General features: G+C 40.7%; 3 protein-coding genes and 4 long non-coding RNA genes across 10 annotated transcripts in view; 4 read left to right on the top strand and 3 right to left on the bottom strand.

Annotated features, from left to right (window-relative positions):
• Positions 1 to 16,923: 16,923 nt before the first annotated feature.
• LOC308189116 lies at positions 16,924 to 96,246 on the top strand. The gene is made up of 3 exons (XR_013946028.1): positions 16,924 to 18,197; positions 90,709 to 90,970; positions 93,443 to 96,246. It is a non-coding gene; the product is annotated as an uncharacterized lncRNA (long non-coding RNA).
• On the bottom strand, positions 33,275 to 62,569 carry PDCD6IP (programmed cell death 6 interacting protein). 2 transcript variants are annotated; one of them, XM_080578829.1, is made up of 18 exons: positions 62,240 to 62,569; positions 56,284 to 56,338; positions 54,449 to 54,518; positions 52,763 to 52,890; positions 52,065 to 52,218; positions 49,241 to 49,341; positions 46,689 to 46,805; positions 44,536 to 44,758; positions 43,655 to 43,778; positions 42,776 to 42,953; positions 42,245 to 42,356; positions 41,302 to 41,471; positions 40,253 to 40,501; positions 38,757 to 38,891; positions 37,771 to 37,865; positions 35,256 to 35,388; positions 34,708 to 34,901; positions 33,275 to 33,934 (listed from the first exon to the last, which is right to left on the bottom strand). In XM_080578829.1, exons 1-18 carry the CDS (start codon positions 62,443 to 62,445, stop codon positions 33,766 to 33,768), a joined length of 2,613 nt encoding a protein of 870 aa, XP_080434955.1. In that variant the 5' UTR covers positions 62,446 to 62,569; the 3' UTR covers positions 33,275 to 33,765. The 2 variants fall into 2 exon arrangements, with proteins under 2 accessions (XP_080434955.1, XP_080434956.1); XM_080578830.1 differs by having other exon boundaries at positions 46,689 to 46,820.
• On the top strand, positions 62,713 to 68,562 carry LOC308189117. Its single transcript, XR_013946029.1, has 2 exons — positions 62,713 to 65,722; positions 67,079 to 68,562. It is a non-coding gene; the product is annotated as an uncharacterized lncRNA (long non-coding RNA).
• On the top strand, positions 76,471 to 83,373 carry LOC308189114. Its single transcript, XR_013946027.1, has 3 exons — positions 76,471 to 77,227; positions 80,676 to 80,783; positions 81,619 to 83,373. It is a non-coding gene; the product is annotated as an uncharacterized lncRNA (long non-coding RNA).
• Positions 90,992 to 93,436, bottom strand: LOC308189121. The gene is made up of 2 exons (XR_013946033.1): positions 91,258 to 93,436; positions 90,992 to 91,043 (listed from the first exon to the last, which is right to left on the bottom strand). It is a non-coding gene; the product is annotated as an uncharacterized lncRNA (long non-coding RNA).
• A 1,049-nt stretch (positions 96,247 to 97,295) lies between the features above and the next one.
• Positions 97,296 to 105,021, top strand: LOC308189109 (CLIP-associating protein 1-like). Its single transcript, XM_080578857.1, has 2 exons — positions 97,296 to 97,943; positions 103,513 to 105,021. Exons 1-2 carry the CDS (start codon positions 97,764 to 97,766, stop codon positions 103,678 to 103,680), a joined length of 348 nt encoding a protein of 115 aa, XP_080434983.1. The 5' UTR covers positions 97,296 to 97,763; the 3' UTR covers positions 103,681 to 105,021.
• A 17,663-nt stretch (positions 105,022 to 122,684) lies between these two features.
• LOC308189108 (transmembrane protein 170B-like) overlaps positions 122,685 to 132,273 on the bottom strand; it is a 13,722-nt gene continuing 4,133 nt past the window's right edge. The window contains exons 2-4 of one of the 3 annotated variants that reach the window (XM_080578855.1): positions 129,042 to 129,212; positions 127,947 to 127,983; positions 122,685 to 125,172 (exon numbers count right to left, since the gene is read on the bottom strand). In XM_080578855.1, coding sequence (XP_080434981.1) covers positions 125,031 to 125,172; positions 127,947 to 127,983; positions 129,042 to 129,212 — 350 coding nt within the window. In that variant the 3' untranslated portion in view covers positions 122,685 to 125,030. The other 2 variants (XM_080578856.1, XR_013946018.1) reach the window with 2 other exon arrangements.

Genomic DNA, 132,273 nt, shown 5'->3' on the forward strand with positions numbered 1-132,273 from the left:
TTGGAAAATAACTATAATGTGATTTGGGTTTACTGTCATTAAACCTGATTAGCAAGAAGTGCTCATGGAAATCCATAATTACCTCACGAAACAAAAAAGACATTTTTTCCAGGGAACTACAAAGAACTTCAATTTAACTATTTGGAGTACTCAAGAAAAGTTATTGTCACATTTCTTCCCTTCTGCACTTTTCTGTGCCTTGGAAATATCATAAAATACCAAAACCTGCTGAAGACATCAATCTTCTCTCAAAGCTGATTTCTTATATAAAACCAAATATACAGTCTTTATTTTAAAAATATATAAAATAAAAAGCCCTATAGAGCATAATGCATCTTGATGGATGGGCTAGCGCTTTGGATACAAGCCAGACTCTGTGACTAACTTATAATAGTTTAAAAAAAAAAGTTCCAGCTGGCCAATATCAGCACAGCAAACATCCACATAGCTGAACTGTTTTACCTCCCAGAAGAGGAATGTTGATGTTGCAGAGGACATTGTCCAGTAGTTCAGAGTTTCGCCCCAGCTTCACTAGGTTTTTTTTTGATTCTGTTTTTTTGGTTGGTTTTTTTTTTTGTTGTTGTTTGTTTGGGGTTTGTTTTTTTGTTTGTTTTTGATTTTGTATTTGTTATTTCTTGGGAAGGGGAAGATACCACTCTGAACTTTGCAAGTGGAGCCGTAAGAAACCCCAGTTGAAGACCTGATCTCAGGTCTGTTTTCAGGTGCAAAGTAAGCCGAGATCAGTCTGTACCAACCATGGCTTGAAAACCTCTGTAAGAGTAAGGAAAGTAAGAGCTTTTCTCCCCCATTGCATCTGGAAAAGGGTCTAGGGCAGCTCTACTGCTGCATTTCATGGGGAAGAATGTCCAAAAACCTGTCCCCAGAGCTTTGCTGAGTGTCGAAGTGTTCTTGCTTAATTTTTCCAGTATTGCCATCCTCCAAGAACAAGCTTACCAGTAGCTGGCACAAGCAAAAAAAAAAAAATGTTTTCCTTTGTACTACAACGTTTTACTTTGTACTCTTTGTAAGAGGTTTCCAGTCTCTGCAGTTGTGTTATATTGGCAGATTATGTGCCAACAACCCTGTTTTTAAGCTAGCGGTTTTCGCAAGCTATGAATGCCACAGATGGCTTCCCATAAAGCTCTTATATCTGTTTCCAGGGCTGTTCACCACACGTTAAGTATTGCCCCAACTTCTACAAAAAAAAAAAAAAAAAAAAAAACCAGCAATGCCTGTGCATGCTTGCTGAACTCAACTCCATTCAGAGACTTGATTAAATGTCCTTTGCCTGAACAACAGTTGGGTCTGTAAGCTAGGAAGCTGCCCTTGAAGCGCTCTAACATGCAAATGTAGAGATGTAGGTGGAAATATGTACAGTAAAATAGTACTTGAGGAACTCTCCAGCCATAGGCAGTGAAGCTAAAAAACACTGACAATCTCAGTGGTAAAGTGAGAAATGTAGAAAGTGGAATAAAGTCACCTTCATGGTGTATGAGAGAAGTAAGCAAACTCTGTTGATTATATTAGCAGGTAAAATTCTGCTCACACATTTGCCCTCCACATGTAGGATGATCATGAAATCTAAATGTCAAAATAACAAGCTTACTTCAGAAGGTCTCAGCTTGCCTCTCATGCAAGCATATGTGTAGGTATATGCAAGCACAACCAATAAACTAGCTAGCTGAAGCTCTCTGCTATTCCCCCTCATTCCAATTTTGATTAACCTACTAGAGACAAAAATCTGCATCTTCCCTTCTGGCCAGTCCCTTTCTAGCTCCGTCATATCAGAGGCTTAAAACTCAGTAGCCAGTTTAAAGCTTCACAGAGCTGAAAACTCTACCATCAACCCTGAAACCGAACAAGACAGACAAAGCATTTGTGCATTTATTCACCCCCTGAACACCTTCAGCTCCAGAAGAGGTTTTAAAGACACCCAGAAAACTGTATGGAGGCTTATGCATTAAAGTACCAAATAATCAAGAGCCTCCATCTATTTTCCAGTGAAGAGACTGCAAAATGGGGGCCCAATCAGGCACTACCTTACAACATTAAGGTGTATATTACAAACCTGAAGAGCTTTATCACACAAATTGAGTTGATGGAAACATTCTTTACACTCGCCACTTCTCTGTCATCTAACACTATTAAAAACAAATGAAAAACCAACCTACTGGATTAATGATGAACACAGGCAAGGGACAATCTCTTAATTTAGTAGAAATAGAAAGTTTAAAACAACCTTCAAGTGTCATCAGCAAAGGCAGTGCAGAAATTCTCCCTCTTTCACGACACAATTCTGTCAATTAGCCAGAAACAGCAATTACCAGTTCTTTTCTTTATTATTTGTGAAGAACTAAAACTTTCTGAAGATGATAGATGGCTCCTTGGAAAATGCAATGCTCAGTTCTGCTAAATTTGCACTTCTCTTTTTTTTTTTTTCTTTTTCTTTTTTAAACCATTCTTTCACACAGTCCATGAAGAGAAAGAAGTAGGGGCTGCTGGGGGAAACAGGAGCAACAGGACACACATCACGGAAGAAAATGCCAAGGAATAGCTTGAAGGAGATCACAGAGCTTTCTCATTTAGCTCACTGACCAGGGCAAAGACGTGTTCCTACACTTTCGTTAATTAAACAGAAAAGTTAACATTGTTAGCAACATTAGGAACAAAACCTCATTTAAATTGTTCCAAAACAAAATAAAAAAGCAGCCGATATATTCAGAGGATGACCTTTGAGAATTCTGGCTTCGTTAACATTTCAAACAGCAAAGCACAAACTTAAGACAGGAAATAGAATTACAGTGCTATTTGACTGCAGAAATGTATATCATTAGCATGTCCATAATTAACAGGATACCAATGTTTGTCCCATTGTCTCTGTTAATAATGGTGTAACATGCAAATGGGATTTCTTCCAAGAAAGTTGAAGGGGATGTTTAAGTTTATTGCACGTGTTAAGCACATGAGTAAAGCCAAACAAGCCCCTTTCTGCTCTGAAAGGAAGGGATGCCTCCGCACCTGCCTGCCCTCCCAGCCTCCTACAAACAATTGCAGAAGGTAGAGGCAGGTTGCACTTAAAACACAAAGTCGCCCTTCCCCATCACACCACAGCAAGCTAGTTGCCTAGGGAACCACCAGCAACCTGTGTAGGTGTTAGAGAAAGAAGTTCAGAGGCTAACATCACCCCTTCCACATGATGCCATGGGGGATGGCAGATCCCATTCCTCTGAAGGGGATCGTTTTCTCTAGACGTACCAGCGGTGCCTCCTCTTGGATGGATTAGTGATGATATCCATCCCCGTGAAATACACTTGGGCCCATTCCTTAGACTGCAATCAATCAACTAATGCACAAGTCACCACTTAAATAGGTTAGCAAGCTGCTCCTCCTTGAAAGGGCAGTATGCACATTTGTGGGTTTGTTTTTTAAAAATACATACACACACCACACACATAAGAGCATTCTGCTGTTTCCTCAGATGTATTCTGCAGTCAGTTAGACCTCACTGCTGGGAAACATCACTCTGATATTCTGTCTACTCTCAATTTCATTCTCTTTTCCCATGTTAGAGTTTTTCAAACAAGTCTCCACCCTCCACAGTGTTTGTATTCCCAAGCCATGGCACCTGTAGGCCGCTTGGTCATAAGCTGACAGGTTGTAGGACTTATCTCACCTATGTCAGACCAGCCTGACAATCTGCAAAGACCCATCTAATGCCTTATGATAGAGAGGCAAGGCACGGTAATGAGTTCCTGGAAGGGTCCTGCCTCTTCTCAGGGTACAATGAAGGGCTTGGCGCAATGAAGTCATGAAGTGTCACTGCCATCCCTACAGTTCTGTGATTAAACCAAGTTAAGTATTTTCCATCCGTTCCCTTGTTATCCCTTTCCCATGCAAGGGGGCTGAAGTAGAAAGGAATTCAATTTACTCTCTTGTAAGGATTAGGGGGTGTGGGGGGGGAATTATTTACAACCTCCCTCTCCTTGAATTAAGACATCATTTAGATTATGAGTTTGCTTACAAACTCCTTAAAAAATCAGAAGGATGCTTATCTGGCCAGCTGTTTTGGTCACATAATAAACATGGACAAAAGTGTCATCATCAAGCTGTTATACAATTACTGTTGTGCTCCAGATTATGGCACAAACCTCTTCAGGGTTAAGGAAATAATTATGGTGGGGCTGAGAGACTTAGTAAACAGTGGAAGATCAAGGATGAACCAGATTTGTTGATCCCAGCAGAGAACTACAATTAAGATGTAATATTTCCTTAAATGTTTGTTTCTCCCCCCCACTCTTACTGTTTATCAGTATTAAAAAGGCAATTTATAATTTGCAGTTCTCCAGATCGGCCAGTGTATTTCACAGCAGGCAGGTAAGATTAAACTGTCTATCACAACAAGCTGTCCTTTCCCTGTTCTTATATTATCAAAGCCTACTGAGATTAGAGCCATAGGAAACTGGAGGAAATTTGCCTCAAGTTTATGAGCTTATGAAGTTAGATTCCTATACACCTGTAGTCTTCATTAATAAAAAAGCAAAATCCCTGAGGTTCCCTCAGTGGCAGGGGAAGAGTTTAAGACTGAGAAACATTATATGCATTTGCTGAACTTTTTCAGGACATCACAAAATATCTTCACAGAATGCCCTAACACAGCAGATAACTGGAAAAGAAAGCAAAATCTCTCAGAAACATAGGGCTGATCTGTTTAGAGAGGGAAACTGCTTACCCCAGTCAGCAAGACCACAAGAAAGGCTTTGAGCCACTTTCCTTTCCACAGGACTCTTATCCAACCTCTTGCCTACTGCTGTGTGTGGGAGGTGAAGGACATTTCAAAATGCTTGACTGGCTTCACACACCAGCATCAAAACCACCACCACCACCACCACCGCCACCCCCCCCAAAAAAAAAAAAGGATGGTGTTTAGCACCTTTCACTAGGAGTCAATATTACAGCTTCTCTGTATCAGTTACACATGATGAGTGATACTGATCTCAATAACATGTACAAGGTGCTTCTAGATTCGTTATTAATTGATATACTTCTCACCCAGATCTGAAAACCAGGACATGTCACTGTATCATGTAGCCATCTCCTGCTTGCTCCCCAACCTAATATCTCTGTTCTCCATTCACTTCATGAACACCCTTTAAGCAGCACCTACCATGCCAACTCTAAGTAGTCTAGGATCAGAGTACCTACAGGACTCCTCCCATGATGCATCACTCCTTGCCAGTCAGTTGAGCTGGTCTCTGGCGAAGGTCTGGGTGCTTTCCCTAGGGTTTGAACCAAGGCTATGAAGCAAGGGATGACCACAGATTGTCAGCTAGCTCCATGTGGCTGTCACCTTCTCACTGACAAGGCCAAGCACTCCATATCTGACCAGAAGCAAACATGACTTGTGTTGTGGTTTAACCCAGCCAGCAGCTAAGCACCACACAGCCATTCACTCACCCTCCCCCCTCCCTCTCTGGGATGGGGGAAAGAAACAAGAAAATGAAGCCTGTGGGTTGAGATAGAGACAGTTTATTAGTACAGAAAAGAAAATGCTAATAATATGTACAAAACAAGTGGTGCACAATGCAATTGCTCACCACCCGCTGACCGATGCCCAACCTATCCCCGAGCAGCCGACCCCCCCACCCTGGCTAGCCACCCCTATATACTGTTTAGCATGACATCAGATGGTATGGAATACCCCTTTGGCCAGTTTGGGTCAGCTGTCCTGGGTCTGTCCCCTCCCAGCTCCTGCTGCATTCCCAGCCTGCCCGCTGGCAGGACAGGGCAAGAAGCTGGGAAGTCTTTGGCTTAGTGTTAGCACTGCTCTGCAACAATTAAAACATCAGCATGTTATCAACATTATTCTCATCCTAATCCAAAACATAGCACCCTACCAGCTACTAGGAGGAAAATTAACTCTATCCTAGCTGAAACCAGGACAACTTGGCTCCAAGTGGTGCTGAATGCCTGGGGTAAATCACAGATGTTTGTGCCACAGAGCAAGCCAGCTAGTTGTTATATTCAGGTAAACCACTCAGCATGAGCTAATTCAAACTGCAAAAGCCCCGGGACATCCCAACACCATGATGATGGGAACAGCCTAAGGGACCAAGGGAAAAATAAGTAATCACACAGAAAACTGCTGCTGGGAGCAATCCATGGAGCTCTGTGTCAGAGCCCAGGTACACCCCACAGTTTTGTTTGCAGAGTAGATAAAGTCTACCTCTTTCTTTATGGACCTCTGGTCAAAACCAGAGAAGTCGCCCTTCTAACCATAGCAGCGTAAGGAAAGAAGGCCTTCTAGGTCGCCCACATCCTTCTGTACTGTCTCCACCAAACTCTACCTTTGGATGCTCGCTGACACAAAGCCCTATTAATGCACAGTTGAAGGAATTTAGGGGACTGTATTTCTTAGAAGCCTTTACTGGATACCCTTTATCATTCCTAATCTAAAACACCTTTCTTCCCACTAAAGCCCCCTGCTACTTAAAAACCAGAACTGCCTGAGGACAGATGTGTCCCTACAGAGAAAGCACAGAACACAAACTTCCTGTCCATCCCGTGACTGATGAGTCACATTATCTGGGGTGACAGTCAAACACAGAGAAATTAAGAGCTTTCACAGCTTGGAGAACAGAATGAAAAGGCAGAAATGTGAAAGAGTGAAGGGCTGAAAATATTTGCTCCTCAAAAGGATTGATTTTTAAATCCTCTGCTTCACACATATTAAGCAGCAGCAGGAAATCTTGCATACCCAGATGTATGTTTCAGGCAAGAGGAATGGGCTCAATAAATCCAGTAAACAGGAAACTGTTGAGGACAGGTAGACATAATTCTTTTTCCAGCTCCAATCTGCTAACTGATAAAGTACATGTCTGTTCGCAGTTCATTTTTCTCATCCATTTAACAAGAATTACAGCTACACATTCTTATAAAACTCCTCAGCAGCTGTAGACTGCAGAAGAAGGGGACAGAGGGAGGGAAGCAATGCCTTCCAGCTTCATAAACAAATTAGAGCTGGGAGAAGATGTAATTCAGTACTGGCTTTTATTTTTGCCAGCCCTTTAGACAGGATCTAAATCTGTTTCAGAAGTGGACGAAAGTTACATCCTTTTGCTTTGCCCACCTCCCCTCAGCAGCTTCCCTCCCACCCCTAGGTCTGGTAGTTCACAGCGCAGGCTCTGTTTGAGGACATCTTTGGTGGGAATAAACAGATCTTGCAGCAATCACGTTTGGGTTTATTGCTGCTATAGTACTCAAGCACAACATTGACCTGAAGTGCCCACCGCGCTTTCCTTTGAAGCTATGCTCACTTAGAACTCAAATGAGAGGATCTCCTATTGATGATTCACCAGCAAATAAGCAGAAGACCAAAGGTACTAAATGGGTTCCTCAGACATAATCACATTTTCTAAAGCGAGCACTGCAAAAGCATGAAGATGAGACTAGCTTTCAGTAACAGTACAGCAAGATGTATTGGTGAAAAATGTTTTCAAAGGATTAATTTTTCAGAACAAAGAAGGACTGATACAACAGAAATCAACTTATACAAAAAGTTATGAAGAATAGCAGACCTTTTTTCTTGGCAGGATTCAGTAAATGATATGTTACTCACTGCAATACATATAATTGCTCATGCTAAGCACAAACAAAAACAAGGAGACAAAGCCAAGGAGAGACTCCAGTGCAAGTTTATAAGGAGCTTTTTGCATAGCAGGGGGATGTGTTTGAGATGAACAGAGAAGCTGATGAACAGTAAACCACCTCTCTATACTTACAGCAATGTCAAACCTAATGCACAGAGGCAACACCACAGCAGCAATCCACAGAAAACCACAACAGCCATGGGTCCCAGCAAAGACCCCAGACCTCAAGGGACACAAGCTAAGCATGCTCTGAAGCTTACCACTAATCCCATTTGCCTATCCAATATTTTTCAGCAGTGGTAGTCACTGAAGTAGTCTATCTACCTGTTACAGTACACAGACAGCAACAAGAGAACCAAAATCTGTTTCCAGGAAGATATGTTACAAAAAGAAACAAACCCAGTAGTAAAAAAAAAAAAAAAAAAAAAAAATCCCCAACAAGCCCTGCTGAGTACCAGTCTCCCTGCATAGATATTAATGGGCAATAACAAAGAATTTTAATTCCCACAGACTTCATGTGTTTAAACTTAATCAAATATATTTACAGCAACGTAAGGAATGAGAAGGGAGAAAAAAAAACACCGTGTTGTGACAGACATCCACAACACTCTCCTGGTCAGACTAACAGCTGGACAGCCAGCAAAGAAACCACCTGGGAGGCAACCAAGCTTGTTATCCTGCAGCAAAGCTGCCGTAATTTAGCAGGCACTGAGAGAAATCAGCAAGATTTATTTGAGACACCTGAGACACCCCAGATACTTTGTGGCAAAGGAGGAAGAAAAATCCTGATTTCTCAGTGATGAATGGAAGGGGTAAGAGTGGGGCAAACACCTGCAGACATGAGCAGCTCTGCAGTCACCAGCCCTTCATACCTGTTGTAGGAGCCACAAATTAATCCACAAGGAGCTCACATGCAGGAGCAGTGGATACAACCAGAGCTCTCTAGCTCTGAAGTAAACTATAAAGGACTAATTAAAGGCCAAATAGTATTACCATTACTCATGTTGCCTGTCATCTTACGCTGTGAGTGGTCCCTTTGGCTTCAATTAGTTACTATCCTGATGGGTGCTGACTAAATAGCAGACAAATGCCCAGTCTTGGCAAGTTGAGAAATACTGCCTTTTTGAGCAAGTTTTCTTAACTAATGCCTTGTTGCTTTGCAGCTCATTACCCCACCTGAGATGAGCAATTCAGAACTCTGAAAGGTCTCAATACTACACTTCTCATTTGAGAAGTCTGCTTTTTCCTGGAGACAAATGCTGTGAGACACACCTGCATGAGTCCTCAGCAGGACGTAGAGGAGCAGCTGGCTTCGGCACATCCTCAACAGAGAGGCTGTGAAGTTCATGGAGTGCCATCCCTCACCTCCTGCTAGGTGCCCCCACTGCCACCAGGCAGTGGTGGCTGAATTATGGCCTGGGGGAGCACACTGGAGAAAACATTTTTGATGTTTCAATTTTAAAGAGAGACAGGGAGATGCTGCTATGTCAATTACAGCAGAGCCCGTGTGCTCAGAAACCTCCCAAAGAGGGATTTTAGAGCTGCTCTCATCTTACATATGCCCTCTGCAGAGGGCTATGTGGGTGTCAAACAGTCCAAAATAAAAATACCCAAAATATATATAACCCCTCAGCAAGAAAAAAAATCATAAGAATCAGCTGTTATTTTTCATTTCATAGCTTTTTAGAAGCTCAGTAGAAGTTTGTGGGGTATTTGTTTTTAAATGGCTTCTTGTAGCACGTTAAAGACACCAGATGCCTTGTATTTATTACACAGCCATCCCAGCTTGCATGGGAACAAGACATTATTTTGTGTGAAGTTTTTCTCCTAATATCTCTATTTATATACAGCACTGATCTTGCTCCATAACAAGACCAGATTGACATTATGTTCTGGAAAGCTTCATGTCTTCCAATTTCAGGAAAAATAGGACCAATTTCTTATCAGTTTTTCCTCCTCCTCCACCCCCTCCTCAGCAGAAAAAGAGGTTTTCCTATGACCCCTGTGAGCACAGGCTAGCTGAGGGTCATCAGGAGAGCAAGCTCAGGGGCAACAACATTACAGAAAAAGTTGAAGCCTTTGATGAGAAGTTCCCTTTTTTCGTCTGTAACTTTAAGCTGTATCAATTGCTCAAACTGCTTTTGTCACCTCAGCTGACTTTGCTGAGCAAACAGGACTTGCTCAGCACCAGAGTGCCTGGAAAGATACCAAAAGCCCCTGTAAAGATCCAAGCTACATCTCCAACACCAGAGAAAGCAAAGTGTGCTCCCAGTAACACCTGCAAGGATCAGCAGGGACCAGATGGTCATGCACAGCTTGTCTCATTTCCAGCTCCTCTGCTGGGCTTACCTGACAGTTAGGTAAGAGGATTTATCTCCCCTGTGGTAAATAGGAAAGTTACATGGGAGCTCAAATTACAGAAGGTTTAAATATCTCATGAGCTTTTTCCAGCTTGAGTCTTAACCAGTTGTCAGCAAAGAAGCAGGTGCCTCCATTGGCAAAACACAGGGGGAGAAGGAAAAGGGAAAAGCATGAAAGACAGCCCAAGGGTAGTGAAAGGAAAACAGGCTTTGCATTCCACGTGCCATCTTCAGGTCTTTACTGGTTGCACCATTTGAGGCCAGGCTGGCTATGAACTGGAGACAGCAACCCAGATCACCAGCCTCACCTTGGAGCCAGTGACTTTTTAGTTTGTGTGTTTTTAATGACTGAGGTAGCAGTCAGAAGAGCTACTGGTGTAGATCTAAAAGTCATGTTAGTGACATCACCTGGGTTGAGGGAACAGCTAATATATTTGTGTGTAGGTACATCTACAAGAAATCAGCAGAAGCTGAGGGAATGAAGGAGGGGAAACACATGAGTTTTTAAAAGCATGAACCAGGCACTTCCCTTCCTGAGCAGTCAGTCATGGAAATAAATCATCTTATTTTGATTCTCAGCCATTTATAATCAAAAAGAAGTGTCCTGGTTCCAGTTAGGACAGAGTTAATTTTCCTCATAGTAGCTGGTAGGGTGCTATGTTTTGGATTAGGATGAGAAGAGCGCTGATAACATGCTGATGTGTGGCTCTGTGGTGCTTAGCTGCCAGCCAGGTTAAACCACAAGAAGAAAGGAAGTCTTGTTACCTTTGAAGCCTGTAACCATTTAATCACTCCAAATGTCATCATTCTACAAAAACCCAACTGACTGGCTCCTTTCCTCAGCTGGTCTTTCCCCAAACCCTGAATGTTGATCTACGCGCACATGCTCAGTCCAAAGCAGTAAGGCCTGAACAACCCCAGCAACAACCAAGCATCCTCCTTACTCCCATAAGACTTCGGATGACCCAGGTAAGCTCATAAAACAAGAAAAACATAGCAGAGATTTTCATAATTAAATGGAGACCATCAAAAGTAATCTAAGTTCTTAAAGAAATGTTACAGTGTTTATAAAGGGAAGATGATGCTGTTCAAACTGCTCCTGAGAGGACCATACAAGCAACAAGTTTTCAGCATCTAGAGTATGTTTGTCTACTAGATACTTAGCAATATATCTATGTACACTTATAAAAAGTGAAAATATACACAAACCTTGGCAGTGGAGATACCCGCTATAGATTTAACACATACCGCTCCCAAGTCTATTTATTTTCTCACATGCCTAGAGCACTCCCAACAAAGCCCAGAAGGCTTCAAACAAAATCTTCTAGGGTGCAATACCACTGCCACAGGCAGAGGTAGAAAATAAATGACTTCAGGTGCTTTGGGAACATTAGTGGTGCTGCAGGCAGAGAGGCAGGCAGTGGAAAATAAATACAGCTAAGCAGTAGGAAGTAGATTACTTTCACTCCTTCAGGCCTCCCACAGGGGAAGTGAATGGCAAATACAAGGCTAGAAAGGACTCCCAGAGTTACCAACACCCCCAGTTTCCAACTTAGGAAGTTAGACCCTCTCCTTTTAAATTCTTCATCTGACCCTGCTAACATTATGAAAAGAAAACGGCAAGCTCCAATGAAGTCCTGCACCACTACCACTGCCCGTGCCTCAGCTGGCAGAGAACAGCCACCTCCAACTTGGGACAACTTGGTCAGCAGGAGAAGACGACGACCTCAGGTGAAGACCCCTTGACTTACAAAGATGACACAAAGCATCATCTGACCCTTTGACTAGCTTGAACACAGCTAGACTATGACTTGACTATGACAGCTAGACAATGACTAGCTTGAACACAACAAGCAGGCAAACACCAGCCATGCAGCGAGTATAATGCAAACCCCAATACAAGACTCACATGAAGGGGTGACACATGATTAACTTTTGCCAGCCAGGCCAGGGCTAGTACAGAGCCAGGTACGCACCAAAACATCATTTAAACACACACCTGCAGCAACAGAAATCAGCCACCCATAAAGGCAGGCTCTGAGAGGAGCTGAAATGGAGCTGCTGGGGCATGGGCAGGGATGGGGAAAGGCTGTAGGTGTGACCCCTCAGGGCCATTAAGGGCTGGAGAGGCCTTGTCTTCACCTAGTGCTCCTCCTTTGCTGGCCGTGATCTTCAACCAGCAGGGCCCTAAAACAAGGCTCATGGCCTTTTAAAGTTAAACATCAGAGAAACTGCAATCTTCTTGGTGTGTCCATGAAAACTGCCCTGTGTTGGCCTGTCCCTAGAGAGGCATTTGGAGAAGCAGGAGCCATGTTGACCACAAGCGCTGTTGGGAACCATTTTGTTTCCTCAGTGAAAGCTGGATCCCTACAGTCTGCTTTCCTCAGGAATTAAAATTCAAGACCCCAAAACTGGCTTGGTACTTCTAACTGCTCTGACACTTAAAATGCTCAAATCCTGTTTGTGAAACTTTTTCCACCTATTTTTACTTTGAAAATTAAAAATATCTTAATGATATTGGAAATGTTTTCCTTTCTTTCATGTATGTTCTGCCAAGTATTTCCAGCTCGTTGAATGTAAGGCACATAAGAACTGTTAAACATTCAACATCAATGTTAATCTGTGCAATTGCCCCAAATCAAAGGCTCTATGCATTTGTTAAATACCACTAAATGAAGAAAAGCTTTTGAACTACTCTAGCACTACAAAAATTCATGAAGACAAATCTTCCTGCACTGACAGCCATCCTATGTACCTGTCTGCTCATCCAGCACTGTGCGGGGCCTTAAGTCTTCCCTCTCTTAAGGCTTTTTAAGTCAGGTAATCTCACAGGAAATCTAGCTATTTTTTCAAAAAGAAATGGAGAGAACATCGTGCAAACATCCATCCCTCCAGGCCTTAAAAATACTCCCACATACACTTCAAAACCCAAGGAGAGGCCAAGAAGAAACAATTTGTGTTTTATTTTTTACATCTCATGCTAGAACAGCTTTTGGAGTTGGCAGCATGCTCATAACTCAGATAACAGCTGTGTTGCAGGCAAGAGAAAGACAAAAAGAAATGCATAAACTCCCCTTAACTTCTTCCTGTGCTCCTAAGATCTGTGGGTGAATCATTAAACCAGTTGCTTCTCTATTAAAGTCACATTTGACTTTTAGCCTTCTTAATGGAGACATTTCTGAAAGAACACTGTAAAAACACACAAAAGAATTTTTAAAAGTAGCAGTTTGCATTATTAACATTAATGAATTTTAAAACTCCCAATTTACTTTTAACTTCCTTGCATTTTCATTATTAACTTTCCCATATGCTCTACTCAGCATAGCCCTATGTAGAAATATGCTGAAGTAATTTAATATGAAGATGGAAAAGGCTTGGATAGCTAAGGCAAGTTCACATCCATCCGTAGAAAAAACGGTCTTGTCTTTTTGACAACGAGGAATGAAAATAACACCCTGGCATCTATTCTTATCTGAAGATCTGGGAGTAATTGAGGGTCTTGCAAGACTGAAGAGGGAATCATTGGGCATGATGCTAAGTCAGAAGACTAGAAAGCAGCACAGTCTGTCCTCCCAGGAGCTGCTGAGCCATCTTCACGCAGAACAAGGCACATCATCCTGTGCAACAGGATGGGCCTGAAAAATGAGGCTCTGCAAAGGAGAAGTGTTCGGTATGGAAAGCTTATTTGAGGTTACTGCCCTACTGAGAGCACCCAGAGGTCACCTGTTGCTCCCAAATGGGCCCTGACTCCAGCTGCCCAGCACCAGTCAGAGGTGCTGGTTCAAAGGCTGGAAGGTCACATCAGCACAGAGGTACAAGCCCCAGGGTGAACCAGCTTGGGCACAATAGTATCAGTGCCCACATCTTCCAGTTCAAAAGCTGCCCTCAGCTCTGGAGAAAATTTGGCTGCAAGCTGGGGCTTCCCACATGTGACACCACACAGCGTAGGCAGGTGTGGAGAGAGGTGGAAACTTGGCAGTGTAATGGCCTCCTGCCTGGTGGGGTCTGTGCTTCCTTCAGGTCTGATGGCCAACTCCGTCTGAGGCACCTGATGAACTGGCTTTTTATTTTGTTATGAGAAGGAGAGGAAATAGACAATTTAACAAAATTCTACTTTTAAAACTGCCTGTCCCTTGGAAGTAGAATATCTAGCAATCCAATTGATGTCTTTATTGAAATGCCAGATCATGCTGAATTCCTCTGCAGCAGCCAGAAATTGTTTGTTTTCTGCGTAAGAGAAGGCTAAAAAATCCACCATATGGAAGCAGAATGATGTTACGGCATTTGCAGAATTAGCACAGAGGAGATATCTATGGTTTGGGATATTTCCAGGACTGACCGCAGCAGAACTGCAGCAAAAAAGAGAAAGGGGGAAAAAAAGGCATTAAAATATATATATTGACACGCTACCTAAACAGTGAAAAAAAATATTTGGGAGAACTCTCAACATTGCTATGGTTAAAATAAATAGCTAAATAAAGATTTGATACTGGGTACTATGCCAAAATAGAGCAAACATGAATTAGTGGCCATTCAGAATGGTAACCTGAAGATATTAATTAGAAAGGGCTTTCAAGTAACAGAACACATTTTGCAGGAAGATGCTCAGGAAAAAGATTAAGCCTTTGGTTTATCAAAACAGACCTGAGGTCTGAAGTCTAGAAGCTGTAACCTCACTATATTGCTTAATCCCACTACACTGCAGCTCCCTTGGAGAAAAAACGTGATCCAAGCCTTCCAAAACTGGAGAGCTTTTGAAGATCACTGTTACCAGAAATCAGATGCTACTGAGCTAAACTTGTAGCCTCAAGTGAATCGCAGAGGAGAGGCATCAGCATTTTCTAGTCAGAGCAGAAGTGTTGTTTGCTCCACAAGGGGCTGACTCCAATCTGAAATACAATGCTACCATTCTGCAAAACATGTTCCTCCCTTCAGTCCTGACATGACTGCAGCATTGTGAAATTCAGATACTACGACACTTATTTTAAAAGAGAGTCCATTTGATGGGATGTCATTTGAGGAGCTGCACTCTGCTGTTGGCAAGGAGTTAAAGAAAAATACATTGCAGAGCTAAGTTCAGGCACTATGAACATGCTGTAGCAGTAATATGAAGGAAAACAGGGCAGAGGAAAAGAGCATCTCCTCTCAGGGGAAGAGCAGTCTCACTGATAAATGAGATAAGACAAAAAATAGCTAGAGGAGAGCAGATCAAAGGATGAAAACTAAAATCAAATTATTAATACAAGCTGTCCACACAAGTGACAAAAGCACAGATCACGGTAGAAAGACCAAAGCAGGTAGGAAAGAAGGCAGAAAGCTAACTTGCTTTTCGCATCACTTTAAGATGGGAGAAGAAAGAAGCCTAAATGTCTGGCTGGCATGCAGAGGGATGCAGGAGGACTCACAAGCCATAAAGTCCAACCCGAGCATGTTGCATACAGTTAGCAGTAAGGATCCGACTTTTCACAATCTCTCCTGAGGACAAAAACCATTTGAACATCAGGACACTCGTACACACGTATGAACCACCTTGTGCCTAAGACATGGTCATCTCCCAAGGACAGGCTTTAGGAAGCTTACTGGGAAAGAGCAGAAAGTCTGATTTCAAACCTGTCAACAGACCCTACAGTGGAGGACATGAAGCACAAATGCCCTTTAAACAATAATGGTGACATGCTCTGATCTGCTAATAACAAATGTAGACCAGATAGGAAAAACACATTTTCTCAACGCTGCTGGGGCATAAAGCTCTATAAATGTTATCAGATCAACAATGTGGGTTACAATGACGCATGCACCTCAGCAAAGATGAAAAACAGAGGAATCATCAAAGGAGAAAAAAAGTCACATATGAAACATAAAATTCACATACATCTTAGTACTGAAGTTTAATAGTGCTGTTTGAGCCAGATGCAGCTGTTCATTGGCCTTGGATTTTGTACTTAAGAGACACAAAAGCTAAAGAATTGTTTTGCCAGGTAAGCATCCTTGCTAAGTAACCCTGATTAAGATATCATATTATGACAGTATTCTGAAAGGATGAGCAATGCTGCAAACTTCGTGGTTCAAGGCTTCACAGTTGAATGAAATCATCTCTTGTCAGCTGTCCACAGGCTCCATCAGCTCCACAGATACTGCATCGCACAGGTTGAAATTGTGTTTCAGTTAACAAATGCCTTTGCTATCTGCACCTAGAAGAGTGCCTGGAAAGTTTATGAATGAGGTATTGTGTGCTAAATGATGCCCTCGCGCACAGAGATGCATGGTGTAAGCACGGAAAATGTACAAACAGCTGGAGAAACAGATTAGACTGAAAGCTCTGAAATGCAATCCAAGGTGTATGACATAGAAATCAAAATGTCTACTCAGAGGATCAGAAAACAGAGCAACACAGCACATGGGATGGGCTTGCAGAGAAACCACCAAGAGCCAACACAGTCATTGCAGGATTTCCTCACCACTGCCAGCCAGCGCAGCACTGAGCAGCAGAACCATCATACAGGTTGGTGACTTGTGACTGGACATGGATACCCACTGCTGCCAGAGCAGATTTAGAAAAAAAAAAAAAATGTCAAAGATATGAACAGAGACAATCTAGCTGGACTGTACAGAGTTTTGAAGCTGCTGATAAAGTCAGAAATAAAATCTGTATTGGTTTCACCTCCCCTCTAGCCTACAAGCAGATGTTTTTGTTAAGGCGTTAGGTACAGCTCATTATAACAGCATCAGGATGTTTGATTGAGCATTACTGTTTACAGCAAGGGAAGAGCATTAGCTAACAGGGAAATTAGAGGTTCTTTTTCAAACATGCAGTGACAAATTGTAGTCACCCTCAGGCAAACAGACACCAAACTAATGGACAGGATGTCCACCGCCCATCAGAGGGCTATGCAAGATGCTTCGGTGGTGTCCGGAGAGAGGCGTGTTGGCTGAGGAGGCAATCTTAGAAAAAAGCTGTGTTTTAAAAAGATTTTTAAAAACTCTTATAAAAAGAAGGTGAGAGATCTGAGAAGTACAGAAAACAAGCTGTAATGAGAAGCCTAGGTAAAAAAGAAAGGGATACCAGGGAACAGAGAGATTGTGTAAGCTCGTTGGTGGCTGGTTTTCTTACCACACGTGAGCCTCGCATGTTCTGTCAGTAGAGCCCCTACCCTCGAGCAAGCACAAAGCAAACCCCCATAAACCCACTGTAGTGCCACTGGGTAACCTCATCACCTGTGCTTGGGTTAGAAGAAGCTTCATATTAAAAAAAAAAAAAAAAAAGAGAGAGAGAGAGAAAAAAAAATGGTTTTGGCACAGCACACCAGTGCACTTACATGTCTTGCCTGCAGCCAAAATGTCAAGCAAATCTGTGGTAGGCAACCTCTAAAATTACCTTGTTTTGAGATTTGGTTTCCCGAAAGGGACCCATGGTGCTCTGGAGGGGACAAAATTTACAAGCAACTTCGTCAGATATTTGCTAAAAAAAAAAAAAAAAAAATCATCTCATGCAACTGTTACATGCATGAGATCAAAAAGGTGAGAAGCAAACCAGCATCGAGGCTACTCGAGGGAGCCGCCAGGACCCGGCAGCCCTCGCGAGGGAGGCTGACGAGGCATGGGCGGAGCCAGCAGCGCCCCCTCCCTGGCCATACAAAGGCAGCCCCTAGGGAGCGCGGCGACCAGGGTGTGGCACGGTAGTTTGCTTGGCAGTTTGCTAGGGCAGGACGGGGCGGGGCGGGGCGGGGCGGGGCAGGGTAAGGTAAGGCAGGCTCAGAAGAACAGCTCATGTACCTCCCTGCTGAGAAGAACAGCTCATGTACCTGCTGTCTACCTAGAGCTAGACCGCCATGGTCTGCACTAGGCAGAAAGCTCTTTCTAGAAAGTCTATGGCGACCCAGACTGAGTGCCCACAGTTCACGTTTCTGGATGCAGGGAGTGCCTGAGCCTGTTGCTACCATCTGAGCATGGCAAAAACACCGTGTGTGTGAGGTGTGAGTGGGAATGGAAGCAGGTCCCTGCTCGACGTCACAGACAACCCCCGTCCCTACCGGCCTTGCCTTCCCAGGTGCCCTTACGCAACAGATTTGAGGCCTTGGAGCTTGAGAGACCGGTGGGTGAGGATGAGGTAGAAAGTCTACCCAGGAGGATGCCTAGGGTGAGGAAGTCGACTCCACGCCTCAAGACTGCCTCCACCAAGAAAGACAGAAGGGTAATCGTAGGCGACTCCCTTCTCAGGGGAGCAGAGGGCCCTATTTGTCGGCCTGACCCTACCCGTAGGGAAGTCTGCTGCCTCCCTTGGGCCAGGGTCAGGGATGTTGCCAGAAAGCTTCCCAACCTGGTTTGCCCCTCTGACTACTATCCTCTTTTGATAGTCCAGGCTGGCAGTGATAATATTGAGGAGAGAAGCCTGAAGGCTATCAAACGGGACTTTAGGGGACTGGGACAGTTAGTGGATGGAGCGGGAGTTCAGGTGGTGTTTTCATCTATCCCTACAGTGGCAGGGAGGGGTACGGAGAGGACACGGAAAGCCCACCTGATTAACACGTGGCTCAGAGGCTGGTGCCAACACAGAAATCTTGGTTTTTTTGACCATGGGGTGCTTTACTCGGCACCCAGCCTGATAACTGCAGATGGGTCCCACCTATCTCTAAGGGGAAACCGGATCCTAGCCCAGGAGCTGGCAGGGCTCATTGAGAGGGCCCTAAACTAGGTAAGAAGGGGGACGGGGATGAAATAAGGCTCGTTAGAGGTGTGCCGGGGGAACAGTGTCAGGGCCCGGGCAGAAGGCAGTGGCCCAAATGAAGTGCATCTACACTAATGCACACAGTCTGAGCAACAAACAAGAGGAGCTGGAAGCCATCGTGCAGCAGGTAAACTATGACTTGGTTGCCATCACGGAAATGTGGTGGGACCACTCCCGTGACTGGAGTGCTGCAATGTCTGGCTATAGGCTCTTCAGAAGGGACAGGCAGCACAGAAGGGGTGGTGGTGTGGCTCTCTATATTAGAGAGCGTTTTGATGTTGAGGAACTCGAGACCGAGTCTGGGAATGATAAGGTTGAGTCCCTATGGGTTAGGATCAGCGGGAAGGCCAACAAGGCAAGCATCCTGGTGGGGGGTCTGTTATAGACTGCCGAACCAGGATGAGGAGACAGATGAGGAGTTCTAAAGGCAGCTGGCAGAAGTTGCGAAATCACCAGCACTTATTCTCGTGGGGGACTTCAACTTCCCAGACATATCCTGGAAGCACAACACAGCCCAGAGAAAGCAGTCTAGGAGGTTTCTGAAGAGCGTGGAAGATAGCTTCCTGATGCAGCTGGTTAGTGAGTCTACCAGGGGAGGTGCCCCGCTAGACCTTCTGTTCACAAACAGTGACGGACTGGTGGGAGATGTGGTGGTCGGGAGCTGCCTTGGGCAGAGTGACCAGGAAATGGTAGAGTTCTCTATTCTCGGCGAAGTCAGGAAGGGGACCAGTAAAACCGCTGTCTTGGACTTCTGGAGGGCAGACTTTGAGCTGTTCAGGACACTGGTTGGCAGAGTCCCTTGGGAGGTGGTTCTGAAGGGCAGAGGAGTCCAGGAAGGCTGGACTCTTCAAGAAGGAAATCTTAATGGCTCAGGAGCGGTCTGTCCCCACGTGCCCAAAGACAAGCAAGCGCAGAAGAAGACCGGCCTGGCTGAACAGAGAGCTGTGGCTAGAGCTTAGGAAAAAAAAAGAGAGTTTATGAGCTTTGGAAAAGAGGGTGGGCCACTCAGGAGGACTATAAAGATGTTGTATAATGTTGTTTTTTGATGTATAAGGATGTTTTAAGGTTGTGCAGGGACAAAATTAGAAAGGCCAAAGCTCATGTGGAGATCAATCTGGCTACTGCTGTTAAAGATAACAGAAAATGTTTTTATAAATACATTAACACGAAAAGGAGGACTAAGGAGAATCTCCATCCTTTACTGGATGCGGGGGGAAACTTAGTTAGAAAAGATGAGGAAAAGGCTGAGGTGCTTAATGCCTTCTTTGCCTCAGTCTTTAGTGGTAAAACCAGTTGTTCTCTGGATACCCAGTACCCTGAGCTGGTGGAAGGGGATGGGGAGCAGGATGTGGCCCTCACTATCCACGAGGAAATGGTTGGCGACCTGCTACAGCACTTGGATGTACGTGAATTGATGGGGACGGATGGGATCCACCCGAGGGTACTGAGCGAACTGCCGGAGGAGCTGGCCAAGCCGCTTTCCATCATTTATCAGCAGTCCTGGCTATTGGGGGAGGTCCCAGTCGACTGGTGGCTAGCAGATGTGGCGCCCATCTACAAGAAGGGCCAGAGGGTAGACCCGGGAAACTATAGGCCTGTTAGTTTGACTTCAGTACCAGGGAAGCTCATGGAGCAGATTATTTTGAGTGTCATCACGCAGCACTTGCAGAGCAAGCAGGAGATCAGGCCTAGTCAGCATGGGTTTATGAAGGGCAGGTCCTGCTTGACGAACCTGATCTCCTTCTGTGATGAAGTAATGCACTTGGTGGATGAGGGAAAGGCTGTGGATGTGGTCTGCCTTGACTTCAGTAAGGCTTTTGACACTGTTTCCCACAGCAATCTCCTGAAGAAACTGGCTGCTCATGGCTTGGACTGGTGTACGCTTCGTTGGGTTAAAAACTGGCTGGGTAGCCGGGCCCAAAGAGTCATGGTGAATGGAGTTAAATCCAGTTGGAGGCTGGTCACTAGTGGAGTCCCCCAGGGCTCAGTACTGGGGCCAATCCTCTTTAATATCTTTATCAATGATCTGGATGAGGGGATCGAGTGCACCCTCAGTAAGTTTGCAGAGGACACCAAGTTAAGTGCGTGTGTCGATCTGCTTGAGGGTAGGAAGGCTCTGCGGGAGGATCTGGATAGGCTGGACCAATGGGCTGAGGCCAACTGTATGAAGTTCAACAAGGCCAAGTGCTGGGTCCTGCACCAGGGGCACAACAACCCCAACCAGCGCTACAGGCTGGGAGATGAGTGGTTAGAAAGCTGCCTGGCAGAGAAGGACCTGGGAGTACTGGTTGATAGTCAGCTGAATATGAGCCAGCAGTGTGCTCAGGTGGCCAAGAAGGCCAACAGCATCCTGGCCTGTATAAGAAACAGTGTGGCCAGCAGGTCTAGGGAAGCGATTGTGCCCCTGTACTCGGCTCTGGTGAGGCCGCACCTCGAGTACTGTGTTCAGTCTTGGGCCCCTCGCTACAAGAAGGACATGGAGGTGCTTGAGAGAGTCCAGAGAAGGTCAGCGAAGCTGGTGAGGGGTCTGGAGAACAAGTCTTACGAGGAGCGGCTGAGGGAGCTGGGATTGTTCAGCCTGGAGAAGAGGAGGCTCAGGGGTGACCTTATCGCACTCTACAGGTACCTTAAAGGAGGCTGTAGCAAGGTAGGGGTTGGTCTATTCTCCCACGTGCCTGGTGACAGGACGAGGGGGAATGGGCTAAAGTTGTGTCAGGGGAGGTTTAGGTTGGATATTAGGAAGAACTTCATTACCAAAAGGGTTGTTAGGCATTGGAATGGGCTGCCCAGGGAAGTGGTTGAGTCACCATCCCTGGAGGTCTTTAAAAGATGTTTAGACGTAGAACTTAGTGATATGGTTTAGTGGAGGACTTGTTAGTGTTAGGTCAGAGGTTGGACTAGGTGATCTTGGAGGTCTCTTCCAACCTAGAAGATTCTATGATTCTGAAACTCAGCTGGCTATACTGAGGATTTTACTGATTTTTGCATGACTTTGTCCTACTGGAATTAGGGCTTTAGTTACACTTCGAAGGGAGTGAAGAGATTGTTCTGTTTCTGTGTTTCATGTAGAAGTGGCATACCCAGTGACAGCGCATTTTACTTACCTTTAAACTCTGAATCTACCTTTGGGGACCATAAAGTTCATGCTGAGAAACAAAAACAGCAGAAGTAAAGCTTCTGAGCCAACATCAAAATATTTGAAACACCCGATGGTGAATTAGAGAGCACAGGAGCTTGCAGTGCAGTCCTCTTGTCAGGGGTCTTTCAGAGAGGGCTGGATCTGGGAAATTAACGTTACTGGGATGATAAAATTTATATCACACTGGGAAGGAAAGGGAAATAACCCAGCAGCAAAAACAGAGATGGTAAAAGATGTTAAGAGTTCTTCACTGCAGTACTTTACTTCTTGTAATGTTTTCCCCACATCTCTGCACTGGTGTCTTTTGATCTGTGTGTCCTCCTTTGTGCCAGTTCCCAGAGGGCTGCAAGGAGACACACAGAGCTGAGCAAACCAGCTGGCTTGTATTGAGACTGGGAGGAGATGGGGATTTGGACTCCAAGGACTGGTGCAGTAAGAGAACAAGTTTCCTTGGCCTTTCTCTATTGGCATCCCAATGCTGTCCATAGCACAAAAACTTTGAACCAAAAAGTGTTTCTACCTGCATTTCAACAATGCCCATGCTGTTGATTTGGCCAGCTTGGAAAGGGCCAAGTAGGCTGACTGGATATTTGTGCCAGTTACTGGAAGACACGCTTGCCAAAACAGTAACACAGAACCTAAAATCGGTGAAACGTGAGAAAAGAGAGAGCAGCAACAACTTACCAACACTAAAAGGCCATCTGGAGTGAGGAAGGGGTGCAGACACAGTGTTTACACTCAGTGACTACACCATGCTCAGAAACCTCTTTTCTTTTCCCTTTTCATTTCACTTTTTCTTTATCTGTGATGGTAAGAAACCTATTAAATTAAGTAATCAGCACAGCCTAACTTTACTTGTCAAGGAGCTCTGTTGCTTGTGCACTTCAACACCAAAGTTCTCTTGAACCCGAACTCCTACCTGACACCTTGCTGGCTAAATATTTAATAGCATCTAGCCCAGATGGCAGCTACCATCACGTATTTGGGAAGGATGAGGAAAGCCAGAAATTAAGGTTCATCGTTCATTTCTCCCCTGATCCAGGGTGGTAGAGAGCCTCAGTTAAAGAAACACCTTAGAAATTACGGAGCTGATGGAAAAATTGCTGTGTGGCAAGTATCTCAGCAGCTCACAGCCTGCCCAAGCCTGCTCTTCTGAGGAGCGAGCTACAGCTGCTTCTCCATGCATCAACTCTGCCTTCAGAGTTCTGCCGAACGGCACCCTAAATGCTGCTAAAGCTGATATAACAAAGCAAAGGGGAAACTTATTATTCGTCAGCCCCAGGTTCTCCACAAAGGGAGAAGGAAGGAGGGCCGAGTTGCCGCTGCTCTCCCAGAGGAGGAAGGCTGCTGCTGCATTCACCAGCCTCCCCCTGCAGCCCAGCCCTGCGAGCCTTGTCCCTTACCTCCATGCTGCAGAGGGAAGAAAAACCTTTTCCAATGTGAATATTTTTTAAAAAAACGTTTTTAGGAATAAACTTGCAGCTTCTACCAAGGCATACTGCACTTCTTTGATAGTCAATAAGAAAAGCATTTGAAATCTCATTGCAGCTTCGAGCATTTAACACCCTGAGGGTTAGCTCAGTGCATTCCCCTGAAGGCTTCCTGGCACAGAATTAACCGGAACATACATCATCACTTTTACAGGCAGCATCATTTCTGATATCTTCAAAGATAACCACATGGATCAGGGGGATTATTGTGGCATTAACTGCTCTGATTACATTCCATCCAGTTTAATAACAAGAGCACTGAGACTGTAGGTGTATCAACAGAGTTTTAGATTTGCGAGCAAGGAAAGTTGGGGGTTATTAGCAGAATGTGAGAAAAGAAAAGGTCACGCACTAAAACGTGCCTCTCAGGATGCAGCTGACATTCAGTGGGGCAAGAAAAGTGATTTCTCAATATAGCGTCATGAGTTTTCTGATGAGAAGCAATAGGGATTTTGTTAGGAAAGCTGTAGATCCATCTTGTTGCATCCAGACTGCTTTGGCTGTGAACTTAACTCATTAAGAAGTCAGAAAACCTCATTTTGCAGCACCTATCATCAGCCTTTAAAAAATATTAGCTATGCTCTGTGCATGGTTTGTTATGTTCCTGTTTATCTGCCAGGGTCTGCAGTGAAAACTGCAATAGCTCCTGAATTTTATTTTTTAATCAGTAAAAAGAAAATTACCTTAATGGAAACAAAAAGCCAGAAAATGGGGTCTCTGCAAAATGGTGGCTGCTAGCTGCACTATTGTTCCTCCTGCCTGATGTTTTCCCCAAGGAGATATGCTCCTCTCTCCATCGGAAGTTTTTGGTTGGTACTTTATTGAGTAAAGCATAGAGGTAGCTGAAGAACCTTACAGCTAAAATTACAAGCTACCAATGAGATTAAACATTTTTCTCAGGCACATTTACTGAAGATAATGCAGAATAAGTTTACAATTCTATTGTTCTATCTCTCTCTGCTTGTTAAAGTGCAGAAGACAATCTGTAGTTGCTTATTTTGTATCTAAGCAACTGTCAGACTCTGTATCTACTAATAAGAAAGGGTATAATTATATGCTGCTACTTTAATTAGCTGCAGATGCCTATGTTTATGAAATAAAATGTAAGATTTTTCTGTGCAGAGTCTTGCTTTTATGCAAATAGCAAGAGCATTTTTGTAGGTTTTTCAAGGCTTTGTTTGTCCCACACAGCTCGCTTGGGGCAGGGCACAGGGCACATGCAGACAGTTGCCAGCATGTCTTAGACCACGGGCTCAGAGCCCAGCTGCCCCAAATGCCCATCTGGGAGAGCTGATGGGCATGGATGGGTCAATGCCTAATAGGCCTTTCCAACACGCCCAATGCTGGAGCAAAGCAGGTGCTTGCCCCTGATCCAAAGACCAAGAGCCACCAGCATGCAGCCTGCTTTGGGACACCTCTTGCAGTGCCCAAGGGACGTGATTGCAAAGTGACTGAGTTGGGGAAGAATGCTTAATGTGAATTTCTGATCTCATCAAGGTGCTTCCACAGCACGTAGTGATGCAATGCAGCATTTTTCTTCAGAAGAAGTTAGAGCAGGGCTAGTGCTGAGCGGCCTTTTCTGTGTGTAAGAGCAGAAGGGAGTGCCAATAAAACAAAAATAAAATCCAGTCTCTTTCAGAAACCTACAAAAACACAGGCACCACAGTATATAGATTAGGATAACCTTGTTCAGGATAGAAAATACTTGTTAGATGAGTCTCTAATTTCCATTATTCAGTATTTTTAGCCTTGTTTCCATGGAAACAGTACTTATGTGATGATGCTGTCCTGCAACGCAGCGAATAGATTCACACATATATGTTCATATATGTATTCTTCTCCTGGCCTCCTTCAACTTTGAACAAATTCACCAGCAAAGTTGAGGTTCCAAGGAGAATCAGATGCAACCAGTTTTATGAGAGCATCTAGGTAAGGGAGAAGTGATCTTGTGGTTTCCCAGACAAAGAGGTCTAAATAGATGGTAGATCTCCTCTCAGGCAGGCTAAGGAGAGCCAGGCCACCTCTTAACTGCTGCATCTGCAGGAGCTTCAGTAGCAAATGTCATCCTTGCTTGGACATCAGCCCCTCTGTGCCACATAGCATAGATCCATGGGAAATTGGTTCTTGTGTTTGGAAATCAAGTGTCCTGTTCAGAAACTTGTAAAATGCAAGAGTTCTGCTTGAAGCCTCAGGGTGCTAACAAAACAACCAAAGTCTGTTTTTCCCTGTTTATCCATATTTTGGGGGTATCTTGGCCTGCCACCTGAACACTTCAGAGAAAGAAGATGAACCAGTCAACCAACTTCATCTCATTTTGAAGAAATGAGCTACAACACTGCCTCTCATGGTAATGCATGCAAGAAAAAGGACAGGTTGGATTATCAGTCTAAATTAGGAAGAAACACTGAGCATCTGTCACCATGTTTCTCATTTCAGAAAGATACAAAATCATTTAGCATACCTTTATATTCAGAGATTTTATGCCCCTCCGTTACTGTTGTTATCAAAACAATTGCAAGAATAAAGTTATACAAGACTGCACCCCAGTAGGCTGCAAGGGCTTGCAAGCATATAGCCCCTGCCTTTGTCCTCTTTTACTACACTTCCTAATCTCTAATCAGCTCTCTGCAAGAACTGGCAGCCATTTCTCTGCTTGCTGCAGCACAAACCATCAGCAGAGATGCACACCAGATTCCACAGAGCCCAATTTTTCTCTTGCTCTTATCGCACAGTTGTCAGTCTGAATTCAAGGTCATCCCCACAGAAAAATCTCTGTATTTGGTCTCCCTCATGCATGATGTTAATGTACAGGATGCCAAGCAGTTCTCCTGTACCAGGTACTGCTGAGTATATATACAGGCAGAGGAACCTGGCTGAACGAGACACCTGCTGGCTGGAGCACTGGCATTTATTCAAAAGCTTCAGTGGCTAGCTTATCACATAGGATATCTGTCACAAAGCCCAATCAGCCTTACCTCAAACAGGATTGGAAAAAAAAAATCTGTGCCTAAGGTTAGCCACATAAAACCACTACAACTGTATTAACTGATGTGCTACAGGTTGAAAAACACTTTATTTGCTCCCATGGTGATTTTAGCAGAAATTCAGGATTATCCCCTTTGCAATAGCAGCTTCATGCCTTCTGATGGGTTTTATAACCTGTGCATAAATAACATTCAGTAACAGGTAAAGTCTACTGCCAGCCCATTTTTGCCACACTGATGTATGATGTGGTAGGAATATCGCCCTCTCCTGATCCCAAAACACAGCAAGTACAACTCAAGGGAATAGCACACAAAGGCACAGGTTTCAACTTCTATTACCCCGAGCTTCCAGCTCATCTCGTCACGCTCCTCTCCACAGGAGATAGATCACACAAAGTGAAGCCGCAGGAGGTAAAAAGCCCAGAGTGGTACAATCTAAGTTCACCCTGACCACATGCTCTTCCTTTGCTGTAACTGTGATGCTGAGGCTTCTCCTGGCAGCTCTGCATCACTGCACAAACCAGTACACAGCCAGTAGTATGGGCACTTGCAGCACACTTTGCTTTGGGTACCTTCCAGCATAAGCAGTTATCCAAGTGGTGGCTCTTGTCTAGAGGGGGAAAGGAGATGATACACATTCTTTATCACCTCCTCTTTAGAGATTTGGGGAAATTTTTTATACTACTCTATGCATCAAGATTATTAACTGATGATGGAGGCCATTGCCATCAGTACATCAAACAACTTACTGCCCTTCTACCCCTTAATTGAGAATAAGGGGCATGAGGTGTCCTTTTAGGGAAAACTGGGTGGCTCCGTTGTTATCACCACTGGCAACCCGAGGGTCAAATACCACGTGCTTAGCATAACCAAAAATGAGACAGAAGGAAAAAAAAAAAACTCTAAATTCAGTAAACTGTCTTCTTACAGGTGCTGTTTAGCTTTCTCTGATATCTTCACAACAATCTTTTTATAGCATAACAAAACATTTTCTTCCATAAGCCTGTATCATTTCATCTTGAGCCTTAACAACGCTGTTCAAAATTTTCCACACAAAACTGATGATTCCATCGAGAGACAAGGATTTAACAGCAGTGCAGTATGCATTGGATCATCTGATGCCTTTCCATATAACGCCACCTAGCGGTAAGAAATTGCCAGCCTCGCTTGATTTCTTAGTTATATTTGGGGATCGGAATTGCACTGCAAAGTTTTGTTGACTTCAGTGCAACAAGAAAAAAAATATTTCAACACGGCCATATAACAACATTGGAAAACAGTTGTGTCTTTGGACACTGGAAGATGCAGTGTCTTTGCTGGATTTACACCTGCGTTGGTGCTAAGTTACATATTCCTTTTCTGATTCTGGAAATCACCTTACCACCTTTCCTTGACACAACTTCTCTCCCTGTCGAAGGAGTATGAGAAAAATTAGTTTCCTTCACATTTAAAACCTTTACTGGAACCTCTCCCACCCCGCAGAGCTACAGCACCACCCCTTTTCTCCTTCCCTTTACTACAATTGCTCTGCATTTTCTTCTGTTTCAAGTAATTCTGAAGCCCTTTCAACCTGAACTCTGTTTTCCTCACATCACCCCAAATGATGAGATTTACATCATCTTCCTGCCAAAATGCCAGGCCTTCTCCTAGCTCTTGTCTGACCACCTTGACACCTTTCCTCACCATGTTTTTCTCTCCCCCCTCCCTGATGCAACATCTGCTGTTCCTGTTGTGGCTGTCCCGCAGTGCCAGAGCTGCTGCTGCACCTTTCTCCTGCCATAACACGCTCTCCTATTTTCTGCTCCCAGTCTCAGATGGGTCATGGTAAAACTCCTCAGCTACTTTACTCCAGCATTGCTTCCTTGCAGCAGTGATTTAAGCCTGACCAGATAACACAGCACTGCATCAGACAGTGAACACACACACCATCTTTTACACTGGGGAGATTAAAAAAAGACACTGTCCAGGTATGCAGACTAAAGGTATGAAATAGAAAAAAAAAAAGCCATGTATCTCTTGCAAAGCAATAAGGAAGGTAAGGGTGAAATAGAAAAAAAAAGCCATGTATCTCTTGCAAAGCAATAAGGAAGGTAAGGGTGACCATGAGATCTTGGCTTTCCTTTTCCCTTCCCAGCAGAGCACCCTAAATTCAGCTTAGTGGGGTCAGGCTGCTGGACATGGGCAGTCAACATAGTTATCTCTGCACTACGCTGGCTCTACAATTCAGGCTCTAGGTCATCAGTCAAGGCTTTTTCTTGGTATCTACATTCACTTAAAATTGGCAGTGCTTCATTAAAAGCAACTCACCTGTTCTTCTGCCAAAGTGAGCTCGGGAATCTCCTCTCACCTACAGCCACACCAAGAGGAGGTGTTGGCAACGTGGAGGACATGTGTGGTTAAGTGAGGGCTGGCTGCCCTCTGCTGCAGGCCTAGCACACAGTGCCAAGCCCACAAACCCACCATTGTGATGTTTTCTAAGATTGCTGACACTGTGGTCTGGCTCTTCCTTACCTGTATGTTTAACCCAGGGAAGCTTTAAGATGACAAAAATTAAGAGGTCCAACAAGGTGTGATAACGAGTAGGGTGGAAATCCTCAATAGGAAATACAAAACAGAGCAACAAGGGAGCTTGAGCCATCTGCAGACATCTTCATGCAGATAATGCTCTTGGTAGTTCTCCAGAGAAAAAGGACCTGACAGTTACATAACAGCTTCTGCTCACGGTGTGCTATACACACACCATCACATGCTGAAAAGCAGGCAGGCTGTCAGTAGATCACAATTAAGCACAATAAGCCATAAACACCGTGCTGGCCGAGATACCAGCTTCCAGTGAGACTGCCCTATATAGTCCAGGCCCATACAACATAACTCACATGAACAGGTGGCCGCCCTCCTTTCGTCCTCCTCTGCCACTTGTTTTAGCTCCGCAGGGGAGCTTGCAGTCAAAATTGAGACCAGAGGATGTGGTCATTGCTAGAAGTGTCTGCAGTGGGACAAGGTAAGTCCCAGTTTGGCCAGGCTCAGGCTGTAACTGAGCAGTAACACAGTACAGGCATGCTACATGCTCTCACTCCAAGATGTATTGAGAGGAAGATAAACGTGTGGATTTAAGAGTGCAGATTCAGTCAGTACCGCCATATGAGATGGTTGAGCTGGTTTAAGGTGAGAGAGCTGAAAGAGCTCATAGCAGTTGTCTTGTGATAATTATGGCCTGGTACTGATTTCACAACAGTAAAGCCTCTTCCCTTTCACACTTGACTGCAGAAACTTTTCCCTACAACCTAGTTAATAAAACTGATGGCCAACTTTCGCCAAGATTTAGAAACACCATTTTATTTTTCAAAAGGTACGACTGAGATAACAGTTGTTACCATCAATGGTTATTATACCCAATATAGGGGAATTGGATGCAAGGCCAAAGCTATCATTAGGAATTAACAGCAAATACTTGCTAATGAAGGTAATAGTTCCAAATTTAAGTCCAAAACTTGAGTCCAAAACAAAAATTTTGACCATTTTTCATTATTTGTCAGAGAATAAGAGTATAAGACTAAAGTGTTTTGGTGAAAATAATATTCAAATAGATTCTGTGATCTGCCAGTGTTTAAACTATAGTGACAAACAATGAAAACATGGTAAAAATAATAAACCCTGACCACTTTAAATACAACTTTCAATGGTCATTACTAAATCTAAAAAGCTAGCAGGTGTTTAATGCTATCCAGAAGTGACAATAACAAAAAATATCCCAAATCCTCCCATGTCCCCCCCCGAATGACTACACAAGTAAGAACCTCTCAGTGTTACTCTGCCATAACTCATTTTTCAAAAGCTAGAATTTTAAAAAAAAATTAAACAGAGTAAAGTTCTGAAAATGCAAATAACTTCATTTAATAGTAACAGAACCAAAATTTAAAATTCAATTTGCCGTGTTCCATCACTAACACTATTTCAGTGTTCTATTAAGATAAATACATGCCAGAGAACAGGTGATGAGTTGCAAGTCACTTCAGAACCGTGTACATTTTAATATCCAACAAGTATATGACTCAGCTAATAGAAAAAACATTTGCTTCCTAAAGAGGTGTTTTTGGTTTTCCCTCCAATTTTCAGCTACCTAGCAATTTGTAATGTTATTTCAGAATATCCAGGCCCAAATACTGGCCTCAGGGTACCCTGAAGTAGCAAGGGACTACTTTCAACATAATTCAGGCTAAATCCCATGGATCAGCCCTGAAAGCAGTCAGAGTAATTCCTATATCCTACTCCAGACTATAGCAAAAGAACCAGCATAGGGTGGCAACGTAGAAATTGGTGGTCAGGAAATGAATATTTTCATATGACCTGAAAGCACATAAAAAAAAAATGAGGAAAGACCTACTAAGCCTCCAATAGTTTGGTATTTCACTGATGATCCATTATTAGCTTGCTTTGTAAGACTTGCTTTTCAGATGATTTGCTTTGAAAGCTTTTATACAAATGTTCAACTTCAAAACCTCTGAAGAGCATAAAGTAAACTTTTGTCTCCATATAACAACTACAATATAGATATTATAATCTCTTAAAAAATAAAAATGTTCTTGGAGCATTCATGTGGGCCACCTAACTGCTGGAGTAAGTTAAAGGCTTGTAAGGGTGAAGTTAACACCTTTGCCCAGTAAAAACATGCTGCTACAAATCATATGAAACCCAGCCTAACACAAGACAATGAAAACATACTTTAATCTGAAGGCAGAAGGGCATTACCATTTCCTCCTCATATAACCAAAGGGAAATATTTTCAATCAGCCTTGAAAATCAGTACGACTACAAAGATTTAAGTACAGCTGTTATTACAGAACAGCTGCTGTACTGTAAAGCACCTGCTTTACAGGTGCAGGACACAGGACACTGTTTCACACAGTAGCTGATACGCTAAGTGCATTCACCACAACAGAAACTCATTTGGGGACCCAATGATTTATTTCCATCCTTTGCAAAGTAAAGACTTGTCTGAAGCCATAGTACTCGAGAGAGAAGCCATGAAATCAGGTTTTCTAACTGATTTTTTTTTAATAAACTACGGAAGAACAAGATAACATTTCAACTGAAGTCAAGACAGCTGCATGCTTAAAAGCAGATACATACATGTCTCTGGATTTTTGGTGGTTTTTTTTAGAAAAAAGAAAAATGGTCATGTGAAAGCTGGAAATAATGTACAGATTTCTATACATATTTAACTAATAGCAAACTAAAACAAACAGTAACAATTGGAAAAATGTTTTAACAATGATTTCAAATCTAGGAAGCCTTAAAATTTCAGTTCTAGGAACCCTTACGCTGAACAAGTTACATTTTTATACAACATTGAAATAAGATCTATAAATTGAGGCACTAGAAACAAAACTTACACAATAGCTCAAATGCATCTAATGTGCAAACGGAACAATCTACAGGCAATAGTGTGCTAGAAATATAGAACTAAAATGGCTGAGTTAAACTTGCACTTGCTCACATCGACACAGTGATATTAGTGGAAAACTGCTATTTTTTCCAGTTAAGAGTAAAATCAGATTCTGATTGTTGATTCAAAACAGTTCCCTTCCTAGCCTTTTCTCATTGTCCTTGCTTGCCTCTTAAGTATTATTATTATGAAAAACATTGGAGATGTCCCTGTGCCACCCCATTCAGCTGTGGTTATAATGAAATGCAAAGCACATCTCTTTGTGCACTGTTGCATCTATGGTGTTCGATTCACCTATTCCATCCTTCTCCCCTACATGATTGAGCTTCTACAGAGCTGGTAAATCTGTTTAGAATTAGATACTCATGTTCTGAGAGATGTTTACTTTTCACTTTTTGATTTACATTTTCTGTGGGGGACACGGAGCATTAAAGATTAGTAGCCTTCACAAAGTAATTGGAGTGATCACATAGCAAGAACTTCAGACAAAGAAAGAAGCTCACATGGATACGTATGTCGCTTTCTTTAAGCGGAAGAGTATTCAAGATACAGTAAGGTTCACACCCAGATGCTACAGTAACTAGCACCCTCCAAACCCCCCTACAGTAAAGTATACCTTGCTATTTTAATCAGGCACTTAAAAAGAACAAAAAAACAAAGAAAAACAAAAGTAGTGACATTTAACATAGGTATTGTGATAGCTATTCTATATGGCCAGAACATCTTGTATGAAGCACTCAAATTAACTGTCCCACAGAACTAAGGGCTACAGGAGGAGTGACTCCCCCACTACACAGCATGTTTAAAAAAATATGAAAAGTTTAGCAAATATTTGGTAGAAGCCACAAGTTCATATTCTTCACTATCTTAATGCAAAACATAATGCAAGGTAGTCCCTTAAGAAAATGGATCCAAAAGTAAATATTCAGTGTGCTTTAATTTACAAGGTAATTTTTTCTACCATAAAAAAATCTCTCCACAGATAATAAGCTCCCTGAGGGAATGCATAAAGTTTTGAGCTCTTTACTGGGGAAAAAATATCATATAAGAACAATTTGAAACACTCCAACAATTAACAGTTGCCCTATGTTAATCAATTACACATTTTTGATTAACTTCTTTGAAAAACATGGGTTAAACCAACCAACCACTGGTCCTCTAAAATGGATCTTGATCTCTCTTCTTTTAAAAAGTTTTCTTGAGATCAGAGTAACTGTTCTTTTAAAGTGATAATGAAAATTTTTTAGTCCAATACACTTCAAAAGATACAGGATTCTACTCACAAGACTTCATCTACCAGTATCAAAATGGTTAGTTATAGACTCAAAAAAAATAGAGGTTCAAGGAGAAGAGATGTAAATTCAGTTGTAAGGCTAAGCATTTGAGACATTATTTTGGCATTACAGCCAAGTGTAAATCAAGGGACAAATGAAAACATCTAAAAACACACAAAATACAATTTAATGGTAAGGAAATGCCAAGTGTTTAAACCATTCTTATGTAATTTATTTTTTACTGATGATTTACAAGGCCTTGATTATTAGACAAAATAGCTTATTTTAATTAAACTCAAAAGATACAAACCAGTAAGAGTACAGAAGGAAATGCTATGTAGTTCCATAGAATATATAACACCCAGTGCAAGCACTGTTCCATTTTTCTCATCTAATCAATTTTTATAGAATTTTTGCGAAGAAAGAAACATTTTGGTCTAGCCAACATGTAGTGTACAATTTCAAACCACTGAATTAGGTTCTAGTTCTGGCATTACTCTACAGTCTGTACTGCTGCCACAGATTTTTGAGTGTTTCATGTAATCAAAAACTGATCTAGATATTTTTGAGCAGTTAACAATGAACAAGAGTTATAGACTGCCTACAGTTCAGTATCGTACATTAACTGAAGCTGAAGTTTTAGTATCCTTATTGCAATTTTCTCCCAAATTTTTAACAAGCAGAGCTTCTATGCAGATCTATTATTGCTGAGGGTAATAAGGCTGTTGAGGAAACGGGTATCCAGGTTGTTGAGGTGTTGGATATGGTGGTTGTCCAGGGTTCTGAAAGACAGGTGATGGCACATATGGCAGATTATACTGGCCATACATGTATGGATTATAGCCTACTGGCATCGGCATCTGGCAATACCTGTGTGAAGAAAAAAAAGCATGCTTTAGTTGCCAAACACTGGTGACACTAGTTTGCAAGTAATTTAACTCATCGGTAAGACAAAAAAAATGCAATCACTGCAAACGTTTTCTTTTCATACTACTCTGTGCAACAGATAGTGTGGCAACTTTTAAGGACCAAAGTATAATGCATGGAACATAAATGGAGACCGAAGGTAGAGCAAAGTAACTTGCCAGAACTAGAAGAACTGATGCAAACTGATTCTCTTATGCTTAACATCATTGTACATATATTAACATTTTCATTGCCTGCTACTGAAAAAGATAGCAGCTGCCTCCAAATCCTTGTCCCGACTCCAAAAAAATGAAAAAGCATCATAAGAAAGTACATTATTCAAATGCAATTTGTTCTGTATACTTCAGCATCTTCAGCGAGATACCAGGATCTAAAAAATGATATGCCAACACTTAGCAGACAAACACCAACTAATTATGCAAGGGATGGCAACAGTCCACAAACCATGGTTAAGGAACTGCAGTCCTATCTCCTCCTTTTGAAAGGGGAAATGGAAAAAAAAGGAAAAACCCTGCAACCAAAATGAACCCCCCCACAAATACTGTCAGCAAATGATTCCAACAGGAATTACATAATTAAAACTAAGAAATCACCACACCTCAAGAACACTAAACATATGTTCAATGATAAAAAACGATTTAAATATGTCACAAGTAACAAATAAGTGCTTTTAGATTATGGGATAACACAACAGCATAAGTACTCCAATAGCATACCCTGGGAAACCTGGATAAGTTGGGTAAGGAGGTCCCTGTGCCTGTGATGGTGCAGTGCTTGATGCACCAACTCCCGGAGCAGAAGCAACAGCAGGAGCTGCAGCAGGTCCAGATGGTGCTGATGCAGAAGGAGAACTGCTTGCCACAGAAATCACCGGTGGCGGCGGCCGTGCTGGTGGCTGTGGTTTAGCACCCTAACAAAAGACAGTGAATTAAGTTGGAGCTTCTTTCAGGAAGTCACGGAATTAAAAGCTATGGTTATATGATTCACCTTTTTTTTTTTTTTTTTAAAAAAAGAGACATTCTATATTCCCCTTATATAGATAATAATGCATAGCATCTGGAAAGCAATGAACTTTCCATTTCAGATATACAATTATGAAAACCACTAACTCTCCATAAAGTTTTGAGACTTCTCCCTCTATTTCACTTCTACACTTTTCTAAATACACCAATACGTTAAGGAATTATAAACAAGGTATAGATCAGAGTTCCAGCGTACCTGAACCTTCTATTTCCAACCCACCAATTCTGTAGCATTTACTTACCACCATGGTTCTGGGTGCTGGAGTGGGAGTTGATGATGCAGCAGGCTTACTTCCTCCAGCCGGTGTGGTCTGATATGTAGGCAGAGGAATAGAGGGTGCACTGGGCTCCCTAGCAATGCTTTGCTGCAAATCTCTATTAAAAACGGACAAGCAAACATACAGCTTTATTTACAAATTGTTATACACTTCAGCAAACTATATTAAGAAAATGTGACAAACTAAATTTAATATTTAAAGCATAATCAGTGAGCTAGCTCAAACAATTTAGAGTACAAATCACTTTCATTACAGAAAACCCTCCAGCCAATCTTTGATTAAATGTTACATTTATTTTTCTAATAACATCTTTAAGTTCCAGCTCAATACTAGGTATAGATCACTACTCTTGGATATTACTTTGGTAAGATACAAGGAGGCTTTGGTGTCATGTGTTAGCTTCCATTAAATGGTGAACAGATTTTACAGTCAGCTTGTCATGAAAATTCTGAGGAAGCAGTTCTAAGTTACATATTCAGATGGATGGAGTATATTTCTTGATGCAAGAGATTTAAAACTTGAGATTTGACAGATTCCTCCAAAACACTTCAGGAAGCAGTTAAAGTTTCAAAAAACTTCGCATAAAAATATAGTAGACAAGATACATAGCAACATATAACAGCTGGAACTTCATACCTGGTATTCTGAAACGGAAGACAAGGGAGACTGACAAAGGCATACAGTCTAGTTAGCAACAAACTACAGGCTCCTATTATATAGCATGCAAAGGTGAGCTCCAGAGAAGAACAAAACTAGCAACTTTACTGTTAGGAAAAAAGTGAAGAGACAAACAAGAGCTCCAAGAAAACTGTCTTCGCAGTTATCCCTGCTGTATCACTAGGAAAAAGGAATGGTGAGAAAAAGCTGGAAATATTGTCTTCTCTCACTGTTACATACACGTATATCAAACTACTTGTTGCAGACAGTGGAATAACTATTCAATGCTGTTATTATCCTGAAACTATCAAAAACAGTATCTACCGTCTTAGAAAAATAACTAAGAGAAGGAATTAGCAATTTTCTTCTTAAAACTAAGCTGCAAAGATTGGTGGCTTTCAGAATGAAGTCTATTTTGGCCAGCCAGCAACCAAGCACATCAAATGTAGAGCTTAAAACACTATTAAAACCGGTCATCCAGTGGGCAATCATGAAACAAGGTCTCCAGCGCTACATGAGATACCAGTTCACCAAATTCATTTTTGCTATATCAAGACAGAAACCACAGCCAGTATTTTGATTTTAATGGGGCGGAAGGGCAGGTAGGACACAGTGCACAACACATATTTCAGTCACTCAAGAACCATAGGCTGAGCATACTGAGAAATACATTTGGTAGACATACTACAAATATCCCAAATCCGATCATTTCTGCAAACCTTGAGAGTTTCATGTCAGTGAACAGTTAACACGTGAGAAGTAAAAGAGAGTATCATTGCAAGATTCAGCTGAATGTTATATCAACACTAAATCTACATGTTTAACACTGAATTTTAACATATTAGAGACGTGAAATATTCATACCTAAGCCTCAGTTCAGGAGCTTACAGCTTCCAAACTTCATGTATGTAGGAAGGGAGGGGAAAAAAAGAGGCAGAAGGGGTTGTATATGGTTGCAAAGTATTTAAAAACACAATAACCAAGTGATAAAAAGCAAATCCAAGAAGGATGAGGTTAGAAGAGGTAAAATTTGAGGGCTGAGCATTCACAACAAGGTACATGCACAGAACAGCTTCAGTTTCACCAATTGTAATTTTACTAAAAACTAGCCCTTTTTATTAAAGGCTATGTGCTTTGCTGAAGGAAAGCTGAAAATTGGAAAATGCAAGCCTTTTCAGTTATCCGTTCTTCTTACACCAAGTGCATAAAAATTACATTTGAAGCATACTACACTAACTTGATCACATGCAAGGGACAACAGCAACACAACTGTTCCCTTCAGAGGAAGGATAAGAACTACTTCCCTTTCTTCAGTAGCACAGGCAACCCACATAATCCAAATAATAACATAACAGACCAGATCAGACTACAGAGCAGAGACCAGTGTTTTTCCCTCCACCACACTGGGGGACACAGAAGACAATTATATGCTGAAGCACTTAGATAACTTCTCAAACCAAGATGACAGCAAGGGCAAGGTACAGAAATCAAAAGCTCCTCAAACAAAAGAATAAAATAAAATTACCACCAGACGCACACCAAAAAAATGCAGTAGAGTAAAATCATGGTAAGATGAAATGTGTTCATGCTAAACTGTATATGGGAACAGGAGAACAGACTTCTAGGTAGCATTCACTATTTACGTCTATTATTTTTGTAGGTTTTCAAGGGAAGGGAGAGTAGGGTTAACACACAAGGCAAAGAGGAAATAGTCAACACATTCTTCCTTTCTTGTGTCATCAAGTACCATAATAAACTTGTCCAAGGATTACCTTCTGATAAATACTTAATTTCTACAATGCGTAAAGTATTTAAATCTTACTTGAGCAGTTCATCTCTTTCAGTCTTGCGAGCAAAGACAATGTCACTGCATTTGTTTTGGAATTTCAGAAGGATTTCTGTCAGCTCATTGTAAAACTAGTAAAGAAAAAATTAACATGCTCAATCAATACTTTCAGACTCCATGCTAGTGTATTTCTACATACTGACCCAGTTACAGGCATTACATTAATGCATTGCCCAGAACCTGCCATTCCAGTAAAATTTGCTAGTGCCTTTGTATTCTTTTCCGAAGCAGATACTAGTCAGCTCTTGTCCTTACCTCTAATATTGTACAACTGCACATATTTATAAGATTAAAAACTACATACATAGTTCAAGACTGGAAAGTCTATTTAAAAACAGAACAAAACTTGGTCACTTAGTGAGGAACTGTACGGATATTTTTTGATTTTTTTGTAATTGTTTTACTGCCTTCAGTCAGTTCCATGCATTCAATTTTCATTGACATTTCAAAGTTTTGTTTTCTTTTTTTCCTCTAGCAGACTACCAATTCAATAAATCAGTAAAAGCATTTAGTACTGAAGCAATAAGACACATTCCAGAAGCCCAGATCAAAAAAGCAAGTTAAATAAAACCCTCCTCATCTTTCCTCATGTATGCAGTAGCAGTATATAAAACACAGATTTGATAAACTGATTAATTATTATGAGAGAACAAATGAAAGAATTCTTCAGATAAAATGGCTTTTCTGGGTACTTCAGCATTAGTTACTCAGCTGTAATCAATACCTGTTCCAATTTTAATATAAATCAACACTCAGAAAAGCTTGATTTTCAGAGAGGAACAAAGTGTTTCACAGCTGTCAAAACAATCAAAATTCAAGCAACTCACTGTCCTCACTTCAGCAGTACAATCTTCAAAAACGTACCTCCTATCTAGCATTGACTATGATGTTTATTATGACTTTAGATTCACATCTCACTGTGTAAATAAAACATTCTTCCAATTCTTTAAGAATTACTGTACCTTTGTGCCTTCTTTTAAATTGGCTACAAGTTCCACAAATTTGTCATTTGCCACAGCTAAGTTCTTCAAAACTTCTTCTCTTAAATTAGATTCATTGTTTGACTGTTTCATCTTTGAAAAATCTTGATGCGCATTCTTAAAAGGAAGAAGGGAAAAATGAGCAGTGATAATAATGCAGCCTGGTTCCATGTAAGATTCTGTATCTCCTGTTCTTAATTTTACTCATGGCTTCTACCCCCCTTTTCCCAATGCCTACCTTTATCACCTTCCAGCCACACACTGTACTTCCTGATACTTGTTAACTGCCAAGTGCAGTGGCTATTTCAGAATTAAACGTGTATTAATTGACAGGCAGGAGGTATCAACTAATTATCTGTTCTCTTTTGTTGACCTCCAGCTAATTCTTCAGTTCTACTGTAGAGATTCCTTCAGAGAATATACTAATTAGGCTCTCTGCTGCACTATACTCCACTGATATTCATAAAATCATCTCAAAAGTTACAATCTTTTTTAGAAGCTCTACCTCAAATTTGGTTGATATAGGCAAGCTATTAAGAGGACAGAGAAGCAGAAAACTGACAAGAGGCTCACTTGCATCTCATTTCTTTAGGAAAAAACTTAAAAGACTATTTCAGCTGCCAGAAGCAGCAATCAAACTTGTATTCCAGGACACACAAACATCAAAGTAATATCCATCAAGATTTTAGAATTATCTATGTTAAGAAACGTGTGAATATAAGATCCCTGATAGAAGCAGTGTCCATATTGTCATCTAGAAACAATAACTCTTCAGAAAGGGAAAAATTAAGTGCAAGTTGTAGTCAGAAGTCACAAGTAACCTTGCACACAAATAGGCCCCCTCATCACTCAAACAATTATTCTTATTTGTCTAAGCACTAGGACCTACTCTTTTGCCAGACATTTCGGGTACCTGTCCCTAGTGTTACTGACAAATTAAGACTGAGATAAGTCACAGTTTAAGAAATTTTCAATAATTTTTACTTTGAGCATTACAGATGCTGGAAGTCAAGCACACTGTAAATAACAATAAGAAATAAACCAAAATGTTCTTCAGAGACAGTAAATGTCTAACAGACAAAGACAGGTCGCTTGTTATCCCACAAATAACTATCAAGATGGGATGACAGGAGGAGGAAAAAAAGATTAAACCAAACCAAAACTTCTTATGCACAGTTAAGTTTCTTCAAGGGCAAAACCATCTGCAGAATTGGGCCAAGAGAACTGACACTGTAGCTCTGGCAGAGTCTGCTAGAAATCTGCATTTCTTTCCAGTGAATACTAAACCAAAACCCTCTATTTTTCCGTGATCAGAAGAATAAAGGAGTATCAATTGTTCTATGACAGTCATAAGCAAAATGGAGTAGAAAGCATATCTACAGAAAAAAAAGCTGTAGATTTCTACTGCACTGGAAATGTTGAGGAATTGCTGATAGTTAGTTTGAGAGCAAAGACAACATACAGACAGGTTGTTGTACCTGAATGTTTTTGAGAAGTTCTTCCTGCTTTTTCAAGGACTCCTGCACTTTCTGTGTGTAACTTCCATAAATTCTGTCCAACTCAGTCACAGAGATAGCCTCCTCATTTATAGCACCATCTTGTGCAAGTGCAGCCAGGAATTTGCTCGTCATGTCAAAATTTACAGTTTTCATGTCATCTTCCAGTTGTTCTCTCTCCTTTTTAACTTCATCCAAACCAGCCAGCAAAGTTCTTAAGACATTAACAACCTAGGTAATAAAATTGTCAAGTTAATGAGTTCTGAAGAATTACTGCAAAAGTAAAAAATCCATTATTAGTTTCTATCTTGCACTCCTCACAGATACTAGCAATAATACTGCATGCACTTCTGTTTACAAATGTTATTTAAGATGACATATTTTAAGGATTCATGACTAAAGACAAAATGCAAAGTAGCAAAGACCTTCAAGCATTCCTCAAGCTATATTCTCCTCTACAATATCTGCTTCCACTAATAACACTGAATTACTACAAACACAATGTTGTTGTTTTTTGTTTTTGTTTTTCCAAAAAGAGATCAGGCATCTCATAATACTGTAAACATGGAAATCAAATACATTTACTTCAAACCAATTCCCATGAGAAAAGTTACAATATGAGCCAGGACTTCCTCAGAAAGCAAATTGGTGTAATTGCCTAATATTTTAAAATCCTGGAAAACATTTATTTTTATTTTTTTAAATCTAATTGCCCCAAGAGCCTGAGCACTACTTTCTACCACCCTATACAAAGTATTAATCAAATACTGCTCCTTTTACAGTTGTTTGTTACCCAGTCTTGCTGTACTTAGCAACTGAACTTGCTTACATTAAGCATAACAAAATATACTCTAGCAGACTTTAAGCAGAACAAGCAAGCAAGTTTTTTGGAAGTTCTAGTCACCTCCCTGCATCAATTGGGATAGAAACAATAGCAGTTAAGAATCAGCCTCCACATCGGTCAACTTGAGTCTACTTTGTTAGATGAGTAGCCCTTCTATCCAAAACGGAGAATAATTTCCATGCTTTACCTCACTTCCTTGTAATGTTTTTGCTGGGTTAGCAGAAGGAATAGCTGCATTGAGCTCTGCCTCTGGCTTACACAGAAGTGCAATTGTATCCCGGTGGGACTGATAGCATTCTCTAACTTGCCCATCTGCTTGCACAGCTTTATTCAAGATACAATGGAAATTGGCTCCCTCTGGTGGTGGGAAGAGAAAATAGGCGTTAACATTTCAAAACCCGTCTCCCACCAGACCCGTTTTCAATGTTCTTCAGCAAGTCTTCATACATTTTTATGGACCAGCACATTAAATGTTTGTGTTAAGTCTTAACACCATAAGTTTCCTATACAAGCAGTGCTTAAGCAAAGCATCTCTATTATCCAGAGAGGCATATGACAGCATATTAATACACACTACTTTGAGCCACTCAGATTTTAAAGCCTGTGCCTTCACTTTACTAAGGCACTGGTACCAGTCCCTCGCTAGCTTCAAAACTAAAAAAACTAAAAAAATAAAAAATATTAAGTACACAGAAAGCCTGATATTGTGATGATCGTGAGTAATTTAACTAACCATTGGAAAAAAGAAAAATCAATGACAAAAGAACACCTTAGGAAATACAAAAAAAAGATGTTAACTCACAAAGACACACTAAACTAAAAGACCCACATAAGTGGTAATTGAAACCAAGTTCTTAGGAGGGCAGCTATCTTTCATTATATACCATCTCTGAAACTTTAGCATTCACACGCGCTCCATGGGTGCAAAAGCAGGAAACTCTCCACTACTGTAACAACCCTCAACTCCGAGTAATAGCACAGATAGCAACAAAGATGTTTTACCACACCCTCTCCTAAACTGTGATTTGTATCTTTAAAGACAGCATCACAACACTGAACGCTACTTCAATTTACACAATGAACATTTTTAGAACATTCCTAAGATCCAAGCCAAGAAATATTAACTTTACCTGCCCTTAAAGGCTTATAGAGTTCAATGGATGGCGTTCGCTGCCAGCGTTCTTTGAATTTTGTTCGGAGTTCATTGTCTGTAGTTTCTTCTTCATCTAACAACCGTAGGGACTGCAAGAGTTAAAAGTGTTACATGCATTATAACCCCTTGTAAACATGAAATAGCTAGTATAGAAAATACCACCAACACAAATATCTTGTATAAATTTAATTCGGCAAATAAAAGATATAGAAGACAAATGATTAAAATCTGTACGGCATGTTTCCCTGCCTCCCCCAACTTAATCTTAAAAAAGAAAATACTCATAAGTGAACATTCATACATGACAGCCTGGTTTTGGCATGTGTGGACTAAACACTTAAACAGCATGTTATTACAAGCACTGCGGTTTTAAAACGCTATTAAAGTCTCAAGCGTTTTGTATAACCGTGCACCTTTTCTATTGCCACTTAGAGAAAACAAGTTGAGTGGTAGTGTGTTTTTTTTTTCCCCAAAGAATGTCTTGAGTGTTAGCAGTTGCTGAGCTTACTTCATCTAAGATTTCTTTGTTCCTTTGTAGCAGCTCAGGCAAATCTTTGATCAGCTGATCAACAGTCTGAATTCCTCCCTGTTCAATCACAGACTTGGACTTGTTCAAAATGGACTGAGGAACAGTATCACCAGAAACATCTTCAATAGCAGCCGGAAGATTGAGGGAAGCCAACACACTGAAAAAGTCAACATGTTATACAGCAACTTGTGTGATGTGTTAGATACCTGTAATATACCCTGTAATAACATTGCTATCCAAATAAATGATCACACAGTCCATTATCAGAATGGACGCATTGTACAACATACACTTGGACAGAAAGGTCAAACTGAATACTTTAAACTTATTCCTAGAGAACACCTCTCCAAAAGCAAGTTTCAAAGCTCTTAAAAGCTAAACAAATCCTAGTCTTCTAGCTTCCACAAAAGTGGCAAACATTTTCAGTAACAACTATCTGGTAAATAAATAACCAACTGCCTTGAGTTACGTTCCTATCTTTCAGGTTGATAAGATTTTATTATTATTAAAGAACAAAATCTTGGGGGAAGAATACCATGTAGTGTAGTGGATCACTGGCTCAATCAAGCTGACCACTGAAACATGAAAATCCCTGTAGATTAATGGTAGTGGAACTCTTTCTGAGCAAATGTCAGATCCCTAAAAACTGACGAAAGGCTGAAGAAAATGGAATACTGTTTGTTCTTTAGATGCATTCAAGTAGTTCTAAATACCACTATAGACCTCAAATTTGCCAGCCTACTACACAGGAATAAAAAACTTTACTGTAATCTGGATGCTGACAGGCTGCAAGGGAACTAGTATTGAGAGGCTGTTCCATAACTCATCTTGATAAAGTTAACTAGAAGCCATACTTACCCATTTGCCAAAGTTGTGGCTTCTCTCATCTGGGCTATTAGCCTGTTTACTAGATCTGCCTTTCTCTGGTTATAGACACTCACAGATTGCTGAACTTGCAATGGAACCATCTTCTCAAACAGGTCTACAAGGGAAGGAGCATAAATTACTGCAATTGCACTGTGAAAGTAAAAGGATACAAACATCTTCATGGCTCTTTAGTACAGGTTGCAATACAGAGACCGATCTACACAGTGTAAGATACTTCTCCTCTGCTCCCCAGGATGTGTTAAAAATAAATCTATTTCTACAGTTCTCTAGCTTAATATAGTGAATATTTCTACAGGTCTTTACCTAATATATTTAGATTTCTATCTAAGGCAGAAATTGAGTTGAAGTAATTTAAAAGCATTACATTGAGAACATCTGTATGACTACAAGTCATATCTTCCTTAAGGCTCTTTTTAAAAGGAAGAAAAGGAGAAAGACAAGAGCAGATCATTTTTCAGAACTTTCCTGTTCAGACAACGAACTGATATTTTGGAGCTTTACGAAGGCCAGCAACTAGATTAGTGAAGATTATATGATATGATACTTACCCCTACATTAGTGTTCTTTCTGAAGTTAAAAAGATTGGTTTAATATAGAAGAACAGCAGCTGAGAAAAATCTGAGAATATCTTAAAAGTAACATTGCAGATAATGACCTGTGGTTTAATCTCCTAGTATATTGGTCATCAAGCAGTAAAAGAACAAATTAGAAAAAAAAGACACTTTCAAAACTGTGGTAAACTTCATAGATTCAGAAGTAAACATTTGCATTTTCATGGCACAGAGGAGCATTGGTGACCATGTGCGTTTCCCAAGATAGCAATTACGCCAAGCTTCACACACTTTGCTTACCCATGAATTTCTGACTGAGGGGAACAACAACTGGAGTAGACTTCACAAGGCTAGCTTTTCCAATGGGCTCCAAGTCTTTCAGGTCAGGAACACGGTCATGATAAATGAAGTCATTGTCTTTTTTGGCAGCTGTAAGTGCACGGTTGATTTTGTCAACCAAATCTTTAACATTTATGTATTCATCATAACGAGATGCCACTGTTTTAACCAAGTCTGCTGCATGCTAGAAAATAAAAAACAGTTAAAATTAAAACAGTGTTTTCTCTCTCTCTCCATTATATTTATTTAGGAAAACAGAGGAGTATCCCAGTTAGCCAAGTGACTTTACTTCCAAAGCATTTGGTTGATATTCTTCTTTTCCATAAATGATGGGGAAGATATTTTTTTGGGTATCAAAATTGAAAAAATAATTTACTAATTATAATAGTTTCGTGGAAAAAAAGACAGTGGGCAAGGGCAAGTTAATATCCCACAACAGTTTCACTATGTGTCCCCAAAACAAAAAAGAAGCAAACATGGGTTAGAGGCAGTAACACCACGAAAACCCATTCTCAAAAAAAGTCACGTCATTTTCATGTTAATTTATGAAACCAACAGCTCGTTTTTGCAGATAAGGTTCAAATCTTGCTCGCTTGCTCACATGCATAGAAGACGCAAGAACAGAGTCCTGGTTTTCACACCTGCTACCAACACTTAATCTCAAACTCAAAAGCTGCAGAAGTGTTGTTGAAATCCTACTGCACATTAAAATAAAATACAAGGTCCGATGTTTCTTCACTCCCATTTGCTGCATCTACATACAACTCTGATGTATCTGGCTTTCCTACACCCAATTTATTTTCAGAGTGATGCAGGACAACACACCATCTTTAGATTGTATCTGTTTCATCCTAATCACATTTGTGTTCCAAATACATAAAAACAAAACATGTAAGAGGCAATTTTAGTCAAAATTTATGTAAACTCACACCAGTTCAAGAACTCAAGGTTCTGAGGATTGAGAAGTGGAACCTAAGAGATATTAGAAATATATTTGAAGTTCGCTGACATTTTTTCTATTTTCCATTGTGCCAAAAAGCACTCTAACAGCAGTTCTTTTCTCCCTCCTTCCCCCCTCAATACTATAAGTCTAATTAGCATTTGCAAGAAACAGGGCGACAGGAGAACATACAGGAGTGTCATATATACTTTAATTTGGAAGCCTACAACAACTGTTCTTACCCCACCCCGTACCTAACCCATCTTTGATCTAGTTGGATCTAGGAAAATAAAAAAAGTATTACTTTATTTCACCTGAATTTCTCAGAGCAGCTCATCAGGAAGGATACTAGATCTCTCGTATACTTTAATTATGGAAGCAGCACTGTGATAACTACGGAGAACAGGATTTAAGCTTTACTTTACTAAATGTATTCAAATAAAAAGAGAGGACTAACTTCTGACTACACGCCATTCATGACAGTGCTAAAATAGGTAATGACATATTTCTCTTCAGAATTTACTAAAAAAATCTTAACTACTCAGCATGAAGGGATACTTCCTATAACAGAGCATTATGTGGGCTGAACATAAAAAGGCATTAATAGTCCATTACAGTGATATCCTAGAGAAAAAGCTCTGCCAGACAGATTTCAAACTCGAGAGTAAACAACAGGTATATATCTTCATCCATTACCCAGTAACAGTCATAGTATTTGCTATTAGAAGTTCATATAGGCACTTAATTGTTACACGAACATTAAAAAAAAAATCAAGCTCCAGAAGCAAGCAATAAATGCCTAACAGTAACTTTTAAAATGTCAACGTGATAATCCTACATCTCAAAACTTCCCTTGTGCTTTTCAAAAATAATGAAGATTTAAATTGGGGTTACAGGAAAGGATTTAAGTACAGAATAAGAAAATTTTCATTTATTTTAATAAAATTACTTAGGAACATTTATTAGCAAATCTGTCATGTTAACTATTCTGAGATAAGCGTACATAAATACAAAAACGCAGACTTAATGTGTCAAGCAGTATCAAACTGTCCAAAAATCATTAAAGTGCAGAGATATTTATCTTGGCAGCTGCTAGTAATTTGATTCACTTGATAAACATGACTTAATTTTTTCTTCCAAAAAATGCGAGAAAACAAGTATACATTTTACACACCTGTAGCCTCCCAATCTCTTCACCAAATTTCTTCTGCTGTTTCGCCAGGATAGATTGATGGTATTCTGCATTGGCCTGCATAAGGCAGTGCTTTGCAGCCAGAACAGGAAACACCTCCTGGAAATAAAAATACTGACCAGGGGAAAGTCCAACCACATAAACCACCACAGACAACATGGGATGCAGGAAGAAAAAGGAAGAAAAGGAAATTAGAATCACCCAATTAATGGTTTAGATAGGTTAAAATATTAGAGGTAAATGTCAGAGAACATGCGACTTAGCATGGATTGAATCCAGATTTTTTTTTAAAAAATCCATTGCTGCAAAATTCTTAATGGCTATTATATTAGATGAACTACAATTTAAATTCAAGCCATGGAGTCACAACATTTACTCCAAAGATTAGAAACGCATGCACATGTTAGAAAGGATAGTTACCAGAACATACCCAAACACCCCCAAGACAAAGCCAAGACAGTGTTCTTAAAAGAAGGGAGAAAGGGGAGGGAAGAAAACAGGTATTTTTTATTTAATGAAGCGATGACACTTATAACAGCAGAAGGCCATCAAGAAAGTAACTCCAGAATCACGAAAACAAATAACAAATAAAAGGACCAAAAACATTGAGATGTAAGCCATTAAAAAGTCACTTTTAGACTTCTATATAAATGCACTTATCTTCACAGAAGTACCAACCAAGACATGAAGAAAACATAATACTGCACCCCACGGCATTAGACATGGTCTTTGATCAAGGATTTGGCCTTACTGTTTTATTTCTTAAATCAAGGAGCACTGGAAAAGCAGAGTGATGTTTTAAAGAACTCAGGACATAAAAACAACTTCTTCACATTTGTGCAACCTCGCTGCCCCCACCAGAAATGAAAAGAGGACTAATTTTAAAGAGAAGCAGCTAGGGAGACTGGTTGCAACTGGAGTCTGACACATCAAGTCACCTTCTATTTCACACTCCTAACTAAACAGGTAAGGGCTCTCAGAGCTGATGTTAACATAATAAGGTTTGCTGTTTCTGTGAGTTATTTCAAATAATCAATTGACAAATTACTGTACAACTGGAACAGGCAGCAAATCTATTGTTTAGAGAGATTCACAAGCACAAAAGACAAAGCAATAACTTCATTCAATCTCATCACCCCTCAGAATTCAATTACAACCACAGTACCTAAGCAAGAAATTGGCCCAATCTGTAAAACGCCAGTGAATGTACAAGAGGAAATACATGCACACACAAAAGAACTCGAAGTTGCAGCCCGATAAAATATCTATTTAAAGTTAAGTTAGGCTTTATTTTTTTCCCAAAATATATGTTAAAAAAAATCACTGACTGGCCAACAGCAAAGGCATTTCTGTGGGAATTATTGCTTAAAAATAAAAATGCGTACTTTTACTTTAGTACAGTAGCACTTACAGTTTATATGGCTATCAAGATTCTATTCTACAGTACAAGAAAAAAATGACCTGATTTTTTTTCCAGAGAAAATAATTGCCAAAATATTTACTAAAGAGACTTATCCGGCTAAGAACATATATCAACTTGAAGGACCAGACCTTGACATTTTTCATTTATCCCTAGTCAAAATATTTCCACTAAGTTTTCTAGTAGGGAAGGCATTATTTTTTTGCTTTGTTTTAGTAAATCTAGTATATTCCACATTTGTAACAAGACCAACCACTAAAAGCTGGAATAGTTATTTTAGAGTTCTGAAACTATCAATGAACAAAAAATAATTGAACATCAGCAGTGTGGGATGCTTCCCACAGATATTCAACCAAAAAGCACTGTGTAAACCAATCTCCTACTTTGCTTGATATAACTGTCAATAGTCAGTATCAAAAAATAAGTACATTTTATCCAAGTTTAAAGTAACTCACTGCACAAAAGAATTTCTACTGTCTTATGATTTGAATACCATGCGTAAAGCCTTCTTCATTTGCTCATTCTTAAAGTACCGGTTATTTAGTATATACTCAAAGTATGGAAAAAAAATCTTCCTGTATCCGCCAAAATCAAAGCCACTCACAGTCAAGCCTAAACAGAGATAACTTACAAATATCAAAATTGTTTTGGGGTGGAAGAAGAGGAGATGGTAGGGAAGCAGACAGAGGACACACTTTCAGCCATATTTTACATTAACAGATAGGTGATCAATGATACCATATTCATCCTGTCACCAAAGACAACAAATTTCAAATGAAAACTTGGACACTAGAAGCTGATTAAACCCCATTAGGAAGTGTTAGTTTGAAAAACAGATTTAGTGTATTAAGAAGGCATCCCTAAACATATCAAATATCCCAAGATCCCTTTAAGCAAATGTGTCACAAGTAAACACATCACTTTTTTTTTAGTTGCTTAAGAAAGTGTATTTTTCCTCCTAGATTCTTCACTGTTTTTTAAGGTACAGGTTCAAATACAACATAAATGTAGCAACGACGGTCAACTTTTCTTGAGGATAACATTTTACGTGTTCTTCATCAAGCATGTTGTGAACAACAGCAGATCCCATGTTATTTCTATGAGGGTTACTAACCTTGGGCAGAGTATCTTTATATTGACATTGTTTGTAAGCATCGCCATAATAATCTGCAGCTTGATTAGCTAGTTTAGCTATGATACCGTCTTTCATTTTATCTGGGGTTGGAGAAGAAAAAACAAAGAACGATTACGATTATCATCAGTTTTTGAAGATGACATAATTTACCTGTTTATTTTTAAGCAGCAACTGTATTGCAAGGGTATAATTTTACAAGGGTGGGATCCCGTTCTTCTCTCAATATCCAGCTGCAGCTTCCAGATTTTTTCACTTCAGTCATGAAGCTGCAAGTTCAATCAGTCCTAAGAGAAATCTTTCAGTAGCTGCTAGCATTTATGCAGGATTAAGAGTGATGCCTCACCTTGTACCAAGGGCAGGCTGCCAGTAACATGCACAGTTCCATTCTGGCTTTGGCAGCTCCTTCTCAGACCTTTCCTTGTGCCAGCACATGCCTTTGTGCGGTCACTCACAAAGAATTTAGCCAAAATATAGCCAGCAAAAATATATTCAATTTTCAGCAGGATCTGTTCCCTAATCAAACTCAATATCAAGACTCAAAAACTTGAAATGCGGCAGAAGAGAAGAGACCGGTCCTTTCCATAGCAGCCCATACTGAGGTCAACTTACAGCAAATATAGAAAGCATTCTTAAACATCAGTAACCACAGTTCCTCCAACTGGCGCCCACTGCTTCACAGTAGAGCCACATCCTCAGCAGCATTCCCTGCCTCTTGTTCTCACCCTGTTCCTAAAACTAGAACTGTTAAAATGGGAACACACTATCTATTTTCATCTCCTTTCATAATGGCCTCTGGCCTACACTAGCAATTCAGCCTCCAAAGACAAGGCAGGCAATCAATGCAAGTGTTGGCCATCTAAATAGCTGCTCTTACAAACGAGCATTCACTGATTCAGGTGATTTTTATATACTGCCAGACTGATAGGCATTAGTAGGATGTATGGGAGGGGGGATTAAGAAGCCTGAAGGGCATACTTACTCACTAAAATCAAATCCCAAGTGGGCTGCTCATTCCAGCCCACACACACATCTACAACACTGCAGATATGAGCTATGATGTATCTATGTTCTATGACAGAAATGTACTTAAGATATGCCAAACAGATCTTTTCACCGTGGAACACGATTCAGACATATGGAGAGAAAGGAATTGGCAACTAACTTTTTTGTTAAAGTGTTTCTCTCCAGTACACTAAATATTTAATAAAAACAAAACACCTAAATAGAACATCCTTGTAGCCCCATCTAGTGTGTGTGTGTGCTAGTTACATATTCTTTCACAGAGCCTCAGCTTAAACAGAAAAAAATATTAGTACATTAGCCACATTAACAACAGAAACATTAGAGATTCATTTGTCCATGTAAACAGTTTGGAATAGATCCTTCACCATTAGAGGCTTTTGTTTTCACTCACATATCCTTAAAATATCAAAGCTGCTATGCAAGCCTAGAGATGGAAGAGCAAACATTCAGACTTCAAGACACTTAAAACATTAAGTTCTTCAGAAACTCTGGAACTAATCTGTAGTTCTGCAAAGAAGTTTGACTTTGCAGACCAATTTGTTTTTTGTCAAACAATTTTGCTTTCAATTTGTGAATAAACTCAGTTCCATCAGAACCAACAAGATCAGCTGGGTAAGGCTGCTAAACAGACTGTCTCATGCTAGACAAAAAACAAAAATTGCATGTAATGCAAATCATCAGTGCAGCAAGAAACTGAATTTGAGTTTTGAGACCAAGTTGTGGACTTATGTAAAAGCAATGTCCGAATATCCAGAGACCAAAATACTGCTAAACAGCCTAACAAAGAACATAATCATGGTTTATCATTTAGTTGAAGGACATTAATTTCTGGTTAAGATTCTTTTAAGATTAAGGCAGTATGGCTATGAGGCTTTTGAGAAATCTTCCCTGTGAAGAAGCATACAAGATAAGAAACATCGCCTTCCTCCACTGTACTGCAAACAATAGGGTGGAGAGCAGGGGTAGGGGGTGTGAGCATCACATCTGACCTTTAGGTCCTTAGTTTTACTTTTGGATACCTTTAAGTTCTAGATGTACAGCTTGTTGCAAGAGAGAGGAGCAGAAAAGCAAGAAAATCTAGTACTGAAGATGGTCCTGTTCCACAGGAAAGTTCCTGGAAGCATATGTTCTTCAATAACTGCATGAAAATATGCTGCTGCTGAATGAGTATTTCATAATCAGCCTTTAACGGTTAGGGACATAATTTTTGTTCTGCCTTCAGAATTTCACTTTCAGAGACAAACTGGGCATTCTCAAATTTAAACAAGGTCAAAGAGTTCCCCTCTTAAAAATGAGGGGCAATGGAACAATTTAATTCCACTAAACTCCTAGGAAATGTCCTTTGCTTCCCTGTACAGTCATTTCTCTAAGTTCTCATGAAATCATTCCCCATGTATAGGAGGGGAGTAGTGGTAAAGCTCCTGTGCACTATTTCTAGTACTCTTGGTTCTTTTAGATGATTTTAGTTTTCAACAAGGAAAAATATGTAAACCAACAAAATCCTTTCTAAAGCAAGGCTAATTGTTTTGAACACAAGAAGGAAGGAAAAACAAATGGAACAAATGCACTGTCAAATGAACCTTAGACAAATTCTAAAATGACATCTGTAGTTTGTTTAATGACCTGCATTTGCAGGTGGGCATGGTGTGGAAATACGTAATGGGAAAAATAAAAACATTTGAAAGGCCATTTACCAGCTCTTAGTAACATAATATGCTTTTAAATTTTTATGGAAGTTGCAATGAGCACTTAAATATTTAACCCAACCATTAAAGTATACCTCTTGTTGCTTTCAAAAAAAACACTTCTTGGGCTTGAGCCAACATAATAAGACTGAGAGTTCCAACTGTGTCTGGAGAGATGTCCACTGTAGGTTCTCGATTCAATGTTGACAGAACAGTGTCTTTAATGTGTTGGAAAGCACCACTTGCAAACTAAACAAAAGAAAACAATATATTATCCTTCACATTCTCAAACAGATTTTTACCTTTGCAAATATAATACATAAAATAATTTCAAAAAATAGAACTTGTTCGGTATCCCGTTTACTGTTTAGCTACCAAAAAAAACCCTTGCAATTTCTTGTTCTTGAAGTTAACTTGCATTGACACATTTATCAAGACAGACTACAAGTAAAAGCATTCTGGCTATGGCTAATCGCATAAGAATGGGAAAAACGTATTGCATTTTACCAAGAAGAATACAAGAGATTATTGCTGTAGAACTTGTTAAGAATATTAGCCAGTCACCAAATCTTAAGCTGAAGGTTGTTAGTTACCAACACTCCTGGGGGGAAGGGGCAGAGGGGAGCTAATATGCAATTAAATCCTTCAAAACTAGCAAATATGCACAAGCCAACACCAGGCAATTAGTCAACCTACCTTTGTAGGTAAGGGAAAAAAAAACACATGCAGCTATAAAATTGATGTTCTAAGATTAATAATAGAATTCAAAAGCATAAGCAGGGGTCCTCTGTACCTGATAGTGTTTGGCTGCAGCTTTCAGTCCCTCATCATTATCTAGATTCTGTTCTGCTGCAATCTGGCTTGCCAATGCTCCACAGTTGAACAAAACACAAGTCTTCTCATACCCCAAACTCGCCAGAGCTGCAATCAAGAGAGACAGTTACCCACACTGTTAAGAAAATAATCCTCAGTACTTTAGCGTCCTGCAGAGGAAACCACAGTTTCAAACCAAAAAATAAAGCAAATCATAATGAAGTTTTAAAGTTGAAGTCCTCTTTAGTCTGAAGGCTGAACAGAGCCTTGTTTAATACTTCCACTAAATGTTTCTAAGTGAGGAACTATAAAGACCATAGTATAAAGATCTACACAGTACATGAAATAATCTGAAAACCTCTTTTGAAGTGTGTTTTCCAATTTTTTTCTGAAAAAAACATCTTGTAGAGGTTACACATCGTTCAAAAGACTAAAACAAAAAATATTATTTCAAGTTTCTGAAGTGCAAAAATACTTTATTTCTAGAACTATTTTATACTTTTGACTGCTTTTCAAGTGTGATTTACTACAGTGAGAACAGCTGTTTAGCAATATTGCTTTTCCTCAGACTCATCTGTTTATGGTTCTACCTATTAACTTAAGCCAACATATTTCAGATTACATGCCATGATGTGAACTGGGTCACTTTTCAAGCAGTCACAGCATCTGTGATGGGCTGGATGGGCTTTAAGGTCCCTTCCAACCCAAACCATTTTATGATTATCCAGAAGAACCTTCTGGAAGAGTTAAGAAAATAGAGCAAGGAAATACATGCAGCATTTGCTTACATATAGGGATGTGGTATATTGTTCTGCATACAGTTCACCCAAGAATGGCTGTAGCACCTGTATTCAGAACACGGCAGTTGCATAGATTTTCAGTAGTTGCTAACAGAAAACTATATGCAGGATACAAAAAAAAATTTTTTTTTTTAAAAAAGAAGTATTGCAACAGATTTTTCAGGCTTTGTCTACAGCTTCAAAATTGCAATGGTCATCTTGCAACATCAGCCATGATGAACACTTAGGTATAAATAGAAACATCAGAGAATTATGACAGCTGGGCAGCTTTACACTTAATTCAAAAGCATTTAGTCTTCGTTTCTGCATTGGCAAGTGTTCCAAATCCATTTTATGACCCAAAAATTGCAGTGCAGAATTGTCCCTATGCAAGTAAAATGAAACAGACAAACTCCTTACATTTGCAGAAAACAAATATAATTTATTTTTTTAAGTGTTCAAATCTGTTTGAAAACATTTTATAAATTAATAGAAGAATCATTTCAGTGCATTGGCAGGCAGGTCCTTCTAGTCTCTTGAAGATCATGTGACATCCAATTATGTTACTGAAGCCAGATAAATGCTCTTCTTCTGCAGGGGACTTGCTTCTCTTAAAGATTGCACTTTTCAAGAGGATCTGACTCATATAAAGCAATTAAAAGATGGCTTACCAAAAGCCTACCTTTGAAACTTAATGTCATCTTGAATCGTTTTCACTAAAGTCAGCTGGGGGTGTGCAAGGAACAGAAGTGATTTATCTCTTAGTAACGTAGCTGGACTCGTGGAAAGTTATACTGATAATACTAGAAAGACTGTTAACCTTTCAGCTATAAAAAAAACTCTCAAATTTTATCATTAACTCTTGCATTCTCAGTGTGATTACATACCCAGTTTGACAGAGCCTCCAAAAAGCGATCCTTTATCAAAAGCATCTTTCCACGTAAACGTTACACAGACCTGAAAGTTGTGAAAAACATCTTTATTTCTAAAATAAACAATGGAGTCTTCAGAAAATATCCCAAATTTACATACTTATCTTTTTTAATTCTAACAATATAAAACATTTAATTCACCTGTGACATTACAAACACTGGAAGTGTCAGAAAATCATCAAGAGTTACTTAAAAAAATTATTATATTTTTTCCTTCCTGTTAGTTTTTTTCAAATCTTTTTTTAAAGCAAGCAAGATAAATTCTCAAAATAGACCTTCAGCTCCATTCCTCCTCTGAGTGACAGACAAATTTATTTCCAAACTAAGATATTCTTCTCACGTGAAGTCTGACAGACAGGTATGGTGGTCACAGTTAAAGGAAACTACCCAACCAGGCAGTTGGGTACTAGCATATTCGGAACTTCTTTTTAATACAATATTTATAACATGATATTAAGAGTGAATTCAATAGCAGCATTGCCAGGAAATGCACTCAGGGAAGAGAAAGCAGGTAAAAAGTGTTTTATATTACACTTCTAGCATACATTCCATAGACAATGCAAATACTTCACAGAACCTGCTTTGAAGTTCCGCAATTTGATTCAGCTGATAAAATTGATTGTAGGCCACAGGTATCAGCCCAGGAAAGATAACAAAATCCCTCATTTTAAAATGCCCTCGGAGAATAACTTGAGAACACACAGTACTGTTCAGTAATATTTTCCTCCAGAAGAAATGCCGGTTCAGGAATTTCTGGTCCCAACTGTTCATTCCTGCTTCCACTGACTACTTCAATTTGATAGAACAGTTTACAGATCTGCAAATCTTGTTCCTGAAGTTTCCCAGTTCTCCACCTCCCAGAGTTAGCAGAGCACCACATCAAAACATTTGCACATTAAAACCAAAGTGTAGGTGGGCTTTACTTCACAAACAAGTGAAGGCAGCTACACAGAAGACTCAAATCAGTTTGAATTGCATCAAAACCACCCCCTTGTAATCCCCTAAATCTGAAAGAAATGTTTAAATTATAACCTTGCCATTCAAATATCATCTGCCAAAGAAACTGAAATTCTGTCCTACTTGTAAATGCCTCCAAAGAAAATCTACATCTCCCCCCGCCACCCACCCCCCACCCCCCCAAAAAAAAAATATAGGAGCCTAAAGATCTATTTCAGTCTCCACTTGAGGAAAGTTTTCTTAAGCTGAATTCATCCTCAAAACCATAGAATTCTAAAGAAATGTGTTAGAGGAAGAAAAAAAAATTAACACATCTATAGAGGAACTACGTAATTTATAGATGCAGAGGCAGAAAAATAGTAGTAAACCAGTGGGTTTACTGTTATTGCTATGAATGAAACATCTGTTCTACCTCAAAAAACAAACATCATATTCCATCCATTACTAACTAAAGCTTTTCCCATATATATTACGTTTTTAAAAAAGCATTTATAACATAGCCTGAAATAGACTTCTTGGGAAAAGGAAAGGAGTTGAAGAAGAATATTATGGCAAAGCACACTATCTAATTTAGACCACAATAACCACCAGCCAACAGCAGAACTTTTCTGAATCTTTAATATGAAGGCAATCCTGGCCACTAGAGGTGAAATTTCAGTGTAGACTATTTGTGAGTACAGACTGAAAATCAACAGAGGTTGGGAAAATAAGGCTCATAGTTTAAATGTCTTGCCTGAGAGAAGTACTGTTTTGTGGATTAGGTACAGGCTTGGCAGTCATATCCTAGTTGCCATGATCACAATTCAGTTTAATGGTTTGACACATCATCTTACCTGATTTTCAGAGAACGGAAACTTTGGTTCAATTGAACACAGCTGATCATAATATCTACAAAAAAGGAAGAGATCCATGAGCTAAATCAAATTAAGAGTTTTGTTTCTTACGCTGGCAAGTAAAGAAGAGGGTACAACAACCTCCCCACCACCACCAATTATGGGGTTCACTCATAGCTATGAAGGATCTGCAGGACAGACAAATCCTGTCTAGAGGGATCTTTTCAGTGGATGAAAAAGTTCAAAGGGAATGATAATGTGGGAACCCTGTCACAATCCAAAGTAGAAGAAGAGTGTAACAGAATAAGCTGTCACCTTCTGATGAACAATAGGTGAGAAAAATGTTATGGAAAGGAGTCCCTGCATACCTAAACATAGAGGAGTACATCATCTTTGGAGCATGACTTAATGTCTAAAGTACATTTAACAGGCTACTCTATGGTCCCTTGATCTGAATATTATAACCTAGTCTCCTACAATTTGACACCTGTTTAAAGTTCAATGTATTTGAAATAGATGACATTTGCCTTGCAACATATCAATTGAAGAGCTTAATCCTTGATAAAATCTTTCAAGTTCCAAGTTTAGTTTGCATTACAGCATATTATAGCAATCACTGAATTAAAACCAGAAGTTTCCCTGCACCCGTATTTTGTCTACTGGGTGTAAGATGTTTAGGAAAGAGTGTCAGAAAGAGAGCAAGTACAGCACAGTCAATCAATCCCACACAATCAATCCAAGCAATAATTAGCAGTTCAAAGTTCTCCCACGTTATACACTAGACCTACACCACTTATTAAACATGATAGGCTACATGCAGAACAACACCCACTAAACTGCCAAATGAAAACACTTAACATATGAAGCCTGTTTTCTATATGCCTCCTGCAACAACTGCCATACGTAATGTTGGCTGTATGCCCATTGGTCAAGTTCTGTTTCTTTAAAAAAGATTTAATATTCCCAATATCCAAGACACCTAGTAGCAGCAAGTTTCACAACCTGTGAAACAGTTAACATTGTTCCTGTTTCCTCAGATTACTTTATTAAATATTAGCCGCTGTTGATAAACATGAAGCAGATGTACAAGTCCCACATGCAAGGAATGTTCGTTTAAAAATTCAGGAAGCATTTTTAATATACAATAAAAATAGTGTTAGCATTTTCTTCAGTAAATTACATCTGAAGATGTACAGGTTTATGGCTTCAGATGAAGCACTGCAATTTAAGGCTTTTTAAAGACACTTAACATGGATTTTAAAGCTTGTGGCAATTTTTCTGTTGTCTACACAAATCTATAAAACTCTATTCTACCTTATCACACACTGCAGCAATGAGATTGCTACTACAAGGGCAGCCATTATGAAGTAAGACTTCAAATATGCCTCACTGAGACACCTACTCCTACTCTATAAATCAAAGGTGTTTTCCCAAAAGAACTAAAATAGTGGCAGTAAGTCTGATAAATTTATACTATGTGACCAGGTTAAAGGTAAGAACTAAGATAATTACTTATGAAGTTAGCACATGAAAGGTACTGTTTTCAAAAACATCTGCTTATTTTTTTTAGTAAAACGATTTTTATTTTTGTCTGTTTTCTTCATCTTTCATTAGATGGTCATACTTTGAAAGCACATTTAACTACTACATTTTAAATACTAACAAGTACAATTTTCTTTAAGTGACCTTACACCCCAGACCTGATATACAAAAGTCATACAAAACTGCCTCCCTTTTTTAGGTCAAGTTCAATTTTGCATTGTTATGCTCTCATCAGTTTAAGTTTGGTCTGATTTGTCACACGACCCCTCCACACACACAGAGTTCCTAATAAATTTCACTGATATAAACTAACACAAACAGTACTAACTATCACTTCAGTAAATACCAGCGCAGAATACCACTTCAACTTATGTACTTGAACACCTTCTTCATTGTCTGCTGTCTAGACAGTCTTTTCCATTTAGTATTACACAGAAAATGGGACTTCCTATTTAATCTCCTCCTGTTACCCAATTTAATTTGCCAACCAGAAGACGCCAACAAAGCCAAGCTGTCCTTCCACATTCCACAATTACCCTGTCCCCAACTGCCATTAGGGCAACATCAAGATGCAAAGCTTGCTAAATGGCCTTGGGAAGTCAGTGTGTTGCCAACAGACTATGCTTTGTATGGCGGCAGGACCCCGAAGAAAATAAACAGGTACATGTTCCATGCACACTGCCCCATTTACTACCTATGAATGCCAACAACATGGAGATTTTTGTTTAAAAGAACACAGAACTTCCTAGATTACAATTTTCTTTATTATTTCAAGTATACAATGTTTCTTTATACTAAAGAACCTGAAATTCCATTCAAGACTAAGATTTCTTTAAAATTCTTTAGACCAAAAAAATCAATTAAAGTCATTCACTGTCCTTTAGCAGTAAGTAAACGTTAATATAATGGTAAACTCACATATTAACCATAAAAACAAAGCTAGCAAAGACAAAAATATTAAAGGAAAGGCCACATCTGCTGCATGAGTCAGTAACAAAGGTGTTACTTAAGATTTACAGTAATTTCGAAGTATCAAGACACAAAGAACAGAAGTTGCTGCACAATACGAGCGTGTTTGGCTCTGCTAACGTGGTGAACTAAGCAAAGTCACACAAACGTATCAACTGCCTGAGTTCCAACTACAGCAACAAAAAGGAGAACAGACGTCAGCAACACAGATCTGGTTCTTTAACTAAGAACTCTTTCACTAAAACAGGCATTACATGCTCCCAAATGCTGACAAAAATGAGTTACAGCAGCCAAATGAGTTGGAAGTCAAGGTCTAAACTAGAATTTCATTGAAGTATATGCTTCATGCATTAAGAGCCTGAAATCCTCTTCCTCCTTTAAAGAATCACAAAGAAAAAAAAAGCTTCAAAAGAAGATAAGAGAGACCAAGATCTGTCTTCACTCTCCTAGTTAAGAACTGAAGTCCTGAACTTGTAGCTGGGAACCAGAGCTGCGAATTTCAGCCCCCAGAGAATTTGACCACTCAAAATAAAGCCACACACTTCTTATTAGACCAATTAAACTCATACCACCACAGCACCACTCCAGAAGAGGGAAATGGAGTCCTGGTTATTTTCAGTATTAGGGGAGGAAGCAAGAAATCCCTTGAAGCTATAATTAGGCTAAGGGGAAAAAAAAAAAAACACTAAAACAAATTTAGTATGACAGAATTTAAGGAGAAACGTGTACCAAGCTTACCTAGTCACCTTCAGAGCAGCCAAATTCTCACAAAACAAAGAAAGCTTGGAAGCGAGCAGGGTTTTTTTCCCGAATTACATTTTCCCCCTTCTGTCAGGGTATCTCAAGTACTTCTCCAAGAAGCATTTGCACTGATCAGGCAAACAACAGCCTGTCTCACACATTCGAAGTTTTACTGCTCGGTGTTTGCCTAGATAGTGGAGTTGCAACTGAGTACTTTTCTTCCCTAAAAGTTCTGCAGTAACTACTCATCAAAGCAAGACTTCTAAAAGACTGCAAAACAGTGGGCATCCCTAGACTAATTAGCAGAAGATTAAGCCCTCTTTTCTTAACAGTTAAGTAGTCTACTGTGCTCCACTAGGTATTATGGTCTATAAAAAGCCACAAAGTAGTAAATGTACGCAAAGAGTATCCACATTTTAAATCAACTCTTCCAACCTTACTTCATTAACAAACCAGATTTAAATATACCAAGTGTAAAAATCCAACTTAAACACAAATCTTGCTAAAGTTGTTAGCGAAACACAAGACTTAGTACAACCCAAATAGCAATAGGAAAATACTGAAAGTTGGAAAGGGAAATGAATTTGCAGAGGAACCACAAGGCAATCTGAAGCTTGTGCTACTGCAGTCACAAGCTCAGCTGGATACTATTCAAACTTGTCAGCAGGTGCCCTCACTTTACAGAACATGAACAGAGAACGTAATCAGAGTATTTTTACAGAATAAGAATTTATTTTCCAACAACTGTAATTAATATAAACAGTCGGACAGGGACAAACCATAACTTTTCATTAGAGAGAAATGAAAACCTATCTGATAGTTTTCTCCCTCACTTAAGTACATTTTATGCCTATGCTATTGTTCCCATGAATGAGACTGAAGTAAAAAAGGATATTTAACTGTAAAATGAGAATTAACGACTAAGTTCAGACCACTGTATCTCACTTCCACTGTAGAGGGAACAATCTCAAACCACATCATTTTAAATGCAGGTGTTTTATGCTTTCTGTGTGAAGCAGCAGCCATTGCCTTTTCCACCTGTGGCACCAGTGAGAGGCCACATTCAACTTCTGACTACTGCCAACAGCACCTGGGCAAGTCGAAGCCACCTGCAGAGAGTACAGGTCTCTCTGCATATGGAACTGACTTGAAAAGTGGTTACTTACACCATTGCAAGCAGTTTCCCTTCATTATTTAGAGAGAAAACCTACAGTGAAGTTGCATACTATGACCTGAATTACTTTAATGACCTACTGACACCAAAAGAGGGAGGTCCCACTCAGCTTTGTGACTTTCAGCCACGCTCCTTCGACCCTCTTTTCCTCCTGCTCTGATGTTGATCTGACCTCACACTGAACTCACTGACATTAGAAAGCCACATACATCTTTTGGTTTTCAGAAATGGACTAAGAGGACCAAAACTGAAGAGATTGGGCAGGGCTTTCTCCTTTCAGCTGTATAAAGTTGTTATTGTGAGATCATATGAATTAGGTGGGCCAAACAAGGATTTCTGCTAGAAACTAATCATAAACCTGATTGGCATCATCAGGAAAGGGAGCTCAATTCCAGCATTCAAGAGAAGATAAAATTAAGCCTTCCAACATGGCTGGCTGAATCAATCTTTCAGCTCATAGATTCTCATTATTTCCCTGACCTTCACAAGGCATACACAGTAATACCTTCAAAAGCATGCACAGTAATAAACAGGAATAGAACAGGAAACTACAGAGATACTGTAAAACATGATCAGCACAGTCACAGCTTTTATAGTCCAAACACCCAGTGAGGGCTTGATAAGCCCTCAAAAAATAAAAAGGAGTAACGTGTATTACAAGTCTTTTCTTCAGCGTCACTGATTTCTTCTCCATTCCTCCTAACTTTAAAATAATTATTAATCAAATTCTAGTGGCAAACATCAAACGTGTTTGTACTTGTTCGTGATGTTACAGAAGCGTGTCAAGCTTATGGTTGGCATTTCTCTCCACCCTAAGAAATCCATCTACTTTTATTTTTCTGAAAAAAAAAAAAAAACCTTAATGCCACCTTGTAAAAACTCTTATTTTGGTACTGCAAATCTTTGATTCTAACTTTGCAAAGTGAAGTCTGTACTGGTGGTTCATTCACTAGGTTAATCACAGTGATTTCAGTGATTTGAGCTATGATGGGCTTGAAATGTTTCCTGCACAGAGAAAAAGAACAGGATTAACACAGTAAATCAAAGCTACAAACCGTTAATGTTCCAGAGACGGGAAAGAAGGAATGGTTTTGTAGATAACGGGGCAGTTAGTCCCACAGCAGCAGCCTTGGCACAGTTCAACAAGCAGAAGGCTCAGCCTCACCTTCTGCTCACCTAGCCTCTGGCAGTCCCTGCAGGAGGGAGGCACCACCCAGCCTCCCTTCACCAGGCAAAGTTTAGCGGAAAATACCAACGTGACCACGCAAAAACATCACACTGCCGGTACACACCGAAAGAAGGCGTGACGGCAGGGGGGACTGAAAGAAGAGCGGCTTCTACATAGAACCAAGGGTCACCGGTACGCTGGAAGCACTCGAAAGGGGAAGTCGGTGTGGCAGCCTCCTCTTCCTCCTCCCCCTCCTCTTCTTCTTCCTCCGCTTCCTCCTCCTCCCCCATCCCTCCCACGCTCCCAGCCCGGCCCCGAGGCCCGCGGGCGGCCTCGCCGAGGCGGGTCGTGCCGTGCCGTACCTGAGGAGGGTGTCGAGGCAGGCATCGTGCTTGTCGAGCGGGCGGCCCAGCGCGCTCTTGCGGAGCTTACTGAGCTCCTCGGCGGCACGGCAGTGCTCGGCCTGGGCGTCGCCGCCCGGGTAGCTCTGCTGGATGAACTTGCACAGCGGCTTGGCCAAGTCCACCTCCGAGGCCTTCTTCAGCTGCACCGAGATGAAGTTCGTCATGGCCGGGTGGCTCGGGGAGGCGGGGGGGGAGCTGAGGGGAGGGGAGCGGAGCGCGGCCCAGGGCGGCTGCTGCTGCCGCTGCTGCGCCGTCCCGCACTTCCGGGATCGCCGCGCGCGCTCCCTACGCAGCGTGGGCACGCACGCACGTACGCAGCCCTTTTCCCTCCCCCCCTCGCCCCGCGTATCTTCCCCGCCCCCGCGGTACCAGCCGCCTCTGCGGTGAGGGGAGGGATAGGGTCCTGTGGACAACTCGCGCTGAAAACTGTCTTTTTAAATAAATTAACACATTGGTTCTCTGTAGGGAGTGCTGGAATCGCTCCAAAAGGGTCGTGGGATCACTCATTAAAAAAAAAATAATTCATCAAAGGGCGCTGGAAGCACTTGTCAAAAGGGTGGTGGAGGTGGGGAAGGGACGGGAGCACCTCTGCTGTGAGGGGAGGCTGAGAGAAGGGGGCTGCTCTGCCTGGGGGAAAGGAGGCTCAGGGGGCTCTCATACATGTCTATAAATACTTCCAAGGGGATCTCATCAATATCTGTAAATACTTGAAAGGAGGGTGCAAAGAGGATGGAGCCAGGCTCTTGTCAGTGGTGCCCAGTGCCAGGACAAGAGGCAATGGGCACAAACTGGAACAAAGAAGGTTCCTCTGAACATCAGGAAACACTTTTACTCTGTGCAGGTGACAGAGCATTGGCACAGGCTGCCCAGAGAGGTTGTGGAGCCTCCTCCTTGAAGATCTTCAAAAGCTGCCTGGACATGGTCCTGGACAAGCAGCTCCAGGTGTCCCTGCTTGAGCAGGGAGCTTGGACCGGGTGGCCTCCAGAAGCCCCTTCCCACCTCAAACTGTCAGCAGTTCTGTGAAATCTCTCTCCTGGTGCTAAAGGGCATTTTCACGTGTCTCTGTGGCTGAGGATATGTCATGCACATTGTGCTCACTTTCTGCTGAATCAGCCCTGTGTGGCTCAAATACGCAAGGCAGGCAGACCATGAGGCTTGCTCGAATGACGGCTGAAAAGGAATGTTTGATCTTTTTTCTTGTTCCCCATTTCTTGTTTCAGACAGGTAAAGTTGTGAGTCTGCTGTTTTCTTACTGCTTAAGCCATGAGTGATGATACCATAAAAGGGAGTGATAAAAGTATTTTTTAAATGGGGTTAAAGGTTTTGCTCTGCATCTCACATTTTGCTACAAACTGATCACAAGTTCTGCTATAAAGTCAGTGATTGTTTCCTATTTGGAGATGAACTAGGCAAAGGAAGGCAACCTCCTTTGTTATCTGATGAATGTCAGAGGAAGAGGGTAGAGCCTGGGAAGTGTGCCCTAGCTGCTGCTGTTGCCACTGGGACGGGCAGCTCCTCCAGCATTAGCAGCTGCTGTACGCAATCCAGAGCTGCAGGTCACTGGCACAGGGAAGGAGGAGATGGAGTTAACTTCCTGCTGCTGCTTGCACGGGCCCAAGTGGTGAGCCAGGTATTTACAACTTTGCCACCTTGCTTCTGCTGCAAACCTTTACTGCATTCACCAAAAAAAAAAATCAGTATGTATGTTAACATATGTTATATGTGGTGTATATTTATATATATGTGTTGGTGCCCCACACAGAGTAAACGCTTCAATAAATTTCTCATAGCTGAATCCAAAACACATAGTAGTTAACTTGATTTTACATTAAAAAAAAAAAAAGGAATGTTATCATACAATGAATACAGAAAGTAAGCTGTCCCACCTTAGTCATATCTTGGAATGTGACTTCCTCACTGCTTTTTTTCCCCCAGGTTTTATTGCCCCGCATGCACTTCTAAGCATTTAGTCTCTGAGCCTGTGTCAGACTTGCCCTGGCGGCATTTTCCAGTCCCAGAGAACACCTCCACCCTCACAAGCTCAGATCCTGATCAGCCTCAAGATAGAGTCAGACGGGCTGTTGCCTCCCTCTGTTTCCAGCATCAACACCTTATCAACACCTTATGGGGTATATTTAACCTACACAGCATTACATGATGCACAGCTGCCTATACATGGGAGACAGAGGCCATTAATACTTCCCAGTATAAACAGTCAGAAACACGGGAAGGGTGTGAACAGGGAAGGGCAAAAATTGCAGCCATGAGATCATAGTTTTACTTTGGAGCCCCGGTGACCTTTAGATGATGTTGCTTAACACATTTAACCACTGATATTTTGCATTCCTAAACCATCCACCAACACAGCACAGAAATTTCACTTTGTTTCTGAGTAAGTTACCAGAATTCCAAACATACAGGTAATTTGCTTCTTTTCCATGGATTTCTTGTCAGTAGTCCCCTAATGCTCTTGTTCTGATTATTACAATCATTATAAGCTTTAATGACTTGTCTCCTTGTTACCTCTGGCCAGTTAAGTACTATTTCCCAATTTAGTGTGAAGAAGCCACGTTGTTGGTAGTCAGAAGTGCAGAGTGCATAATCTACATCTTCTGACTCAGAGTCCTGTGCTTTAAACAGACCATACTTCCTTCTTCAACAGATTTATGCTAGTGTCTAAAGGAACCAGTTTAAAACGGCTTTCCCCTAAAATGTTTGAAATAATGCAGCATAAACAAGTTAGCCATATTTAAGCACTACCAAGGTCACTGATATATTTAATTTTGGTGTAGACAGATGATTAGGTGTCCCCAGTTTTCCTCTTTTTTTCCTGAACAACCACTGGGTATACATAGGCACTGCAGTTTTGCAAAAAGTATTTCTAAAAGCCAAATTTGCTTTCAGTACGCAACTGGCTTTTCTGCATGCTTCATATATTTGGTCTAGGATTTTTGGACAGAAAAGTTTTCACTGAATTCTGGTATCCTATTATGAGGGGAAGGAATTTGCAAGTAGCCTTGCGTTGTTTGACATGTCCCTGAACTAGAGATACTGAGGAAGTAAGTGGTAGAAACAAGAACTTGAGCAAGGTCAAGATAAACAACTTGGCTGCAGTGTTAAAGATGAGCTTTGCGCAGGGGCCAGTTGCTGGCTGTCTTGAGGCACGTGCCTAAGGCTCTCTGACCAATTGTATAACAGATACGGGCACATGAACAGCGTATGGGGCTATGAGGAAAGTGTATGTAGTGGAGAAAAATTGCAATGAAGGTCTCCTGTTCAAGAGCCATCAGGAGTCCGTGCCGTTAATCCCTCCAAATGATGACCCCGATGTCATTGGGAGAGAGCAACACTGAGAGAAGCGTCGGGAGGGACCCCAGCCGAACGACTCAAGCTGGCGGCGGGACCGCAGTTTTAATCCCGGGACTTCACGTCAAGAGGCAGGTGAGCAGCTGGGGCATTAACTACGGGAGCTAATCTATCACCCAAGGAGGAGGCGATAGTTAAGTTATTGACTCAACTCCTGCTAAAGAGAATGAAATATGACCCATATAAAGTGAAACTATTGCTAAAGTTCTTGCAAAAGAATGGGGCTCTGTCAACAGTTCCAGTGGTGTTTGATGTAAACACTTCGGAAAAGGTGGGGACAACTATATGGGATGCTGCCTTGTGGGGAGTTACAACAGCTGCTGAGGTGATGACAACCTGGTGCTTAGTGACTGAGACACTGAGATGATGGCAAGCGGAAAAAAGGCTACAGACAGTGGCCGCTCATGCTACGCAGGCGGGTGAAATAAAAAGCAGTGACTGCATACCACCAGAGAAAGCAAACCTGATAGACTTGGAACAGAAGCAGACCTGATAGGGGATCCACGTGTTCAGGCGCATCTAGATCCAAACATCCTCTTGCTAACTGCAACCCTAGTCCTCCAGGCAATGTTAAGAATCCCAGAGACCGGAAAGCCCACACAGCCCTTTACAAAGGTCCAGCAAGGGGTTTCTGAGCCATACATGCAGTTTATAGACCGGCTTTGCGATGCACTAGATAAGCAGATTGACAATCGGGAAGCAAAAGAGGCCTTGCTACAAAAGCTAGCAGTAGAAAACGCAAATACCGACTGTAAAAAGGTGCTACAGGCTCTGCCTGTGAATACAACAATAGTTCAGATGATAGAGGCGTGTAACCAAGTGGGCTCTATCGAACACCATACCGAATCGCTGGCATCTGCTTTTGCAGCGGCACTAACCATCAGTCAGGACCCCAAAGGTCAGAAAATAATGCTATCTGCGTGGAAACCCGAGCCACCTAATTTCCGCATGCCCCCCGCGTGGGCAAGGGGGCGGCTCGCCAGGAGTTCCGCCCACTTTATGTCCCAGATGTGGGAAAGGACGGCACGGGGCGAGCCACTGCCGCTCTAAATACGACGCGGAAGGGCAGCCTCTGTCGCCGCGGCAGGAAAACAGGAAGAGGAGCGCGGGGCGGGGCCGCACGACGATACCAGCAGCCCTGCCTCCCGGTCAAAGGAGGAGCCTCCCACAAGGGAGGGCTCCAAACGTAATGCTAAGGCAGGGTCCAGCGCTATTTGCACCCCCGCCGACACCGCCGCCACCGTGGACACCCTCTCTGCCAAAACCAGAGGGAGTGCCGGAGTGGATGTCTCCGCAGTAACCTCCCCACCTTGTGGGGTGCTCACGTTCATAAAATTCCATTGAACATCAAAGGACCAATTGGGAATGGCTGTCGTGCATTGCTGCTAGGACAATCAAGTACATCTTTGACTGGATTGTTTGTTTTGCCAGGGATAATTGATGCCAACTATAATGGACAAATCCAAGCTATGGCTTGGACACCGTCTCCACCATTGTCAATACCAAAGGGAACTAGAACTGCTCAACTGATTATTTTCTGAGCAGTAGTACCAAAGGCTGTGGATGCTATCAGGGGAGCAGCAGGATTCAGATCAACTGGATTCTCCAAGGTATTTTGGGCCGTGACACAGCCCAACATCGGCCAACGCTTACTGTTACCCTTTGGAATAACTCTGAGCACCCACACTCCAGTCGATGCAAGATGCTGGTAGACACTGGAGCGGACATTACCGTCATTGCCATTAAAGATTGGCCCTCTGCTTGACCCATGACAACTCCCACAGGCGAATTGGTTGGAGTGGGAGGAATGTCAAGCACCTTTCAGAGTGCCACGATGCTTACTATAAAAAAACAAGAAGGTACTATGTGCACAGTACGCCTGTACATTACTAATATCCTCATCAGCCTGATGGGGCGAGATGTGATGGGACAATGTAAATTCACCATCCCCTCCCCTGAAAATTTTCGGTAGCGGTCATTGATGAGCGACCGACACTCTGTCTCACATGGGAAAGGGAATCACCAGTATGGGTGGATCAATGACCACTCACAAGAGATAAGGTCACGGTGCTGCAGGAGTTGCTTCAAGAACAACTCCAACAAGGACATGTTCCGACAAACAGCACATGGAATTCACCAGTGTTTGTCATCAAGAAGAAGAGTGAGAAATGGAGACTACTACATGATTTGCAACAAATTAATGCAGTGATCGAGGACATGGGGTCCTTGCAGCCAGGATTACCCTCACCTACAATAATACCCCGTAATTGGGACATCATTGTTATGGACTTGAAAGATTGTTTTTTCACAATTCCTTTGCATCCTGACGATGCTCCTTATTTTGCCTTTTCGGTGCCAAAGATAGGGAGGAGCCTGTGGACCGATATCATTGGACCATACTACCACAGGGAAGTTAAAAACAAGCTCATTAGGACTTGATATATGGTTAAGTGACCTAGGTTATCACGGGTTGGTTAAGGGAATTAGTCAAGATGGCAATTGTAATTCTGCTTGTGATTTTCACTCTATTGCTTATTGTACCTTGCTTATTTCAATGTCTGCGGTGCTTGATAGAAAAATCTATAAAAAGCATTTGGGTGGTTGAAAATAAAAAAGGGGGAATTGAGGGGAAGGAATTCGCAAGTAGCCTTGAGTTGTTTGACACGTCCCTGAACTAGAGATAATGAAGTAAGTGGTAGAAACAAGAACTTGAGCAAGGTCGAGATAAACAACTTGGCTGCAGTGTTAAAGATGAGCTTTGTGCAGTGGCCAGTTGCTGGCTGTCTTGAGGCGTGTGCCTAAGGCTCTCTGACCAATTGTATAACAGATACGGGTGCATGAACAGCGTATGGGACTACAGGGAAAGTATATGTAGTGGAGAAAAGTTGCAATAAAGGTCTCCTGTTCAAGAGCCATCGGGAGTCCGTGTCGTTAATCCCTTCACTATTATAAGCTTGCTTTCTGTTAACAAATTCTGTGTACAGGTATTTCACTGAGGCAAGATTTTATTCTGTAGATTCCGATCATGCCACTTTATCATTCAGGTTCCTCCCCATTTTGATATTCATAATCTTCTGGTGACAAAAGGTAATCCTGAAATTTTATCATCATTATCTTTGGACTATGAGTTTCAAGAGTGATGATCTTGCCAAAATGGGGGAATGCAGAAAAGATGCTGTATGAAAGAAGTTCAGAAGAAGAAAAGAAGTTGCAGAAAAGGCTCTGACTGGATCCAAATAACCCATCTAGTCCTGCTGCCTGTTTAAAAGCAAATGTAAAATTCTCCTGACACAAGTGCAATGTAAGAGAGGTCAGGCACCAGCTTTATTAACCGTGACTGCGGGGAGAGTGCACCTGGGCAGCATCACCCTCTGCCCCTGCTCTCTGCCTGGCAGCTGCAGAGACCAAACTTACACACTGCTTGGAAGATGGGGAAGAGGTGAGGAAAACCAGGCTGCTGTTAACAAAGCCAGTTGTGTGTTCTGGAGAAGAATGGGCTTCAGACAATCATTCATTTGTTAACAAAGCACACCTAACCACGTACCCTCTCCTGGGAGGCATGGGCTTCTCAAGTGCCTTACTAACTGCCACAGTGCTAACACTGTGTTGGGGCCTGTGCAGGTTGCACCCGCTGATGTCTGAGCTCAGAACTGGGAGACAGACACAGACTGCTAGCTTTTTGTTGAAGGGAATGTTCCTTTTGAAAGGATAAATTTCTTAGTCAGACCTCTCAAATCTTAATAATTTTTCCACCACACTCAAGATCTGTCAATGAAATTTCTCCATAATCAGAAGGACATGGAAACATTCCTACCCTTTCCTTCAAATTCCACACTCCTTTACCTTTCATTTAAAAATGTAGAGGATCAGTCCCATTTTTCCTGAATTTTGATTTATTAGGGTTTTGTATTTTTCAGAGGTGAGGAGAGACCTGAAACAGAAGGTAAATGGATAGAAACTGTCAGGCAGAGTCCATGCTCGTCGTTGTGCTTTCAGAGCCACGTTCACAAGAACACTCTAAATACCGCCCTCCTGCTGTTCCAGCACTGAATAAGAAAAACACATCTTCAGTCTAAATTCCAAGTGTGATACAGGTCAGGAAGAAGTAAGAGAATGGAGGACAGGGAAAACAGGTCTAAATCAGTACTGTCAGTGCTCTCACTTAAGCTAAACAGTGTTGTATCATGGTGATTCCAACAAAGTTGCATTTCAAGCACAAACTAAATAAAGATAATAAGTATGTCTTTTACTTGAAGAGAGAGTGCTGGCACAATGAGACAGAATAAGAAGAGCATCAAATGTGTAGCTGGTGGCAAGGAAAAGAAGCTAGTGGATGAAATAAATGGCAAGAAGGAGCAAAAGTTGGCATCAGAGAAGGCTGAAGATAGAGGTGAAGTAATATTAACTTAGATCAGATATGAAAGACAGAGAGGTTATGCAAGGCCTGGAAATTGATGACCTAGGTAAATGATTTTACATGATGCATTGTAGATGGTCTAGAGTGGAGCAAGCAGGGAATCCAACCAGCATTAATACAGTATTTTCCATAAGCAGTTACAAAAATATTAGCTACGAGGCCAATTAGAGTGCAGCTTACCTAGAATTTTCCTCAAGTCTTAGCAGGCTTCAGAAATACGCCATATTACCGATCACATAACAATTGCACCTGTGTTTGTTAGTCAAATGCACCACATTAACAAGAAGAAATAGTTTTTAACTGTCCTACATCATGTTATGTGGTATTGGGTCCTCATAATAAGCACCAAAATCATTGCTAAGTTATATATTCTATTAAAAATTTGTGGTAAAATTATGTTCCACTCAAAAGATTTATAATCCTATGAGATTTTTAAAACATGATTATTTTTTCCTGCTTACATTATTCATATCACTGTAGTTTTAGAAGATTTACAAAGCAGAACAGCTTGTAGAAGACAGCAGCAACATTCATTACTAAATATTTGAGAGGCTATTAAAACATCTCACAGAAGCTGAAGGTCAGGATTAGCACATGTTGATATAAGCATAAAATGCTTCTTGCAATGCATTGAATAAAACTGCTGTTTACTTATATCACCATAGTCCTATATACTTTATACTAAGTTAAAGTCACACTCTGCCTCCAGATACACACTTTCTACTTAAACAGATGAAATGTTTGCATAGGAAATTATCTCGATACCAGGCAAAGCATAAATGTGCACTGCTATAGATGCACTGATACACGTCAGTATATCTGTGTTTGTGAAGATACTTACCTTGAGGGGCATCCATGCATAAGGAGAGGCAATATCATTGTGATTTGATGATGGACATATGCACAGCCATTTACTGAGTCCAACCCTGCATATAATTTTCTGAAAAATCCGAAGACATGCATGAATATTTGACTTAGACTTTGGCCTAAAAACTCTGTAGCCAACACTTTGGTGTGGTGTTTATGGTGTGTGGTTTGAAAAATATCCACGGCCTTCCTCTGAAAGTTTGTTGAAAGAAGGAAAAAGATTTGTTCTATCTTTGTTCAGCATTGAAGTGTTGATGTTACTCAGTAAACTGTTAATTCAATTTTGCATATGTAAATTACATATTTTAAAATAATTTTTACCCCTAGGAATGTAAAACAAGGTACGTGTCATATTGCTTTAGAAGCAGGTGAAAAATCGAACGTCTGTTTTTTGTGATAATGGGCTAAATTTTGCATTACATTGCACTTATTCTTGCTATGAACATTTCCTTCAACTGTCATAGGATTTCAGAAGCCCCAACAGGAGATGGATAGCATTCTTATGTTATCACATCTTTAATTAAAAGTTAAAAGAATAACGGATTAATGACCTCAAAACAGAAGGTCTTCCAATACATGTGTTACATTCCTAACTGTGCTGTGGTTTTACTGCTTCCAATTTTAAAATAAGAAACAAAATAGAATTAAATATATATTTTTTAATTCATGCCAGAATAGAGACGAGTTTTTGATTTTACAAATTGCTCTTACAAACTTGGCCAATTAAGCTGCCCCTTAAGATCTGAAAACCAGAAAGCTTTCACTTAAATCTTTTTAATTTTTCAATTAAAAATTAAGTCAATAATGTGAAGTAAGAAAATAGATGACAGATAGCTGGGTAACCTTCAATCTCTTAATTACTGCAATACAGGGTGTACCTAAAGCAACAACTTTGTTTCATTCACAGTAAAACATTGCTTTCTTTATTTAAAGCATTTTATTTAACATTTTATTAAAAAAAAATCTGAATACATCAGAATATATGTATTCAGACAAAATTTCAAACTCTGTGTTTAATTTGAAGACTAGGAGGTTTATTACATTGAAGATATGAAAGAAATTACATCTGCTTAATTGAGGAAGATCCTTTATAAGTCATCTTTCACTTAGCATTTATTTTAATAGTATTTTCTATTTGGAGTATTTCTTATGCTGAAACATAAAATATTCTATTAGAAATCACTTCACATAGCTTGAAATAGGTCTGGAATGGACATAGGTAATTAGGCTGTCAGTCATTATACAGCATCATGTGTGCTACCGTAGAGAGATCACATCTTGCTACGTGGAGCAAGCAAGATGGTAAATAAGATCTTGACAGAAATACCTTCACTTGAAGTTCACACAAAAAGCACCGCTGAAATTTGGTTGTAAGGTCTCTTTTTATGGCAAGTGGGAGGTTCACACCGCTAAGCTGTACACTAACCCTCTGTACAGACAGCGACGGATTATATTTGCAGCACTTCAAGTAGGGAAGAGCCTGTAGTAAGTCGCAGTCCAAATATCGACAAGTCCCTCACTGCACAAGGCAGCCTTCTATTTTGAGAAGACTGTAATCACCGTTGTTCCCCCGACGGAGACAAGCCTGTTGCTCATGTGTGAGGCAGGAAATGTCTGTCCTCTAGCTGGGGGCATCTGCCTCTGCTACTGCACCGGCCACCACGACCGGCCAAATGTGTAGTGCAGCTCCTCCCTTGTTGCTGCGTTATTCGCCACCTACGCATTGGGACAAGCAACGTGAGGCTGTGCTCTGCCTGCTCAGTAAAGTTGCAGGGTTTTACAAGTGTGGTGTTAAATGCAAAACCAAAACTGTTTTTGAGCATGCTTCTATGGGCTTGTCCTCTGTGTCCCTGCCCATGCACATTGCCATTGGCACTGCGTGGATGAAATCTGTTACGCAGAAAGGAGCTCACAGTCAGAGGATAGAGCTTGCCATACTGCTGGGGCAGTATTCAGAGACAGTAGCAGGAACCAAGGCCTAATTCTACGTCCAAAGGGGGTGGTAAGGATGCAAAGAGAAAAGGAAGAACCTGATTTTAAAGCTGTAAATATCAAGGTTTCTCCATCTAGTGTGTGAGTTGAATGAACTGCTCCCAACGAACGACGAATGCAGTAGAGGAAGAACAGGAATGTGGGCCCAATTTGGTGGAAACAACTCCACAACAGACCTTGAAAAAAGGAGAAAGATCAAACAAAACACAGAAGACCCTGAGAGCATGGCTGTTCCATGGCCCATCCAGGGTGGGGTTTGTGCCTTTTCCCAGTTAAAGACATCTCATTAACACCTGCACTGCCAGTCTTACAAAGAGCCACCGCTAATAACAATATAGGGAATCCACTTCTGAAAGCAGCGAAGATCGAAGATCGTTGTATCCTGCTGTTAAACTTGCCATAATATCATCTTATCTTACACATTCCAAAGGTAATGAATCAGAACAAGGTTTCTGTTACATAATGTAACAAAAGCCAGCACAGACAGCTCTTTTGCAAAGTTTCGTTCAGCCACAAAAATCTGGGGATGAAGAAGTGGCAACAGGATTTGCTAACAACACTGCCAGAGTATTCCTCCTAAAAATGCTTGCTTTGCAATGTTCAAAGGAGAAAGGAAATCCAAGCTCAGACTGGCGCAGACTTCAAAAAGAAAGATGCAAAAAATGTGGTTTAATCTATTTGATTGTTCTACTGGCTGTACATGGACGTTTGTGGTGCAGGCAGGCAGCAAAATGCAGCATTAGCAGCGTGCTTGAATTGCATGGAAAAAGGGAAGGGGAGGATGGTTTGATCAAGGGCATTTTTATAGTACATGTCTTTTTCTAAATCTATTTTTTTTTTTCATAAAAGGAGATAAATGTGACTAGAGTTGCTTTTAATCATGGTAGGACAACCGCAGGAGATCACGGAGTCTGACTCAGATATTAAAGGAGAGAGTTTGAGACACTGGATGAGCCAGCTTGTGTTAGGGGACTGCACTTCAGCCAACAACACCTTTGCAGAAGTTAGGCAATTAGGGCAGATTCTAGTCCACTGGTTGTCACATATATGATTCATCCTGGCATGATGTATCTGGACATACCTTGATTAATACCAGCAGGTAAAATGTTACTGCAAGGAATTCAGCATGCAAATTATGCTCTGCAAAGCTCAGGAGATTATCCCTAGTGCTCACCTCTTGAATTTCCAGGTTCGTCTGGCATTCTCTCTGATGTTCCTGGAGGTTCTTAATGGCATGTGGGCAAACTGAAATGTGTGTAATGAGTAGCTTTTAGAGGAAAAAAAAAATCAATTTTCTTAACTGTAATGTTTTTCTCTGTGAAATCAGACAGATATTCATTAGATTTGTGTATGCAACATTTCTTTTATTCATGCTGATTGGTATAAACTATGATGTAGCATTCCTTTCAAACTAGTAAGCCTGGCAGCTTAACACTGTTTCCTCTACTTCCAGATACAGAGATGTTGACATGCAATAAGATACTTCAAGAAATACAAGATAGTATATTCCTGCTTCAAATATTATGTCTAAATGAATGTTTAATTACTACCCATTCTTCATGCAGGCATGACAGGTTTATCAGCAGCCACTTTTGCAATCAGCCAGCACTACCTACAAGCTACTTAGCTAGGCGTTTGACAATGACTAGGCATAACTGACATAAAATTGTCCTTGGAGTCACTCTGGGACAGCAAGTGAATTTCACGGTGTCTTAAAGTAAAAAGTGCAGACTAACAGCTTATTTACCAGCAGAATCCTTCACGTTTCTGTAACTCCGGTAACACCAGATATGCATGCATCTGTCTACTTTCAGGCTTGTGTTTTTGTTTATTCTGTCTCTACCTCTATGTCTGCATTTATTTCTAGCATCTGCGTCTTCCACTTTTAACAGAGTTCAAAGACTACACTCAGATTGGTTAGCTGAATGTGAGTCATCGTAGCAGATCAGTTCATCTTCCCATGGCATGTTTTGCTTTATCTCATGACTGTCATTTTTTCCAGTTCAATCTCACCAGTATTACCTGTTTGGCATGGTAGTTTATCAGTCATTAATGAGGTACCTATTTTCAGGGATGAAACAGCTGAATAATTTTTTTCTTTACTATGTAGATGATTCAATATGATTTTCATTCAACACACCTAGTGCTTATATGCTAATTATTTAAATGTTCTCTTTTATTGCCCAGAAATGTGTGCAGCGATTCAATCGTAACCATGCCTGTTTGTACAAAACTCACATAAGGTCTAAATACATACACATTGTGTCTAAAAAACAGCTCAGTGAGAGAGAGGGGAAATTTTACTTGTGATGTACTGTTTGTTAAGAGGAAAAATAAAAACTGAAGGGGAAGCCTTCAGGCTTCTTTTCAAAAGTGCTGCAGTTGTACTCAGTAATTTATACTCTTGGGGCTAGGGCAGCATGCCAACACTGTATCTCGTCACCAGCAAACACAAAGTTTGGTCCAACTTGCTTCCCCTCCTGTTTCCTCATGTACTCACACATAATAATAAATCATGTCTGAGAATAGCACATTAGCCAGATTACATGCAGAGAAACGGAGGAATTAGGAATGTTGTCACTTTAGGAAATGGCAAAGGGAATGCTGCAAAGAATGGAGGACTGTTGGGCAATTATTGCAAGCTGAGGTAATGACTCAGAATACTTGTTGTGAAAAAGCATCACATTCAAGGTGTCCCAATTAAGCCAACTTCAATTTTTCTACAGCTTCTACTTGCTCAATGAGGGACATTGAGAGTGTGCTTGTATTTCTGTAATACCTGTTATATTACTATAGGTATTTGCAGGGGTCTCTGCAAAGATTTAGGAACACTTTGTAAATGCTAGTTAAACTAGGCAATAATTGAAGCAATTACACACTAATAGACTTGTCTTAAATATAGGACAGAAGCGATTTGCTGGAAGAACTCTCATTCCAGGCCCAGGAAAAGAACCAGGGACTTCTGTTTGAGTAGATTTCATTAATATATTATGGCTGTCACTGTCTCTCCCCTTTTACTTCTCTTCACATTCCTGAGAACACATGTACCACAAGAGGTTTTCCTAACTAATGAAATGACTAGGCTGGTAGTATTTGCTAAGGACCTTTCAGTGAGTAAGCCAGCACGAAAGCAGTCTGAGGTGTGGCCAAGATGTCCGTCAGTACTTCTCATGCATAGTGCTGAAAATGCCTATGGGAAACAGCAATTATGGTACAAGTTAGGGCAACTCTTAGGGTAGCTGGAATGTTTCCAGGGACCGAACAGGCCTGTGGCAACTTCAGAATGGAGATAATTACATATTTCTTATACCTGAGAGGATCTAACCTGCCTGACATTGTCTCAGTTTTCTTGTGTTTCTCTTACTGTTCTGAAGAGAAGACTCAGTCATGGGACACAAGGCTGCTGCTTGAAGTACTGTACATGAAAAAAACAAACAAACAAACAAAAATGTCTGAAACAACACACAGTGGCAAAGAGCCAGCAGATGAAGATAGGCAGAAAGGTCCAAGGTTACTTATCTAACACACCATGCAGATTCGTGATGTAAGAAATGGTCCAGCAATTCGTGCCACTAAGGGGTTTTGAAGGGTTAACATTGAGGCCTGGGTTTAGGCGAGAAAAGAACAAAGGGGTTTCTTCGGAGAAAAACTGCTGACTTTGCACGGATGTGCAGTAACTTCTGATAGCCGGCCAAGAGACCACTAGATAAGGAGGAAGAATAAGAGCCTTCCTGTCTCCCTGTCTCCCTGGACCACTAGATAAGGAGGAAAATATGAGCCTCCCTGTCTCCCTGTTCGAGCGGCCCCCGAGAAACTAACAGAGACTGATAAGCAGGCGCCCCTGGGAGGACTTCGGATTCGGGAAACCAATTATAATAACCCTGCCTCTTCTAGAAGTAGTAATGAATATGTATTAGCCTAGGAGCATAAAAACCAACTGCCTTACGTAACAGGTGTGCGTCCCGGTGGAGCAGAGACTCCCGGCGCACCCAGCGCTGTTTGCTTGCCTCTATTCGTTTAATAAATTGTAAACTCTGATTGTAATCCTATTTGGGACTCAGTCATTTATAACAATTGGGGGCTCGTCCGGGAGGGTCTTGGTTCCTGAATTCTGACTTGATCTAGGAGGGGCGCCCCCACCATTTGGTGGCTCCTGTTCGAGTCAGGTCAGGGCTAATGCCATCCTGAACCTGAATAAGGGCAAGCAAAAATTTAGATTTTTTTATGAGCTCCCTTTGCCGGCTGCAGCACTATATTTTGCCCGTAATTCTGCGCGCGAAGATCCGAACGAAGACGACGGAGTCGTAAGTATTTAAGGCGTATACCGTTCGGTTGGGTGGGTTTCGGTTGCCTGTGTGTGTGAGAGTGTGACTGAGACGGAACGTAGTTCCGAAGCGATTGTGGAGGTCTTCTAACCGCGGTTCCAATCTCCCGCGAGGGACTTGGCCGGTGAAGGACCGAAGCGATTCCTATAGGATTCGTGGGTGGGTGATAGGTCCTAAACCCCCTGCAAGACACTCTCACTAAGGCAACCAAGGGCTGTAGGAATTGCCACAGTAAAATTCCTAGATGGGTCAGACAAAATTGAAGACCCGGGACCAGAGAAAAGGGAGCAAATTACCAGACATACCACCAGAAAGTCCATTAGGGATAATGATTAGAAATTGGAACGATAGGGGCCCCAGAAAAGGAAAAAAGTAAATTAAAAATGGTTCAGTATTGTATGACAGAATGGCCGAAGGAGCCTTTAAGACCACATGTCTTTTGGCCCGTTTTCGGATCCTTTGAAGACTGGGTTTGCCAGGCCTTAAATATACATGTTAATTCAAAGGAACCTTTTAGCCAGGAGGAAAGTGATTATGCAGGATTATGGATCAGGATCTCACGTCCTTTTCCAGCCTCAATATTTACACTAAAAGCAGACGAGAAGTTTGACGAAGAAGAGAACAAAAAAAATAAAAAATAAAAAAAAAAGGAAAAAGAAAAAGATGATGAATGGGAATCATTGGATAACCTACCACCTCTATATCCTAACAATCCACCCCCGGTGGTGCATCTTGTAATCCTGTTTTGTTCTTAAATGTTTTGACTGTGTCAAGGAGGAAGGTGGGAGCATTATCTAAGTAACAGTTTAGAAGTTTGGGTATATTCGCGGTGGTGTTCGGTCAGTTTCCCAAGTATCGGGGGAGGGGGGCTGACTGATTATCAAAGTGGTAGAACGGAGAGTAACTTCTTTGGTGGTTCGGGCCTGAGCCCTGGGAATTCGGTAAGAAGGGGAGAGCGAATTTATTTAGGCCTCAATACCTTTTTAAACCCCCATCTTGACGGATACACAGGAGTGATTCCTTGTTTGGTGTAGGCTTACTAACAAAGTGCATGAGAAAAATTAGCATTTGGCTTGAAATTCGGTCTTATTGAAATGTAAATTTTGTGGAAAAGGTGTTATTGTTTGTCTAGAAGACAGAAGGCTGAGTGCTTCAGGTGTTTTTCCGAAGTCCTGCGGATTTATGATTGGAATGGGGCTCATTAATAATCTGAAATAGTAAAGTTTGTATGTGGAAAGAAGAGTTTAATCCCAGAGAATTGGGACATTTGGGAAGAAGATTAGGAAAAGATAGTAAAAACCTGCAATAAAAAGGTTTGCGTGGAAATTGAAACAAGGGACAGTAACTAATATAAATAAATAAAAGGGAATGGGAAATCAAGGAAAAGGGGAAAATCCAAAAAAAAAAGGCGTCCTAAAAAAAAAAAAAAAAAAAAAAAAAAAAAAAAAAAGCCTCCTTGGGTGCATATTGGCACATTGGAAGGATATTGTTAGAAATGGGGGCACAGAAAGCAAGAGGACTTCCACTAAGTATTGCAATCAATGGTGGCCACTATATAAACTAAATGGCCACTTTATGGATCAATCGACTATAACCGTGTCTTGCAATTAATGTTTTTGAGGAGAGAAGGAAAATAGGATGAAATGTTGTATAGTGATATGTTGTTTCAGCATGTTGGAGGGAAAAGGTTTGGAATTAAGTTGGCCCCTGACTGAGCCTTTGGTGTTGGCATTAGAAAAGTACGGGCTGGAGAAAGATAAAGGAAGTGTTAAAAGGATTGTTGAAGGTGTTAAAGGTTGTGTGGCATGTAGTATTTAACAGAGCTGTTTGAAGTTGAATGAGCAGGGAAGGAGGATGTAGGAATGTTAATAGTTCCGTCTCAACCCGAGGCTGAGATCTCTAAATCGCGGGTGTGAACCCTCTGGGGCAGGGGGACCGTGATGGGTCCGAGAGAGTTGTCGTGGAAACAGAAAAGCAGCTAACTCTTGAAACAACCTGAGTTCCTGTGTGAGCTCAGATTGCCAATGGGACCGCTCAGGGAACTTTCAACGATTGCATTCCCCTGACCGACCCCCTCACTGAGACCCTAATCACCCCGGAAATTATGTAAATACTAAAATCTGGTTAAATTGGCTATTGGGAGTTGAGAATCTGTTCCAACAAGGTCCAAAAGAAACCCCTATGGAATTTATGGAATTTTTGAATTTCTGGACCAACTTTGAAATGCAATGAAAAAAAAAAATGGACCTGGCTTAAAAAAAAAAAAAAAAAAAGAGAGAGAGAGGCAACTGGCTAGCCTCTTTCCAGGGCAATCAGCCCCTGATATCAGAAAGAAATTGTCTTAGGCTGCAGGACAAACTTACAACAGTCAGGAATGATGGGGACCTGGGGCATCTACCCTAGCAGGTCCACTAGTTGAAATAAAGCTAGGAAACGAAGACAGAGGCTTGAATTTTTTGTTGGTTATGGGAGCTTCTTTCTCTGTGTTAATTAGGCTGTAAATGTAATAGGAGCAACATATTCAGTGTTAAATAGTTTAAAAGGACGATTAGGAACTAAGACAACTACAATAATTGGAGCCACAGGGAAAGAGGAGGAATGGTCATTCTTACAACCCCTTGATTTGCGTTTTGGGGGTAAGGAACTAACCCATGAATTTTAGTATGTACCAGAATGCCCGATGCCACTCTTGGGACGGGATCTATTAGCCAAATTAGATGCAACAATAACCTTTGAGGATGGAGAATTAATAATGAAGGTACCTGAGTCCAAAGTAGGCCAAATCCTAATGATCAAAGATAAACCCTTTGTTAATATTCCAAGAGAAGTAGAAAATGCAGTTATAGCAACAGTACGGGAAACAGATGTACCAGGGAAGTCGAAACTGGCACAACTGGTAAAGGTGGAATTATAGGAAGGAGCCAAACCTGTTTGAATCAAACAATATCCACTTAAGATAGAAGCTAGGCACAGGAATGGTGAAAATTATTGACAAATTTCTCAAATATCAGATTCTGGAAGAATGTAAATCGGAATACAATACTCCAATTTTTCCAGTAAAGAAGCCGAATGGCAAGTATAGATCTGTAAAAGATCTTAGAGCAAAAAATGAAATAACAAAGGATATTCACCCGGTAGTAGCTAATCCTTAAACATTGTTAACATCTGTGAAAGAGAAATATAAATGGTTTACCGTGATAGATTTAAAGGATGCCTTCTTTTGTATACCTCTTGATAAAGATAGTAGAAAATTATTTGCCTTCAAATGGGAAAACGTATTGAAGTTTTTGGACCACATATGGTAACAACCGTTTTGGAACAAAGGGGGGGGGGCACTGGTTATCACCCAGCCGGATGATGAAATATCAGGCAATCCTAACTGAACAAGATGACATAACCTTGAAAACGACTAACCTGTTATATCCAGCAGTATTTCTAGGAACCGTTCCAGAAGAAGGACCGTTGGAACACAATTGTGTGGAAATAATCGAACATACGCCAGCCACAAAGATTTGAAGGATGTACCCCTTGAAAGGTATTCAGTGGGAATACCACACTCCGTGGCACCCACAAAGCTTAGGGAAAGTAGAAAGGATGAATCAAACAATAAAACAACAATTGGCTAAGTTAATGATCGAGACACAGCTGCCCTGGACGAAATGCTTACCATTGGCACTTTTAAACATAAGAACTAAACCACACAGTGAGACTGATTATCATCATATGAAATGTTATATGGTATGCCTTATTCTCAAGGGATGCCCCTAGGGAACAATGTAGTTGAGGATCATAGTATCCAGAAATACATAATTACCATTGGAAAGAGATTACAGGAGATAAGAGAAATTGGGATGATGACTCAGACACCACCTTTAGGATTTGCTATTCATAAAATACAACCAGGAGACAAGGTCTTAATAAAAACCTGGAGAGAAGAATCATTGAACCCCCGATGGGAGGGACTGTACCTTGTTTTACTTACTACTGAAACAGCTGTGAGAACAGCAGAAAGGGGTTGGACCCACGCATCCAGAATAAAAGGACCAATAACTACCGAAGCCTGGAGGGTTGAGTCCACTCCTGGGGAACTGAAACTGAGACTAAAGAGGAACTGATATCCCAGCAATGAGGTTCTGCATGAATTAAGGGCACTGGATAAAGAGGACAAGGCTGAAGGGAGGAAAGGGAGAAGGCAAGACCGGGGTAGGACCCTCCACTGCGGCGTGTATGGTCTACCGAGGGAGGCAACCCCTATGGGTATTGACCGCCGAGTGAGAGTGCCTCGACCGGACTTCTCCCACACCAAGATCAGTTTGTCCTGAGAAAAATAACATGAGAACCTTTTAAACCCATAATAAAATTGTGATTAGTTTTTCCAGGAGCTGGATCACCCTGAAGGGCTGAATGGTAACACAAGCTTTGAAAGCGGGCCCAACCCCATGATTGAAGGCGCTTCCCACACTCTCAAGATTGGACGGCGAAAAAGGCTTATAATATGACAGTTCGCCAAAGAGAACTGAATTGTGACTGTAAGTGGAAACCCAACGTGGGAGCTTGGAAGCGTGCATATATGAGTACAAACGGGGCAGACATTGTAACAGGACCACTCGGTAACAAGGACACTGTGTATTATCACGCCCCAAAGGGTAAAAATGGATGGGATGGTCATTTTCCAAACGGGACGTGGGCCCTAAAGGGACATTATTGGGTGTGTGGCAAACATGCTTACAAGAGGCTACCCGGAAACTGGTCGGGAATATGCTATGGGGGGTACATAAGACCCTTGTTCTTTTTATTGTCACAAATACAAGGAGATCATTTAGGAATAAGATTATATGATGACCTGAACAGAGTGAAACGATCTATAGATACTTCCTTAACCGGGGGTAGTGCCCAAAAATGGGGAAAGGATGAATGGCCTCCTGAAAGAATCATACAGCATTATGGGCCAGCCACCTGGAACCCAAATGAGTTGATATCAGGAGCCCGAGAACCTATTTATAATTTGAACCGAATAATTAGGTTGCAAGCTATCCTCGAGGTTGTAACAAATCAAACAGCGACAGCCTTGGATCTTTTGGCTGACCAATCCACTCAAATGAGAAATGCTATATTCCAACATAGAATGGTCTTAGACTATTTACTAGCAGAAGAAGGGGGAGTATGTGGAAAACTGAACGATTCTAATTGTTGTCTACAGATTGATGATAATGGAAAAGTGGTCAAGCAGATAACAAAGGAAATTAGAAAGTTAGCCCACGTCCCAGTACAAACTTGGAAGGGTATGGATTGGGATTTCTTTTCATGGTTGCCTGGTGAACCATGGGTTAAAAGGATGCTGTTTTTATTTTTATGTGGTGTAATGACATTATTGTTTATACCTTGTATGATACCTTGCTTTACGTTGTTGATATGGCGAGTAATAAATAGCACCCAATTTGTGATGACTTCAGTAGAGAGAAAAGGTGACGTGTCGATAATGATGCTTAAGAAGTGGACACCCCGAGAACTGACTGATGAAATCCAATTGCTACTGACAAAGGTTGAAGGAGAGACACGAATTGATGATTAAAAAAAAAAAAAAAAGGGAGGAATTGTAAGAAATGGTCCAGCAATTCGTGCCACTAAGGGGTTTTGAAGGGTTAACATTGAGGCCTGGGTTTAGGCGAGAAAAGAACAAAGGGGTTTCTTCGGAGAAAAACTGCTGACTTTGCACGGATGTGCAGTAACTTCTGATAGCCGGCCAAGAGACCACTAGATAAGGAGGAAGAATAAGAGCCTTCCTGTCTCCCTGTCTCCCTGGACCACTAGATAAGGAGGAAAATATGAGCCTCCCTGTCTCCCTGTTCGAGCGGCCCCCGAGAAACTAACAGAGACTGATAAGCAGGCGCCCCTGGGAGGACTTCGGATTCGGGAAACCAATTATAATAACCCTGCCTCTTCTAGAAGTAGTAATGAATATGTATTAGCCTAGGAGCATAAAAACCAACTGCCTTACGTAACAGGTGTGCGTCCCGGTGGAGCAGAGACTCCCGGCGCACCCAGCGCTGTTTGCTTGCCTCTATTCGTTTAATAAATTGTAAACTCTGATTGTAATCCTATTTGGGACTCAGTCATTTATAACAGTGACATAGCCCCAACGGAACTAGTTCCCAAACTAGAAACCTGTACAAGCACAGCCCCAAGCCAACTCATTTTGTATCTCAGCATAGTATATGGAGGGTTACAGCACAGAGGTAGCTTTAATGCCACATTGTGCAATCCACAATTCTGTTACTGTCCATGAACAAAACGCACTTTTCCCCTTCTATCTTAAAAAATCAATGTTAGGAGGGAATGAAAAAGTTTTAAAGACCATTACCATATAAATGTTGTTTCCACCCTCACCCTCAGCACTGCCTAAATAAATAGGGCATACTAATAAAAGTGAGAAGAAGCTCATTTTTTCTAGCCACAAGGTAAAGATAAAAGTAATAATACTCATGCCAGGCTTTTGATTTATTTCCTGAGAGTGGTAGTGTCTATTATGAATCCAATACCAACTGCAAATGCCATGGTGACAAAATTCACCTCAGAGTAAAGAGATTACATATAAAGCTATGGTGTATTAATTTAATATCTGATTTTCTCCTTGTTGCAGGATCAACTCTGTACTTATGACTACTGACGTGAAATAAAATGCAGTGACCAGAAGTCATTTGAAATTAAGCCAGATTTTATTGTATAATGGACTTTTATCAGTGTGGGAGAAAAACGGGACTCTTAAAACTTGTGTAGTTAGTGGTTATGGAAAGAAAGTCAATCTGCAATTAAACTACAACGGTGGTACGTTAAGTAAGACTGAGTAATGGCAGTTAAACTTAATTAAATCTAGAAGATACTTAAACTATCAGTAACAGTTTTATGCTGAAACCATATGATGAGTTTTGATTTGATTACTCTCAGAAGGCCCACAGCTGTACAACTCTTTAGGCAAAACACCTACTGAGATCCATATGCTGGTAAAGAGAGATTACAGACACATTTTGAAGTCAAAAAAGACAGTCTGGATTCAAGCAAGGATTACATAGCCACTGCATAGTTCTGTGCGATACTGTCTGTGTTATCTTTTGATGGGGGGTGCCTCTTCATGGAAAAATATTGTTTGGATTAAATATTTGTTTACATGGACTTCTGGAAAAAATTACAGCTTAGGAAAACTTTCTGCAATAATTCTGTTCTGGGATTTAAATGCAATGAACATGTCTTGGCAGGGAAGGTGTGGAGTCTACTTGCAGCTATATTTTGTGGTACGGGTTCTGTGGTCTCAGCTGCATCACGTAAACACACTGTGCACTGCCAGAAGCCCTGACTCCCCACTATCCACTGTTTCTGCACACCCCGAGACATTGAGAGAGAGTAACCCAGTGAAGCCAGCAGAGCATCCTTCTGGCAGCACCCACCAGTATGCACAGCCAGGAGATGTGGGCCGATCTGGTCTTGAGAGCACTGCTGCTGGGACAATGTATGGCAACAGGACCATGCCACAGCCTGCACCACCAGCACATACCTTCACCCGTGATGTGCTTCTTCACATTTTCTGCCACACAGATAGGGTGTTCCCCCTCATTTGCTGTGCTGACCACACTGTCCACGAGACACAAGAGAGGACCTCATTTCACATGCCAGCTCCAGAAGGTCTAAGTGTTTGGTGACCACTGGATGCAGAGTCTGCCTTGTGCCTACGATAACAAGCAGAAAGTCACGCAGGTGGCAGACAAGCACAACTACAGCAGCTATACCTGTGCTCTCGCTTTGGCTTTCACCCATGGCTGCAGACCTTCCTCCAGCAATGCCAGCTGACTGACTACCAAACCCTGGGATGCCAAGCACTGCCTAGCAAGATGCTGCCGCAGAGCCTGCAGCAGTAGCACAGTGTGCCTGGGTGCTTTGTTTAATACAAACACGGGTGGCCAGCTGGCTGATAGGTGCCGGATTTCTAAGTATCTGCAAGATACTCTAAAACCGGACAGTGGGAGGCATAATCTACGTTTTGTGTGGTTTCTGAAGAAGAACAGGGGACCAAATCAATGCAGCATTGTTCTCTAGAGCTGACTGTGATAGCCTCTATTTGGGTATAGCTTATGCTAGTAAGGACAGCAAAAGTATTTTTTTTCTTGAAAAATATTTGCTTTTGGGCCTGACCAGGAACATGGTCACGAAACCACACAAATACCATGTTTCCAGAAATGGTGCCTTGGAGACAGCTTCTGTTTTGCATGCTCTCACATCTTTAAATGCATGAGATTGCACAAATACTCCAGAAATGCTTTCAAAACCCAAAGATGTGTTTTCTTTTTTTGACATACCTATAGCATATGGTGGGGGTCTGTTATAGACATATAGCATATAGCATATAGCATATGGTGGGGGTCTGTTATAGACTGCCGAACCAGGATGAGGAGACGGACGAGGAGTTCTAAAGGCAGCTGGCAGAAGTTGCGAAATCACCAGCACTTATTCTCGTGGGGGACTTCAACTTCCCAGACATATCCTGGAAGCACAACACAGCCCAGAGAAAGCAGTCTAGGAGGTTTCTGGAGAGTGTGGAAGATAGCTTCCTGGTTAGAGAGCCTACCAGGGGAGGTGCCCCGCTAGACCTTCTGTTCACAAACAGTGACGGACTGGTGGGAGATGTGGTGGTCGGGAGCTGCCTTGGGCAGAGTGACCAGGAAATGGTAGAGTTCTCTATTCTCGGCAAAGTCAGGAAGGGGACCAGTAAAACCGCTGTCTTGGACTTCCGGAGGGCAGACTTTGAGCTGTTCAGGACACTGGTTGGCAGAGTCCCTTGGGAGGTGGTTCTGAAGGGCAGAGGAGTCCAGGAAGGCTGGGCGCTCCTCAAGAAGGAAATCTTAATGGCTCAGGAGCGGTCTGTCCCCACGTGCCCAAAGACGAGCCAGTGCCGACGAAGACCGGCCTGGCTGAACAGAGAGCTGTGGCTCGAGCTTAGGAAAAAAAAGAGTGTTTATAATCTTTGGAGAAGAGGGCGGGCCACTCAGGAGGACTATAAGGATGTTGCGAGGCTGTGCAGGGACAAAATTAGAAAGGCCAAAGCTCATCTGGAGCTCAATCTGGCTACTGCCTGTTAAGAAAATGTTTTTACAAATACATCAACACAAAAAGGAGGACTAAGGAGAATCTCCATCCTTTACTGGATGCGGGGGGAAACTTAGTTAGAAAAGATGAGGAAAAGGCTGAGGTGCTCAATGCCTTCTTTGCCTCAGTCTTTAGTGGTAAAACCAGTTGTTCTCTGGATACCCAGTACCCTGAGCTGGTGGAAGGGGATGGGGAGCAGGATGTGGCCCTCACTATCCACGAGGAAATGGTTGGCGACCTGCTACAGTACTTGGATGTACGTGAATCGATGGGGCCGGATGGGATCCACCTGAGGGTACTGAGCGAACTGGCGGAGGAGCTGGCCAAGCCGCTTTCCACCATTTATCAGCAGTCCTGGCTATTGGGGGAGGTCCCAGTCGACTGGTGGCTAGCAGATGTGGCGCCCATCTACAAGAAGGGCCAGAGGGTAGACCCAGGGAACTATAGGCCTGTTAGTTTGACCTCAGTGCCAGGGAAGCTTATATATAAGTTCTTGATATATGATATATGCTCTTATATAGAGCAGATTATCTTTAGTGTCATCACGCGGCACTTGCAGGGCAAGCAGGCGATCAGGCCCAGTCAGCATGGGTTTATGAAAGGCAGGTCCTGCTTGATGAACCTGATCTCCTTCTATGACAAAGTGACACGCTTAGTGGATGAGGGAAAGGCTGTGGATGTGGTCTGCCTTGACTTCAGTAAGGCTTTTGACACTGTTTCCCACAGCAATCTCCTGAAGAAACTGGCTGCTCATGGCTTGGACTGATGTATGCTTCGTTGGGTTAAAAACTGGCTGGATATCTGGGCCCAAAGAGTCATGGTGAATGGAGTCAAATCCAGTTGGAGGCTGGTCACTAGTGGAGTCCCCCAGGGCTCAGTACTGGGGCCGTTCCTCTTTAATATCTTTATTGATGATCTGGATGAGGGGATTGAGTGCACCCTCAGTAAATTGGCAGATGACACCAAGTTAGGTGCATGTGTCGATCTGCTCAAGGGAAGGAAGGCTCTGCAGGAGGAGCTGGATAGGCTGGACCGATGGGCTGAGGCCAACTGTATGAAGTTCAACAAGGCCAAGTGCCGGGTCCTGCACCTGGGGCACAACAACCCCAACCAGCGCTACAGGCTGGGAGATGAGTGGTTAGAAAGCTGCCTGGCCGAGAAGGACCTGGGAGTACTGGTTGATAGTCAGCTGAATATGAGCCAGCAGTGTGCTCAGGTGGCCAAGAAGGCCAACAGCATCCTGGCCTGTATAAGAAGCAGTGTGGCCAGCAGGTCTAGGGAAGCGATTGTCCCCCTGTACTCGGCTCTGGTGAGGCCGCACCTCGAGTACTGTGTTCAGTTTTGGGCCCCTTGCTACAAGAAGGACATGGAGGTGCTCGAGAGAGTCCAGAGAAGGTCAGCGAAGCTGGTGAGGGGTCTGTAGAACAAGTCTTATGAGGAGCAGCTGAGGGAGCTGGGGTTGTTCAGCCTGGAGAAGAGGAGGCTCAGGGGCAACCTTATCGCTCTCTATAGGTACCTTAAAGGAGGCTGTAGTGAGGTAGGGGTTGGTCTATTCTCCCACGTGCCTGGTGACAGGACGAGGGGGAATGGGCTAAAGTTGCGCCAGGGGAGGTTTAGGTTGGATATTAGGAAGAGCTCCTTTACCAAAAGGGTTGTTAGGCATTGGAATGGGCTGCCCAGGGAAGTGGTTGAGTCACCATCCCTGGAGGTCTTTAAAAGACGTTTAGATGTTGAGCTTAGTGATAAGGTTTAGTGGAGGACTTGTTAGCGTTAAGTCAGAGGTTGGACCAGGTGATCTTGGAGGTCTCTTCCAACCTAGACGATTCTGTGATTCTGTGAAAATGGTCCACAACAAAGCCAGAGAGATGAACAAAAGTGAACTGTGGGTGGAAAACTCTATGTTGAAATTTTAGATGTTGTCATTCAGGTCCATCTCAAAATTAAATCAGTATTTTGGGTGGACTGGTTCTACTGCTCTTGCTCCTTCTCTACCACATAGCTCTGGGACTGAAGTGGGATACAAGTGCTCATACTTGTATCAACACCAGGAACTTAAAGCATTTAAGACAAAGCAACACTGCCATTCTTGTACACATGAAGAAGCATGTATTTTTACACTCAAGAAAAAAAAAAGAGAGAGAGAGAAAGTATATATTGGGGAAAGAAATTAGCTTATTTTAATTATGGCAAAAGAACCTAAGACTTCAAATTTGCCACTAAATCCACAGGGGTCTGACTGCTGGTGCTGGAGGCCGATGCTGATGGGATGTAGCTGTGTCACCTTGGGTTAGACACCTGTGAGGAGCCATGCTGAGGGCTTCTTCCCCCTTTCTCTTGAAAGTTACATTTCAGCTCCAGCTTGCACCCCAGTTGTGTACCTGCGCCAGCCAACTGGCTTGACCTCAGACCTGCTTTGTGAGTACAGACTTGTCTGGCTGTGGCTGTCCCTGGGTGCTGCTGCAGAATCTGCTTTGCTTGCCCTGCTCCATCTCATGGGCCTGCCTAGCTTTGCCAGTGGTGAACCTAGAGGAACATCTGCTTGGTATGAGGATGCTTGGTATGTTATTGAGACCTAAAAATGGAGAAGTAAAATTAAAATGGAGAATAAAAAAAAAGGTTTATTACACAAAACCGGCCAATGTCTCCAAATTGCTATTATTTTAGCTTAGGCTCTGCAGTCTTTTCCTTCCTGAAAGACTGGGCTGTAGACTGCCATGTAAACTAGTTTAAAATAAGCCAATGTGTTTAAAACAAGCAGGTATCTAAACTGGGTTAAGTCTGGTTGTAGATGGTGGTTGGCTAATCACTCCCATTTTCATACAGCCTCAGTTCTTTTCGAGTGCTTGGCATGACATCAGTGAGAATGAATAGACTGGAAGATTTAGGCATCTGCTGCAAAGGTGGATGTGCAGTGTGCTGGAGACAGGCGTATCTGTTGACATTCTGACAACTGATATACCCATGCTTACTTATGCACTGGGCATGTGTTCTGGAAAATCCAGAGCATACAGGATACATTGGCATGCAGAAATATTCGTATACAGAAATTTTTGTTTCCATGGGAATTTACTTCTAAATAGTCCGGTTATTGTGTTTAAACACTGACAGTGAGTACAAGAATGTTTGTGCTATGAATCATAATATATTAAAAAGAGAACAAAAGTTAATTTTTCATTGAGGCATCACAGACATTATGGTTACTCAATTAAAGCAGATTAAAAAGAGTCTACTTCTGCTGCCATGAATTTTGTATGATATTACTTGGGATTTTACACAAAAAGTAATATCATATATTTTTCTTGATTTGTCTATAATGAAATAATTCCCCAGCCCTGGAATGAGGACAAGTGAGTTTTCTCATTGCAAAGATAGAGGCTCTAAAAGAGGAACAGAAATCTTATTCATAATCTGACTTTAATAAATCTTGTTTGCTCAGAGTGCCTATGTATCAAATCTGTATCTTCACTTCTTTTATCATTTCCCTTCTAGAATATAGGAATGGTAAAATACCTAAACTTATTATTAAAATACAGCTAAATTGGCATCTAAATGTTGTTTTATGAATCTCAGAACTGCAACTTTATGGATTAAGGTAAATGAATATCAAATTCCTTATACTTGGGTGTCAAAAGGCATCTGCAAACATCAAATAAATTAGTGGCAGTAGAATTTACTGGAAAGCAAACTGAGGATCTACATAGATTCAGAAAATTTCAAAGAAAAGTCAGAAGTTGTTTTTAACAGTTGTTTGAAACAGGTTGTTTTTAAGGTAATTTGCATGTATACGTAAAAATGTATCATTTAAGTTCTGACAATTATATTACTCATTTTTGTTATTTCAATTAATAAATATTTGCACGTATTTTCATTAAAAGGTCACATAAGTACATACCACAGCAGTACCTCAACCTCTTCTAAAAAAGATCAGCAAAATAACAAGCCCAAATCCTGACGTTGGTCAGCACCATAAGATCTGAATCCAACCCTAGTTTTCACAAATTGCCTGAATCTGAGTTGCTTGGATTCAAGTATTCTGTTACCTGTTTCTGATGATGTATGACTAAATACTTTATTAAGACTAAATACTTTATTTTATTGATGAAGCAAGCTATCTGTTAATCTGATCATTGCAGCTCTATGAGTCCAACTATATTTAAACAGTCTATTTCAGAACGCACAAGACACATATAAACACAAAACCAACCTTACTATTTTCCCCTGTAACCCACCTTACTTTTCCGACTATTTTACCTGATTCATGGCACTGTTATTTTATAGCTGCACTTTATGGCTATTACCTCATTTTAATTTTCATTCTAAAACAGTATGATTCATGTTAGCTTGGAAGATCTGGACAAGCCATCTTCAGCCTTTTAACTTCAACCACAGGAAATCAGTGCACCGGCTGTATGCTTAGAAGCAACCTCCACACTCCCTTGATGCAGACGTACCAAAGACTGTGACTCAGCCTCTCTCCTAGGAGACATAGAGACTGTTCCAGTGACTCCACCACGTTGCAGAAGAGGTTCGCAGGATTTGTGTCTGCTGCTTCAGTCCCTGATGCTGCAGGTCCGTATCTTTTCGCAGGTGAGGAACAAAAGGTAGGGACTTGGCGGAAGGGAGGATGTTCTGAATTTCTTTTTTCAAGCCATTTGTATTCCTGCAGTGTGGGAGACAACCTGAGTTCTGAACTGTAAAGTGATTAAGTAAAAACACACCCTTCTATTGCATAGATCCTTCATATCATGCATTTGGTCAGAGCAAATTAACATTTTTTATTCTAGAACACAGATGAGTGCTTAACATTTTTCTTATGCAGGCTCATTTACAGATATCCCCCCAAAATACCAACTTATATTTGCATCCATGCAAACCTAATAGGTTTCTATGTGAGAAGGGTGAACAGCCAAGCAAAAAATATTTCTAGCAACTGTTATCGTGGCTTCTTCCTTTTTCTGCACAGCGTTATCAGTAACAGATAGGGTAGGTAAAGTTTCAACTACGTGCCTCTGGACAGGAATGCTTGTTAAGATCTCCCAGGAAAGTCACCACTAGAGGGAGCTCTCCAGCAACCAGACAAGATTTTTCAACCTACTAAAGAAAAAGCCTATTAAAATTATGCAACTGCCAAAAAATTCATCTAGCTCACATTCGTTCCAAAATGTAAATGTACACAATTCCTTATGGCAAACAAATAGGCAAACAAGCTATATGCTTGAAACTTTAGGCATTCATTAAACTATATGTATGTAAGGAAAACTTTCTCTTGTTGAGGAAGAACGCTGCAGACTCTACTTATGTAACAAAACCTCTCTTGATCAATCCTTGTAACGTAGGAATTACACAAGTAATAAATGATTGCTGAATCTGGTTCTATTTATAGCAGGGCTTGCATGATGGAAAAAAAAAATGGGGGGAGTAGGGTGAGAAGAAAGCCAAAGCAGACAACTTTTTTTTTTCCCTTTCTCTTCTAATTCCCATGCAGTGAGAAGTGGTTGCTTTGTGTAAATGTGAGCACAGTCTGCAGCCGTGTTGGTGTCACCAGGATGAGTGGCAACACACTATTTTTTTCATATTGTTTTGCACATTTGCTGTCTTGCAAGTTTCATGTAGATAATAAAAATGCCACAACTTGTTTTGCAAGAATAGAGATTTTGCCAGTCCAAGGCCAAAATATACCCAACTACATACGTCCCTTGATACTGCTGTGCAGTACACTATGTGCTGGCTACTTTTCACTTTTCAGGTCAGATGAGTCAAGTGCTTTGGATCCCTTTCCAGTTCTTTCGTACTGCTGTCAAAACAGTAATATTTCAGTATTAAGGTAATTGCATCTATTTGGAAAAGCTCTTGTAAGTATTTTAAAATAAAATTTTAATTTCTAAAATTAATTTTCTAATTTAATTTTAATTTTAATTTCTAAAAGTTTAATTTCTTTAGCTTAACAAGATAGAAAATTTTATATTGATGGACTATTGTGGTGAGCTATTGCATCACATTTTTTTTCCAGCAACTACTATACAGCAACATTACACAAATGTATTAGACACAACACAGGCATGCTGACAAACAACTCTTGACGAACAACATCTAGATATCCCTACCACTAGAGACAAATCTCTCTGCCACTGCACAGAAAGGACATACAGGACACTGAGTTATGTAGCAGTACTTTGGGTAATTACAGAAGATATCACAGACTGACATGATAAAAGAGAAATGGCCACTTACAAGTTAACTCTGACACTATTATCTTGATCTATGTTATTTTTTTCATTACCTGTATCTTTTAATTTATTCTTCCTTCTCTGTATCACACATATCAAGAAAATTAGCAAATGAATCATAAAAGATTTATCAGGATGAATTATGTAATTGCAGCATCTACATGTTAAAACATATTTGACAATAAGGAACAAATTAATACCTTTGAGTAATCCAGTAATCAGGCATCAGTCTGCACACCCTCACCTCCTATTTCTGTAATCAAATTCACTTAGGATATATAAGAAATATACGAGACTACTAGTTGCAACTTCTGACTCTTTCATAAACAGGCAAATGAAAATGATCTATACTAAATGTGTAATTTCAAAAACATCTGTGGCACAGGCCAAAATGTAGCAAACATTAGAAGGCACTGAATACAGTTTTAGCACAGATACAGCTGATTTCATCGTTAAGGCCTTGTGACAAAAATGGGCTTTAATACTTTAACTAGCTGGCTACAGATATGGCATCACCAGAAGAACTTTCCATAGTGCATTAATTGAATGGTATTCAGAAGATATTTATTACTTTATTATTCTGATATTCTTCATCTTGGAGGGGGGAATTCAAATGATTCTTAAAAGTTATCAACAGTGATAAATTCACCTTTAAAAGTAACACTTCATTATTTTCAAATTAATGTAAGAAAAGGTGTGAAATAAATACCTGTACATCATGGACAGAAAAAAAATGACATATTTGTGCTTCAAAATGCAAAATATGGCACTGTTTTACCTCCTGAGAGCACTAAGAAAAACCCTGATGAAATGATCTCTGACCTATGCACAGGTAAAAACATGGTGGCTCCGGAATATATCCACTAAGAGAAGGGAGCGTACGATGGAAGGACTCCATCCAAGACCCAATCTCAATGCCAACCTCAAGCCCCCCAGGGCTGGAGCATGGTGCAGAAGCTCTGTCATGGCTGCTGAGGAATCTGCCAGGAATGTAAGGACAACTTTCTCATACACTTCTTCAGTGCAAACTGAGGCCATGTCAACTGCAATTTACAGGAACTTTCTGAATGACTCATATTTAAATTTACTCTATTTTTATTATTACGGCATGTGCTTCCTATTTTTGACAGAGACCTTTAAATCACAGGGATTTTCAATGGATTTTTATGGTTCTTTCACTGATGGGACTACATCTTCTGTATAGGAATGATTTTTCAGATGTCAGTGCGTGGAAGTAGCTTGACTGTCAGAATGACCGACAGGCACACAAAAGGAGTTCAAGAACTGGCTTGCACGAGGTCCCTGCCTGTTGAAGCTACTGCTGGGAAAAGAAAGGGCAGAGACAGACTAAGAGACACACTTTCTTATCAGCCATAGGAATGAAGAGCACAGCGTTCTTCCTCCCCAGCCTATTTCTCTGAATAATTCTTGCCCTTTTCAGAACAGGATGTTACATGCAATAATTGTGCAGCTTGCTTATATGGAGTGGGGACACAGAAACAGGTTTGGTGTGCAATTCAGGTTGGAAATGTACCTCAGTGAATTAGTGTCATTTACCTCAGCTCCTGGCGTAATTGCTCATGTTGCTAGCCAGTCATACTCAGAAGACTGAAGGAAATTTTTATTCTGCATTCAATTATGAGGCTTAATTGCTCTACAAAATATTACGCATTGTTACAAACACACCAGAGTAGTGGATTTACCCTCACATGCTTGCATATGAAAAAGAAGATTGCATTCCACAGGAAGCAATCCCCTTAACTGCAAATAAGAGGCTTTAAAAAATCTTTGGCTTGAATGAAAAAAATGCCGCCTTCTTGGAGCCTAGCCCACATCCTTGGGTATAAAGCCCACTAGGACTTTGTGAGAACATTGAACAACAAAACCGTGTCCTTTGTCCAACTTGGAGGTCTGCTGTAGATGCAGAGTTAGAGTGCTACTTGTGCCTTGCCAAAAAAAAATGCATATCCAGAAGCTCTATTTGCAATATGAAAATACTGTCGATTTGCAGAGAAAGAAATGAACCAACATTTTTTGTTCCCCCCACCCACCAAAAAAAAAAATAATCTGTTCAGTGGTTGGGTTTCAAAGGAAAATGTCATGATTGTACCAGAACAACTCAGCAGTAAAACGTCTACCATTTTTCTAGTGTTATACCAATGTCCATCCAGTATATAAAGGCATGAGTGCTGTCAGGATGAAATACAGTAGTTTAATCTTCTGATTTTACAGAAATGCTGTAAAAATTATTTCCTCCTGTGTTTTCTGAAAAAGTTCTTTTGACGTGAAATGGAAAAAAAACAGAAGCTGCATATCCCAACATGGCTTTTTTCCCTTAACATAGCTGTGCAATGTCATCTTTGGGCTGACAAAATAGTTTCAATATTCCAAGTGTGTACCTTATTATACTTAACCCTTCCCCTCAGCTTTAGTGCCATTCACGGATTATTAGATTATATAGTCAGTTTATTTGCTTTGAATCAAGAGAAATTCAGAGAAGCTACTGCCATGAGCTTTCCACCACTTCTTTTTTTTGCTCAGGATTTTTTATCTTAAAAGACTGACATTAACTTGGACTACAACGAAAGGTGATTTTTTATTAATTTTTTTTTGGGGGGGGAGGGAGGCATTTTGTTGTTTTTGCTGTTTTTCTGCAAAGTTCATCTGGTGGACTGAAACTGTTTACAGCTCTCGATATTCTAAGAGGCCAGTACAATCTATTCACTTATTTTCTGTTTAGTTAATCTTATTAGATCGGCAGTTACTTTTGAAACTCACAGCAAGAAAGTTACTCTTTAAACTGACAATACCGCAGAATCAGATTTCTAATGCACTGAAAAAAATATGACAATACAGACACATTTTTTGCTGTTTGTTTTTATATTTCTATCAGTTTCATGGGTCACATTTTCAATAAAAAGAATTCATAAATATATGCAAAAATTTCACAGCCTTTCTTAGAAAATGGCATTGCAAACGTAAGACAAGAACTATTCAGCTGCATCCAAAATTATAGTTCTTTATATGTGCAAGGGGAAATCCAGCTGTGAAAACAAGTTGAGGAACTGATAATCTTTTGGTGAAACTATAATAGGCTCAAAGTATAACACATACATTTCTGTTTTAAATGTATCTACTATTTCAATGCCTTCGTCTTTATTATTTCAATGCCTAGGGACCAATTAGGGAAGGGATCCCAAATTTGCTAGGTCACACCAAAATCAGCAAAGGGCTGCGTGTAGTCTTGCCTTCTGCTGTGCTCGTGGATGTAGATCTCTATTGTGTGAGGTCATGCAGATGTCAGCGCATGGGACAGAGCAGATGTGCAAAATTCCTGAAAATGGGATTTGTGAGAAGCAAGCAAGTGGGACCAGTGTAGCACCAATTTAGTTTGGTTTAAACCACTGTGAAACTGCAGCTTGGAAACGTGACTCCTCAACTTGAAGGTGTGGTTGCTATAAACTTGTTTTATACCTGTCTAAATCCTGCAGCCAAATGAAGGGAGTACCTCCTTTTCCTGCAGTCTCACCCATCCCCAGTATTAGCACTAATGAGGCAAGCTAGACAGCCAGACTGTGTTGTCTTGAAACTAAGTTGGGCTTTCCTGACACAACGACTATCATTGAAAAAGGAAAATATTACCTCCCAGGCCTTGTTTATGTAAGGCCAAATAAACACCAACTGGGGTGTAAGAACAAGGGAAGGACCTTATATGTGACAGCACGGGAAGAAAAGGATGGCCTGTACAAAGAGCAGCTTGCATTTTAGTGTAATGTAAGGTCTACAAGTGCTGGAGGGATGGCAGATAGACATCACCCTTTTCTGCCACTGAAATGAGTTGCTCCACTTCCCACCTCCTGAGTCCTTTGCTTCTGCCCTCAGGACTTGTGGGCCAGCCCAGCTTGCTGCCACCAGTGGTCACTCAGCTCGTTAATTCAACCCGTTAATTAATCCAGCCTGTAAGCCCAGGAACTGGCACAGGGGACAGACTGGGCCTAAGCAGAACAACACTGGTGGGATCCAGACCCTGAACTCTGCTCTGGTGAGGCTGCTCCTTGAGTACTGTGTTCAGCTTCGGGTCCCTCAGTACAAGAAGGACATGGAGGCCCTGCAGCGTGTCCAGAGAAGGGCTGAGACTGGTGAAGGGCCTGGAACACAAGTCCTGTGAGGAGCAGCTGAGGGAACTGGGGTTGTTCAGTCTGGAGAAGAGGAGGCTCAGGGGAGACCTTATTGCTCTCTACATCTACCCGAAAGGAAGGTGTGGGGAGCTGGGGGTCAGCCTCTTCTCGTAGATAACTAGCGATAGGACTAGAGGGAATGGCCTCAAGTTGCGCCAGGGGAGGTTTAGGTTGGAAATCAGGAAACATTTCTTCTCAGAAAGAGCAGTCAGGCATTGGAACGGGTTGCCCAGGGAGGTGGTGGTATCACCGTCCCCGGGGGTGTTCAAGGAAAGGTTGGACATGGTGCTTAGGGACATGGTTTAGTGGGTGACAGTGGTGGGAGGGTGATGGTTGGACTAGGCAATCTAGGAGGTCTTTTGCAAGCTTTATGATTCTGTGAGTGTGTGATTTAGAACTGTTACTGAAACAGCAATTCCAGCCACTACGGAGGTTAGGGCAGTCAACCCACAAACAGACTCCGCGCACCCACCCTGAACCCCACCTCCCCCTCGCGGCCGCCAAAACCCCCTCAGAGCCCCGGGCCCCTCCCCTCAGCGCCTCGGGGAGAGCGGGACGGGCAGGCTGCGCATGCGCCTCCTCCGGCGGGCCACAACCCGCGTGGGGGCGGTGGGCGGGGCGGGAGAGGGCGGATCTATTGAGGGGCGGGGCTATGAGGAGCCCCCGCCCAGTGTCAGGCCCCGCCCCCTCAGTCCGGCGCTGGCCCGCGGGGGGGCCGCAACTTGGCCGGGACGGCGGCGGCGGTTCTGCGGGGCTCGGCTCGGCCTGGCCTGGCCTGCGGGGAGAGGGGGACGGCCGTTGGCACGGAGCTCCCCCGCGGTGGGGACCGGGGGCTGACGAGGCTGCCGGGGTCCGAGGGGATGCGAGCTGCGGGCCGGCCCCGCCGCGGCGTGGCGCGGGGGAGGCCGGGCCGGGCCCCGCGGCGCTGAGGAGCTGGAGCCCCCCCCCCGTGCCCCCGGCCCGGAGCCGCCCGGGATGGATCATTTCTGTCAGCAGGTGCAGCAGAAGGACGTGGGCCGCAGGCTGCAGGTCGGGCAGGAGCTGCTGGAGTACCTGCGCGACCCCGCGGCGTCCCCGGACGTGGAGCAGGACCCGCAGCGGCTCGACAGAGTGATCGACGAGCTGGCGGCATGGGTCAACTCCAGCAACTTCAAGGTGCGGGGGCGGGGAGGGGCCCGGGGTGCGCTTTCGCCACGCACCGGCACACGTACAGACCGGCGTCTGGCCCAGGCTCCTGCCCTTCCTCCCCCAGAGACTCGGAAATTTTGCCTGGCTTTGGTTAATACTTCTTGCTTTCTATTCCCTTTATCATTGCCTAAACATTGCAGCGCATAACATCTTGGGGGACCCACCCCCCAGCTATTTTCTTAGCCTGAAATAACATAGCTAGTAATTCTTACTTTTTTTTTTTTTTCTTTCCCACCATTCCCTTCCCATGTCCTGCTCTCTGCACTTGGTCTGATGTTTCCTGGGATTGCCAGTATTTCCTGCAGGTCCTAAAGAGTGCTGTTTCACTGTGTTCATATTTCTCTCCACTTAATGACTGATTTGCTTCTTTGGGTTCCAGTTGTAAATTTCAAATTTTTCTATCGCCTTTAGGCGGCTTTTCCATAGACGAGAAGTTATACAGTATTTTTATAGCTACCCAATGATGATTCATGTTTGGCTTTTTTTTTTTTCCCCTGGTGCACTCTTGACTGACATACAGGGAAACAGTATTTACAGTGGACGTGTGGGGGAGTAATATTTGTAAATTTTTCTGCTGTTGGTCAGCCGATAACGATAGACAATGTAGCTTTATTACTAAGGGCAATAGAGTTCGTCTTAGCGCTTTTTTTCTTTTTTATTTTTTTTTCTGCTGTATGTAACTGTCACTGGTCTGCACTCCCGTCATCTGGTGGCGGTGTTGATCTGTAATGCTGAACTCAGGTCTGGCAGCTGGCGAGAGCCGCCCTTCCTGCTGCCCTTCCTGCTGCGCAGAGTCCCTGAGTTGCTGTCTCATCTCTTAAGACGGTCGTCCTTAGGACCTCTGGACTTAGTGCATTGAGGTTACGGTATTTTTTTTCCCTATTTCTGTAGTCTCAGGAGGAAAGCATAGGAACACCTTGCAAAGGCAGTGTGTTTGTGAAATACTTATTTTTATTCCTTAGATTTGACAATGCTGTGTACTTGGCAGTGTTTGCACATAGCACTTCTAAATTTGAGGCTTGAAAATGATCAGGCTCAGCTGTATTTGCATGTATCTTGCCTTTTTTTTTTTTTTTTCAAGTAAATTTGTTCCTAAAGGTCAGGTTAGTTAGAGGGACTAATGTGCGTTGGATGAAAATGATTTACTTGCTTTTGAATTCTTAATCTGAGCATAGCTGTTGGCAATTGATAAATGAGAAAGCTAGGCAAGTTATGTTAAAACACCCTTTAGTGTAAAGAGGAACTGGCTGGTTACTTATCTCAGTAGGACAACATAAAAGTTTTTTCCTGCACTTCTAAACTGATGAAAGTAGGAACTGAAAAGGAAATTTCAAGGTGTTGTGGTGGTCATTTCTTTTTGTCTCTGTAAAGCAGGTAATTCTGCTTACTGTTGATGCAAGGTGACAGTGATGTTAGCTGTTAGGACTGTACAAACAAAGGAGGAATGTACAGTAGGCTGATAACATCACATTTTGACTGAGGCTTGTGAAGGTTATTATAAAATCTTATAATTAATAATTATAACTCATATTAACTATTATAAGTCTATAAATAGATTTATATGAAGTATAATAATTATTATATTATTACAGTCTCCTTTTCTGCATGTCACCTGGTGGTGGCTCTTTATACATGCAAAACTGCATTTCAAAGCATATTGTACATGCAGTATTAATGGTAACAGCATAAGGTCTTGGATGGTTTGTTTGCGATCAGTGTCCCTGGCTATGATGGTATTGGTCGGCACCTGATGTTTCCAAATGAAAATTAGGAATATTCTGGAGAATTGTGGTTGGCATTGTTATAAATGAAGATATAACTCAATCTGAATTTAGTAATATTTATAAAAGGCAAGTAAACAGCGCTGGGTGCGCGGGGAGTCTACGCTCTACCAACATGCACGCACAACCGTCGAACTTTCTAAATATATAGAACATTGCTTTTACATATTCATAAGAAACCCGAGTACGCCTATACATATGTACAATCAGAAAAGGTATCAATTGAAACATAAACATGGCAAAGTTTTCCTAATTCTGGCAAGTGTTAAACAAACAATCCTTTAAGTCTATTACTATTAATGTCCATGACTGGGGGAGCATATTTGGAGATGGTAATCCTGGTTGAAGTGCTCCCATATCTTCCATGACTTCATTAATTTTTCTCAGATCATATAACAGTCTCTATTTTCCATTCCTCTTCTTGATTACAAACACCGGAGAGTTCCAGGGCTAGTCGTGGAAACAATATGTCTCGCTTTAAGTTGTTAAGCAACTCGGCCTTCGGGCCTTATGTATCTTATTCCTTCCGGATTGAAGGGAAACAGATCCGGCTCCTTTTCAGGGCCTATAGGGCCTGCATCAAAAGGAACGTCCAGGTCACCAGAGGGTGTAACAGCAAAGGCCTGCGATGGTGGTAGCGGCGGGGGGGGGCGATGATGTAGCAGAAGGATTGGTGGATGAGCCCGCAGCTCCCTCACTATCTGGCAAACCACACATTTCTGATTGTGGTCGCACACGGCTCTTTAAGGCCTCGGAGATTGCTCGCCAGGTGCCGGGCAATCCCACCGCAACCTTGTCGTTTTTAGTAGCGGAGTCCCACACCTTGACCTCAATTTGGTCCCATGTTTCAGGATCATAAACTGTCTTAATAAGCTGTAAGGTTACCAGGACAGTCTTTTTTTCTAAGGACGTATGATTCCCCATAATGCGCAACTGCTTACTTTCGGCCAGTGAGGGGCAGTTGTGTGCACAGGTCCGCTTCTCTCAGCTTGAGCTTCCTTCCAGCTCCGGTGCGCCCATTTCCAACGACTTTCTATACGAGCTTCTTAGAGAGGTTTGCTGAATTTGGTCGAACCATCTTCATTAGGTGATCAATGTCCCTGTTCTGTTAGCCTGTCCTTGTTTGTTTTCTTCAGGTCCTTGTTCGTTTTCTTCAGGTCCCTGTTCAGGTGCCATTTGTGGCGTAACGACCACACGGACACCAGGGTTCTTTTAGGATCAGTAACTGCTACTACCTTATTGATGACAGAACATCATATCGTGTTGCATCCCATATTGAGGACAGGCTCCCTTCTTATACCATTTGCCCTACAGCAGTACTTTTTCACTAACTCTTCATTGGTCAAACAACTTTGCCCAGCAACCAGCAAACCCCCAGCAACTTCCATGCCTAAACAGCGGGAGAACAAGCAACACGAGATGGCATGGCGTCTCCTGAATCACCCTTCTTTGTTCCCTCAAAACTCTTTACATTCCTTCTGGCCTCATCGTTAAGAGTCTGATGTTGTCACCAGCCATGGGGCTTGTCGACCCCCGTGGCCACACTCCCACATTTCTCCCTTCTTTATTAACATCAACCATCTTCTTGACACGAATTATTACTCCATATATCACAGCATCTAAAATTCCTATTTCATCTTAAACAAGCATGGATGTGGGAGTATCGCCATGGGGGTCGGCAAGCCCCGTGGTTGGTGATTGTAGTGGGTAAAGCCTTGTTTGTTCATTAAATATTGCTGATGGGAGGTTTTCAACGGTTGACTGCTTATATCCCCAATATCCTGTTGAAGGAAAAAAACAAGTATGGGAATTTCCTGATAAGTTAACAATTGCAGTAGAAACCAGCTTCAAATATGGGCAAAATGGCATTCCCCCTCACATGAGAACACACATATCGCAGCAAAGTCATGACCCCAACGCAGAGGAAGATGACGATCTTGGTCCTGTGGGTGGGTCGGAACCCAAGGCTGCCTCCGATACCACCAGGGAGCCCGTTAGGGTTAATGATTAAACATTGGAACGATTACCCCTCTAGGCGGGGTAAGGATATAGTTAAGATGATACATTATTGTATGGAAGTCTGGGGTGGGAAGCAAATTAGGGGCTCACCCATTATATTGGCCCGTGTTTGGGTCCTTTGAGGAATGGATCTGTCAGGCTCTAAACCTTTATGTGAATTCAAAGGAGCCTTTCAGCCTAAGAGGGAGAGGATACCCTCTCCTCTGCAACCTCCAGCCCCCCCCACGGCTCCGGGTTACCATACTGACTCTGATTTGGCCACAGACACCCCTCGGGGAACTAGACGGGTAACTTAGAGCCAAACTAGAAATCGAGAGGGTGAGAGTAGACTATATCCCCTAAGAGAGGTTGCAATGGGAGGCCCCAACCCAGTATGGGATACGTCTCCATGCCCCTAAATACGGGAGACGTCAGAGAATTCAAGAAGGAAATGGGAAATCTCTTAGAAGATCCTCTTGGAGTCTCTGAGCGAGTAGACCAATTTTTGGGGCCTAATGTTTACACCTGGGAAGAACTCCAGGCCATTTTAGGTATATTATTCACTGCAGAAGAAAGGAATATGATCCGGAGGGCTGGAATGTGAATCTGGGACCAGCAACACCAGCAGGGTCCTGCGGGAGATCTTAAATGACCCCTACAGAGGCCTAACTGGAATAACTAAAATGAACAAGATAGGGGTCATATGCAGGATTTAAGGACTATTATTGTACAAGGTATAAGGGAGTCAGTCCCTAGAGGACAAAATATAAATAAGGTCTTTAGTGAACATCAAAAGAAGGATGAAACTCCCACAGAATGGCTGGAGAGATTAAGGAAGAACCTCCAGCTTTATTTGGGACTGGACCCCGGTACACCAGTGGGACAGGCCTTGTTAAAAATGCAATTTGTGGCAAAATCATGGGGGGATATCAGGCGGAAATTAGAAAAATTATAGGATTGGCAGGATAGAGGGATGGATGAACTGCTGAGAGAAGCTCAGAAGGTATATGTGCGAAGAGAAGAAGAGATTCATAAAAGGCAGGCCAGAACTGAAAAATCTATCAGTGCTTTAGAAAAATCTATAAGATTGTTATCTGAAGTGGTATTACAGAATTGCAGAGGACTAGATTTATTGTATTTACAACAAGGAGGGTTGTGCGCCGCACTCAAGGAGGAATGTTGTGTATATGCTGATCATACTGGAATTGTGAGGGATACCATGACCAAACTTAGAGAAGGATTGGAAAGGAGAAAAAGAGTGGGAGGCCCAGCAAAGCTGGTACGAGTCCTGGTATAATCACTTGCCGTGGCTCACCACTCTGTTGTCAACAATAGCTGGCCCACTGATTTTATTAACCCTAGGACTAACGTTTGGTCCTTGTATCCTTAACAAAGTCATAGCTATTGTTAAAGGTAGATTGGAGGCTGCTCATCTGATGCTTATGAGGACAAAGTACGAATCGATAAATGATAGATCCATACTAGAGGAAACATTAATCCTGAGTCAATTAGAACTGAATAGATTTAATGAACAAAATGATACAGAGAAAAAGGGGGGATTGTAATGGGTAAAGCCTTGTTTGTTCATTAAATATTGCTGATGGGAAGGTTTTCAACGGTTGACTGCTTATATCCCCAATATCCTGTTGAAGGAAAAAAACAAGTATGGGAATTTCCTGTTAACAACTGCAGTAGAAACCAGCTCCAAATACGGGCAAAATGGCATTCCCCCTCACATGAGAACACACATATCGCAGCAAAGTCATGACCCCAACGCAGAGGAAGATGACAATCTTCATCCCCGCGACCACCAGAGGAGTGACGAAGACCCCCTAGCAACAGGCCTTGCAGTCGTAAGAAGACACCAAGATGTGCCACTAAACCCGGAACTACCAGGCTATAAATCGAGACTCTGGCGGGCTTAGTTGTACGCCGTTGGTGGAGCAGGAGACTCCCCGGCCGCCCAGCGCTGTTTTACTTATCGCTGCTTGCTGAATTGCTCAAATAAATAGAAATTCAATCTACCTTACCCACGATGTGTCGGGAATGATTTCTACCAGAACTAATTTATAACAGTGATAACATCGGATTCCTGAGGATGAAGCCATGAGGAATGTAAACAAACTAGAAGGAACAAAGAAGAGTGATTCACGAGACCCTTGCTGTCTCAAACTGCTTCTTCTCCAACCGTTAAGACATGGAAGTTGCTAAATGTTTACTGTTGCCGGGCGAAGTCATTAACCAATGAATAGCTAGTGGGAAAGTACCGCTTGTAGAGCTAATGGTATAAGAAGGAAGCCTGTCCTCAATAAAAGTTATTGAAGTTATTGATCCTTAAAGAAACCCTGGCATCCGTGTGGTCATTATGCCACAAATGGCGCCTGAACAGGGGCTTGAAGGGCTGGGGCTTGAAGAAAAAATGAATGAACACAGACAGGTTAATGGAGCAGGGGCTTGAAGAGAAAAAGAACGAACAGGGAGGGACAGGCTAATGGAGCAGGGACAGGGACACTGATCGCCTCATGAGGATAGGTTTGGTCAAACTCAGCAAGCTGAAAGGAAGCTCAGGCTACTGAAAGGAAGCACACCCGAGCTGAAAGGAAGCTCAAGCTGCTCAGAGAAGCAGACCCTGCACTGAAAGGAAGCGCACCCGAGCTGAAAGGAAGCTGAAGCTGAGAGAAGCAGACCCACGCACACAACTGCCTCTCACTGGCCGAAGGTCCAGTTAGGTATTTATTTTTTTTGTTCTGTTTTTTAAATTACCATCAGCAGTCTCCCAGTGTAATCGAGGTGATTGGTATCAGCTAGTTTTATCTTACTAATTACCAGTGGACCTCACTGTGGGAATAAAAATGTTTTTTGCAGAGTTACATTGTTTAAAGGTAAGGAATGGGGTATTGAGATATGCTCGCAGTGATAAGAAAATTTAGCAGGCGACCTTGTAAAATGCAGACAACCAGACTCCTTAGAACAATTAGGTGAAAATCACGGTGTCAAGTCAAGTCAGATAAGTGAAGAAACATTACCACTTCAAACAGTAAAAAAGTCAAAAGAAATTTGAAATCTAACAGGCTGGCAACTGAAGGCCATGCATTGTCTGTGAAGCATCAGATAGATTGTGAACCTGGATTACCCACTCAGTGGGGAAACAGGGGAGGGGCCTGTCATCAAAAAGTATATAAACTGTGTTTTGGAACCAGTAGGCGCGCTCCTGCTTGTGGGACGCCCGCCATTGCAATCGCGAATAAATTACTACTTCACTGAAATCCTCGCCTGAGCCTAAGTTATTGGCTACGGAGTGTTTCTCACAGAGTATCACCTTGTCATAGAAATTTTGTTCTACTTTCTCAAGCAGGACTGGGTGGTTAGTTTGGAATGACAGCTTGATGAATGCAAGATGAAAATATACGTTTTTTTCTGTGCCCATTATAAAAACTCTCCTGGGTAAAAAATTGCAATTTATACACTTTTTCTGAGATGGTTAGGAATGTAAGAGTTTTTCCTATCAGCATGACTTTCAGAGGGTCACTCCCCTACACAGAGATGGTGTGCACCTGTTTCCAAATATGTAACATAGCTTTACCCATGTCCTCAATTAAAGTGCACACTGGATTAAGTGTTGTTCCACAGCGATCCTACGAAGTCTACAAGTGTCTTAATTAAGGTCTACACTACTACTGTTTAAGAACTGCAAGAAACCTTGACTGTTTGGCAGTGTATTTCCAAAAAGATAATTTTCTTCATCTCAGAAATAAATCATTTAAAAAACTAAATTGAAAAGAGACAAAAATAAAATAAAAAACCACTACACACTGGCATCTGCCTAAATGTCTGTTGGAAACAAATTATGAGTTGGCACTTAGTGAAGTATAAATCCAGCAAGTGCTTTGGAAGCTGGGGTTTTAGGTGTTGTTTTTGTGTCTGTCACTGCATTCCTCTGCACCTGTCCTATACTGTACACATTTGGAATTTTTCTGTATTCCTTATCATTTCAAAGATAGGAACATAAACACCTCTGCTTTTCCTGAGATGACTGTCAGTATGTCTGTGTATGCATCACTGAAACCTCCTAGACTCCAGTGCTGTTTTCCCATGCCAGACACCACTATGCGCCTTCCTGAACAGCAGGCATTTTTTCAATAGCAACTTAACAGCTACTAAGGGAGAGTAGAAGGTCAGTCTCTAAGACAGGATCCCAAAAGGACAGGAATCGAACGGTGCTGGCTAGCAGTGAGACACCATGCAGTGTGGTCTCCAGGGAAATAGCTCATGAGCCTGAAGTATGAGATAAACCTGCAACTAAAGCATTCCTAGGCAACTGCGATAACAATGTGTCACATTCCTGACGACTCAAAACAAAAGCTGCAGGAGTCCCTGCAAGGTAGTGCTCCCTTAGACAGCTGTGCTCTCAAGGAAAATGAAAGATTCGTGCAAGTCTTGTTACTTCTTTCCATTTTCTGAAAACAAAACAGGGAAGTTAGGGATTTTGAGAGGGACTAACCTAACCCTAAAGTAAATGATAGCAGAAAGTAGCTGTAAAATTCTTTAACTGGTTAAAAACAAAATATGCAGAAAACACTCATGCTTTCACAGTGTATTGAAAATAATGTAAATGTCAAAATAAGGAGGTGGCAAACAAGTTGTTTCGCTGTATATTACAAATAACTAATTGTCCTGATGTAGTGTTAACCACCAGCTGGGAAGATCTCTTCAAATTGGGCTTCTTACCCTTTTCATTTAGGCATTGTACTGCTTTTTGTAGGTAAGTAGTCCCTTCACTGCTGCTCATAAATTGAGTACAAAACAGCCCAAGATACTCATTTTTATTATTATTATTATTTGCCATTGTTCAGTGACTAGTCTGTGCAAACAAACAGATCATGAAATGGCTGCAGCAAGTATTTATTTGTTGTTAATTATTTATTCTGGCTCACTGGCCAAGTGCCATAGGCTGGAGGAGAGGAGGGGGAAGGAACGGGAGACCAAAACAAAACACCTTTACTGGTGTGATAGACAAAATTCTAGCAGTCATGTACAAAAGACGGGTTGCAGCATGAGATTTAACAGGATAAGCACAGCCCACAGTACCCTTCTGGGAAGTGAGGAAAGGAAGATCAAGAGCATTCCAGAATTCATAATTACATTGCACTTCTGAGAATCAGATCAATCTTAATACCTCACCTTGTTTTCAATCAGTGCTGGAAGCAGCAAACCTCAAGCTTATTTCAGATCTGAACCACTCAAGAACTCATTTGCTTCTTTCTTCCAGATATTCCTGCCAGTAGCAATGTAAATAACAGATTTCTCTTGTGTTGCTTTGTAAAAATTCTTTAATATCAAAGACTTTTCCATAGCAGAGTGTCACAGCACACCTCGCAACACAACACTTCCACAGTGGGTGGAAGGCTTTCCTGCCAGTACCTGAAGCCAGAGGTGATTAGGTGAATTGTAATAGTTAATCACCACTGAATTAAAAAAACAAAACAAAAAAAACCACAACACATCAGGAACAGAAAAAATAACGTGGAAAAAAAAGCATCAGAATTACTCCACTCCAGATAGAAAAGCTGTATACCAAGAAAGAAAGTGACTGGAAAACCACCAGGACAACAGCTGAGCCATCTGTATCAAGGCTGTCTCTCTCACATGCAACCCCGAGAACTAGGACAGCCATTAAGCAAAACTAAGGTAAACACTGCCTTCTTGCTTCTCAAAGGCATCCAGAATTCATACATTGAGTGTGAAACACATCTACATGAAAAAGAAAAAAGCTACAAAAAAGTTTCTGTAAAAGAAGCTGCTATGTAAGGGCATAACACCACTGGACCACAAAATCAAAGCTTAAATACAGGTGGGAGTCTCCTATGCAATAGTTTCCGTTTCTGGCACTGTTTCTTAACGCATCTTTTTGTCTGGCTACGCCATTTGTGGGTATTGTACTGCTGTTTATGCAGGGCTTTATTTCCAACTCCAACTGCATGACAGATCTCTCAAAGACTTCACAGGACACTGTTTAGACCATCATATTTAAAAAATTAACTTGTTAACAGTCATTGTCATTTTGCAAGGATTGAAAATTATCTTCAAGCACTCCAGCAGCTTCTAATTAAGAATATGCCAAGTGTCAACCTGATCAGATAAAGTGTTAAAAAGCTATTTAGCAAGCACAATTTGCCTGCATAACTGTCTCCTGAAGAAACACCCAAAGGTTGCCATTACTTTTACTTTGTTTTCAGAAGAGCATATAAAATAATCTGCCCTTTGTTTCACCAGTAATCCGTATACTAACAGAGCTTTCTCCATTTTATCTGTCCCCAGTCTGTGAGTCTGAAGAAAGACAGAGCCATAGAAATAAACATTAGTTGTAATGTCTCCCACACTCCCATGGACTAATTCCTTCCCTTCCTCCCATATGTCTGTTCACAGAGGCATGCTCACTGACAAAGCTGTCCATCCCATTGACAGGTAAGAGTACTAGATGGTTTGGGAACTTGAGACATTTTGCGTCCCCTTTCTTTTTTTTCCCTACTACTAGAGAACACAGTCCTTGTGAGTACCTGAGCTGTGCAAGGATAAGGTATTATCCAGAAGCCCTGGTCACCTTCCCTCTGTCCCATGCCAACTCCAAATCTCCTGGGCAGTCGGCTGCTTTTCCAATCAAATCCACAGAAAATTCTTCCACACACACTGGAGAAGAATATGAATTCTTTGGTTTGGATTTGCATCCTGAGTTTTCCCAAGCATTCAGAGTTGCTCAGACTTAATTTTCCAGTTCAGGCACACTAGCAGAGATTAATACATTTGGGAAAAACAAGAATAGCACATTAGAACAGTGATACAAAGCCTGCAAACAAACAAACAAAAAAAAACATCAGTATTCTCTGCAGGCGCCACTTATAGCTGAATGTATGTATTCATCACAAACCTATTATAGGGTTGACTCTTGGTTTCAACTTCCTCACACTCAAACAACTACACAATTATTTCCTTGATGATTCTTTCCTTCCTAACCTCCCCAGCCACTGCCCTTCCTAGATGCATGCCAGTTACATTACTGCTTAAAGGTGAAAAACAAAATCTACCCCAGGAACTCACTTTGGCAAAGTCTATCCTAACACGATTAATTTAAGAGAAGCAAAATGACCAAGCAGGGCCAGTAGCACCATTATGGCACAGAAAGCTGCGTGCACCTACATTCATTCCACTTGCAGCAATAGCGCTGAAAGTCCTGCAAGTACAGAGAGCTAAACACACTTAGACCTGTGATTAACCTCCAGGCAAGTAACTAAGGATGTTGCCACAGGTGTGCTATGGAATGAAAAGGGAAGAACTTGAGAATGAAAGGGAAGTGAGCCTTTCTATCAGAAGCGATGTTTCCCTCCCATGTAGCCCCAACACATAGCTAAAGATTTTCTCCATTTCTACGTTTTGTGAAACAATCTGACTAGGCATCTAGTTTGCCTAGGGGTAGCCTACCGCTTCTGTAAAAACACCTGCAAAGTAAAGCTGAATAACAAAGCACTGATTGTTTGTACCAACTGGAGACCTGTTCCCCCCCAGAATCATCAGCTCTCTGCAAAAATTTCAGTGTCACAATTTCACACTTTCCGTTTCAACTTACAAGATCAATGTCTTGCTGCTTTGTTGTAGTATTATATAAGAAAATAAGAAGCCATTATATGGAATTGAATTAGTCTTCATTCAAAACATGTTTTGCAAAAGGTTTGATTTATTCAGTGCCAGCCAGAGACAGTGAACTTATTTATGAGGGTTGGATCTATTGTCTAGGTTTAATTAGATAATTATTAGACTTCCCATTTCTGTTGTTGCTGATCCTTAATACTTCTTGTAACATGATGTGTTTAGGATGTTTTCCAAAGAAAGCAGAAGACATTTGTATTCATTCTAATTGTTCATGAAATTAAAACTTACCTTTTTTTTTCTCCAGCTGATTAGCTGAAAGACCTTGCTTCTCACTCCCAGAAATGACCTGTAACATCTTTCTCTCCCCTTAAATAACCAACCATTCATTTACTTCTTTTCACAGTCTTACATCACTCAGCAACTTTTTCCACAGAATTTCCTCTCACTAGTTGCCCATAAGAAAACATATCCTAAAGGCTGCACTAAAGTTTGTTCTCCAGATATCAGCATAGCACATTACTGTTGATGGCTGAAGCCACTTTTGGAGGAAGAGAAGGTGCTGCTTCATGATGCAAAGGGGTATAGGACTGTGAATGTGCAATATACCACCATACTGCAGTCATAGAGAGTATGTACAGTCATAAACAGTAGAGAGAACTGTGTATGTGGGCCCTCTTACTTCAGAATTTCTTTTTCACCTTTATTCCATATTGTGGAAAACATCTATAGGAAGCCAAGCATTATACATCTTATTTTGAAAGCCCCTCTGCTTTTTGAAGTACTTGAGATTGGACCCGTCTATATGCAATTTGATTGTGTTATCACAAGAGGAATGATTTAAAAACAAAATTGACCCCTTCTTTTGACATTGGATCAACACACCCATGAAATGTACAGCAACAAAGAATTATGGGTGAAAAGCATTTACTAATGTATGCCTTGCTTTTACAGCTGCTTTAGCAAAACATGGAGTGGTTACTTACAAAAATAAGTGGCATGAAACAGCTATCCAATGTTTTCCGATGAAAATAAGAGGATGTTTAAAATAACAGTAATTCTCCTGAAAGACTTAACATTATTATTCATACAGTACCAAGACACAGAATATTCACTCTACCCATAAATCGCACATCACAGAGAACAGCAGTAGGACTTCATGTTTTCCTTTCCTACCACTTCAGACCCTCTCTGATACCACTACCCTGGTGAAATGATGAACACTTACAGGAAGAAAACTGCTCTACTCCCAAACCCATTCAATCCCTGTCATCTTTTAGAACATGGCAATAGCTTGTTACAGTGACATTTGCAATATGAACAGTCATCTGCAAAGGAAGAAATCATCAATATATTTCAAGATATATCCTGGATTTATTACAAAGTTTCAAAATTCTGTTGACTGTCTTCTTTGTCTTTCTTCCATTTTTTGTTTTTAATGTCTTTTGGCTTAGAAAAATATCCTAGAAATCTTACAACATGCAGCTGGTCAAAAGTATATTTAAGACACTGAATATTCTCTAATCAAAGCTGTGGTAATGCTCATCTAGCTAAAGAATAACCCCAGTTCTCATATTAAAAAATGAAACTACATCAATACATCTTTTCTCCTTTCTCCACTCCAACAGTTTTCTCATGGCAGGAAAGCAAATGAACAACGAAATACTGTAAAGTATTTTCCAAAAATCTCACATAACTTCATCTTGAATCTCCCTGCTGTTCCTTAGCAGATTGTTTCTTGGTAAACTGGGAAAGGCAGAGATTTTTATTTTTTAAACTATTTTATGCCTGCATGATTCTCCCCACTCCTAAAAGCCATTAACCATCTTCTCTGTGTCCTCTTGCATGGCATAAATCAGTTATCACTTTTTTTGTTGTTGTTTACAGCTGAAAGAAGCCAGAGACTTTCAGTCAGACAGCTACAGCATGTCTTTAGAACATGGATTAGGCTACCAGACAGCAACTACACAGTACTGCTGTCCAGAGCTAACAATTCTGTTTTTCCCTAGTATATTAGTATTTTTTCCTTGAATTCACAATTCTTATAAATTTTTAAAAGTTGTTTTTAAGCTACTTAGCTTTTGTCTCAAACTACATACAGGAAAAGTTCACTTTCCATAGACCACTTAAAGAATCCAGCCAATATGATGCAGCCAAAAGCAAATCCCGGCACAAAGGAATATTTGTCAGTGTTTATGCATAGCATCACATTTGTAATACCAACTGTCCCAGGCAATTAAAGACAAGTCATTCTGGATATTTTGAGGAACGCTCCATTGGAACTGTGGGGAGCAGTGCCAAGACATGCAAAAGCAGCTGTAATTTCATGTCAGAACATAAATCAAAGAATCACCATATAAATAAAAGAATCACTGTAATTCTAAAATGGAAAGCCAGAGAGAAACCTTCAGCAGGAATTAAAAGCAATTTGGAAGAAAGTTATCTTCACTGAAAGAGAGACTAATATTCAACGGAGGTGCCAACAAACATACAACATGAATATGACCTGGCAGATAGCAGAGATTTAGAAACCCATAAAAGCCTGTTAAGAGCAATTAAATAGAATTGTGTGTTGTGAGACCAGTACTGATGAGGAATTATGCCTTCACTCCAGCTTGTATTACCTTAGTAAGTATGCATATGAGACAGTGCATGCCTAAAACAGTTATTTTGTACGCGTATACCTCAGCTGACTACAGTAATGAAAGAAATACATTCCATATTTTTACTTAATATCATACTCACTGTAACAAGCGAGTTACAGAATGACAGCGGAACCACACTGGAATAGAGACCAGCACAGGTAAATTACAGCCTTTCTGCAGAGTGCTGCTGCAATAACCACAACAACCTGTGAATGACAAGGCAATAGAGTGACACCTATTAGTGAACTGAAACTACTGAGAAGCAAGCTACTCATAAAGCTGTTCACACCTAAAGCTTAGATCAGCCTTTTAGGGCCCTGTGCTGTTTATAAAAGAGCAGAGACTATGCAAGCACCGCGGAGATTTCACAGAGTATTTACCGCCATGGAAAGGAACAAAACTAACATCCAGTTCACTTTTAGCAGGGCTCTTTTACACAATGTTCTAAATGCAAATGCTATGACCTTCCAACCCCATCCCCCAAATGATGCATGCTCTTACGGTCTTGAGACATACATAAGCTCTCAGCCATCACTTTCATGTAACAGTACAAGCCAAGCAATCTGACCACGCCCCTATTAAATTGCACGTTTGTGAAAGTGACCCTGGAAAGAGAAATTTCCTGACAATTACAGAAGAGTAGCTGAAAAGATCAGATGATATAACTTGTTTATGACCCATCTATTATTCAGAGGAAGTAATAGGGCAAATAGTGTTACAATCACTAATAGTTTCACAAAGGTGCAGCACCATTTGCTTCTGCTCTTTTTTTTTTTTCTTTTCTTTCCCATGTGGCTATTACATATTCAGTCCTGAATACTTAATTTAGGTGTAGAGTGAAATCAGTAGGTTGTATCTTTATCAGCGAAGGGAGACCAATGTCAAACACTTTGAGGAAGATCTGCAGAACTGAAGCCTGAAGAAGCCTAACACTAGGCTGCATCTTGCAGACTTTTAGATTAAAGTTTCTAATAGCCACTTTACCAAACAGCAAAGATACTCTTTGAAGACTCAAATACACGTGTTCATAGTTGGATGGGGCTCACTGTTTCAGTAAGTCTGAGACTTCACTAGCAGAGACCATTTCCTTCTCTCATGTGGACTTCCAAAGTTGGAGGCAACAATCTCTTAATCAGCTGTACTTGCATATTTTCATCCAGATCACAATGCTGATCAGTACTGGGTTTTCAGAGGGGTCATACTGGACTGTTTGGTTTGATACATGCCATAATTAATTTGGACAAAAGGAACCTATTTCAAAAAATCCTCTAAATAATTGAAATATGTATCCTATTTTACAGTTGAACATAGGCTCTACTCACACTACACTTCTGTGCCCAAACTTACTAGGAGTACTTACAAAAAGAAATAACAGGTATTATTCCTAAAGAGAAGGGTAAAAATCACAATTTACACAAAACATTTATATCCACTATAAGAGTTCAGGTAAACATGGACAAATATGTATATATACACACAAAAAATTCCATATTATATTTACATCTACATATATGATATCTTATACAAAACATTAATGTGCAGTCTTACTCTGGTAACATCCATCTTGGCAGGCTAATTAGTTTTGGTATTGAAAAAGTGAAATTATTACTTTTTTTGACACATGAGAAAATTTGATTCCAAAACCGTTTTTTTGTGAAGCAGAGCAAAGAGTAATGGCTTAACACCACTACCCCAAAACAAAACTTCCCATAAAGCAAGAAAGCCTGTTCTTCAGGAAAAGATACCTCTTAAAAATAAACCCATTTAATTTTTCAGAAAGGAAATTGTGTCCTACCTAACCGGTTCTGAATGAGCTACTTCGGCACATTGGAAACCGCACCTGGGTATCATTCTTTCCATAGAGAGGGCCCCAGTTTGGGAGCAGGGGTGTCTTACCTTGGAGCAGCTCTGGCACTCACGGTCCTCCCAGTTCATGACATGGATGTGGCTCAGTTTTCCCCCACAGGCATCCCACAGCAGTATGGGGCAGGCAGCCAGGAAACACTGCAGCTTTGAGGCATCTCTGCAGTCAGAAGAAGAACCCAAAAGGTGCCCAGCTGCTCTGCAAAGGCACTTAGCCCACGCAGGGTACAAAATTAAAGTAGCTACTTTCTTCTAGTAGTTACCGTGAAAGTTTATGCTTTTGCATAATATTGTGTCATATTATATATGAGGCCCTCAAGTTTATAATCAGAAGAACTCAGGTATTTTGAGTCTTCTCCTCCAGACCAATTTCAATTCTTGTGCCTCCACCCTCAGCAAGAAAAGCTTGTCTTGAAAGCAACATTATCTTACAAATAATAAAAACAACAACAAACACTACTTTAAGCTATAGCAGCCTTTTAATACTCTCCTTAGCCCCTTAAGCTCTTCACAAGAAATTAGCTGTTGTAATGCAGTCTCTAAAAGAAGTAATTTCAGTCTGCATGGAAAAAAAAAAAAGATTTACCAACAAACATTCTCTGATTGACTTAATATAAAGCAAATAAAACCATATCTTATTTAAGACAGGCATTACAAAGTTTACATTATAACTTGTCAAAATGGCATCTCCAAGAAGTAGTAATTAATACACTTATAGTGAATTAAGCTTCCTTAAAAACGAAATGCATGTGACAGAAACAGGAACAAACAGCATCTTTATGCTTCAGCAGGTCAACAAAATAAACTAGGCAAAAACACTTGCATCACGTTGACTCAGTATATTTTTTCCCAAATAGTATTAAATTGCTAGCTGACAATCTGATGAACCACAGAAAAATCAATGTGTTTTTTTTTTTGTCACCGCTTCTAAATTATGCATATCCACTTGCATAAACAAATCCTTATTACAGTCACAGAAGCAGGTGCTCAGATTCCGTTCTAACTAGCCTTTTACATACATTTAGTTTACTCCAGCATTTTTTCCCCCCATATGCTAAAATTTAACCAGCAGATGCAGAGGCTGGAAGTATTAAGACCATGGAGGAGGGGAGGAGAAATTAAAGTCTTACTCACACCACATTAGTGGGACCTATGTTGGCACAAGACTAAGGGTTTTCTTATATTTATGAAGCATTTATGAAGCAGAACTAAGATGCTTGCAGGAACACACCATTACAGTCTAGAGGAATATGCGTCACTCAAGTATTAATTTTAGCTTTATTTTATGTGTACATTGGTACATTTAAATTGGGTTCACAGAGCATAAAACTTTTGTTACCAAGGTGTGACGGATGTACCCAACTCCTCGACACAACTAGCAGTCGTTTGGTTCAGTCTCTGAAGGAAGTAGATGCCTAGACCCTGACTGGGCCATTCACTTCTTTAATTCCAACCTGTTATCGAAACACACCCATAGGAAGAGGCGACATGGTGTGCTTTGATGTTCGGGAGCTCGGAAAGCAGAACATCGATCATGGAGCAACAGCAGTTGTATGCACAAGGAGTCTTATGCTTACCTTCTCCATCCTCTGTAATCTGACTACCAGCAAGTCACCGTATTCCATAAACGTGATGGCCTGAGTGAGCTTATTTACTAAGCAGCAGGCTGCACAGCAGTGATCTCCCCTGGAGCTGGGATGCCTCTCACAAATACTCCTCAAGGTCAAGACCCCTTACCAACTACACATCTTTGGTAAGCAACTGACACTGTGCGTAACTCATACCACTGGAAATTAAGATCACATACTGGTAATTTGGACGTTAAGCCTCACTTTTACAACGTTTTACTTCAATAAACCATTTTTGCTATACTTTTCGTGGTGATTCTTTAAACAGCTTAAACTTCGCCCATGACAGTGCATTTCATACGAAGGTTGGTGTGTAGTTTTCCTATGAGTTATTTATCAGCACATGCAATAATCTATGAAAAGTTGCTGAAATTATTTTAACAGAAATTTTTAATCCAATAAATGAGGAGAAATTGTTTGACTTGTAAATTTCATATATAAGGCTGCTACCAAATATTTCCTATCACACACAAAAGATTAAAACTACTTAAAGGCTCTTGAAATCTTACAATTAGAATAGGGTTTCCATTGTGCATCCATACCAAAGTATAGAAGTGAAAACAGTGCTAAAAAATGTTTTACTTTAAATAACAGTCCAGCTGTTATTGCTGCTTTTCAAAGAACCTGGAAGTATATAATGAAAACAAAGCTAAATAGTTAAATGGATATACTTCGATCATTACCGCCAATATAATGAGAAAGTTAGCTACCAAAGGTTCTCAAAAAATTTTTATTATGTACATAGAGAACTGTACACAAATAGGGAAATAAAAAAAAGTTGCTTTAAAATGAAAAAGTAATGATCAAATACAGTATTTAGAGCTTAAGTGTCACCCACTAGTCTTATTTTATTTTCTTGTATTAGAGCTATTACACAAACATGCAGTATGTCCACAATTTAAAATGAGCACCTTTTTCAAAGACATAGTCCTGTACGATGCATAAGTCAACTGTTTGCTTATGTCACTCCTCTCCTTCACTGTTCTCGTTCTGAAACTCAAGACAGAAATGCCTAGGTCACGATCCTTAGCTCAGGTAGCTTCAACAAGTGGAAACAAGAACATTTAGTTCTAAAATGCAAACTGACAGAATGCTTTCTATCCACAAAACAGTTTATGGAGAGATAATCTGCATCATGCACAATCTACTGTTTAAGTCAAGCTTTATGAAAAGTGTGTGTGTCAGGGCACAGTTTTTTTTTTCAATGGGCTAAATGGATGCTAATTTTGCCTTCTTCATTTTTAAAGATTTTCAGACTCACATTTCTTACCCCTCCTTATTTGCTCAGCCAAATTGGGATGGTCATAACGGTGGCTGTATTTGTAAAACTTACAGTACAACTGTTGCAGTCCTTAGTATAAATGTCAAATACTTTATCTATTTTACAGTTAGAAAAAGGCTAACTATCTTAAGTGGATTCTGTAAATGTTTCTAAAGAATTATTTGCTTTTCTATATATTGCCACAGTCAAAAGTTTAGTTACATAAATACCTGGTTATCCTCTGAAAACAACAAAAATGTTAAGAACTTTTGAAACGGCATTATCTGTATATAAACTGAGCACTGTTTAAATGGGTAGAAATCTTAAGCCAAGTTATCAAGTTACTTTAAAAGACTTGAGGTTTTTAGCTCTGATAGCTTCAACAGTATACGTTATAACGATGGATAATCTGAAAACATATTGTACAATGGTGATATTAAGTAACTTAAACTTAAGTTAGATTTCAAATTAAAAGAAATGTCATTTTTAAAACGATCAAGCATTTATTCTTTCGAAGTTTCCCTTCTTCACTTTGCCTTAACACTTCCTTTCCAAATCACAAGAGAAGAAACACAAAAGGACATATTATCCATTCCTTTTAATCACTAATAAATCTTAGTAGTATTCATGAAGTAACTTCATGAAGTAACTTCTTAAAGTCTTCAGCTGCTACAATGAACAACCAAAATCATGGAATAAAAAACGTGTTCCTGAAAGAAAAAGCTTCTCTACATCATTTACTAGACTTCAGAGTAAAATTGTATATCACTGCAGACTTGAGACATCTTGGTCATTACATTTAAACTTAATGCACAAACTGTTTTCAAGTATAACTCCGGGCACAAGTTGGAGGAAACAGCTTGCTATCAGCACACAATCTTTCTTACTTTCAAGTATCAAAGTATGTACTCAGATTAAAGTCCACTTTCTATGACAACCTTTTTTTTTTTTAATCAAAGTATGTGCAGTTAAGTACACAAAGTGTCACCTAGCCGAAGACTTCCTTGCTGTAACAGAGTACAATACTTCTCACTGAACTTACAGGCTACAAAAATTGACTTTTAATCCAATACGTTTTTTCAGCTGTGTTAAATTCACCTGCACACAAAGAACACTATCTTTCTGAAGCAACATCTGAGGATTTAAACAGCCATTTCCATTTTGGGCTGCTTCCAGTCTAGACATTAAAAAAATGAACCTTTCAAGAGGTATTCTGCCTATATGTATTTATGCATATATATGTTAAGTTCTGGTGACAGTTCAAATAAAGTTATGTTCTAGCCTTTTATGTGTGTGTGTGTTGTATTTTTCAAATTGAATTTTTCAAATTTTTGGTTTGATTTTGAATTTCAAATTTGAATTTTTCCAATTGCTGATCTTGGCAGCATACCTTATAATATGGTATATATGCTAGCAAAATCAGCAATTTTTGATAAATATTGCTGGCACAAACAGCTTACACCCTGTCCTCTGCCTATGACTGTTTATTTTCGCAACACAAACTTTTAAGTCAGGACATTTAAAAGCATGATCTAAAAATGACTCAGCTGACTCTGGTGCAGACATCAGAATTTGATAGATCAGCTTTAAAACATACAGCTAAGCCATGACCAGCAGTAAAGAAAATGGATTTTGATAAATCTGGATTGTCGAGTTGATTTACTTAATCTGAAATGAAGCACATCTTCATAAGCCAATTATACTTAAAATGTACATTTCTTCTAGGTAACACAATCAGTTATGAGAAAGGAATTATGAGAATGAGCCAAGATAAACTTCACCTGCTTAAGTGCCTTATCATTAATTTCATCTGCCAGAGCTATGAGTCACACAAATAAAAGATGCTTCACAGTAGTAGCTGGCAAGCTGATATGAAAATTTCTATCATACTGGCTTCATGGAAGCACTGAGAATGTTACAATATCACACAGTATCACAGATTTCTAGGTTGGAAGAGACCTCAAGGTCATCGAGTCCAACCTCCGACCTAACACTAAGTACTCCACTAAACCATATCACTAAGGGCTACATCTAAACGTCTTTTAAAGACCTCCAGGGATGGTGACTCCACCACCTCCCTGGGCAGCCCATTCCAATGCCTAACAACCCTTTTGGTAAAGAAGTACTTCCTAACATCCAACCTAAAACTCCCCTGTCGCAACTTTCGCCCATTCCCCCTCGTCCTGTCACCAGGCACGTAGGAGAACAGACCAACCCCCACCTCTTTACAGCCTCCTTTAAGGTAACTGTAGAGAGCGATAAGGTCGCCCCTGAGCCTCCTCTTCTCCAGGCTGAACAAGCCCAGCTCCCTCAGCCGCTCCTCGTAAGACTTGTTCTCCAGACCCCTCACCAGCTTGGTCGCCCTTCTCTGGACTCTCTCGAGCACGTCCATGTCCTTCCTGTAGCGAGGGGCCCAAAACTGAACACAGTACTCGAGGTGCGGCCTCACCAGAGCCGAGTACAGGGGCACAATCACTTCCCTAGACCTGCTGGCCACACTGTTTCTTATACAGGCCAGGATGCTGTTGGCCTTCTTGGCCACCTGGGCACACTGCTGGCTCATATTCAGCCGACTATCAACCAATACTCCCAGGTCCTTCTCGGCCAGGCAGCTTTCCAGCCACTCATCTCCCAGCCTGTAACGCTGCTTGGGGTTGTTGCGCCCCAGGTGCAGGACCCGGCACTTGGCCTTGTTGAACTTCATACAGTTGACCTCAGCCCATCGCTCCAGCCTATCCAGATCCTCCCGCAGAGCCTTCCTGCCCTCAAGCAGATCGACACACGCACTTAGCTTGGTGTCCTCTGCAAACTTACTGAGGGTGCACTGGACGCCCTCATCCAGATCATCGATAAAGATATTAAAGAGGACCGGCCCCAGTACCGAGCCCTGGGGGACTCCACTAGTGACCGGCCTCCAACCAGATTTGACTCCATTCACCACAACTCTCTGGGCCCGGCTATCCAGCCAGTTTCTAACCCAGCGAAGCGTACGCCAGTCCAAGCCCCAGCAGCCAGTTTCTTGAGGAGAATGTTGTGGGGAACGGTGTCAAAAGCCTTACTGAGGTCAAGGCAGACCACATCCACAGCCTTTCCCTCATCCACCAAGCGCGTCACTTGGTCATAGAAGGAGATCAGGTTCGTCAAGCAGGACCTGCCTTTCATAAACCCATGCTGACTGGGCCTGATCGCCTGCTTGCCCTGCAAGTGCCGCGTGATGACCCTCAAGATAATAAGATGTTTCATGTTAGCTGTTATTTTCAGACATATCAGACTTTGACCTCTGTGAAAGCTGGTGGAACATGCTATTTCTTTTCAACTGCTAACATACTAAGAGACATTAAACACTGAAGGAACGAACATAGACAAAGTGAGCATCTTTTGCGTGTTTTGCCTATTTATGACCACCAGGTACAGTAGTTCTTACTGCTCCAAAGATTATTCTCCCCCAACACACACACAAAAAATAGTAAAGATGTTTTATTTGGAAGCTGAATTCAAAAAACTGTTTAAGATAGAAGTTCAGCATGCCCTGAATTGCTCAAAAGTGGATTTCTTACCCAGTCTCTCTCCTGCCAATTCAATTACCTTCTGTTTTGCACAGGCAACTAGTGACTGACTAGGGTAGAGTGGGGCTACTGGCTCAGGTGTTATTTTTATTCCAGTACCCACAGGACTTCCATTCTTTTACTCCTCAAAACTATTAGTCACCCAAGACGAAGCAAATACACAACCGTGAACTCTGCATGTTTGCTAGCATGCTGAATAACAAGTTTATGTGAGAAACATCCCAAACTGCTCCCCAGCCCCTCTGACAAGAGGATAGAAATAACAAAAAAGTTAACCTGGAGTCTTACATTATTTCAGCGACTTTTTAAAATTTCCATGGACACAAGTACGCACTGTATGTAAAACTCTCAAGCCACCAAATTACTAGAAATAACCTATTATACTGTTTCTCATGCTTGGGGTACCACAGGCACAAATCAGGAGAGAAGTAAAAATTAACCAAACCATTTCTGTAAAAAATAAAAACTAGTTAAAGCAGTTTAATGGTTTTCACTTGTAATAAGGGGTGCAGAAGAACATGGGAAAGTGCTTAATCTCTAGGAAATAATTCATTCCTCATAGTTGCATTTATTTCTCTCATATATACGTAGCATTCCATTATAATTTAAAATGAAATTCTCAATTTTGTTTGTATCTCAAATTGCTTGGTATAAGGTTGCAATTTTCATCCTATCGACCAGTCTCTGCATTTTCCCCATAGCTGATATACAAACGATTAAAAAGCATATTTCCAAAAAGAGAAAAGTAACCAAAAATAATCTCATCACGTTCACAATTGTTCTTCTAGAACCTTGTTAAGATTCATAGTTCTTTTTGGTCTAAACTGATTCATCCACACTCAGTTACACCTAGGAATACTGTTGTGTCTGAAGAAGAAAATTAATTTATTCCATGGAATTAGACATGTATGATTTTGAATGGCCATATACAAAACCATGCAACTCAGTAAGACAATGAAAGATGAAAGAAAGGCATTATTAGCATCTGCTTAGTAAATGAAATACATCAAACAGAAAACAATGAGAACCATTATCACAGGTATTAGAGCTTTGACTCCAGCTTCCTCTCCAATGGCATTACATATCTATCCTCCAACACAATTCAAATAGATATAAACTGTAACCAAAATAAATATCGGTATTCCTTCTTCAGTATCATTTCCTTCAGAACAGCAAAAAACATTGTACTTTAAAAAGAGAAAGCTACAAGTAACAAAATCAGGAGTCCTGTCTTTGGTCCACATTGATTACTCAAAACTTGTTAAATTATTGGTTTCTTTAAGAAACTGAACAGCAAACCTCAAATTACACCATTAGTCATAGTACACAGATTACTTTCATAAACTTGTAACTACCCATAAATAAAAGAATAACTATTTGGAAGATTTTCTGAAAACAAGATCTTTGGTTATATCAGTAAGTCAGAATTGCGTGGAATGTATAAATCTTTAACAATAGCAGCTTCTAACAAAGCAACAGAAGCATCTTCACATTAAACAGTATATTCGGTATTCCTGCCTCCTCCAAAGATTAAAACTGCGTTGATATATTTGTTCTCTACTATAAATTAATAACTAACAATGCACAGAATGTGCTTAGTGATACAATGCAGAAACATGCAGAGCTATTTAAAGATAGCTCTAAAAGATTCTGGGTAGACATCTGCACAATGCTTTATTGTCCAAAGCAAAGCAGAGTACCATCTGTGCCACAAGATATTTCTGTAGCCTAGTAATGATGAAAAAACCCTAGGTTATCCTAAGTTATTTCCTTTTTCTTGGGCAAATTATTTCAACTGTTACTTTCTGTAAAGTACAGAATACACCTCCAAAACATAATTAATACATGTATTTATATAAATAGCATATATACACACACACTGCTTTGAATAGAGCACCTTTTACAAGTTTAACAATGCTATTCCTAAGGATGTGGAATGAAGCCTCCAAGTTTCAGAGATGTAAGGCCACTTGTATTTGTTTTCTCTACTGGAATTATTATTCATTAAGTTCATGCCATGATCAAGGAACATTTCACAGACAAACTAGTCATCCTCATCTATCCCTCACAAGACACAGTTAAAAACTTTGTCTGTTACACCAGTTAGGCACTACATTAACTGCCTATTCATTGTTGCTAGACAATGTCATATAAAGCAGAGACAAATAAGCACCTAACCACTTTAAAAATGATTACAATGATCTATACAATAAAAATTATTTGGAGGAAGGTTATTCAACATCTGCAAAGATACCTCCTTGTCAAAGGAGGAAGGTTAGAATGGCAAAAAATTCATTGGCACCACAACTAAAATGAAGAATGAAGTTCATCAATAAAATTTTATTAGTTACATAAATTTCTTAAGGTAGCACTGGTCTGATAAGAGTTTAAGTTAGTGAAATAAAACAAGCCTTTGACCAGTGATAGCATAAAAACCCCATATAATAAGAATCAAGATGCTCAATGTAATTTGGAGACTGGGAACATGATACAGGGTGAGGTAAAGCCACAAGACGTTTTAAATTACTGAATGCAATGCTTTGTGAGAGGGTTGTTTTTGATCCAGACAAGTATTTCTAAGTTGTCAAACACAGACACTTTAATGTCTGTTGGATGAGGCATATCAAACAACCAAGTTGATTCATAATACCTAAAAAAGAACAACAATGAAGAGATAGCAACTTTTTAAAATCTCCCTTAAAAATGTGTTACAAGGCACATTAGGAGAAATATCATTATTTTATTTTATTATTCCATTTGAATTAAATACCTGAAACCAGTTCTCATATCGTAAGACAATGGGGAGAAGTTTAAAATGCATTTTGACAGACGCAACTTAATTGTCTATTAAAGTGCTATGATTGTTATGCCAAAAAGTATCAGCAGAAAGTAAAAAAAAAAAAAAAATAAGCCATGAAAAGTAAGTTTTGAAATCAAAGTAAGGAAAATATAGGTATTCCACAGCATTTTAAAGTGATTCAAAGCTAAAAGTATAACACTGAGAAGGTTTATAAACCTGCATTTTACATTGTTCCCTTCATAGCCTGTGACTTTGTACATTTTCAAAAAAAGTAAAATACTTTGAAAGAAAAAAATATCAGCATCCTTAGCACTTAAAAAAAAAGAATGGTTTATGTGGAAGAAAATAACAGCAAGCAGGTTAATTCATTATACTGCTTTGAAGCACTAGGCAATAAAGCTGGATTGTAAATTGTATTTTAACCCTATTCTTTTAGCTGTACAGCAGATGCCAGTGATTTCAACAACTCTGAAAGTCTTTTTGACATCTTAACAGCAAAACCTTTGGGCAACTTATTCTTCTTATCAGTATTAACAGTCAACTGCTGAAAAGCATTCAGTTGAATAAGTATGTAAAAGATGTCTTATTCTTCATAGAGAACTTTGGGCCCTTTAAATTTTGCACTTCGTAAATAAGATTAAAATTTCTATTCACTCCAAATATTCACACTTAAGACATCTCACATGCACAACACTACTGTTCCCTTTAAACTAGAAATGCACAAACTCTACTGAAAGCTACCTACTTGAAAGTTCCAGGTATCTTAACCTTTCCAAGGATACAAAGTGTTCAGAAACAAGGTAGTAAATACACCAGTGCTGCCCCACTTCCAAACTTCTAAAGTAAGATAACTGTTTTATTAAGCAAACTTAACAAGTCTTCTATTGAACAAAACTGTTTTTTTTTTTTAAACCCTTTCCATTTTCATCATAGGTATACTCTCAAAGTCTGTATTACATTTGTCTGTTCTTTAAAGAATATGTGTAGGGTTAATAGTCCTATCAGTACTTAAAGGGAGCTTACTTGCAGCAAGTAGCTTTTCTAAGGTTTTCAGAAGGGCTGGTAACCATCTGTATGTTTCAGACAAACTAACTGAAAGGAATGCATTAGTTTAAGATTCATATGTACATACACAACAGATTATACTTCTTTCTCACACAGTCTCCTTAAACCTCCTTAAGGTTGTCTGAAGAATCAAAACCATGAAAAAATGATGTGCTGATCTTCAGTAAACTGACAATTCATTCTGAGATCATGCTAATTACATCATGATTGGTAAAGTTGTAGTTCTTAAATCCCATCAATATTTGTCTACCACTTCAATTGGACCTAACTGTTGTTTTTAATGCTGAATAAGAATATTCAGCGTTCACAGAGATTATGTTTGAACAAAAATCAGTTATCTTACTATTCCCCCTAAAGTCAAACGCAGTGTATATCCACAGCGCTCTTCTATATCTACAATTTCAAAAAAGCTTACCCAACCAACAGTTAAGAACTAAACTCCGAGTGTGGCACATACAGCAACTTTCAGGAGTGTCCCTTTAGTTTTATTAAAACACTGATAAGAACAACGATCCTATCACCAAGCATTAGCCTGACTGGCAGCTACTCAAGGTGCTTTATCTCAACTTTGCACACAGGGACCGCACCTTGCCTATGACTGAGGCACATAAGGCACAGTGCAGAAGTACAAGAGTTCAGACACTAGAGGACAGTCTGTTCATTCGACTGAACCTCCAGATTTGTACTGCATGTTCCACATCGCTTCCTTTCTCTTGCACTAGCATTCAAGTTCATAAGCTGCTGAATCCACTTCCAGGAAGCTTCTCTTCAGATCAGAGATTTCTTTAGGCTAGTTGAAATTCTTTTTACATAAACCTCAGAGTGTTGCAAGAATCCTTGAAAATGAGATAATTAATGTCAGTACTGTCTGTCCAACACCAAAGATGAGAGCTTCTAAGGGAGCCATATTCTTTCCTGCTACTCTGTAAATTCCAGCTACTGCAGCACCTAAGAATCACAGGAAAAACAACCATCAAATTACAGATGTAAACCCAAGGCTGAAATATATGATAAATAATTTACTGTGCTTATGCATCAGCTATTTCTAGAGTATTACCAAACACTGTATTACTTCATGGCATTATGCAATTATTTAGCCTTGCTTGACTTTTTCTAGTTTTATGAAAAGCCTTCAGGGATGATTTTCCCAATTGAATCAGATTAACTTTCACAACACAAGCTTGATTTGAAAAAAAGTGAATCTTGCCATTTCCCTTTAGGTGTCTTCAAATTTAGTATTTTTTTTCTTCATATTTGCCTTCTGCTAATTTGAAAAATTAGCAAAAAAACGTTCAAGTTTGGTTTAATTGTGCTTGCATAAGCAGGGAGAAGCCAACAGGAAGATTGCTGGAGTCTACAAAACGACTAAAAATTTCCATCATCTTCATTTAATATTTCAGTTAAATAACAAGCCAAACTGAGTCAGTTTAAATTTGATTTAAACTACTAATCTGATAACAATTGTTCAGAAAAATCAAGCAAAACATGAAAAAAAATCAAGAAGTCTTATATTGTCATCCATGAATGTGTATAAGAAGAAATCTCTACAGATATCATTAGATTTTGAGTTATATCAAATTAAGACACCATTATTCTTGTAGATGTGCGCAGATTCCCATTTGTATAATATCACATGATCAAGATAAGCCAGCAACAAAATACTGCATTTTAAACAAAGCCAGTTGCTCCTACCTCCCTCCCACTGTCTTTTACATGCTGAATTTATCACATGCATATAAAGAGCAAAAGTCACACAGCAAGCAAATAGTTGTGTTGACTTGAAACAAGTGCCTGAGAAAGGTACTCTTTGCTACCAGTCAAAAATACCAGGCTAATGATGAAGAACATTTTCTTCTCAAACGATGTCTGAGCATGAAGACACCAAAATGTTCATCCAGAAAAAAAAAAAAAAAAGAGTCTTGTATACAGCTGTGTCTGTGGATAAAAATTTTACTCAATCTATACCTCAGAAGTTCACTTAGAATAAAGCTTTTTTTTAAAAAAAATATTTTTTTCTGAACTAATATTTGTTGTAGAGTGCTTGCTTCCCTTACCTAAGGGATCACTGAATTTGCCGTCTTATGAGGTTATGATCTTCAGGAAAAAAAAAAAACTTAATTCTGAAATAATTGTAGAACCTTTTGTACATAATGTCTGAGAAGCCAATTAACTACAATTAAATGCTTCTAGAAAACACAAAGATGCTTTTGCAAGCTCTAAGAAAACTGAAGAGCCACCACAACATTTGAAATAAATACCAAGAATTAAAAAAAACAACAGAATTTCCTTGGTTTTGCTCAGTCATTAATGTGAATAGTCTGCTGAAGTGATCAAAATCCATCTTAAAAAAACACTTCTCAAACATTGTAGGAAAAGAATTCACTAATAATTATTTCTTTACCAAAAAAAAACGTAAAGTATATTTTGTCAGAAACTTCACCACAAGGCTAGCCTTATGTTATTTCACTCAGACACCTTGCATAAGCTTTTCCATTTGTTCCTCTACGATTGACTGTCAAAAACTGAAAGAGATCCTTGAGACTGAGCCCAGTGCTGACACTAAAATTATTCAGGTGATTGAACTCTCAAACTGAATTGAAATGGCTAAGATTTATTAACTAGTAGCATCAAATTATGGTATCCCAATAATAGACTTGTTTTGCTTAAGAAAACATTGAGATATTTTGGAAAACATCAATAATGAAAACATTAAAAGCATTACAGCTTGATAATTATGTATTTATATTTGTTAAATAACTGTGTGTAATACAACCTGTAATGCATAACCCAGCACAACTGGTACAGAGCCAGAGTATACTACAATAAGTTGCCATTGAGGAAATGAGAATATCACCAAAAGAGTGTGTATTGAGGGAGGAGGAAGAACAAACCCTTTGGGATAAAATGCAGCCGAAATCATTACCTCAAACTGCCTAACATATCTATTCCTCGGGTTATTTTTGACAGTATTCACCACTGTTCACTCAGTTTGTTGTCTTTTCTCAAAAACCCATAAAGTTTGAAAGATCTATCATGAGCAAAATTGAACTTTCATCATTTAACAGGCCATATTGCATTCAACTACACAAACGATTCAGAGAACTGGAAATACAATTGGAAATCAGTTTGATATTTAAATTTCTTAAGTACTGGATTTCGCCTATCCAAAAGGCTAAATACTTAACTTAAATTCCAGCTTGCAGCATAATAGCTATTGAAAATACTCTTTAATATCGTACTACCATAATTGGCCTTCAGAAGCTCCTCACAGAATTTCTTTCAGGATGAAAGAACCCAGTGCTGTCCAGAAACAAAAATACCTCAATGTTTTTATTTAACCCAGTTACAACGTTCTGTGCAAAACCATTGGGAACAGTGTAATAAAAGTCCACAGTGTTATCTTGGAGAAATTCTTAGGTGAAATGCATTATTTACACATAAACAGTGCTGTTTATTTGTTAAATGTTTTGACATGTAAAACTGGATGCCTAAAAACACAACTGTGTTGCTCCTCTTATGCATAGAGGAAAGAAAGTAATTTCATTTCACAAACACCTTCCCCATCCTTCCCCAGTGCAGAATACTACTGAAAAAGTCTCGGCTTGGATATCCAGCAACACATTTCTATCTTTTGTTCTTCAGAAACAGTCATGCACAGTTGACCTCCTAACAGGGCCACTGCCATTTTATATGTAGGACAGTTTGATGTCAGCATAACTCACAATGTAAGGTTCTCAACGGGTTCCATATATGCCTTACCTTAGAAGAAAAAAAAAAAAAGTAGAATTACACTGAACTGTTGTTAAACACTGGAAATTCTAGGCTAGGAAATACACAGCAATTAAAACCACTTTGAGGAAAGCCTTAAGGAAATATTTCTTCAGAAACTTGTATTTTTATTTAATCTTGAAAGCTAACAGGCAAGAATGACTTTCAGTATAAGAAACTTTAAGAAATAATCTCCTACAAAACACCCAAGAGTGAAGCTCAAGTGTTACCACTACTCTAATAATCTGTACAATTCAAAGACAGAATGAAAGGCAACATGGCTCACCTACAGTTTCAGGCTATATGACAGTCTCTAAATTTACACAGTTCCATACCCTCAAAGGCTTTACCCTCAAAGGCATCATTCCTCCCTACACCAAATAAATTGGAAATTATCATTATAACCACAAAAGACTGGGAAGGTCTTTCAAATCCATAAACCAAATTGTTTGGTCTGTTCTCTGAGTGGCATGAATAGTTCAGATTGTTATCCAGTCACTAAAAAAAAAAAAAGTTTCTCTGCTGCAAGTCAGTACCTACATGGCACCTTTCCTTCCTTTAAGAGAGCAACATCCTATCCAAATGCAATTTAAAAACCTCCAGCAGACTCAAGGAAATGAGCAAGAAGTCAGTCCTGCAATCAATGGGATCAGAGCTTCATTTCCAAACGAAATGGCTGTCTTTAAGGGTATTAACAGGTGATCTTGATCAAAAACTTTTGGCAAAAGGTCTGCACAAGTACGATAAGACAGGACTGCACTTTCTGGTCTCAAAAAGGTATTACCTGTCAAGCACACACATTTGAACAGCCTGGTACCCAAAGTTTACAAGATGAAAGACTAGGACAATTGTCCACTGACAATTCTGGAATCATTTTTATCTTTACCACAACATGAAGAGAAACTCAGCTGTGATTTTCATTAGAATTGCTACATGACTAAAGCAAAATCCTTAATAAACAATAACCAAACCACTAAGAGAAGGTTTATTTGTTTTAATATTGATTTAAATTTAGAGTAAATAAGTAAAAGCACAAAAGACAAACTTACTGGTTATCATGGCTCCTGTTATAGAAGCCAGAAATCCAATGCAGACCACAATGACAGAGATTAGTCTCCCCTGCCTATGTCTCTGCAGCATCAGAAACATTAACACTCCCACAGCACCATGGACAAAGAGAGAGGAGAAGAGAGCCCAGAGGAAAACCCAGTACCACATCTCTGAAAGAAAGCAGTCAAAAGATTAGTATTTTTCAGGCAATAAATTTATAAGAGATTTAGAAACATTGCATATAATCAATAGTAAAAGAAAAGCAATACCCATTTCAGTCTTAAAAGGAGTCAATGTGAAAACACTGGCATATACTCAAGACACTATCCCCTTTTAGCGGTCTACCAAAGAAGTAACTCTATTATGATCAAAAATTTGTAAAAAGAAATCTAGTACAGTTTTTTGTAATAATACACCCGATTAAAGACCACCATATTTTCTTCAAAGGTTTCTTTTTTTAAAAAAAACACAACACAATAATTGTAACTTCTTACTAGGATTTTGCAAATACAGCTGCAGAACAAAAAATTATCTGAAACCAACTGAACCAGAAAAAAGTCAAGAACTCTCTTTTATAATAAGAGACCACATCAAGCTAACATCAAATGCAAAAAATGAGGTTAAAGACTTCAGTATATCTACCCAGGTAAGTGTTCTATTGAATTAGCTTCAAAAGGAAAAAAAGAGAAATAAAATATATTAAAATGTAGTAATACATCCAGCAGCTTTATTCTAATTGCTTAGCACACACTTTTATAGATACGGGTAGTCACTATTATTTAAGTCACTGAGCAAGGACAGGAGATCTTGAGAACGTGCAGAGTACAGACATTTCTAAGATTGCCAGACGTGATCATTACTTTCAAATAAAAGATCAGAGAGCATCAGCAAAGCTACATAAAAATCAAAGAAGCTTCCTTACTTGGTGATAATCTCCTAAAAGCATTTACTATAATTCAAAAGGGTAAGAAAAACTAAGAAAAGAAAAAAGTGAAACCCTAAATATATCCACCTTTTTTTAAAGGTCAACTACAGTGATGATCTTGTGTCTCTCTATCATCACAGAATTTAGCAAACTGGGAGACGTTTTCCCAGCTGTCACAATCCCAAACTTAATTAGTTTTTCCCACAGTTCACCCTAAAAAAAAGATACAGCTTCCATACAACAGCAGGACAATGTTTATCAGGTGAGCCTGTATTACTGTAGCTTGACACACAGTCATTCAAGCAGAAATATGACCCAATTAGCTAACTTAAAAAAAAAAATACACAAACACAGCAGATTAAGCAAAGCATTCTGTAAAAGGATGCTCAGAAAGAATTGTTGCCACACAGTAACTGCAGTCCTTTGAGTCCAAGTCTGTAGAGTATACATAACCACAGCACAAAAAAAAAAAAAAAAAAGAGTTCAGTACTTTTTCAGTACTTGTTCATTTACCAGTACTTGGAGTGTAGTCTCAACCCTTCCCCTTTCATACAGGCATAAAAGGCAAATCCATGTCACAGGACTTAGAACTCCTATAAATCAGGAGAATCAAAAGACCCACTTAGGAGGGCAAGAAGGAAGGTGAGCGGTAAATATACATACAGTTAATACTAACTGCTGTAGTTCAAGACACAACCTCTCTTTCTGAGTGTTTGGATACACACACATATTGGGGGTAGCTCTAAGCAAGTCCATGGAAGTTCTCCATCCACATTATACAGGTTTGCAAAATACAGTAAAAGAGAGGCCCGTACAGGACAGTGTATTTACAAGACTTGTCCCAAGCTTTCATCTTTCTTAACTAAAGCAGATACAAGAGATGAAACACCTACCTGAGGAAAGCGCAATCTTGCAATATTACGAAGGTCAAGATAACCTGATACCACAGTGATGGACTCAGAGTAGGTATTTCAAATTTACAGATGAAGAAAATGCTCAGTTCTTATGCAGCATGACATGTCAACTGCATGCTGTAAGATTCCTAAACACTCCTTAGCTATGACAGCGGTCTATTGATCAAGGTTATCCCCTGCAGTTTCCACATGGGATATGAGGCACCACAATGCCTTTTAGGAAATCAGTGGTTGTGGTCATTGTTGACCCTTGCCAGGTGGAAAAATAAATGAATTTGCAGTCATAGGAAGACTTCTTATGATGACTGTATTCATAGAAGAAAAGGTAATATTATGAAATGGAACTCCAAATGGAAGAACCCAAACATATTCACAACCCCTCTACACAACAAAATAACTGCACAATGATCAACTATCTTGGTCTTATTTAGATTCCAAATAAGGCTCAAGGAAAATTAGCATCCTGCCGCACTTTATATTTAGGGCAGAAGACAGTAGAACAGAACCAATCCCAAATGTTAGATAAAATTGAGTTCTTTCACACACACTTTCCCCTCCTATTCCTTAAAGTGACAATGCATACTGAGTGCATTCAAAAGGCAATTAGATAACATCCAGAAATATTTCTTGTTCTACATGAATGCAGCTGTAGTGTTTAAAGAACCCAGCTATAAACCATGACTTCACAAAGCCTTAGGTTTTCAGCTCAATAGTATCACAAAGTCAGCAATGCAAGAAACACAGGTAGCGTTACATGCAACTGCAATAACCCAGTACCTTCTCATAATATATCATTCATATCTTCTGTTTTTGCCAGACTGACTGTAGATACTAAAATCTGCAGGTATTTACTTCAGAGCAGTTGGAGTGGGTAGAGGGAGGAACCCCTCATATCTTCATGATGGTAGGAACCAAACATTTGTTTAGATGTGAAAAGGGCTAGGACATAGGCCTGTGAGGCTCCTAGATGCAAAAGTCAGGCAGCAGGATGAGGGACACAGCAAGCAGTTGTGAACTGGTTAACTGTCTTTCACCCTGCAAGTAGGCAGTTGGAGTTTGTGTACCTCCAAGTACACGTTGCAGATTATCCACTCTCCACCAACTTGTGTGCAAATTTGTTAAGTAGCTGATTAGCAAGTTACTAGACAGAGTTATGAGCAGAGAAACTAAATGTTTTTTCCCCTTACACACATTCTTGCTAGAGAGCAATGAGTCATTTTTATCCCAACAGGTTGAAAACAGAACTTAATCCACAGTTTTTTTTTTCCTGTGTAAGAGTTTGAGGTTCTCTAAAATTCATTATCATCCAACTCCATAATTATGATGAAAGATGGCCCTTGGAAAAATACTGTGCTAGACCTACACTGAAGGAAGCAAAGAATGGGTTGAGGA

Source organism: Anser brachyrhynchus (assembly GCF_964034855.1).
Source record: "Anser brachyrhynchus genome assembly, chromosome: 2".
NCBI classification, from domain to species: domain Eukaryota; kingdom Metazoa; phylum Chordata; class Aves; order Anseriformes; family Anatidae; genus Anser; species Anser brachyrhynchus.

Coding starts and splice junctions, on each gene's coding strand:
- PDCD6IP (XM_080578830.1), bottom strand. CDS start 62,445: ATGACGAACTTCATCTCGGTGCAGCTGAAGAAGGCCTCGGAGGTGGAC. Junction 40,502..41,301: donor AAACATTACAAGGAAGTGAG/GTAAAGCATGGA, acceptor TTTATTACCTAG/GTTGTTAATGTCTTAAGAAC. Junction 38,892..40,252: donor AACTTCTCAAAAACATTCAG/GTACAACAACCT, acceptor CTTCCTTTTAAG/AATGCGCATCAAGATTTTTC.
- LOC308189109 (XM_080578857.1), top strand. CDS start 97,764: ATGGATCATTTCTGTCAGCAGGTGCAGCAGAAGGACGTGGGCCGCAGG. Junction 97,944..103,512: donor TCAACTCCAGCAACTTCAAG/GTGCGGGGGCGG, acceptor CACATATCGCAG/CAAAGTCATGACCCCAACGC.